This window comes from Eumetopias jubatus, unplaced genomic scaffold (assembly GCF_037043125.1).
Source record: "Eumetopias jubatus isolate StellerSeaLion01/CBP00866 unplaced genomic scaffold, mEumJub1_p1.0 scaffold_11, whole genome shotgun sequence".
Taxonomy (NCBI): Eukaryota; Metazoa; Chordata; class Mammalia; order Carnivora; family Otariidae; genus Eumetopias; species Eumetopias jubatus.
The window spans coordinates 76,719,471-76,841,366 of NW_028274817.1; the positions used below are offsets into that span (position 1 = coordinate 76,719,471).

The 121,896-nt window shown below is 39.4% G+C and overlaps 1 protein-coding gene and 1 pseudogene across 4 annotated transcripts; both read right to left on the bottom strand.

The window, feature by feature from the left end:
* Positions 1-20,347: 20,347 nt before the first annotated feature.
* FAM120C (family with sequence similarity 120 member C) lies at positions 20,348-120,863 on the bottom strand. Of its 4 annotated transcripts, XM_028092873.2 has the most exons (16): positions 120,107-120,863; positions 98,217-98,463; positions 96,692-96,774; positions 91,834-91,962; positions 77,664-77,766; positions 77,049-77,125; positions 76,325-76,605; positions 75,191-75,464; positions 74,162-74,333; positions 61,515-61,764; positions 32,623-32,737; positions 30,763-30,972; positions 29,224-29,425; positions 25,912-26,050; positions 25,473-25,530; positions 20,348-21,481 (listed from the first exon to the last, which is right to left on the bottom strand). In XM_028092873.2, the coding sequence occupies exons 1-16, from the start codon at positions 120,809-120,811 to the stop codon at positions 21,227-21,229; spliced, it is 3,300 nt and encodes a 1,099-aa protein (XP_027948674.1). In that variant the 5' UTR covers positions 120,812-120,863; the 3' UTR covers positions 20,348-21,226. The 4 variants fall into 4 exon arrangements, with proteins under 4 accessions (XP_027948674.1, XP_027948675.1, XP_027948677.1 ...); XM_028092874.2 differs by lacking the exon at positions 30,763-30,972; XM_028092876.2 differs by lacking the exons at positions 29,224-29,425; positions 30,763-30,972 and having other exon boundaries at positions 21,332-21,481.
* On the bottom strand, positions 47,335-48,501 carry LOC114200641 (beta-galactoside alpha-2,6-sialyltransferase 1 pseudogene; annotated as a pseudogene).
* Positions 120,864-121,896: the final 1,033 nt, after the last annotated feature.

The window sequence follows — 121,896 nt, forward strand, 5'->3', positions numbered from 1 at the left end:
TTAAAGAAAGAAAAACTTATATATGTACAAAAATAAGGGTAAATACGATGAAGGGATGGCATATGACTGTAAAGATGAAAATTATAAAAGATTTTATAAAAGGAATTGATAAGAAGTTGGTTGAAAAAAGGAGGAAGAGGATTTTTTTTAAAAAAAGGGAGAGGATGTGATCAGGCAGACTAGAACGAAGCCTTACACTAGAGATTTAGGGTATATTTTGGTCTGTTAGAAGAAACTATATCCCAAAATTTTAAAGAGGGAACAGCTTATATATATATACCAAAAATAAAGTTAACTACTATGAAGGGATAGAATATGACTCTAAAAATGAAAAATAAAAAAGATTTTTTAAAAAAGGGATTGATAAGGTGTTGGTTGAAAAAGGGAAAAAGAAAAATTCAAAAAAAAAAAAGAAAGAAAAAGAAAGTTTAAAAAAAATTAACTTTGAAAGACTAAAGAATCAGGGAGAAAAAAGCCATGAGTTCTATGTGCTGTATTCCTCTAGCGCTGGAGTTCTGCCGTTCTCATTGATTGGTAAACTTGGTCTTGGCTGGCTGTTCTTGATGATCTTCTGGGGGAGGGGCCTGTTGCCGTGGTTCCCACATGTCTTTGCTGGAGGCGGAATTGCCCCGCCCTTGCTGGGTCCAGGCTAAGTAATCTGCTTGGGTTTGCTCTCCGGAGCTTTTGTTCCCTGCAAGCTTTCCTTACAGCTTTGGAGGATGAGAGTGAAAATGGCGGCCTCCCAATCTCCGCCCCGGAGGAGCCGAGAACTTGGGGCCCCACTCCTCAGTGCACCCCCAGAGAAAAGCAGTCAATCACTCCCGTTTCCCTGGTCTCCGGCCGCACTCTGTTTTCACCTGGCCTGTGACCGAGCATTTCTATCTCTGGCACCCGACCCCGTGTGGAGTCTCCAAACCCAGCAGATCGCTGCAGTGCTCTCCCGTGCTGCTCCTCCCAGGGGAGGAAGGGGGGTCTCCCCGGCTCTGCCGCTTGTTGGGTCCCTGCTGGAGGAGCAGTGGCCCGACTGTGCCGCGGATCACGGTTTATGGCAACCCCAAGCTGACAGCCCACTCCTCGGCTTTGTCTCTGCAGCCAGCTTCCCTGCTCTGATCCCTGGGAGCTCTGCCGCACTCAGGCACCCCCAGTCTTTCTGTGACCCCAAGGGTCCTGAGACCACACTGTCCCGCCAGGATTTCACACCCCGCTTAGCCACTGGAGCGACGTCCCTCAGCAGAGCCGACTTCTAAAAGTTCCGATTTTGTGCTCCGCTGCTCTATCACTTGCCAGAAGCGGCCGATGGAGGCCCCCTCCCCTGCCGTCTATCCTCCTGAATATCACCTTGGATTCACTTCTCCGCACATCCAACCTTCCAGAAAGTGGTCACTTTTCTGTTTAGAGTTGTTGCTATTCTTTTCTTCGAACTCCTGTTGAGTTCGTAGGTGTTCAGAATGGTTTGATCCCTATCCAGCTGAATTCCTGGGACCAGACGAAATTTAGGTCTCCTACTCCTCTGCCATCTTGATCTGCCCCCTCTGCTTTTGTTGATTTTGATTGGAGTTCTCTGTGCCTCCTGGACCTGGATGTCTGTTTCCTTCCCCAGATTAGGGAGGCTTTCAGCTATTATTTCCTTAAATAAATTTTCTGCCCCTCTTTGTCTCTCTTCTTCAGGGACTCCTATAATACAAATGTTATTACATTTGATGGAGTCACTGAGTTCCCTAAGTCTATTCAGTCTATTCTCGTGTTGCATAATTCTTTTTTTTTCTTTTGTTCAACTTGATGACTTTCCATTATTCTGTCTTCTAGGTCGCCAATTCATTCCTCTGCTTCTTCCATCCTGCTGTTCATTCCACCCACCTTGCTTCTCATTGGTATATTGAGTCCTTTATTTCTGCTATATTATTCCTTATCTCTGTGTTAAGGGTCTCACTCATGTCTTCCACTCTTTTGTCATGTGCAGTGAGTGTCCTCATGATCATTACTTTAAATTCTCTATCAGTCATGTTACTTGTGTCTGTTTCACTTAGATCTCTGGCTGTGGCCTTGTCCTGTTCTTTCATTTGGGATAAATTTCTCTGTCTTCTCATTTTGTTCAAGTCTCTGTGCCTGTTTCTGTTTGATAGAAAAGTCATCTATGTCTCTTGTACATACGGGTAATGGCCTTATCAATAGGAGGTCTTGTAGTGCCCTGTCCTTTGCTGTACCTTGTTTCCCAGGGCCTGGCGCTTCCAGGAGTGTCTCCAGTGGGTGCTGCATGTTCTCTGCTGTTGTGTCCTGGCCACTTTTTCCTTCAGGCAGAGGTTCTGTTTGCCTGTTGTGGGCACTGTTTGGTCCCTGGCCTGAATGTTGTGCCTTTTAACTAGGTGTGCTCTGTTCTATTTGTGAAATGAGGCTTGTCACCACCCCTGCAGGAACCGAGGCTACAGTAGCCTCCCATGTTGGAAGACATGGTGTGAGCAGGGGTTGGACCTGTCTTCTCATGGAAGGGCCCCACTGTGTTGGGACTGAGGCAAGACTGCCTGAGAAGGGCAGTTCCACTGGAGCTTGGGGTGGCAGGGCTTAGTGTAAGCAAGTTAGGTAGTGATTGTTGGCACTGCACTGGTTCCCACAGGAGGCTCTGTGTTTATACTGAGTGATGGGAGAGGGAAATGGTGCTGGCCATTTCCTTTGTTCCTGGAGGGGTCTCTCCCTAAATGATGTCTGTATGGGACATGCTCTCAGATGAGCAAATAACCTCCCCACTGTGCCCCAGGTGCTCTTCAGATCACCCTTTCTATGCTGTATGTCTGCAGATTGTTTGCCTGCCTTCTGTCCAAGAGCAGGGCAATGTCATCTAGGCTCTATCCCAGCCAAGCCCTTTAAAACTCCAGTCTTTAAGTCCCATTGGTTGCCAAAAGTCACGAAATTTGGCCCCTCTCACGTTCCAAGCCAGTTGCTATGGGGATTTGTTTTCCCTGCGTGCCTGTCTGTCTCTCGCCCTTCTCTGTGAACACAGCTCCCTCCCCACTCCAGCAGCCACAATCTATTTCTTCCCAAACTGGGTCTGAACACTTCCTACCTTCTTTGATGTGGCCCCTTCTTTCCCTTTAGTTGTGAAGTTTGTTCTGTCAGTCTTTAGCTCAGTTTCTGGGGTATTTAGGATGACTTGATAGTTATTAGGAGGAGGTGAACCTAGGGTCCTCCTACTATGCTGCCATCTTCCAACCCCACCCCTATTATATTTTATAAGTGAAATATTTTAAAGGAAAAATCTTTATATTTTAGTACCCTTAACTACACTTTCCACCTCTCTCCTGGTTTTTAAACAAGGAGCCCTCCATTTTCATTTTGCATTGAGCCCCACAAATTATGTAGCAGCCTCCAACTACTGTTGGATGGTAATTATGAGGTAGGTGATTTTAGAGGATTGTAGCCACTCAAACAGTCTCACTGCCCTAACCAAACTCCTCTCCACCGGGAGTTGTGTTGGCAGTGGGTAGAGACAGAATAACAACACAGATATATGGAGGTTAGTATGGATATTTATCAATTTTCACATGAATAGGATCATACTCTCCATATTATTTGGCTAATTGCTTTCTTCACTTGGCAATATGTCTTGGAGATCTTTCTACCAAAACCAAAATCAACCTTGTTTTCTTTTTGGAATTCTTGTTCATAGAAATCCATAACTCAGGGGCGCCTGGGTGGCTCAGTTGGTTAAGCAACTGCCTTCGGCTCAGGTCATGATCCTGGAGTCCCGGGATCGAGTCCCGCATCGGGCTCCCTGCTCAGCGGGGAGTCTGCTTCTCCCTCTGACCCTCTTCCCTCTCGTGCTCTCTATCTCTCATTCACTCTCTCTCTCAAATAAATAAATAAAATTTTTTAAAAAAAAAAGAAATCCATAACTCAGACAAGTCCTGATTTATTTCCTTACTCCTCTGATGAATATATTTTTTAAATATTTTATTTAAATTCAATTTAGTTATCTTATAGTGTATTATTAGTTTCAGGGGTAGAATTTAGTGGTTCATCAGTTGCATATAACACCCAGTGCTCATTACATCAAGTGCCCTCCTTAATTCCCATCACCCAATTACCCCTCCCTCCCCCACGTTCCCTCCAGCAACCCTTAGTTTGTTTCCTATAGTTAAGAGTCTCTTATGGTTTGCCTCCCTCACTGTTTTTATCTTATTTTATTTTTCCTTCCTTTCCCCTTGTTTTATTTCTTAAATTCCACATATGAGTGAAATCATATGGTCTTTCTCTGACTGACATATTCTTTTTAAAGATTTTATTTATTTATTTGACAGAGAGAGAGAGACAGCGAGAGAGGGAACACAAGCAGGGGGAGTGGGAGAGGGAGAAGCAGGCTTCCCACAGAGCAGGGAGCCCAATGCGGGACTCGATCCCAGGACCCTGAGATCATGACCTGAGCCGAAGGCAGATGCTTAACCAACTGAGCCACCCAGGCGCCCCTCTGACTGACATATTTTGCTTAGCATAATATACTATAGTTCCATCCACATCATTGCAAATGGCAAGATTTCATTCTTTTTCATGGTTGAATAATATTCCATGGATGTATATACCACTTCTTCTTTATCCATTCATCAGTCCATGGACATTTGGACTCTTTCCATGAAAGTTTGGCTATTGTGGACATTGCTGCTATAAACATTGAGGTACATGTGCCCTTTCGAATCACTGTATGTATCCATTGGATAAATACCTAGTAACACAATTGCCAGGTCATAGGGTAGCTCTATTTTTAACTTTTTGAGGAAAATCCATACTGTTTTCCAGAGTGGCTGCACCAGTTTGCATTCCCACCAACAGTGTAAGAGTCTTCCCCTTTCTCTGCATCCTTGTCAACATCTGTTGTTTCCTGAGTTATTATTTTTAGCCATTCTGACCGGTGTGAGGTGGTATCTCATTATGGTTTTGATTTGTATTTCCCTGATGCCGAGTGAATGGTGGGCATCTTTTCATGTGTCTGTTAGCCATTTCTGTGTCTTCTTTAGAAAAGTGCCTGTTCATGTCTTCTGCCCATTACTTGACTGGACTTTTTCCTCTTTGGGGTGTTGAGTTTTGTAAGTTCTTTATAGATTCGGATAGTAGCCCTTTATCTGATATATCATTTGTGTATATCTTTCTCCCACCCCATACATTCCTTTTAGTTTTGTTGATTGTTTCCTTTCCTGTGCAAAAGCTTTTTATCTTGATGAAGTCCCAATAGTTCATTTTTGCCTTTGTTTCCCTTGCCTTTGGGGATGTATCTAGCAAGAAGTTGCTGAGGCTGAGTTCGAAGAGGTTGCTGCCTGTGTTCTCCTCCAGGATTTTGATGGATTCCTGTCTCACATTTAGGTCTTTCATCCATTTTGAGTTTATTTTTGTGTATGGTGTAAGACAGTGGTCCAGTTTCATTCTTCTGCATATGGCTGTCCAATTTTCCCAACACCATTTGTTGAAGAGACTGTCTTTTTCCATTGGATATTCTTTCCTGCTTTGTTGAAGATTAGTTGACCATAGAGTTGAGGGTCCATTTCTGGGCTCTCTATTCTGTTCTATTGATCTATGTGTCTGTTTTTGTGCCAGTACCATACTGTCTTGATGATTATAGCTTTGTAATAGAGCTTGAAGTCCGGAATTGGGATGCCTCCAGCTTTGGTTTTCTTTTTCAACATTACTTTGGCTATTTGGGGTCTTTTCTGGTTTCGTACACATTTTAGAATTGTTTGTTCCACCTCTGTGAATAATGCTGGTGGTATTTTGATAGGGATTGCATTGAATGTGTAGGTTGCTTTGGGTAGCATAGACATATTAACAATATTTGTTCTTCCAATCCATGAGCATGGAGTGTTTTTCCATTTCTTTGTGTCTTCCTCAATCTCTCATAAGTTTTCTATAGTTTTCAGAGTACAGACCTCTTTGGTTAGCTTTAGTCCCATGTATCTTATGGTTTTTGGTGTACTTGTAAACAGATCGATTCCTTGATTTCTCTTTCTGCTGCTTCATTGTTAGTGTATAGAAATGCAACAGACTTCTGTGTGTTGATTTTATATCCTGCAACTTTGCAGAATTCTTCTATCACTTCTAGCAATTTTTTGGTGGAGTCTTTCTACATAGAGTCTCATGTCATCTACAAAGAGTGAAAATTTGATGCTTCTTTGCCAGTTTGGATGTCTTTTATTTCTATTTGTTATCCGATTGCTGAGGCTAGGACTTCCAGTACTATGTTGAACAACAGTGGTGAGAGTGGACATCCCTGTCATGTTCCTGACCTCAGAAGGGAAAAGCTCTCAGTTTTTCCCCATTGAGGATGATATTTGCTATGGGTCTTTTGTGTATGGCCCCTATGATGTTGAAGTATGTTCCCTCTATCCCTACATTGTGGAGGGTTTTTTATCAAGAAGGTATGCTGTATTTTGTCAAATGCGTTTTCTGCATCTATTGAGAGGGTCATATGGTTCTTGTCCTTTCATTATATTGTGGTGTATCGTGTTGCTTTATTTGCAGATGTTGAACCACCCCTGCAGCTCAGGAATAAATTCCACTTGGTCGTGGTGAATAATCCTTTTAATGTACTGTTGGATTCTATTAGCTAGTATCTTGTTGAAAATTTTTGTATCCATGTTCATCAGGGATATTGGTCTGTAATTCTCTTTTTTAGTGGGGTCTTTGTCTGGTTTTGGGATCAAGGTAATGCTGGCATCATAGAATGAGTTTGGAAGTTTTCCTTTCATTTCTGTTTTTTGGAACAGTTTCAGAAGAATAGGTACTAATTCTTCTTTAAGTGTTGGGTAGAATTCTCCTGGGAAGCCATCCAGCCCTGGACTCTTGTTTGTGGGGAGATTTTTGATTACTGATTCAATTTCTTTGCTGGTTATGGGTCTGTTCAGGTTCTATTTCTTCCTGTTTCTGTTTTGATAATTTGTATGTTTCTAGGAATTTATCCATTTCTTCCAGATTGCCTAATATGTTGGCATGTAATTGCTCATAATATTCTCTTAAGATTGTTTGTATTTCTGCAGTGTTGGTTGTGATCTCTCCTCTATCATTCATGATTTTATTTATTTGGGTTCTTTCTCTCTCTCTCTCTCTTTTTTGTTTTTGACAGAATAGATCACATACTGAGCCACAGATCAGGACTCAACTGGTACAAAAAGGTTGAGATCATACCATGCATATTTTCAGACCACATGCTATGAAACTTGAAATCAACCACAAGAAAAATTTGGAAGGACCACAAATATGTGGAGATTAAAGAGCATCCTACCGAAGAATGAATGGGTCAACCAGGAAATTACAGAAGAATTAAAAAAAATACATGGGAGGAAATTAAAATGAAAACATGACAGTTCAAAACCTTTGGGATGCAGCCAAAGCAGTCCTAAGAGGGAAGTATATAGCAGTACAGGCCTTCCTTAAGAAATAAGAAACATCTCAAATACAGAACCTAACCTTACAGCAAATGAAGACTAAATCCAGCAGAAGAGAAATAATAAAGATTAGAGCAGAAATCAATGATACAGAAATTTAAAAAAAGTGGTAGAACAGATCAATGAAACTAGGAGCTGCTTCTTTGAAAGAATTAACAAGATTGATATACCCCTAGCCTCTGATGGATATTTAAAGTGGTTTCATTTTTCTCTAATACAAAGTGGGAGCAAACATACCAGGAGGGGCTTCCTGAGCTCAGTCAAGTTTCTCTAGGTGGACACTTCAAAAGTGGGTTGCTGAGACATGGTGTATGGACATTTGAAATTTTAATAAATACTGCCAAATTGCCTTTCAAAAGCATTATGCCAATTTTCACTCTCATCATCAGTATATCTTCATGTTTCCTCAGACTCTGACCTTTAAATTGTTTACTAATCTGATGGATGAAAAAAATGGTAACATGTTTATTTGCTTTAAATTTTCATTCTCTCATCATTGGTGAAGTTGAATATCATTTCCTATGTTTATTGGCCCATCCTTTATGAACTGTTTGTAAACTCTGTCTAGTTTTTCTTTCAGGGTTGTCTTTTCCATATTGAGTTGTAGGAGTCATTTCTAGTTCTGGATATTAACCCTTTTTCTATTATGCATGTTGCTGATATTCTTCCATAATATGTAACATGTTTATGGTTTATGTTATCATACAGAAGTTTTAAATGTTTGTATGGTGATTTACTATATTTATATCAACCTTTTTCTTCTATTGCTTTTTCTGTTTTGTTAGAAGGCCTTTCTTATCTAAGGCAACAACCATTTTCTCTTTTTCTCATTCTGTTATAGTGCTTTCCATTTAGGTCTTTAATCTACTGTAAACTCATTTCCTTCTCAAATCTTTTCCTATCTAGATACTCTCTTCCCCCAGATCTTCCTGTGGATAATACCTTCAGCACTTGGTTCAAATATTGGTTCTTCCAAAAGGCCTTCCCTGTCTACCCTAACTAAATTGACCACTCATTCTCCATTAAGATGTGCCCTAGTTTGTGGTGCCTGGGTAGCTCAGTTGGTGGAGCATCTACCTTTGGCTCTGGTCATAATTTCAGGGTCCTGGGATCAAGCCCTGCATCAGGCTCCCTGTTCAGTGGGGAGCCTGCTTCTCCCTCTCCTTCTCCCTCTGCCCCTCCCCCCGCTTGTGCTCTCTCACTCGCTCTCTGTCAAATAAATAAATAAAATCTTAAAAGAAAAGATGTGCCCCCAAAACAGACATATAGACCAAGGGAACAGAATAGAGAACCCAGATATGGACCCTCAACTCTATGGTCAAATAATCTTTGACAAAGCAGGAAAAAACATGCAATGGAAAAAAGTCTCTTCAATAAATGGTGCTGGGAAAATTGGACAGCCACATGCAGAAGAATGAAACTCGACCATTCTCTAACACCATTCACAAAGATAAACTCAAAGTGGATGAAAGACCTCAGTGTGAGACAGGAATCCATCAAAATCCTAGAGGAGAGGGCACCTGGGTGGCTCAGTTGTTAAGTGTCTGCCTTCAGCCCAGGTCATGATCCCAGGGTCCTGGGATCGAGTCCCGCATCAGGCTCCCTGCTCCGCGGGGAGCCTGCTTCTCCCCCTCCGACTCCCCCTGCTTGTGTTCCTGCTCTCGCTCTCTCTCTGTCAAATAAATAAATAAAATCTTAAAAAAAAAAATCCTAGAGGAGAACAAAGGCAGTAACCTCTTTGACATCGGCCATAGCAACTTCTTTCAAGATACATCTCCAAAAGCTAGTGAAACAAAAGCAAAAATGAACTTTTGGGACTTCATCAAGATAAAAACCTTCTGCACAGCAAAGGAAACAGTCAACAAAACAAAGAGGCAACCCACAGAATGGGAGAAGATATTTGCAAATGACACCACAGATAAAGGGCTGGTATCCAAGATCTACAAAGAACTTCTCAAACTCAACACCCAAAAAACAAATAATCAAGTCAAAAAGTGGGCAGAAGATATGAAAAGACACTTCTCTGAAGAAGACATACAAATGGCTAACAGACACATGAAAAAATGTTCATCATCATTAGCCATCAGGGAAATTCAAATCAAAACCACATTGAGATACCACCTTACACCAGTTAGAATGGCAAAAATGGACAGGGAAAGAAACAACAGATGTGGGAGAGGTTGTGGAGAAAGGGGAACCCTCTTACACTGTTGGTGGGAATGCAAGTTGGTATAGCCACTTTGGAAAACAGTGTGGAGCTTCCTCAAAAATTTAAAAATAGAGCTACCCTATGACCCAGCAATTGCACTACTGGGTATTTACCCCAAAGATTTGTAACATCAGCAGGCCAATTAGGGTGCACCTTGGGAGTCCTGCTCACTTGAACGGCTGGATCAGAAGTTTTTGTGAACTTAAAGGAAGAGACTCAGTGTCCATTGCCACTGGCAGCCATCTCATGGTTACCTTGCCTATAGCAATGGTTCTTGGACTTTAGTGTACATCAGAATCACCTAGTTTGTTAAAACACAAATTGCTGATCTCCGTCTCCAGAATTTGAAATTCTGTAGCTCTGAGGTAGGGACCAAGAATTTCCTTTTGTAAGAAGTTCCCAGGTGCTGCTAAGGCTGCTGGTCCAAGGACTGCACTTAAAAATCCACTTGGATAAAGTAGGGATTGCAGAACATAGAGACTGAAAGAAACTGGGTAGCTCTAGCTCACCCTACTGTTGGAGTTGTGTTTTACTTGTAAACAAAAGCATCTTAATCATTATACTTAATAATCTTGCCACTAAAAATTTACCCTATGGATATCCTTGCAGAAGTTCACCAAAATATATGTCCATGGATGATCATTGCAACCTTGTTTGTAATAGCTAAAACTGGAAGCAATCAAGGCACTTCTCAACAGGGAAATGATCTGATGGAATCATCCATCTAATGGAATACTATGTAGTGTTAAAAATGATGAGAGTCTTGGGGCACCTGGGTGGCTCAGTCGTTAAGCACCTGCCTTCGGCTCAGGTCATGATCCCAGTGTCCTGGGATCGAGCCCCGCATCAGGCTCCCTGTTCGGCAGGAAGCCTGCTTCTCCCTCTCCCACTCCCCCTGCTTGTGTTCCCTCTCTCACTCTGTCTCTCTCTGTCAAATAAATAAATAAAATCTTTAAAAAAAATTACAAAAGTCTGTATAAGCTCATAAAGAAATATCTCTAAGATATATTAAGTATAAAAATCATGATGACTAAGAGGGAGTAATTTATGCTTTTTAAACAAAAGAACAGATAAATATATGCAGGTATATGCTTAATTATTTCCTGGAAGGTTAATTACTTCCTGGAAGGTTAATTCTGATTAAGAATGGCTATATTTGAGGAGAGGGGTTGGGATTGGGGTGGTGCTAGAGGTTTTCTAGTCATCACTTTGTACATTTTTATTGTTTTAATTGTCTAACTTTAGGTAAATTTTCCTTTTTTTAAAAAAAGAAAATGTCATTTGGAGTTATTTGGGTAAGGCATAGGCCAATTTTAGTCTCTTTGTATTTCTGTATTGAAAAAAACAACTAATAAATGTTATATTCTTTTTTAAAAGATTAAATCATGAAAAGATAAATGGAAAATTGAAGACTTCCCAGGTACTCAACAAGGCTCGAGTGCCACAAACACAGTGCATAGGTTATAAACTGGTGAGGACCTATACCTATCCAGATCGAGACTCAATTACGGAGTTGTTTATCATAGCCTAGTATGCATATGAATCACCTAGGGATCTTGTTAAAATGCAGATTCTGACAGTATATCTGAGGTGGGGCTCAATATTCTGCAGTTCTAATAGGCCCCCAAGTGATGTTACTATTGCTGGACCATTGATCAACCTCGACAGCAAGAAAAAAGGAGGTGAAGAGGAAGAAAAAGGAAGCGTGGGAGTGGGCTGGGAAGATGGAGAGGAAGGGACAGATATAAGACACTGCAGCAGAATGATTAGAAATGGTGGATGAGGAGAATCTGGGATGATGAGGTTTCTGGCCTGGGTGATGTGAGGATAGTGCTGACATTAGCCAGAGACAGAGGAATCAAGCTGGAGATAGGAGGAGAAATAGGAAACAATGGAGGAGTGGTAGCAAGACTTCACATTTAAACATATTGAGTTATGCTTTTTCTGGGAGAGTATTACATGGACTTGCCCAGCAGACCATTTGAACTCTGCATCTCTTCAGTAGAGTTCAGTTGGAGGTAGATTTGGAAGTCATCTATATAAAGGTAAGAGTTGAGGCCAAGGGATGGGATGAATCTCACCAAGGAGAAAGAATAGTGAGAATATGGCTGACAACAGAAACTCTGAGAAACGCTAATCCTAAGAGACAGGCTAAGGAAGGAAATGAAGAAGTAGTCCAGAGGCAGCATTGAAGACTAGATATGCTGAAGGGCCCTCCTACTACCAAAACTTGATCCTGCATAAAACTTAATTTGTACTGTATTGCTGGATATGTGAGTTAGCAACTGCTGTATCATAAACCATCCTCAAACTCAGTGGCTTAAAACCAAACCATTTATTATTGCTTATGAATCTACGTGTTGGCTGCATAGCTCTGCTGTTCTGGACCAGGCTTGGCTGATCTTGGCTGGGCTCATGTACCTGCGGTCTGCTGGTGGGTTGGCTGGGGGTTGACAGGTCTAAGATGGTCTTGTCTGATATAGCTGGACAACTGGGTTTCACCCTCCAGAAGGCTAGCCCAGGCTTGTTCTCATGGTAGTTCCAGCGGTTCAAGAGAGTGAACAGAAGCATCCAGCCTAGGCTTGGAACTGGCATAATTATCACTTCTGCAACAGTCTATTGGCCAAAACAAAACACTAGTCCAGATTCGAAGGGTGGAGAAATAGATGCCATCTCTTAATGGGAGGAGCTGTAGAAGGTATAGATACAGGAAGATGTGAACAACTGTGGCCATTTTTGTAATCAATTAATCATGCTGGATTTACCAGAAGTAAAAGGAGTCGTTAGAGGATAAGCCAAAAAAAAAAAAAAAAAAAAAAAAACCCACACAAAAACAAATCTATGACAATGACGGTTAACAAACGACAGTGAGCTGGCTGGGGAGAGCGGAGCACTTGAGGAAACTTCCAAAAATAGACTAGAGGTATATCTTTGGAAAACTGAGGTGTTATTACTGGATAGAACAAGAAAGGTTGCTGGTCAGGTAGGAAAACAGACAGACAGCTGCCTCAGAATCTGAGTCTAGCCTTTTTTATCAGAAAATTCTAGAAATACTTTAAATTGACAATGAAAAGTTTTGGTCTTTCTGGTTCTAGAAACTAGCGTGCACATGGGTCAACTTTAGGAGTTTGAATTTGGACTCAAAACCAGTATGCCAGCCGTATCTTCTTAATGTACTGAATGTGTTTTCACATACATTAGCTTCTTTTATTCTCACAACTATCTGTAAGGGAGGCAAGGCAGGTGTTATTATTCCCACTTAATGCTACTCTTTAAAATAATTTTTTTTCACACACAAAAAAGATTTTTTTTCACTATCTATAAAGGTGAACATTTGCCTTAGGTCCCAGCAGGAGCCATGTGCAAAAGTATTCACAGCAACATCAATGGAAACCCATATTACCACTGGACAGAGAATGGGTAAATTGTGGTATATTCATACAATGGAATACTATATAGACGTGAAAACAAATTAACTACAATTATAGCAACAACACGTTTGAGTCAGAGAAATCAAATTGAGTGAGCAAAGGAAGTTGTAGGAGACTACATAAAAATTACACTTTTATAAAATTAAAAACCTAACAATATACTCAGAGGTAATTATGTGATAAAAATATTTAAAAATAAAACAAGGGAATGAAAAATAAAACTCAAGATACCAGTTACCTCTGGGGAAGATAGGGAGATGGAATAGGTCTTAGGTTGAGCAGTGGGCTCATGAGTGTTCATTTTATTATCTAAGCTCATAATGTATGTTACATATTGCCTTTTGGTTTATCAAACATTACGTGATTTTTTCAAAGTAGTCAAAAAGGAAAGAGAAGACAGGAGAGAAATGTGAGGGAAGCCAGTTTCAGGAAATAAGTTCTGTTTCAGTGTCAGTTACTATGGACGTCCTCGGTGAGATGAGGTCTGTATGAACACCCAGGACTTGGTGACTGGGGGCACACTGGTCATCTTTGGAAGCAGCCACATTCAAATGGAAGGACTGGCACCCAATTATAGGCTAGGAAGGAATTTATCATCAGGAAGTCAGGACTGGGAGGGTAAAGTCTTTCATCTATTACCATCTCCCCGCAAAACCACAACAATAGCTCACATTTATCAAGGCTGGATGATATGCCAGGCACTTTACATACACTTTGTCACTTAATCCTCACAACTGCCCCCACAAGGTGGGCTAGGGGAGTTAAGCTCAAATGCTTGTGTTACCTTCAGCCACATGCAGAGAATCCCTTATGACACTGGAACGGGAATGAATCCTTCACTATTTCATTCCGTATTTTAGGTATAATGACTCAAGTGATTAGATAATGGCAACCAGACAAAATGTGACAAATCAGTTCTACCCAGAAATGGGTCATTTCTCCTTGTGATGCTTTTACTGCAACTCACCAAACTTACCTCTCCCTTGTTCCAGGCACAAGGTACAGAATTGTACTTTTCCACTTCTGTGAAGTTAGGTGCAAACATGTGACTTGCTTTGGGCGATGAAAAGAGAGAAGTGATGTGTGCCATTTTTAAGCTTTAAGAATCAGGATGCATTTTGGCCACATGCCTTCCCCTGACCCAGTAATGGGGCTTGTTAGTCTGAGTTCCCAAGTGACTATAGATGAAGCGGTCCTGCCAATGCATGCTGGACATATATGAACAAGAAGTATACCTCTGTTATGTTATTGAGATTTGGGGGTTACTGCAGCAGAACCTAGCTTATCCCAACTGATACACTCCCCTTTTCAACAGTTAGAGATTATTGATGTATAAGGACTGAATCGTGAAATGAGAATGTATACAACTGTGAAAAATAAAGTGCCCAGGCCTCTCTCTGGCAAGACCTCAATAGATCACTTTCTGTAATCTGTTCCTAAACAACGACCACAGAATTTTCATATTTCTCACACACAAAGACCAGCTGTAGAAGATATAAATAGAAGGCAACATTCTAGGCTCACATTATTCCTAATGCTTGTGAGTTTAGAAGATACATTTTAATCCTTCGTTACTTTCTCCCTCAAATCCATGAAAAAGCACAATTGGCCCTGCTCGGATCGTATACCCATCCCACTGGGAAGGTGAAGCCATGTGACTGACCACCAACCTACCTCTACCCCAAGACAGGGAAGAGCACTACCCCAGAGGGAAAAACTGGATTTAACTGCTAGAAAGAAGGAATGCTGGGCAGGCAGAAACAAAGTTATCTACTTAGTCAAAACAAACGTAGATTTAGAACACTGGTTTTATTGCTCACTAGCGTGTACAAACTTGGGCACCACTGAATGCATTTACTCATATACCAAGTGGGGATAGTACTTACTTTGCAGAGTGGTTTGAGGATTAGAAGAGCCTAGTACTACGCCTGGTACCCAATAGGTGCTCAATAAATGGTAATTTTCAAAAGCCAAATGCTAAAAGATTTCCTATTATTAATTTCTGAGTCCCAACCCCCAAAGATCAAAGGCTAGGAAAAGGCATCTACAGCCATGATAAACCCAATATAAAACAAAGTATGTTACAAATAAGAATTTTAATTTAAGGGTAAGGTGTTTATAAGCTTCAGTAAGCCTCTAATGCTCACCTTTAGACTCAGCTGTTTCCTTTGGTACTCTGTACACACAAGGCACAGTGCAGTTAGGGAGGCCAAGCCCAGCTGGTGTCACTCAGCAGAAGCAGTAAGGTAAGAAAAATGCCCTAGAGTCCTGGCTTCAGACTCTGCTCCAAGCACCCCTCTATGGCTCAAAGGTGACTCAGAGCTCAGGGTTGTTTTCTTTTCATAGCCCCATAACACATTTAAATGAATATCATCCAGTGCTGAACCTTCATACTCAATCTTGTGTTTTTGCCATCAACACATCCTGCCTCAGAAGTCTACAATCTGCTTTATACCAGGGAATATTTTCAAAGGTGTTTTAGCTGTCCTTGATTTGCTAGGTGCATGCTGGGTGGTAGATGCCAAGAAGACAAGAGATGATTGAGTTTAACTGAGGGGCAGACATGCAGCAAAGTGCTATAGGGACTGGGTGTGATGAGTCTATACAGGGATCCCTAGTCAGGGATCAAGAAAAGAATCACAAAGATATGAGCTGAATCTTGGGGGGTAAAGTTGAGAATGCACCAGAGACAAAGGGATAGAGGCATTCTAGGCAATGGTACAAGCAAATGCAAAGAAATGGATATTAACAGCTGTATGGGATGCACTTTAGTGTTGCTGAAGTGGGTTAGGGTTGTAGGAAATGGGGCTAGGGAAGTGGTCAGGGGCCAGATCATGAAGGGACCATGGAAGCAGGGGTACAGCATGTTAGAAGGACAGATTACTCTGGAAGCTGATATACATGGTGGATTAAAGCAGTGGTTCTTAATGTTTCCTGAGTCATAGCCTTCTTTAAGAACCTGAAAAAAGCTACAGGCCCTTTCACTGGGAAAAGGTACATACACTTAAACACGAAATGTTGCTTAAAATTTCCTGGTTAGGCGTAAGACAGGGGAGCAACTACAATAGTTCAGGTGAGACATGAAGGGGCCTGAACTAACCACAGCAGCTGGGACAAAAAAGAGACAGATGTGAGAAACAGAAAGCTGGTTGAGTATTATCAACAGATCTTGTCAGGAGTTGGGTTTCAGAAGTGAGGGAAAGGCATGAGTCTAGGATAACTCTCCGGTTGGTTTGTGATTTTGACCATTGAGTAGAAGGTAGTGTTGCTCACAGAGACGGGGAGGCTTCAGAAGAGAGGATGTGTTCAGTCTGGGAAATGTCAAGTCAAAAGTGCCTTTAGAACATCCAAATAAAAAAGTTCAGCAGGAAGCTAAATATGCCCTTCCTTTTGATGATTCTTGTACTATTTCTCTTGCCCTGATATTCAACTACATTTGGCTCCTAAATCGCTGTGCAACATTTCTGAATTGAGAGAAGCATATCCCCCACTTGCAGAAAGGGATCCAGAAATGGGAGAAGAAATCAAACTTCACACACCCAAAATTATTTCATTTTTTTTTACTAAAAGAATAGACTTTTATTAAGCACTGTAAGTTTCTTTCCATCAGCATTAACAGAACAACAGACCAATTTCCATCACAGAACAACTCCTGAGACATTTTCATTCCTTTCTGAAACACTTCCAGAAACTCCTGCAGTTTCCCCTAAGAAGCATCCATTCAAACTTACATTAATAAACTATGGAGCTTTTGTGGTGAGGTGGGCCAAAAAGGCAGGGAATTTGGAATCTGGGAGTGGGAAAGAGAAATACATATTATCCATCCACTAAACACACTGTCAAGAGCACAGGAGAAGAGATATTAACACAGGAAAAAACAATGAAAGAATTTACTTTTGTCAACATCATTTATCAGGGAGCACTACAAATCATTGACTCCTTGCAGTTAAAGTTTCTTTAACCTAGTATGTTATTCTAAAAATAGAAGAGAATAGAATAAAAGAAAAGGAGGGGAAGTGTCTTCGGGGAAGTAACTAAAATGAAGTCATCAGATTTGGCAGGGTTATGAGAGATTAATAAAATCTGAAATATTTAATTTGCTTCATTTACATGAAAATTCACTAGTCATTAGTTACTACCAACACGGACAAAAAGAGCATCTATGAAAGTACAAGGGCAATGTCAAAAGCTGAAATCGGCACCCTAGCACAGGGGGTATTTTATTTTGCTTTTAACTTGGAAAAGATGATTTGGTAAAAAAAAAAAAAATGAAGTTATCTTCTTAGAACATCAAAACAACCTCTGACAATATTGAAGGTAATTAGCAGTAATAAGGGAATAAGTGCACTGAGCTCTACCTGCCCCAGCAGACTACTGCAATAAAGTCAAGGGAAAGAGAATGTAAAGTCAAATTAAAGATGCCAAAGTCACGAGAGGGAGAAAAATATAGAGTGACACACAATGGAACAGTGAAAACTTACCCCTGTCCCAAAACCCCAAGCAGATTTAGGAAATATGCATCAGGAAGTGAACAAGTATAATGATTAAACCTTAGTAGAATTCTACTAGCTACTTCAAACTGTGGTCTACTTGTATTGTCATTTCAAAGGGGGGGGGTCTTAGAGACTGAAAGGGTAGCACTGACATGCCCACACGAGCCTTCTAAGGTTCCAATGGACTGGATCACTATAACCAAACAGTTACTTCCACATTCTTCCTACCCTATGTAAGCATTCCTCCCCCCACCCCCTCCCCCACCTTAACCACCCACCCTAATGCCTTGTCTGGCTGTTTTTCTCAGTGATCAAAAGAAGCTAATGTGACTTGGCCAATCAATAATGCCAGAAAATCAAGATGGAGACCAAAATCAAATGTCACTGGCCAAAGCAAGTGCCATTTCTTGGGCTTTAAAGTCTACCCAAAGTCCTCCTGGCTCAGAATGAAAATGATGCAAGTGAGCAAAAGTTTGTCAGGCCTGGTTCAGACCAGACTGGTCACTGAATAAGGGTGCGAGTTATAGGCTGACCCCAAGACATACCAGCAGAAATCAAGAAGAACTGCAAGTCTTTGGGAATCAGTGGCTATATACAACCAGGGTGCTTTTGCCTGTGGCCCTACAAGGTCAAAGGGTCATTTCTGGGGGTACCTATATGACTTTGTTCAAGAGAGGCCACACATATCATAGTAAGAAACGGAACCTTGAGTAAAGGATGACAGTCTCTTCAAGTGGTACTCGCAGCAAAGATCAGACCCACCTTCCCCAATTTGTCCTCAGATAAGAAAAAGTTCATCTTTCAGTAATGAACCTGAGCCTTTCTGGCTTCTAAACTGTATATTTTGGCAGATAAATTAAAATGCAGGAATGTGGCCCTTTATGGTTCTTTCTTATAACCTTCCAAACCCAAAATGCTGAATCCAAATAAAAATCAAGGTTGGAAGTGAGCCACTTATTTCACCCGAGCCAGGCTAGGAGAAAGCAGAGGTGTGTGGAAGGGAGAAAAGCAAGCCTTTTGGCAAACTGGAATCATCCCTGTCAAAGCAGCAATTTTACTTCTCACAGTGAATGCCTATAAAATAAATTTTCTTAAGGCTGTGAGAGTTAACAATACTGTCATTTGATTGTGTCAGATAGATTCAAGATGCACAGAAACAGTTAACTGAAGAAAATACCTTTCCATAGAAAATGGTGTCTACATACTTAATTTAACTCAGCTCAGTAATTGTGGTCATTTTTAGAGCTTCGAAGGATTCCTCCCTCTGTGGCTCCAGAAAGAAATTTCCAAGCCACCTAAGTGCATTACCAAATCCCTCTCTTGCTGGACATAGAAATCCTAACCTTCAAGATTTTGGTGAAAGGCTGGGCAGCCTCTCTTCCACTAGAAGAGAGGGGACCAAATTAAGGGAGCAAATTCCAAAGAGGAGGTCTCTGTACACTTTGTTCCTGGTTATATCTTGCTAGGTGTGCACTCTCGTCATCTTGCTTTGGTTTATGTAAGAAGTGTCTGGGCAGGGAGAGAGGCATTCTAGGGCTCCCTCCCCCTACAAGTTGTGGGTTCTTTTAAACTGGGCCAGACTAGGATTAAACAGTCTGAGACTGTTTCCAATCTCTCATGATGCACTCATTGTAAGTGGGCAGTGAGCAAACAGCCTTCTGGTTGTCTGGGAAAAAAAATCACCAAGGACCTACTGTGGGTTAAGGTGCATGGGGTTTTTCAAAAAGAGAGAGAAACCCTGCTAGAAGTCTAGTCAGTTGAATTCCTGTAGAAATGGTACTTCTTGGGCAAGAATATCACAGAGCCCAAAAGGAGATGTGTAAGGCTGGAAGCCTCAGTTCCTGAATGAAGACACAATGCTAATCTGTTGTAAGCCATGTTCCCATCCCTCATACCGAAGCTGCTGAGGAGGGAAACTGGAAATGCAAGGTTGTCTCAAGAGTATCTCCGGCAAGGAAGAACAGCTTTTTTTGTCCTGGACAGATTCTGGCCTCCTCAGGGGCTGGGAGCCTTTCCAGAATGCCCCTAAAGGCCTGGGCCAGAGTCCTCTGAAGTCCTCCTTGCAAAGCAAATGAAAAGATCCAGTAGTCAAAATGTCAATGAACAAATAAAACAATCTAGGCATGTAAAATCAAATTGTCGATTTCCTCACACTTCCCTACCCCATCTTTCCAATGCTAGTCCTCTCTCCTTCAGGGATTCATGGCAATCAATTCTAGCCTGAGGCCAGTTTGACCCAGGAGTTCCAGATGAGATTTCCTCCAAATTGGCTGCAAGCCCTGGTAATCACCTCTCATCCCCTTTCTCTCTCTGAACGAGGCTGTTCCCCCAGAAGGAAATGCCCGAATCTTCCCCACGCCATTCCAACCTCCCTGTGTTCACTCTATGGGATGTGAGGGCTCTGTTCAAGATTAAACTTGTGACAACCCAACTGTTTGTTGTTCTGAACAGGCAATCTCTGGAAAGTACTTTTTGTCTGCTTTAGAGAAGCCCATCTTCACATAACTGATGGGCTGTGACTCAGTAAGGATTTTAAAGTGTGGTCTTTTGAAACCCACCACTCCATAGCAGTGGAAGCATTTCTGGGAAATTCAGTAAGTCCTCTGGGACATCACCATGTATGTATGTATGTGTGCATGCACGCACACACGCACACACACATATATTTATATATATAAAATATGTATAGATAAATAGATCTGTCTCTTTATATAAAGGGTATGTGTATGCATATAGATACACACATTCATATATACATCCACCCCCCCACACACCCACACACACACACACACACACACACACACACACACACACGCATGCACTGTCTTTTCAGTTCCCTTTCGACTCAGTTTTAATACATCGATTCCCACCCTTTCAGGGTGTGGGCAGCAGGGAGTGGGTGAACTGCGCCACATCTTCTATTTTACAAACAATGCATTAGTTCAGAGGCAGGAAAAATCTGCCCAGTACTTTTCCGACTCACTAGAATCCCCCAGTACAAAGGCCATTGGTAGTTTTTGTTTTTGTTTTTTTCTAAAGTGTATAAAATAAAATAACAAATAAAAATAAAATAACCAATACTATTTCACTTCCCTGAAAACATTTACCTATCTGATTGTCAGGCCAGAGTTAGAGGTGGTGGTACAAAATCCTGGGTGGGGTGAATGGGGAGAAAGAGTGAGAGGAAGGTACGGATTATATACCAAGGTCCCACTACTTCATAGAGGAAAAAGCAAGTTAGGAGGCCATAGACGGCAGTCCCTACCCTACCATCCATGGGTTTTGTAAATGAGCAACGTGATGAAGACTCAGAAAACCAAAGCTGGAACTTTTCTATAGGGCCTTACATGATGACACCAGATTTCTGACAGACACTGCCTTACTACGCTCCCAGGGGAGGCAAAGAGAATATTGGCACTTCGTATTCAATTTGAGAATAAGAGCTAGTCCTGCTGCCATTCATCTCTGCCAGAGCTTCCCCAGAAGCAGACCACTAAGTCTGGAGGTCCAGAGGAAGACAGGGAATGGGAAAAGATGAATACAACAGGACATCCCAATAAAATGCTGGATAAGTCTAGGGTAAGCATTTATGTCCTCCTCTAACTTGGGCCTACAATCAGAAAAGTATAGGTTTTCCTCTCTTCCTGATCTGCTGAAGCCATCTTCTGCTTGTTACCCCTCCTTCTGCTGTGCCACAGTTCCTAGCTTTTGCTCTCGTAAGCGGCTCTTCTCCCCATTCTTCGCAGGGAAGTAGCGGTTACCATTATTACACATGCTGCTGTCTCTGGGTAAGGCACACTGGGATGGAGCTGGAAGATGATGATCACTCTTCTCTTCTTTGATCAATGTGCCATTGTTTCCATTTACCTGGGAATGGGACCGACCCTGATGAGGCTCCAGGGACTTAGAAACTCCATCAGAAGTGCCCTGTCAAAGATGGAGAGAGTCAGTGGAAATGGTAATTACCCAAACATGTTCCTAAGCTAGCCTCCAGAAGCTGCTTCAGTTCTTCAAACACAGCAGAAAGCCCAAAGCTTGTTACCATCTAGTAGTACACTCTGATGACTGTCCTGAGAACTTAGGGTGACAACAGACGGATTTGACCAAAACTCAGTGACCATGACAACCACATAATAATGACATAGCTATCATTTATAAAGCTTTACAATGTATTTTTCTAATACTAGTAGGAACCCTGAATGGTAGACATGGTGCCCCATTTACAAAATGAGGAAGCTGAGGCTCAGAAAGGTTAAAGTAACTCACTCAAGAACACTCAGATAGAAAGTAGTGGGGTCAGGATTCCATGCCAGGTGGGTCAGTCTCTAAAGTCTATTCTCTTTAACCGCTGCACAATACTGTCCAATGCTGATAACTGGACATGTAAATGAAAGGAAAGGAAAATCAGAAGATCTCTGTGCACTATTCCACAGAATCTTTCATAACTAAAAACAGTCACCTGTTTTTCTGTTAATTCCAGGGACATGACTGCTATTGAAATGCTAATGACATGACCTGCATTACCTTGCAGTGCAGGGCTGTCTCTCCATGAATGTTATTAGGAAAATAGCAGCTTCCGATTGCTAAGTGGTTGGGCATGCCAGGTACTCTGTTGTCCATTTTATGAATAAGACAAATGAGGCTCAGAAAAAAGTAAAATGATTTGCCCAAGGCCACTGGCATGCCTAGACTTACATCCAAGTCTATTTGACTCCAAAGACCTCATTCTTTCCACTAAGATACAACACATAATGGAAATCTTATTTATCTATCTATTTATTTATTTATTTTAAATTCAATTCAGTGTAACAGAAATCTAATACCTGTTGAACCTGTGGTCAATTATAAATAATAATTTTTATTGAGTACTTCCCATGTTACGGGCTCTGTGATAAACACTTTATATCATTTAACATTCATAATAACTCTGTGAGGTAGATGCCAATTTCTCCATTTTACAGACAAGGATACTAGGGCACAGGGAAGTTAAGTAACTTGTGTAAGGTCACAGACCCAGGAAGTGGCAGAGCCACATTCAAAGCTAGATCATTTGGCTCCAAAACCTGTACTACATAGGCACTACTATAAAGTGTTGCTCAAGAACCTGGAAAAAAGATGCAACTAGTAAAAATCCGCACAATGGATGGAATTAGCTACCTGAGGGAGTCGACAAAGAAATCAAAACATTACCAATAAGTGACTTAAGAATCTGAAAATACACAATACTCCAGTGGCCTAGGAATAATCTCAAGAGGACAGGACTATAGGGTCACCCAGCTGGCTCAGTCGGAAGAACATGTGACTCTTGATTTCAGGGTTGTGAGTCTGAGCCCCATGTTGGGTGCAGAGATTACTAAAAAAAAAAAATAAACAGACTTTAGAAAAATAAGGAACGCAGGACTATAATGTAAGCAGATTTAATAAGCTGGAACAATGATCTCATACTCTGAAGAAAGGGTGACTGAACAGAAAAAGGAGAGTCATCAAGGCAATCAGCCGCAGCTGTGCCCAGAAACGATGCCTTAGTTAAAAACAAAGTCAACATGAGAATCTCCTTGGCCAGGCTACCTCTGGAGTAGATAACAGTATCCCCAGTAATCTTAGCAAAGAGAAACTTAAGATCATCTACCATCCCTTCTTTTCCCTTAGTTTCTTCATCTGTAAAATATAATAATACTATTTTTTTTTAAATTCCTATAAGGATTCAATGAGACACTCCATGTAAAGCACTTAGAACATGTTGTGCGTGGCACACTGTTAAGAAAATAAATGCTAGCTAATTGTTTTGATTCCAAGTCCCCAAGCAAACTTCCAATACCATGGTTTCCCTTGCAGCTTACACTTAAAGAAAGCAAGCTCTGGTAGAAATGGTTAAGAGTGTATGCACTAGGGTCAGCCAGACCTAAGTCTGAATCTTGTCTCTGCCAATTAGAGTTGTTATACTGCAGTGGAATCAGGACAGCACAGGGCTTTGGAATCAGCTCAGGATGGAATGGCAACACAGAGATTGACTTGATGGGTAATTTTGGGCAAGATGTTTCATCCTTCTGAGCCTCAGTTTCCTCCTGTTTAAAATGAGGAATAATAAACACCTCACAAGTATTTATAAGAGTGACCAGAAAAGAGTACGTGTATAATATATCACAATAATTACTGTGGAAAGTACTTGATTGAGGTAAAGTACTGTGAATTCGTACCTTTCACTAAATCTTTCACAGATCTTTCAGTATCTTTCACTCCCTCTCTCCTCCCCAAGGCCACTCTTTCAGCCATATCCACATAGCTATTTCTGTGATCTTAATGTGAGTCAACCCGAGAGATAGAGCTACTCTTATTGTACCAAAAAAAAAAAAAAAAAATCCGGTTTTTCAGACCATATACCTAATGATCAGACCCTGAATCATGGTGAGTTAATCAAGGCTGTATTACCTTATGGGAGCCTATCTGAGCGACCAGTTTTCCTTCTAGGTATAATCCCTTGTATCTTACTGAACAGCTTCTGGAAAAAGTTGAGAAGCTTTGGAAAAATCCCAAAGTCCTTGCTCTCCTTGCTCTCTGACTGGTGTGGAGGACTTACCATTCTAGTTCCATTTTTACCTCAAAATAACATTAAAGCAAATATGTATCTTTGAGAAAACATTAGACAATGGGGATTAACTGGATGCAACAGGGACTGTATACAGTCCCTGTATACACAGGAGAGCTAATTTGGGACTGAGAACATGTCAAAGTTGCTTTGCAGTATGGTCTCATCAGTGACCCTTGGGAGGATTAGAAACTGCATGTAAAATGTCTAGTAGAGGGCTTGGTAGAAAGGGGGCACTCAAGAAACAGCTGCTGGGGCGCCTGGTTGGCTCCGTCGGTTAAGTGTCCAACTCTTGATTTCAGCTCAGGTCATGATCTCAGGGTCGTGAGATCCAGCCCTGCGATGGGCTCTGTGCTGGGCATGGAGCCTGCATAAGATTCTCTCTCTCCCCTCTGAAAAGCAAACTGAGGGTTCTAGAGGGGAGAGGGGTGGGAGGATGGGTTGGCCTGGTGATGGGTATTGGAGAGGGGGCGTTCTGCATGGAGCACTGGGTGTTATGTGCAAACAATGAATCATGGAACACTACATCAAAAGCTAATGATGTAATGTATGGTGATTAACATAACAATAAAAAATCAAAGATAAAAAAAAAGATTCTCTCCCTCGCCTCTCCCTCAGCCCCTCCCCCACCCCTGCTCATGTGTACTCTCTAAATAAATAGGAAGGAAGGAAGAAAGGAAGGACGGATGGAGGAAAGGAAGAGAGAAAGAGAGGAAGAAAGAAAGAAATGGTAGCTGCTATACTATGAGGAGCCCAGCAGGCTGAGTCCAGTACAAGATTCTGATTCACTATAAGATTAGGTTCTTCATATCTGGGAAGAAGGGAATGTCTAATGAAGACCAGCACAAACTGTGTTATTAATTCAAGGTGTACATTAGAGGAAAGTTTAAGACCATTTTGAGCCATTAAGAATAAACAAAATGGCAACACTTCCTTCCCTCTCATATTCAGCAAAGGGCAAAGGCCAATTTTCTGAGCATCTCTGGTAGTCCCTCAGAAAGCCTGAGCAGCAGACAATCCCACTGTTAACTTCACTCTGGCCCTTTATGGCTGCACGTAGCACATACTATACTAGGTATGGGTGTTCAGGACACAGTGCCTGGTTTCTATCCTGTGGTCTCACTCAGGGAAAAGGATGACACTCTGCAGCATTGTGGGGACATCCTGGGCAGGCTAACCCTCACTAGTGACAGCTAGAGAGCAAGAGAATGAAATCAAATGCTGGGAGAAGCTAGGAAAACAGTTCTCCATGCCTGATCTGATCTTTTACAAGTTAGCTGAAAAGACAAGAGGTATCAAACAGAAGCTAGATAATCTCAAAACAGGGCTTACTTGTTTGTTTCCTTTTTTATGTCCTTTGGATCCTCTACCCGTCTGTTCTTTTCCATGCCTGTAGAAAGTGAGGGAAAAAGTGATCCTGAGGAACATATAGAGTCCACATCCACATTTTCACTTAGTTAACTACTCACCTCCTCTAGGAAGTTTGACCCTCTTAAGATGCCCCTCCTCTGTGTTACTACTGTAAACCTTTCTCTCTCTCATTTCTGTATCATACTAAATTGTTCTGTGTCCCATAGCCTCCTCTAGGGCAAAAACTTTTTCATTGAGGCAGGGAACTGAGTGTATGTTTGCTGAACTAAACTGAAAACTGGCTTTAAAAATGGAAAGTTAGTTAATGCCTCTTACCTTAATAGAAGTATTCAATAGTTGGGCATTTTCCCAATGGCACCTTGACTGACATTAGCTCATACCAACCTATTGGAATACATACCCTTTTCCTGGCCCACCGACAGAAACAACTTGCATGCCAAAAGAGCCTCGGCCCCTGGAGGACCTGCTGCCAGCCCACTGGCCCACAACCATCCCGGCAATCTCCAGTTTTCCTCCTTGGGGCGGGATTGGATGGAGACCTGGAAAGACAGGAAGAAGGGCAGTGAATGCTAAGTGCAAGGTAGGTAAGAGGTGGAAAAAAAGATCCTACAGCGCCCCCTACTCTGCTTATTTCCATTTCTCTATGATAAAGAGAAATAAAAACACTGGGGGTCTTTATATATATATATATATATGTTTATATATATATATCGTCTTTATATATATATATATGTTTATATATATATAAATATATATATATGTATATATATATATTTATATATAAAGACCTGTGGTGCCTGGGTGGCTCAGTCCTTAAGCATCTGCCCTCGGCTCAGGTCATGATCCCAGGGTCCTGGAGTCATGATCTCAGGGTCCTGGGATCAAGCCCTGCATCAGGCTCCTGGCTCAGTGGGGAGCCTGCTTCTCCCTCTGCCTGCTGCTCCCCCTGCTTGTGTTCCCTCTCTTGCTGTCTCTTTCTCTGTCAAATAAATAAAATCTTAAAAAACAAAAAACAAAAAACAAAACCTCTGTGGCGCCTGGGTGGCTCAGTCGTTAAGCGTCTGCCTTCGGCTCAGGTCATGATCCCAGGGTCCTGGGATTGAGCCCCCAGTCGGGCTCCCTGCTCGGTGGGAAGCCTGCTTCTCCCTCTCCCACTCCCCCTGCTTGTGTTCCCTCTCTCACTGTCTCTCTCTGTCAAATAAATAAATAAAATCTTAAAAAAAAGAATCTGATAACAACAAAGGTTCATAGTGGAAGCATATTTAGGGACGGGGGTTGAAGATCTGTAGCACATCCACTTTGGCAAGCTGGATGTGGATGACTCATTTTTCAGCTGCAGATCCTGGCACATAGTAGGCATTCAATATCTGTTGAAAGAAGGAGTGTCCTAAAATCTAGTTATTAGAAAATTATATGCCAAAGCCACTTTTATTTTCCCTTCTTTTTTCTTTTTATTAAAGTTTAGTTGGCACACAATGTTACATTAGTTTCAGGTGTACAACATAGCGATTCAAGACCTACAGAGTTACACTCTGCTCACAAGTGCAGCTACCATCTGTCAGCATGAAGCACTATTACACAATTCACTGACCGGATTCCCCATGCTGTACCTTTCATCCCTGTGACTTATCCATTCCATAAGCAGAGGCCTGTACCTCCCACTCCCCTGCACCCATTTTGCCCAGCCTCCCCACCCCCCACCTCCCCTGTGGCAACCATCAGTTTGTTCTCTATTTATGGGTCTGATTCTGCTTTCTGTTTGTTTATTCATTTGGGCCAAAACCACTTATCTTTTTTTCTTTCTTTATTTTTTATTATGTTATGTTAGTCACCATAGAGTACATCATTAGTTTTTGATGTAGTGTTCCATGATGCATTGTTACCACTTTTCTTTTCCTTTTAAGTTTTTATTTAAATTCTGGTTACTTAATATAAAGTGGGCCCAAACCACTTTTGATTCAAATATGTATCACTACACAATGGAGGCTCAGCCAAACTACCAAACTAAATGGAAAATAATGAAACTAAACAAAGTAATTTATAATTAATAAGCAAGAACAGCAACAGTTGAAAACCAGAACCAATTTAAGACAAGATAGCATATCTCCTTAAAATAGGAAATTCCAACTCCGTATATATGTATGAGCTCACCAGCACAGCAGAGCTTTGTAATCTGGCACAAAGGGAAGCCTTCATAGAATACAGAGTTCTAGTAAACCTTTAATTTTAGTTTATGGAAAAAAAAAAACGAACGTTAATAACCCTTCGCTCAGTAAGCAGGTTGCCAGTAAAGAGCCCTTCAATCATAGGACAGTGGGAGTCTAAGGAACTAGGGTACTAGCTAGTCCTAAGAAGGCTAGAAAGACTTGCATTTGGGGATCTTGTTGTGGCCTTTCAGGAGGCAAGGGGTTCTTCATGAACCACTAGTAACTGGAGACCAGGCATCACTGGGAGCTGGGACAATGGCAAGGACCTCCCGAGAACTTAGCCTTAATTAAGGCTGTCTTCTGAGACACAATAAAATCAACATGCAAAGAATGAGAGCAAGGATCTCTAAAGTCAGCTTCAAGGAATGGAATGAATGAATGGCTGGCTCCCTGGTTTATAAGGCTTGATCATTACCTGACTGAACAGAGCAGACATTCACACTGCTCATCTAAGTAGAGCCTTGATCCTAAATTTAAGACAGACTTCAACTTCCAGCTTTATTTTTTTAAAATGAGCAATAGACAACAAACAGGGGAGCCTGGGTGGCTCAGTCGTTAAGCGTCTGCCTTCGGCTCAGGTCATGATCCCAGGGTCCTGGGACCAAGCCCCGCATCGGGCTCTCTGCTTGCTGGGAAGCCTGCTTCTCCCTCTCCCACTCCCCCTGCTTGTGTTCCCTCTCTCACTGTCTGTCAAATAAATAAATAAAATCTTTTAAAAAAAATAGTCAACAAACATCTTCAACCATAGCAATGACACTCCCACCTGATCACAGAACCTTGATTTCATGTCAAAATGTCCCTATTAAAATATCCTGTTTTGCCAAGGTTGTTTGAATTATTAGGATCAGTATCTGAGCTACCTAAGCATGACTGTCTATTCGTCATTAAGCCACAGCTCAGGTGTCACCATGATTTATACTTATATATGCCTGTGTGTATGTGTGTGTATTTGTTTTCCCCACTAAACTGCAATCCCCTGGCGGGTACAAACTGTGACTTATTTCTCTCCATGCTTCTGGAAATGTGTCAGGCCTACCACCAGAGCAAAAATGGGTACATCAGGTATGGTTGTCTGTTGACACTGGTCATTTACTCTTACCTCCCATTTGGTCTTTCTGGAAGCTCCTATGTACATCTGCCTATGGGGAATGAGTGAGCTAACCAGCAACTATGATGATCCAGTTCACTTGAGATATAGTTCTCAAAAGTAATAAAGTAGCTCCTGGTTTCTAAATCAATTACTTTGTGAGTTTGGTTGGTGAGAGTCAAATCCTCAGGGACCAACCACCTCTATGGAGCATGGTCTGGGAAGTCAGTGGACTTTCTTTCCTAGGCTACACCCATCCCTGTCAATAAACTCCTCTTCAAACTACCACCACACAGCCCATAAGGTAAATTAGATAATATATATATGAAACTGTTGATTCTGTATCTGGCAATAATTACTGGATGCATTATTACAAAACAGACTGAGGATGACAAATACGTCATTCTTAGGTACTGACCAGCAAATCCCCGGCTCCGTCCTTGAGGGGGAGGTGGCATTGAGCCCATGGCTCGGGAATAAAGTGAAACAGGGTAGAGAGAGGGCACCATGGGAGGCACAAAAGTAGGTGATGGAAGTAGAGCCGAAGGTGGTGGATGGTTCATGTTGACTCCTTCAAGGATACTCTGTCTCATCTTTTCCACTTTGGTTGCCAGGTCAGCCTTCAAAGGAAGAACAGAATTAATAACAGCAACTGCCATTTTTTAAAAAGATTTATTTATTTATTTTAGAGAGAGATGGGGAGAGGGGCAGAGGGAGATGGAGAGAGAAACCCAAGCCTACTCCACAGAGTGCGGAGCCCGGCACGGGGCTCGATGTTACGATCCTGAACCAAAACGAAGAGTTGGACGCTTAACCGACTACATCACCCAGATGCCCCAACAGTTGCCATTTTTTAACTTCTATGTTTCAGGCACAGTATTGGGCACTCTAGGTATAGTTTCACAAATCTATTGCCATTAAGAGAACTGAGGTCTGGAGTTCAATGGCTCAAGGAGCCATACCCAGGAAAACCTGCCTGGCACTGTTTGCATGACACCAAACTATCATATTAGCTCTGACCGAGGGCTTGTGAGGCACACTGACTAGGTCAAGGAAGACAAATATAACCCTAAGTATTTACTGATGGTCTATCACACGACCAGAAACAGGCTAGGTTGTTTTTTAAGGGGGAAATAACAGAATTAGATGAAAGAATAAAACCTGACATACGCCAACCTTTTTAACCTTTTCCTCCATACCCAGGATCAGAGACCGTGACCTCTGTCCAGGATAAGTCCAGGCCTCTAGGCCAGAGGTCAACAAACCAGTTCTGAAAAGGGCCATATTGTCTCTGTCACAACTATACAACTCTGCTGTTGTGGGGGGAAAGCAGTTATAGACAATATATAAATGAATGAATGTGGCTGTGTTCCAATAAAACCTTATTGGAATAAAAATTCCAAGTTTTGAATTTTGAGGTAGTTTGCCAATCCTTGTTCTAGTCCCTCAGCGCATTCCCCCCAAATGGATAAAGGAGCAAGTAAGGGTGCCTTTCCTCATCTTTCCTAAGGCTTCAATGTAAAAAATCCCCTGCTTCTACTCTGTCATCTACTTTACCACCCTCTTCTAGTTCCAAACATAGTTCCTTTATGAAAGATATCATCACTTGCAAAAGTAACTTGCAGTTTTTTTTACAAATAAGGGAAATGAAATTCTAAGAACTGCAGGAAAGGCAGTATATCTGAGTATTCCATGGGAAAGAAATACTCAGAGTAAGAAAACAATATGAAAATTTGAAGTTCATAAAAAAATATTTTCCAACATATGATTTTATAGCATGTACATATCAGACTCTGGGCCTTTGGGCTGATCCTTGACCAAGTTAGGTTAATGGCAGACACATTCTCCCACTTCTCCTCCCTCCCTCTCCAATGTCTCTGCTCCTTTCCACCCTCTGCCCATTCATCCCCACAGCAGATCAGAGATGGCCCTCAGCAGCCGCCCAACTTGCTGGTACCTGGCCATCGCAGAGCTCAAGCAGGGATACTCGCTCTCGGCCTGCTTTAATTAACTTGCTCTGGAACAGCTTGCCATCGAAGTAAATCCAGGGGCAGCAGTGCTCCCACGGGACTGGTTGGCCACAGGCATCATTAGCAAACAGAGCTGTGTCAACCCCACTCATGAAGAGGGCAGCAAGCTGGATCCCTCGGGCATCCAGTTTCTCAATCTGAAACCACCACAGAAGAAAAACTACTATTAAAAACTTACTGTTATTGGTTACATTTACTCTTATCCCCGTTGTGTTGATTATTCTAGTTAAATCTGAACATGCTGCCTTTTAATTACAGACATTTGAGTGCACAAGTAGCTTCTATCCATGTCGTTCCAGGAGACAGTTTGAAAGATACTCATTACCCCCCACGCCCCCCAAAAAAGACATCAGCTTTAAAACTTTAAAAAGACACCATCTTGAGATACCATTTTTTTTTTCCCTGTCAAATTAGAAAATAATTTAAAAATTAAAGACAAAAAAGAACACCCAAAGCTGATGAGGAATGTTATGTTACACTTAAGCAGTATGTCAGTAGCCCTGAAAATGTTCACATTTGTTGACTCAGAAATTCTATTTTTAGGAATCTATTCTAAGGAAGTAGAGCTGAGAATAAAGCTCTCTGCATAAAGACCTTAATGATAACGTTACATATAGTTGGGGAAAACTGGAAACCAAATGGCCAATGTGATAATAATTAAATGATACATACATGTAATAAATTTATTACACTTTTTTAACACACAGAAAATATGTGCTATGTTGTTTAAAAATACAATATGTGATTACATCAACAATACCTCAACTATGTAGAAAATGCATGGCAAAAGATAAAGAAAACATCAAAATGTTTATATTTGTTATCGCAAGTGAGCATGTTAGATGCCTTCAATGGGAAAAGGGGAAGTACTTGTAGGTCCCCTCCTACATGTGATCTGGCCTCAGTAACTGCTTTAGTGCCAAGCAATATTACGCTTACTGTAAAAAGGAACCAACATTGTTTTCCTTAGACTGTTTTTGTCTTTCCCTTAGTTAACCTCACTCAAATTAAGATTTTTAAGTCCTACTGGACCACATCTTTTCCAAGTTCATCCTAGGGCCTCAAAAGACCATGGCTACTGAAGTCAGGAGAGGGGTGGCCTGCACTAATAGCTGGTCTAATAACTAGTATTACTGGATACTAAAAATATGCGAGACTGTTCTAATAAGTGTTTTGCATGGGTTATTTTATTTAATATCCTCATAACCCTACAAGTAAGGAAACTGAAGCTAGAGAGGTTAAGCAACCTGCCCCAAATTACACAGCTAGGAAGTAAGGAAGCCAAGATTCAAACCCAAGGAAGCCTGGCTTCAGAGCCTGCCCTCTAACCTAATATGTTCTAATGCTTTCAATTATATGGTGGATTTACTTTCTGCCTTATGTTCTTCTAGACTTCCCTCTAACACCCAATACATAGTATTATAAAGGGAGGGTGGACATTTACTCAGAAACAAACAGAAGACACCAGGAAAAATCCCCTGTAGAGTATCTTGCAAGAGTCAGAAACCCTGACCATGGTTTGTGGCCATGACTGTGGCCTATACTTGTACTGTATAATATCCATTTTTCCTGTCCATTCTAACCCATCCGTATGGGAGCAGCGGTAGAGGCACCTCTTGGTTTTATTAACAAACATACATGTTTGGCTAAAGTGAATCAAACATTTACCTGCAGAACTTATTCTTCTTCCCAGCTCCGGGGGGGGGGGGGGTGGGACAGGGGAAAAGACCAAAAGGAAAGCTATGAGCTCAGAAAAGAAAGAATTTAAGTGAGGAAGATCAAATCACCTTGAGTTCTTGAAGTTGATCTGGTTCATAAAGCTGGCTAGATACTGCCTGGGCAAGGAAAGTGTCGAGCTCATGGCGATGCAGGATTCGGCCACCGGGCCACTGAACCATGTACCTAGAAAATAAAAGCATCGTTATTGAGCCACAAAAGCTCATTTATTCATTTCACAAACATTTACGAAGCTAAGAACCTATCATGGACCGGACTCTAGACAAGGTTTTGGCAATTCCAACAGAATAAAGTAAAAGAGTCTCTGCCTTTGGTTGCTTACAATCTGGGTGGTAGAGGAGATAGGCAAGTGTATCAACAATGATGGGAGAGTGTGGTAAATACCAAGATAGAAGAATGCCCAGGGTGCTACATGAGCACAGAAGAGGGCAAGGCTGGAAAAGTGAGAGAGGTCATGCTGAAAAAAGTCAGCAGGAGCTGGGTTTCAAAGGGCCTGTAGAAATTAGCGAAACAAAAGGTGGGGAAAGGATGTTCTAGGTTGAGAGAACAGTACACATGAAGGCACAGGGTTGTGGAGTCCAGTATGATATAGCAGGTTCCATAATGCTGGAGCTAAGCAGGTTTGCAGTGACAGAAGGCAGGATTAGAAAGTAGGCCAGACTATGGAAACCAGTATGGAGGTTCCTCAAAAAATTAAGAATAGAACTACCATATGATTGAGCAATCCTATTTCTGGGAATATAGCCAGAGGATATGAAAACACTAACACAAAAAGATATCTGCAACCCCATGTTCACTGCAGCATTATTTACAATAACCAAGACATGGAAACTACCTAAGTGACCATTGATGGATGAGTGGATAAAGCAGTTGTGGTAATATATGCAAATACAACAGAATATTATTCAACCATAAAAAATGAGGAAATCCTACCATTAGCAACAATATGGAGGACGCTTGAAGGCATTATGCTAAGTGAAGTAAGTCAGACAGAGAAAGACAAATATTGTATGATTTCACTTCTATGTGGAATCTTAAAAAAACTGAACTCATAGGGGCGCCTGGGTGGTTCCATCGTTAAGTGTCTGCCTCTGGCTCAGGTCATGATCCCAGGGTCCTGGGATCGAGCCCCGCATCGGGCTCCCTGCTCCACAGGAAGCCTGCTTCTCCCTCTCCCGCTCCCCCTACTTGTGTTCCCTCTCTCGCTGTGTCTCTCTCTGTCAAATAAATAAATAAAATCTTAAAAAAAAATTGAACTCATAGAAAAAGAGATCAGAGTTGTGGTTACCAAAGGTGTGGGGGGGGGATTGGGGGAAGGGGAGGTTGGGGGAAAACTTCCACTTATAAGATAAATGAGTACTAGAGATAACGTACACGATGACTATAGCTAACACTGCTGTGTGGTTGTTAAGAGAGTAGCTCCTACTACGAACTCTCATCACGAGGAGAAATTTTTTTCTTTTTCTTTGTATCTATATGAGATGATGGATGTTAACTAATCCTATTGTGGTAATTATTTCACAATATATGTAAATGAAACCACCATGCTGTACTCCTAGAACTTATACTGTGATGTGTATCAATTTTTTTCTCAATAGAACAGGGAGAAAAAGGCCAGATCATGAAGTGTCTCAAAAAATAGGATTAAGGAATTTGAACCTTGGTTCTGAAAATATAAGAAGACACTTAAGGATTATCAGCAGGACAGTGATAGCGACTGGCTCACAGGATAAGAGACAAGAGGCATGGATAACAGTTGGGAGGCAACTGTAGCAACCTGTGGCTGAAGAGGTATGAACAAAGGCACTGGATCAGGGGATGGAGAGGACCAGGGTACAAAGACAAGAGCTATTGAGGAAAGGAGATAAATCCATAGGATTTGGTCATGCATGTTAGGAGAGGGTAAAGAAAAAAGAAGAGTCTAAGATTCCTAGAATTCTGGCTTGAGTAGATGGCCAGATGATGGGGCCATTCCCCAAGACAGGATATTCACCAACTAAAATAAGTATTCTTTTTAAAAATTATTATTATATTCAGTTAGCCAATATATAGTACATCATTAGTTTCTGATGTAGCGTTCAGCGATTCGTTAGTTGCGTATAACACCCAGTGCTCACTGATGAGTATTTGACCTGAATTTCATGAACTGAATATGTTTTTGTTTTTTTTTTAAAGATTTTATTTATTTATATGACAGAGACAGAGACAGCAAGAGCAGGAACACAGCCAGGGGGAGTGGGAGAGGGAGAAGCAGGCTTCCTGCTGAGCAGGGAACCTGATGTGGGACTCCGGGATCATGACCTGAGCCGAAGGCAGCCGCTTAACGACTGAGCCACCCAGGCGCCCTGAACTGAATATGTTTTAATATTCTAGGCACCAAGAATGCAGAAAGAGGAAGAGAAAGATGAAAATATACATCTATGTCTTTGTCTGTGGCTTCCTGAAGACCCACAAGACAATGATGATTCATATTTATTGGAGCTGTGTGAGACTTCAGAAAGCTGGCATTTAAAGCAAGGGCTGGTCTCTTCTGAGGGGCACATGGAATGAATTCCTGGGGACTCCGATCCCATCACTACTACTAGGAGGCAGTATGGTGCCCTGGAAAGAGCCTGGGCTCTGCAGCCAGGCAGCCTGGCTTTGAATTTCTAACCTGCTTTTTCCTTACCCAGAACGATCACAAAGGCACAGACAGCGCTACTGCCATTACTCTTTTTTCAAGCTCGACTGTCATTTCCCTGAACTCCAGGGTGTTTTGGGGACTGCAGGACATGCCGACAAGCCCTGTTGCTTCTTTACAAACTAAGTTCTAAATGACTGGGCTTTCCAGGAGGTATGTTCCTGGGCCACACAGAAAGAACAATTTCCACCCTCTTCCCTGTCCACACATTCTCCCTTGGAAAATTTATTCATACCTTATAATCTATTTTATACTTTTTAAAAAAGATTTTATTCATTTATGAGAGAGAGAGCACAAGGTGGAGGAGGAGCAGAGGGAGAGGGAGAAGCAGGCTCCATGCTGAGCAGGAGCCCAACGCAGGGCTCGATCCCAGGACCCTGGGATCATGACCTAAGCCGGAGGCAGATGCTTAACCAACTGAGCCACCCAGGCGCCCCTATTTTATACTTTTTGATGCTATATTATATAGTGCACAATTCAGAGCTTATATCTTCTATCAATATAAAATATTCTCCTTTGTCCTCAATGTTTTTTTGCCTTGGGGACTATTTTATTTATTTTCTTTCTTTGATTTATATTTCCTTGATTTAATTTTTCCCATTCTTTTATTTTTAATCTTTCCATCTTATTTTGTTGGCAAAATGTGAAGCAAAAATAGAAGAAAATGAACAGAAATGCAATTATAGTGGGAGACTTTTAAGCATACTACCATTAAGCTTTGACATGTAAAATATGCCTAAAACACATTTAAAATCACAGAAGATTTGAACAATACAACAAATAACATTCAAATGCTTGACTGATTTTGTACAAAGAAAACATATTCCTTTCAAGTGGCCACGTGAGTTCCCATGAGATCTAGGACCTTGTCTGTTTGGCCCTGTCTATTGTCTTGTTTCTTATTCATATTTATTATAAACTATCTAGCATAGTACATGGCATAGAGTAGGTATCAGTAAAGATTTATTAGGGGACTGACTGAATGCATCAACCAGGTCATGGAAAACAAAACAAAACAAAACAAAAGACAACCCAAACCAAAAAACCTCAACAAAAATCCTCCAAAGCCAAATTGTACTAGTCACATCCTGACTACTATGAAAGAAAAACTGACCTAAAGGAGCTCCGAAAGAAGTCAAGTGTGGGAGACAGGTAAGCTCACCAAAAGACTAATACATTGAGAAGGATGTGACTTTATAAGTTGAACAGGTTGTTTTGGGTGTTCTTAGGAAAGAGTGACTAAATTCACCTGGGAGAATCAGAGAAGGCCTCACAGAGAAAAGAGTATTTAATTTCCTAGGGATATGAGATTTTTGGTCAGTTTGGTTTATACTTGTTAATATTAATTTGCAATTTTTCACGTTTCTCTAACCCTCGTATGATGCATGGCAGAATGGATGCTCAAACAATGTTTGCTAAACAAATGAGTCTGTGGCAGGATATTCAAAAGGAAACGCTAGCTCCATCTTTTGGCCAACACTGCTAATCAGCCAGCCTTGAATGAATTATAAGAGAGGACAAGGGTGCCTGGGTGGCTCAGTCGTTAAGCGGCTGCCTTCAGCTCAGGTCATGGTCCCAGGGTCCTGGGATCAAGCCCCGCATCGGGCTCCCTGCTCCGCGGGAAGCCTGCTTCTCCCTCTCCCGCTCCCCCTGCTTGTGTTCCCTCTCTCACTGTGTCTCTCTCTGTCAAATAAATAAATAAAATCTTTAAAAAAAAGAGAGAGAACAGTGTCCAAAGAGAGTGAATGAGACAGCAGGAAATAGTAATTATTAAACCAACCAATATTTGGTGATGTTCATCATGTGTTATTTGTTAAATTATATGATTCCATTTGGGATTTATTCTAGAAAAACTACAGGATTACTAATTCCCCGCAGAAGTTCCTCAATCTCAATGACAAGACAGCTTGATTACTATTAGTAGTATTTACGTTATTATATATACTATGTACAAACATTATATATTACAATATATGCAGCAAACTGTAAGTTACTCATAGGAATAACATTTACTAAATGCCTCTTGTATTCTAGACTCCTTGCCATAAACTTTATATACATAGAACACAGTAGCAAAGAATACTACAGACTTGAAGTCTGACATACTTGGTTCCAATCTAGGTTCTACTACTTCTTTTCTGTGTGATTCTGGGCAAATGCTTCAGCTTCTATGGGCTTTAGTTCCCTCTCTCATCTCTAATATGGGGATAATACTACCTACATCTCAAAAGGTTGTAATAAGTAAGGGAGAAAATGCACATAAAAGCACTTAGCAGCATAGATAGTGCCTACCATAGCAGCACTACTGGTTACCATTTGTAACTGAGCCAATTATGGTCTAATTCTTCCTTTACTATTTGGTGAAGCCCCCATATCATATATTAAATTCTCATATATACAAGGATCTGTTTCTACCCTACTTATTCTATTTTTATTTCTCATGCCAGTACCATACTGACTTAGGTTTTAAATATGTCTTAATATATGGTAGTCTCCCGTTTTACTCTACTTCTTTTAATTTTAAATAATATTCATGATTTTATTCTGATTTCAAAAGTTCATTATCATTCAGAAAATATGAAAAAAGCAACAAAAAAGTATAAAGAAAATGAGAGATAAAAACTGAAATAATTTGTACTTTTACCATTCAGTTATTACCATTGTTAAGATTATGATTTTGGCTTCCTTCTTCCTAGCATCTCAATTTTCTCTATTTCAATATATAGAATACTGTATCTTGCTTTTTTCACTCAACATTATGAGAACTCTTCACTCATTAATTACTTTTCAAAAACATTTATCTTTCATTTTCTTTAAAAAAATTTTTTTTTCATTTGATGGGACACCTGGGTGGCTCAGTTGGTTAAGCATCTGCCTTCAGCTCAGGCCATGATCCCAGGGTCCTGGGATGGAGCCCAGCATTGGGCTCTCTGCTCAGCCAGGAGCCTGCTTCTCCATCTCCCTCTGCCCCTCCCCCTGCTTGTGCACGTGCACGCACACGCTTTCTCTCTTTCTGTCAAATAAATAAAAACTTTAAAAATCTTTTTTTCATTTGAGTATAGCTGACACATGATGTTACATTAGTTTCAGGTGTACAACTTAGTGATTTAACAAGTTTATATATATATATTAAGATTTTATTTGAGAGAGAGGGAACAAGCAGTGGGGAGGGGCTGGGGGGGGAGAGAGAGAGAGAGAGGGAGAGAGGAGCAGACTCCCGCCTGAACAGGAAGCCCGATGAGGGGCTCCATCCCAGGACCTGGAGATCATGACCTGAGCGGAAGGCAGATGCTTAACTGACTGAGCCACCCAGGCGCCCCAAGTTTATATATTATGCTCTGTTCACAAGTGTAGCTACCATCTATCACCATACAAAGCTATTAAAATATCATTGACTACATTCCCTATGCTGTGCCTTTTATTCCCATGGCTTATTCATTCCATAATTGGAAGCCTGTATCTGCCACTCCCCTTCACCCATTTTGCCCAGCCCCCACCCCCTCTCCTCTGGCAACCATCACATTGTTCTCTGTATTTATAGGTCTGATTCTGCTTTTTGTTTGCTTATTCATTTGATTTTTTAGATTCCACATATAAGTGAAATCATATGGTATTTGTCTTTCAGTCTGACTTATTTCACTTAGCATAATACCCTCTAGGTCCATTCATGTTGTCTCAATGACACAATCTCATCTTTTCGTATGGCTGTATAAAATTCCATTTCACACACACACACACACACACACACACACACACACACACACACACACACACACACACACACACCATTCTTATCCATTCCTCTATTGATGCACAGTTAGGTTCCTTCCGTATCTTTGCTATTGTAAATAATGCTGTAATAAACACAGGGGCGCACATATCTTTCTGAATTGGCATTTTTGCTTTGTTTGGGTACATACCCAGTAGCGGAATTATTGGATCATATGGCATTTCTATTTTTAACTTTTCGAGAAACCTCCATACTGTTTTCCACAGTGGCTGTACCAATTTACTTCCCATCTACAGGGCACCAGGGTTCCTTTTTCTTCACATCCTCGCCAACACCTGTTATTTCCTGTACTTTTGATTTTGGCTATTCTGACAGGTGATATCTCACTATGGTTTTGATTTGTATATATCCCTGATGAGTCATGTTGAGCATTTTTCATGTGTCTGTTAGCCATCTGGATGTCTTTGGAAAAATGTCTATTTAGGCCCTCTGTCCATTTTTTAATTGGATTGCTTTTTGGTGTTGAGTTGTAGAAGTTCTTTATATATTTTGGATATTAACCCCTTATCAGATACATCATTTGCAAATATCTTCTCCCATTCAGTAGGTTGTCTTTTTGTTTTGTTGATTTTTTTTCACTGTGCAAAATCTTTTTGTTTTGGTATAGTGCCAACAGTTTATTTTTGGTTTTGTTTCTCTTGCCTTAGGAGACAAATCTAGAAAAATGTTGCCAGGCCAATGTCAAGGAAATTAGTGTCTATGCTCTCTTCTAGGATTTTTATGGTTCCACGTCTCACATTTAGGTCTTTAATCCATTTTGAATTTGTTTTTGTGTATGGTGTTAGAAAGTGGTCCAGTTTTCCCAGCACCATTTATTGAAGAGACTATCTTTTCCCCATTGTATATTCTTGTCTCCTTTGTTACAGATGAATTGACCATGTAAGTGTGGGTTTATCTCTGGGGTCTCTATTCCATTCCTCTGATCTTTGTGTTTATTTTTGTGCCAGTACCACACTGTTTTGATTACTACAGCTTTGTAGTATATCCTGAAATCTGGAATTATCACACCTCCAGCTTTTTCACAAGATTGCTTTGGTTATTCAGGGTCTTTTACGGTTCCACACAAATTTTAGTATTATTTCTTCTAGTTTTGTGGCAAATGTTGGTATTTTGATAGGGATTGCATTGAATGTTTAGATTGCTTTGGGTAGTATGGACATTTTTAACCAAAAACATGATTTTTAATGACTGCATATTCATGATGTGAGTATACCAGTTTACTTAAACATTCCTGTAACAGTGGAAACTTATACTGTTAACAGTTTTTCTTTTATTATAAATATATATTATATATAATAGTATAAATAATACTACAAAGATCACATACATATATCTCATCTGTATCTCTGATTATTCATTCTCTTAGGATAGATTCTTAGATTTGGAATTATCGTGCCAAAGTTATGTCCATTTTAAAGGTCCTCAAAACATTTTGCAAAACTGTTTTCCATACCAGTTTGTCCTATCTTCTAGCAGTGTATAAGCATTTATTGTTATCATTAATGTTTGATGATTTGATGGGCAAAAAAAGTCTCTTGCTATTTAAATATCTCTTTGATTGCTATTGATGAGGCTGCATATTTTTAAAAGATTTTATTTATTTATTTGAGAGGGAGAGAGAGAGAGAGCACAAGCAGGGGGAGCAGCAGTGGGAGAGAGAGAAACAGGCTCTCCGCTGAGCAGGGAGCCCAACTTGGGGCTTAATCCCAGGACCCTGGGATCATGACCTGAGCCGAAGGCAGACGCTTAACTGAATGAATTACCCAGGCACCCGAAGGTTGCATATTTTTTACAAACACTTATATACTTCTATGACTGGTCTATGTCTATCATAAACATATCAATTAATTTTCTTGTCCCACTTATAGCTCCTTCTCAGATAATCTAAAGCTTTATCTTTATGATAGTGACGGCTATTTGGACACAGAATAGACAGCTAATCTAAGTCAAATCAATCCATGGCTTGCCAGAATCTCAAGAACTTGAGCTAAAAGATCCCGAGAGTGATGAAACAGAAAGAGTGACACAGGCCCACGAAAGAGTAGGCAGTCTCCATTTCTGCCTTTCTAGCACTATTCCCTGTGTGTACCTTTCTTGGATGACCATGAGCCTACTTGGTAGGCAGAGATGGGTTTTGCTCATTGTAAACAAATGAATCTGAAGAGAGTATCATTTACCCATTTTTGTTTTGGGGTGCTAGTACAGGCATATCTTGTTTTATTGTGCTTTGCAGATATTGCACTTTTTACAAATTGAAGGTTTGTGACAACCCTGCATCAAGCAAGTCTATCAGCACCATTTTCCCAACAGCATTTGCTCACTTAGTGTCTCTGTATCACATTTTGGTATTTCTTACAATATTTCCAATGTTTTCATCTTTATTATATTTGTTATGGTGTTCTGTGATGAATGATCTTTGATGTTGCTATTGTCATTGTTTTGGGGGCATGACAAACCACATCCATATATGACTATGAACTTAATTGATAAATGTGTGCATGTGTTCTGACTGCTCCATCGACTGGCTGTTCCCTAGTCTCTCTCCCTCTCCCCAGGCCTCCCTATTCCCTGAGACACAATAGTATTGAAATTAGGCCAGTTAACCCTACAATAGCCTGAAAATGTTCAAGTGAAAGGGAGAGTCACATATCTCTCACTTTAAATCAAAAGCTAAAAATGATGAAGCTTAGTGAGAAAGATATGTCAAAAGCCAAGATAGGCTGAAAACCAGGCCTCTTCTGCCAGTTAACCAAGTTATAAATGCAAAGAAAAGGTTCTTAAAGGAATTATTCACTATCCCAGTGAACATATGAATGGTAAGAAAGAGAAACAGCCTTATTACTGATGTGGAGGAAGTTTTAGTGGTCTGGTTAGAGGATCAAACCAACCACAGCATTCCCTTAAGCCAAAGCCTAAGCCAGAGCAAGGCCCTAACTCTCTTCAATTGTGTGAAGGCCCAGAGAGGTGAGGAAGCTTCAAAGAAGAGTTTGAAGCTAGCAGAGCCTGGTTCATGAGGTTTAAGGAAAGAAGTAGTCTCCATAACACAAAGGTGTAAGGTGAAGCAGCAAGTGCTGATGTAGAAGCTGGATGTAGCAAAGGAGTCACCCGCTCTTTGTGAAAGTAAGTCAATGGCAAACTTCACTGCTGTCTTATTTTAAGAAATTGCTACAGCCATCTCAGCCTTCAGCAACCACCACCCCTATCAGTCAGCAGCCATCAACACTGAGGCAAGACCCTTCACCAGCAAAAAGACCAATTTGCTGAAAGCTCAGATGATGGTAAGCATTTTGTAGCACTAAAGTATGTTTTAATTAAGGTATATATATTGTTTTTTTAGACATAATGTTATTGTATACTTAACAGGCTACAATATAGTGTAAACAACTTTTATATGCACTAGGAAACAAAAAACTTCATTTGCCTTGCTTCACTTTGATATTCACTTTATCACAGTGGTCTGGAACCGAACACACAACATCTCCGAGGTATACTTGTAATTAGAAAGCCATTATAGTTTGAGACTATTGACAAACTGTCCTGACTTGCAAATATTTCCCAAGTCTGTCATTTGTCTTTTAATTTTATGTATTTTGGGATACACAAGCTCTCACAATTATTGATCTCCTTTTTATATCTTCCCTTTTTTGGTGAGAGAGTGCCTCAAGTCTTAATCTTTTTTAACACTAATCATTTTTTAAAATAAATTTTTTATTTTGCAAAAATTTTACATATACAGAAACTTACCTTTAAAAAGTTCGGTTGAGGTATAATTTACATACCATAAAGTCCATCCACTGTAAGTGCAGAATTTAATGATGTTTCGTAAATTTACAGAGTTGTACAACTATCATGACAATTGAGTTTTAGAGTATTTTCATTGCTCCCAAAATATCCCCCATGCTCATGTGCAGTCACTCCTCATTTCCACCCCGAAGGCAGCTACTAATCTCCTTTCTATCTCCATGGATTTGCCTTGCTGAACATTTCATACAAATGGATTTTGTGGTCTTTTGTGACTGGCTTCTTTCCTTAGCATAGTTTTTTTTTTTTTTCCAAAGAGAGAGAGAGAGAGAAAGCACAAGCTGGGGAGACAGGCAGAGGGAGAGGGAGAAGCACACTCCTTGCTGAGCAGGGAACCCAACGCCGGGCTTGATCCCAGGACCTTAAGATCATGACCTGAGCCGAAGGCAGACACGTAACGGACTGAGCCACCCAGGCGCCCCTCCTTAGCATAGTTTTTAATTCAACTTTTAAGTTTGATATTGTTGTAGATTCACATGCAATTTTAAGGACTAAAACAGAAGGATACCTTGAACACTTTACCTAGTTCTCTCAAAGGTACCGTCTTGCAAAATGTAATACATCACAGCCAGGATACTGACACTGACCCAATCAAGATATAACAGTTCCATCACCACAAGGATCCCTCATATTGCCTTTTATAACCATACCCACCTTCTTCCCCCACTCCATGTTCCTAACCTCTGGAAATCACTAATCTGTTCTCCATTTCCATAATTTTGTCATTTTAACAATGTTATATAAATGGAATCACACAGTATGTAATCTTTTGGGATTGACTTTTTAAATTTAGCATAATGTCCTTAAGATTCATCCAAGTTATTGTGTGTTATCAAGAGTTTGTTGCTTTTTACTGGTCAGTAGAATTCCATGGTATGTATATACAATAGATGAACAATTCATCTATTTAAAAAATAAAAAAAAGAAATCAGGGTTGTTTCTAATTTTGGAGTATTAAGAATAAAGATGCTATAAACATTAGTGTTCAGGTTTCTGCAGGGACATAAAATTTCATTTCTCTGGGGTAAATGCCCAAGAGTGTAATTTCTGGGTTGTATAGTTACTTTTTAAGAAACTGACAAAATTATTTTCCAAAGTGGCTGTACCATTTTAAATTTCCAACACCACTGTATGAATGATCCAGTTTCTCCACATCCCCCCAGCATGTGGTATTATCACTATTTCTTTTTATTTTTTGAGAGAGTGAGCATGTGTAGGCATGCAGGGGAGGGGAGGGGCAGAGGGAGAGGGAGAGGGAATCTTAAGCAGGCTCCACCCTCAGTAGAGAGCCCATCTCGGGGCTTGATCTCACGACCCTAAGATCATGACCTGAGCTGAAATCAAGGGTCAGATGCTTAACTGACTGAGCCACCCAGGCACCCCATCACTATTTCTTATATTAGCCATTCTGATAGCTGTGTAATATCTCATTGTGGTTTTAATTTGCATTTCCCTAATGGCTAATGATATTGAACATCTTTTCATATATTTTTTTGCTATTGTATATCCTCTTTAGGGAAATGTTTATTCATGTATTTTGCCGATTTTTTAATTGGATTTTTTTTTTTTACTGTTGAGTTTTAAGAACTCTTTATATACTGTAGATACTAGTCCTTTACTGAATATGTGGTTTGCAAACATTCTCTTCCAGCCTGTACTTTGTCTTTTCATCCTATTCACATGGGCTTTCTTCCAGTTGGCAAAAGTTTTTTTTTTTTTAAACACATTTATTTTAAAATTTTACATAATCTTTGGGTAATTCAGAATTAGATTAGGCGTGTTTCAGAAGCTTCTGAGATTGAGGTCTCCAAACCAATGTGAATAGCTTATGTGATTGGTGGAAGGATTGTGAGACCTCATGATACAGGATGACTAGATGGCTACTGATGAAGACAGAACCCCTTATGGATAGGGACTTTCCTGTAGCACTCAGTCATCATTTTTACGTTATCTGTCACAAATATTAAACATGTCACCAGACCAACAATACCCCTATCTTATTTGCATTTTACTCGTTTCCATGTAGAAAAAAACACAGAATTAAAAATTCTGTAGACCAAGAATCACACTTAATCTGATCCCTTATATTAATAATAACGATTAAGAGCTAGCATCTACCCAGCGTAGTCTCAGTGTCTACACCAACACCTATCTCCTGTTGATGGAATGTCACCTTCCTCTCACTCAGTGTTTGTGATTCAAAGATTGCAATGAGTGCGTCCATCAGAACATGAACCAACCCAGATGGGTGCCTGGCTAGCTCAGTCAGTAGAGCATATGACTCTTGATCTTGGGGTTGTGAGTTCAAGCCCTACATTGGGTGTAGAGATTATCTAAAAAAAAAAAAATAAGCAAGCTGGGAATTCATGGGCCCAAAGAGGTGGAAAAGACTCCCTCCACATAGCAGTAAGTGGCCCAAGTGCTCCACCCATTCCCAAGCAGAATCAGGCCTGAGTTGCAAGGAGGGATGAGGAGGAGGAGGAGGGGCATATTCTGCACCCTCCACTGCCTTGGATGGTTTACTGGGTGTGACAGGCAGGGTAGTTATTGTCTCCCAATAGGATAGTTAATTCTCTGAGGACAGGACCCCCTCTGGCCTCCCTCAAAGCAAGGTCCTCCCCAGGTGTAAGCACAGAGCAGGTCCTTAATGAAGGAAGGAAGGAAGAAAACCATAATGTACTGAGCACCTGCTATGTGCCAAGTACAGAACCAGGACAGATATTTCATGTGACCCTCACAACAGTCCTGATGTAGGCTCATCACCCCCATTTTACAGATGAGGAAACAGTCTCAGGAGAATTCGCCCATGGTGGCATAGCTAGTAAATAGGGGATCATCGACTTAAAAACCCAGGGCTTCTCCCTTCAGGGCTCCTTCTACTGCTTATATAAGCCAAGGGTTTAGGGCAGCAAGTGAGCACTGCAGCTCCCAAATGGCTGGTCTGGAGCTCACGCTTAAGAGGCCCTTGAGCACATGGCGCCAGGAGTCTAGAATCCTGGGTCTAGGAGCCCTGGCTCTACAGCATTACTTTCTGACCCTATATGAGTCCTTTACCTTCTCCACACCGAGGGCCGGACTACTCCAACGTACTTCTCCACTGGGGGAGGGGGTAGCAAAACTACCTGTAAGCATGTTTGCAGACCATGGTGGCAAGACCTCTGTCTGGAGACTCTGACGTTGCTCCCTTGCTGGAGAGGTGGAGGGCACGGCAGTCTGATAAACGCCGTGAGAATCAGTTATGATCTCTAAGGCTCTGACTTCTAAGAGTGACTAAATTCTAGGGAACCACATCCCCACTCCCTGAGAGACATTCCACAAAAGGCCCATGAAGGTCAAAAGAAATTGTCAGGTCAGGATACTCTTAAAGTAGAAAATGCTTAAAAGCAATTTGAGAGAGGGGAAAACCACTACTTTTAAAGGGAAAAGCAAGACTGGCAGTCAGGAGGGGGTAGGGTGGGCATCAACAGGGAAGCAGTGGACACGGTGGGCACACCTGGCTGCAGGGTAGGGTCTGGCCAGGGTGAGCCTGGACAAATCCAGTTTTTGGCATCTGGCTTGCCTAGTGTGTGCCATGGGGCTGTACTTGCTACCTCAGACAGGGCTAGGGGTTTCCTCAAAAAATAATTTGAGCCTTTAAGTTCAGGCAGACCTTAGAGAGTAAATACGGGCAACAACGGCAGAAAGGAAAACACAATTCAAATGACTCAAATATCTGCTTGACATGTTTCTTCTCTTCCTCTAAAATTTCCTCCACAGCCCCAGCCCTGTGAAGCCCTCTACAGCCACAGACACAGCAAGTGTGCTGGCCTCTCCACAACACCTCCCTCCTCCAACCCCATTGAATGAACACACTGTATCCTCCCTGTCTCTCTCCCACTGAACTATGAGGAACTGGAGGATGGTACCCTTCTGTGCCTCTCATCTCCATATGGAGATGGCTATGGGTTCATCAAGACCCTTTGCTCATAAGCACCCAGGCTAAGGATCCACCAAACCAGCCAGCCAGACAGAATACCACCTCTCCCAGGGGCATGGACCTTGGGGGCAACTTTGTTCTGGAGGAATTGAGCATGTTTCCTATGTCCTGTACCACTTACTGGCCCCCCAGAGCCACCCTATACCCAGGCACAATAATTTGGGAGAATTTAACACATGAAATCAGTGTCCAGGTGCAGATTTCAAGCAATAGAGAGTGCTCATTTGTGGGAATAACATTCCAATGGGGGAAAACAGCCCAGCTTTGACAGCTCTGGTGGGAAAGGTGGAGCTTGCATTTACCTGTGGAAAGAAAGCTAGGTGTGGCTGGAGGATTTGGGCTCACATACCTCTGCAGCTACAGGGCAGGCTGGACTTGGCTGCTTGCTTTTGGGCTCCTCAAGCCTGGGACTCTTGCTGACAGAAAGCCCACAGTGCAAGCTGTGATTATTCAGGAATGTGGTCTGCCCAGGCTTGGTGGAGAAGGGCAAGGGGACCTGAGCAGGGAGCCCATGCTCAGCAGCGAATTCTCTGGAAGCCAGGCAGTGTAGTTTTGCCAAGCAGGTAAATGTCCTTGTCTGTGCCCTGGTTGAGGTGCTTCACCAGATTCTTCTCAAAGAGGAGTGGGTAGTAGGCACTCACCATGCAGGCACTGTCAAAGAACTTCTGGTAGTAGTAGCACACATTGGTCTTGCACTTGGATGGGAGGAACTGGTAAACATCCACCTGGTCACACAGCATCATGATGATGATGATGATGATGATGCCAAGCATCCCAGAGGATGGGGGATTTGGCTGAATCTCTTCTGTGGAGACTTCCTGAATGATGTCCCACAGCTCCCAAGGCATCTTAGGCTTGAGGATATAAAAGGGCTGATCAGGATGCAGCTATTCTCAAATACTTTGGGATATCTGAGTGGCAAACAGATGGGTCCCACACAATTAGGAATCCCTCACTGTATAAGCTGTCTTGAGGAAGTGCCCTGACGAGGTGACCAACTGAGAGTCCATCAGGTGAAGGGTAGTTTTTGTGCCCACATTTTGCTGGAAATTGGTTGTGGGTGCCCCATTAAACCTCGGGACTGCATCATGATCATCTATTTCTTGGCCCAACTGGGAGGACTTCAGAGATTCTGCTCATGAGATAATAGCACACCTGCCCCATAGCCCAGCCTTGGTCCTAATGTTCTCCTTGGGCAGGAAACCCTCCCATTTGGAAATGTTGAAGGGAAAATCTACGGCCTCTACTATGGATATGTTCACAGGGTCCCAGAGGTGGCAGTGCAGGGCCTCTGCACTGAACTTGACCCCCGGCGCTAGCCCCTTGTAAGACACTTTATATTTCTTCATGTTCAGATAATTCCTCCAGATTTTGGGCAGCCTGGTGATAAGGTTTTTGGAAGAGCTGCCCTTGTTCCACACCTGGAAGGAAGCCTCTGGCTTGGCCTTTGCCGGGCCCCGGGGCCTGTTGAGGGCATGGCTGCCCCTGTGGGGATTCTGGGTGCTGCGTGAAGTCATAGACCATTTCTCCAAATTTCTCAACATCTGGAATTCTTTGGTTTGCAATTTAAGGGAATCACAGTAACTCCATTTCTTCTTCTCCTACCACACACAGATGACTGCAAATAGGAGAAAGGCCAGCACACAGCAACTGAACTTTCTCTTCAGGTTGGTGTGAATCATAATGAAAGAGGCATTTAAGGCAGCCACTCTGTTCTGAGCAGGAAAACAAAACTGGTTTTTGGCTAAGCCCCCTGGGGCTGCAGGCCCCTCAAGTCCTCAGGAACCAGCACTGCTCTCCATGGGAGGAATGTTTACTTTATTGGGCCTGGAGGCCAACGTTCATTTATCTCAGGATGATCAAAAATCATCTTGATGTTTCCAGGACCAAGGTCAGTGCCTGTAGCTCAGCTCACGTGCAAATAAGCAAACGTTTTCTTCCTGCAAAGAAAGTTCTCCTTAGCCCAGGAGTAGGGGCACACATCCAGCCTGGGATCAAAGCGTTCGTGGATGAGGAAGACCTTAGGGCTGGGACAGAGGCTTGGCGCCAGGGCTTGGGCCCACTCAAGGAGACCAGTTCATTTTCAGCTGGGCTCCAGGACTTCATTGCTTCTCTCTGGGCTGCTCGCTGCAGAGCTCTGCACAATTGGCTCTACCCTGCTTGCTGCAGGCTTGACCACCTGGGCTGCAGCTGCTCCCTTTGTTAGCACCACGTGGCTTCCCAGGCCCGGCCCTGTCACCCCACTCCCCTCCCCCAGGTGCCAGCCAACTCTGTGCCCTACAGCCACAAGGGCGCCTGGTGCCAGGCACCAAGTCCCGGCAGGAGGGTCTGCTGGGGAGGAGTGGGGGACCTGGGCTGAGCGGGGGATGGACGGTGAAGGAGGGACGAAAAGAGCTCAATTGGCAAAAGTTTTTAGTTCTAAGGAGGTCCAATTTATTAATTTTTCCTTCTATGAATTGTGCTTTTGGTTACAAGTCTAAGAACATAAAATCTTTAAAAAACCAGTTATGTGAATAAGTGAGAAAAAGTATATTTATACAACTTTTTATATTTGCCTATGCAATCACCTTTACAGGTGGTTATTACTTATCCATTTGGTGTCATTGCCTTTCAGTCCAAAGGACATCATTTAATTTTTTTTCTGTTTTACATGTTTATGTAGTTTTTTTAATTCTAATTCCAGCATAGCTAATATAGTGTTAAATTAGTTGCAATTTAAGGGATAAGTGTACAATATAGTGATTTAACAATTCTATTTACTACTCACTGCTCATCAAGATAAGTGTACTATTAATCCTCTTACACCCATCCCTTCACCAACCTCCCCCTTCTGGTAACCATCTGTTCCCTATAGTTAAGAGCCTGTTTGGGGTTTGTTTCTTTTTGTTTTGTTTCTTAAATTCCGTATATGAGTGAAATCATATGGTATTGGTCTTTCTCTGACTGACTTATTTAGCATTATATTCTCTAAGCTCCATCCAGGACGTTGCAAATGGCACGATTTCTTTATTTTTTCTGATTAAATAATATTCTATTGTATATAAATACCATACCTTTATCCATTCATCTATTGATGGACACTTGGGTTACTTCCATAATCTGGCTATCATAAATAATGCTGCAATAATCATTGTGGTGCATATATCACTTTGAATTAGTGTTTTGTATTCTTCAGGTAAATACCTAGTAGTATGATTATTGGATCATATGGTAGTTCTATTTTTAATTTTTTGAGGACCGTCCATAGTGTCTTCCATAGTGGCCACACCAGTTTGCATTCCCACCAACAGTGCATGAGTATTCCTTTTTCTCCACATCCTCACCAACACCTGTTGTTTCTTGCATTTTTGATTTTAGCCATTCTGACAGGTGTGAGGTGATATCTCATTGTAGTTTATTGTAGTTTTGATTTGCATTTCCCTGATGATGAGTGATGTTGAGCATCTTTTCATGTATCTGTTGGCCATCTGGATGTCTTCTTTGGAGAATGTCTATACATTTCTTCTGCCCATTCTTAACTAGATTATTTGTTTTTTGGGTGTTGAGTTGTGTAAGTTCTTTATATACTTGGGATACTAACCCTTAATCAGATATGTCATTTGTAAATATCATCTCCTATTTGGCAGACTTCCTTTTAGTTTTGTTAATAGCTTCCTTTGCTCTACAGCAGCTTTTTATTTTTATGTAGTCCCAATAGTTTATTTTTGCTTTTGTTTCTCTTGCCTCAGGAGACATATCTAGAAAAAAGTTGTTATGTCTGATGCCTGCGCTCTCTTCTAGGATTTTTATGGTTTCAGGTCTCACATTGAAGGACATCATTTAATACTTCCTATAATGCAAGTGGTAGCAATAAATTCCTTAATCTTTGGTTATCTGGCAATCTATTTATTTTCCTTTCCTTTCTATTTTATAGGTTGAGATAAAATTAACATACTACACATTTTGTGTATTAAATGGGTACAATTCAGTTTTTTTTAGTATATTCTCAGGGTTGTATAACCATCACTACTATCTAATTCTAGGACATTTAACTCACTCCCAAAAGAAACCTTGTATCCATTCACTCTGTATTTGCCCCTCTCTTAAGACCCTGGCAAATACAAATCTTTGGATTTGCCTATTCTGAACATTTCACATAAATAGAACTGCATGATGTATGTCCTTTTATGACTGGTGCCTTTCACTTAGCCTAATGTTTTTGGGTCGTTCATCCATGCTGTAGCATGAATTAGTAGTTAATTCCTTTTTATAGTTGAATAACATTTTATTGTCTTAATATTTATTTTGTCTGGTATTATTATAGTCACTCCAGCAATCTTATGGTTGTTGTTTTTATGTATGTATTTTCCCATCTTTTTACTTTCCATCTATTTGTATCTTTGATTCTAACCCCTGTTTCCTGTGGATAGCATATTGCTGGATTTTGTTTTCTTACCTAATCTGACAATCTCTGCCTTTTGATTCGATTTTTAATTCCCTCAAGTTTAATGTTATTGATTTGCACCTACCATTTTGCTTTCTATATGTCTCATGTGTTATTTGATCCACTATTCTTTCCTTATTGTCTTCTTTCTTTTAAGTGGGTATTTTCTAGTATAACATTTTAATTCCTTTAATAATTTTTAAATTACATATTTTTAAAGATTTTATTTATTTATTTGAGAGAGAGAGAGTGTGCGAAAGAGTCAGCCTGAATGGGGGGAGGGGCAGAGAAGAGGGAGAAGCAGACTCCCTCCCTGAGCAGGGAGCCCCATGTGGGGCTCGCTCCCAGGATCCTGGGATCATGACCTGAGCCAAAGGCAGATGCTTAACTGACTAAGCCACCCAGGTGCCCTTTAAATTACATTTTTGAGTTATTTTCTCTAGGACTTATAATATACATCTTAACAGTATCTGCTTCAGATATATTCTAACTTCATTCTAGTGTCATATCAAAACTTTATTCTTATGTAGCTCTATTCCCTCCCCTCATTTTTGTGGTATTATTGCTATACATGTTACATCTGCAGAAACCCAAGAATACATTGTCACAATCATTACCTTATATAATCTTATTTCTTTTAAAAGATTAGAGAGGAGAACAAGTACATATTTATAGTTTTTGTTGTATTAACCTAATTATTTCTGGTTCTCTACTTGTGGATTTACCATCTGGTGTCATTCTCTTACTCTAATACATCTTTGTTCCCATACATTTTCTTTTTTGCTGATTTGTCAAATATATTTCTATATGATATAGGCTCAACAATACAATTATATACATATTGTTTGATGCAATTATATTTTGCATCTATGCAATTAACTATGCAATTATTCTGTTTTTTGTATTTACCTATATTAATTACCTTTACTGGTGGTGTTTTTCCATATGAATTTGAATTACTGTCTGTTATTACTTGCTTTCAGCCTGTAAAACTTCCTTTAGTATTTCCTATAAGGGAAGTCTGCTAGCAACATATTCTCTCAGTTTACCTTTGAATGTCTTTATTTGGCTTTCATGTTTGAAACATAGTATTATTGGATATAAAGTTGGCAGCTGAGAATTTTATATTGAAGCACGTTGAATTATGTTGTCCCACTGCTTTCTGGTCTCCATTGTTTCTAATAAGAAGCCAATCTTTGTGGTTCCCTTGCATGTGATTAGTCATTTTTTCCTTATAGTATTCAAGATCCTCTTTTTGTCTTTGTCTTTCACCATTTTGACTACGGTATGTCTAGTGTGGTTCTCTGAGCTCATCTTAGATGTATGAAATAATGTGTTTTCTGTCAAATTTGGGAAGTTTTCAGCCATTTTTTTTCAAATTTTTTAATTCCCCACTTCCTGCTGGTACTCCCATTACATGAATGTTGGTGCACTTAATGGTGTCACGCACCATTTTCTGAGGCTCTGTTCAGTTTTCTTTATTCTTTTATCTTTTTGCTCTTCAGGCCACATAGTCTGTATTAATCTGTCTTCAAGTTTGTTGCTTCTTTCTTCTGCCAGTTCAAGTCTACTGTTGATCTCTAGTCAACGTTTCATTTTGGTTTACTGTACTTTTCAACTCCAGCATAGTCCACTTGGGTTTTTTAAGACTTATTCTTTATTTATATTCTCTATTTGAGGAGACCCTGTCATCATGTTTTCTTTTAATTCTTTATGCATGGTTTCATTTGGCCCTTTGAACATTTTAAAAATAACTGCTTTTAAGTCTTTGCCTGCTAAGTCTACTATCTAGGCTTCATTAAAAGCCTGTTTTATTTACTTTGAGTGGGTCACACCTGCATATTTTTTAGAGTGTCTTGGAAGTTTTTGTTGAAAACTGGATATTTTAGATAATATACTGTAACAACACTGGATACCGACCCCACCCTCCAGCCTAGAGCTGGTTGATGTTTGCTTGGTTGTTCTCTTGTTTATTTAGTGACTTGGCTGCACTAATTATGTGAGATCTATTTCTAAAATATGTAGGATGCAGCCTCTGATGTCTCTACTTGTTTTTCTTTTAGCTTGGCAACCTAGATGTTCCCTCCTGGGTCTGCATAAGCCACTAATTGGTCAAAGATTATGCTTAAGCCTTCTTAGCCAGTTAGATTTTTACCTTTTACCACTGAATATAAATGTAGAGTAAGGCTGCTATCATAGTTCAGGAAGTTTACACATTTTTTGCCCTATATTCAATGAGGGAATATTAGTTTGGAGGCTCCTTCTCTGATCATTGCTAAGAAGGCTAACTTTGGGTATTCACAATCTTCTAGTCCAGCAATGATGAGTTTTATTTTTGTGCTAAACCTGGCTTGCTAGGAGTTGCCTCTGGGTCAGAGAAGCTTATTGTTCAGTTGATGCTTGATCAGAGGTGGTATTTCAATTCCTGTGTCAGTGAGGCATCTGCCCTGTATTGATGGCCTCTGGGTGGTTTGGGGAATGCTTTTAAGTCTGTCCTGTGTCCTGTTCTGTTTGCTCCGGAGTGGGTGCCATCTAGTGCTTGCATACACCCTTCCCGATCTCCAGAGTTGACTGTGATCCTAGGAGGGTTTTTCTTGGCTGTTTCTTTCCCTGGTTTTCTCTATAAAACTTCTGGATGCCCTGGTGTTCTGCATGTATCATGGAGCTACCAGCCTCCTATTAATTGCCCATCATCAAGATACCTGTTGTTCTTGACATGCTCTTAGGCATGGAATTCTCCATACTCTGCTCCAAATAAAGACAGTCCCTTCAGGCAGGTGTAGAGCTCCTTGTTCTTATGGCCTACTTTCTCCCTGAAAAGAACTGCTCATTACACCATGCTGAGGCTGCTTTTCCCAGAGTGACAAGTGACACCCCTGCTCTGTAAGTGTGCACTGAAAAAGGGTGGGGTGGTTGGCAGCCCCTAATCTTTTTGGCTTGATCCTCCCAGTGTGGAAATTCCTTCCTACATATGCACTGGGGTGGGAATGATTAGGGCCCCAAGTATTCTTGGCATGCTGTCCCTAGATTAGAGCTTCTGCCCTGAGTGGGGGGGTTGGTGGGTGATCCTCTTTACCATGCCTACCTGGACACAGGGCAGGAGTTGATGAGAAATGGCAATGTTTTCCTCCCCGGGGGGAAACCATGACCCAAGAACGAAAGCTGGGAGAAGGAAACCTCATCTTCTTGGCTATATATACCTAAGGGTTAAATGATCAAAAAAAATGATTTTCACCAGATAAGGTGCAATTTTGCTGGGGAGAGGGTTTGTCCAGATAAGGTGTAATTTTCCTGGGGAGAGGGTTTGTCCATGTCCTTACTCTGTCCTTTTGGAAGGGGAAGAGAAAAAAGGTATCCCTTATGTACTTTTTTTTCTTTTGTGGTAAAATATATATATTTACCACATTAATAATTTTTCACTGTACATTTACAGTGGTATTAAGTACATTAAGTACATTTATACCATCACCACCATCCATGTGCAGAACTTTTTGTTCTTCCCAACTTGAAACTCATGCCCACTAAATACTCCCTATTCCCCCAACCCCAGCCCCCTGGAAATCACCATTTTACTTTCTATCTCTGAATCTGACTACTCTAGGTATCTCATATAAATTAAATCACACCATATTGTTTTGTGACTGGCTAGTTCACTTAAGTATAATGTCTTCAAGGTTCAGCCGTGTTGTAGCCTGTGTCAGAATTTCCTTCCTTTTTAAGGCTGAATAGTATTCCATTTTATGTATATACCACATTTTGTTTATCAATGCATCCATCAGTGGAAACAGGGTGCTTCTACCTTTTGATTATTATTAATCTTCTTTTGATTCCTTGTATGTGATAAATTGTTTTTCTCTTGCTTCTTTCAAGACTGTCTTTGTCTTTTAACAGTAAGTGTGGATCTTTGAGTTGACACTTAGGAGTTTTTGATCTTGGATGTGTAAATTTATGTTTTTCACCAAATTTGGGAAGTTTTCAATTCTTAGTTCTTCACATAGTTTTTCTAACCATCCCTCTCTCTTGGGGCACCTATTGTGCATATGTTGGTATGTCTGATGTCCTGATAGGTCTCTTAGTCTCTTCATTTTTCTTCTTCTTTTTTACATTCTGTTCTTCAGATTGGATAATCTCTATTGATCTACCTTCAAGTTCCTTGATCTTTTTCTTCTCTCAGCTCAAATCTACTATTGAGCCTCTTCCTTCAAGTTAATTTTTCATTTCAATAATTGTATTTTTCAATTCCAGAATATCTATTTGGTTTCTTTTTGTAATTTCTATCTCTCTATTGCTAGTCTCAATTTGATGGGCCACTGTTATCATACTTCAATTTTTAAAATATGGTTTCCTTTAGCTCTCTGAATGTATCTATTGTAGGTATTAAAAATCCTTATTTACTATGACCTACATACTCCCTCAGAGACAGTTGCTATTGAGTGCTTTTTTTTCTGTGTATGAACCACACATTATTATTTTTTTTTTGGAAGTCTTATAATTTTTGTGAGCACTGGACAGTTTCAATCATATATTGCAGCAACTCTCCCCAAGCACTGTTGTTGCTGTTGTTTTGTTTGTTTAGTGACATGTCTAGACTAATTTTGCAGTGCCTGTCCCTCCTGCAGAGTGTCGCCTGATCCTGATAGCCCTGCCCAGATTTTTTATTCTTAACTCTTCTTTTCATTTTTAAGCCTAGCTTCCTAGGCATCTGCCTTGGATCAGCATAGCTTACTGATCAGCCAATGATTAGTCAAAGGTTGTGCAGAAACATCTTGAGCCAATAAAGCTTCCATTTTTGCCAAGGGGATCTAAGTGTAGGTTAGGGCATACATTAAAATTTTAGGCAGTTAGACGTCAGGCTTTTATTTTTATCTTGTGCAGGTCTATGTAATTGGGGCTCTCTCCAAATTCTCTTGAGTGTGTATGTAGCCCTATGGATGTACACAACCTTTCAGAGCCCCAGGAATATAAGGCAGCTTATCAAAGCGCTTTATGATTGTCTTATTACACAGTCTACCAGTTAAATTTTTAGCACAATGTACAGCAGCCACTGGCAACAGAGGTGTTTGCCTTCCCTGATACTGTTATTGTTTTTGATACTGCCCTGGACTTGACGCTTTTCATTTAAAAATTCCTTTCTTATCTCAAGATCAGTTAAATCACTACTTAGTTTTTATTCTATCTTTTATCTTTTTTCCTTTACCTTTATCTCTATAATAAATCCATCTGGAATTTATGCGAGGCAAGGCCCAAACTTGATGTTTTCTCCCCAAATACCAATATAGTTTTCTCAACAATTATTTAAAAAATTCCTCTATTCCTCACTGATTTGTGAAGCTTCCCTTGGCTTGTTTTAAGTTATCATGTGTCTAGGATCTTATTCAGTATTATCTGCTCTAAAACAATGACCTGTCAATTTTTATGCCAGTATCACATCATTTTAGTATAAATTTATAATACATTTGGGTATTTTTTTTGTTTGAGCCAAGACTGCTCTTTTTTGTAATCCCAAGCTATTCTTATTCATTTGTTTCTCCCAATAAATTTTAGAATTATTCTGTCAAGTGAACAAAAATTAGTTCTTATTTATCTTTACTTTTTACATATCAGGATGGCACATGGTTAACTCAAATGCCCTATTACAGCTGATAACAAATCCACTGCTTCTTTACAGAATTATTTGTCAGAAAAGATTCAACTTTACTCATGAATCTAGAGGTATGACCTTGTCCAATTTCATGTTCTGTTTCTGGAAAACTGTTGCGATTTGAATGAAACCTTGCTACAAATGACAGACAGGGCCTTGTTACATGCCTCTCCACATCCAACAGGGCTGCGCCCCACTCCTGGAAGCCTGACAGAGCTCATTATCCTTTCCTCCTCAGTAGTGTCTATTATATGTGTAAAGGTTATGCCTTCCTCAAACTGTACCGACCTTTCTTGTAGACTCTCATTTCTCTAGGCCAACTGTCCAAGAGCTGCATCAACATTAACCTTTAGTCACAACATCCCCAGCATTACTTTACTTCCATGAGAGGTATCTTATACCTATAGTTAGCAGAAGCAAATGAGGAGTTTAGACTCCTAGTACCCAATTAGGCCACAGTTCAACATTGCTACCCAGTCTTCACCTGACATTGCTGAGCAATGCAGTGTTTAGGATAAGTTAATCTTCATTTAAAGTTGAATTTTAAATTTCCAACCAGATTTTATGTTAATTATTAAGACTGTATTTTTCTACCATTTTGTCTTTTAGTTGGAGTTGGAGAGACTTGGGTTCAAACTCTTAACACTACCCATTACTAGCTATGTAACCTTTGCAAGTCACTTCTCTTTGAGCCTTTGTTCCCTCATCTATAAATGGAGATAAATAATATTTACATTTTAGCACTATTATGAGGATTAGTAGCATTGTACACAAAAGGCTGACTTAGCACATTGCCAGGTACATAACATGTAATATTACAAAACCTGTTCTTGATGATTTTATGAACACTGATTATAGCCCTGTGCTTTATTAATGAACTTATATGGGTTACTGGTTTATACAGGGCAGTTTCCCCTATACTACATGGGTTCTTAGGTCTTTTTAAAAGTAATATTTGTACCTTTTTCCCTAAAAAAGGCAGTTTTTAAGCTGCCACTTATCATTGCTGTCACTGGGGCTGGTTCTAAGGATAGGTCCTACTCCTCGTCTCACCTACCTTACAATTTGCTGCTTTTTTTTTTAAAAGATTTTATTTATTTATTTGAGAGAGAGAGAATGAGAGAGAGAGAGTACGAGAGGGAAGAGGGTCAGAGGGAGAAGCAGACTCCCTGCTGAGCAGGGAGCCCGATGCGGGACTCGATCCCGGGACTCCAGGACCATGACCTGAGCCGAAGGCAGTCGCTTAACCAACTGAGCCACCCAGGCGCCCACAATTTGCTGCTTTTGATCTGTTGTACACTGGAAAATCAGATAACCAAATTGTCAGAAATGTGTCTAAATTAAGAATAAATAGGCTGAGCAGGAGGCTATGGGGTTTTCTTCAGGGAAAGCATATGGAACCTATTAGAATATTAGAGCTTATTCTTTGTGATAGCTATCAGAGCTATTCAAAAGCCATTCTTATTTTCATGTTCCTGAAAGTGTTTCAAAAAATCTAGAGAATCAAACATATGGAAAAATGAGCTATTACTGTATTTTTAAGAATAAAGATAAATAAAACAGGTGATTCCAGAGTTAATATGTGACAGTGCAGGGCTATGGCCCAGAAACATGTTAGAAGCTTGGAGGAATGAATCCTGTCATTATTCTTATTGGGAAGACTTCTTAAGTCACCAGTTTTAATCTCAAGGCAGTTAGAAAATTAACAAATATTAAGCATCTATTATGTGATAGGGCCCCTATATGCATTACCTCAATCCTCAAACAGCCCTGAGAAATAAGAATTATTATACCCATTTATGGTAAGGGAATGGATGCTCTAAAAGGTTAAAGTGACTTATCCAAGCTGTAAAGTCCCAAAGCCAGAGTTCAAACTAAGGTCCATCCAATTTCAAAGGTCAGTGCTCTGTAACCCTTTGATGACTTGTTGAGACTGACTTCTCCGCACAAAAATTTACTTCCTCTACATCAGCAAATATACAATGAGAAAGTGTAATAGAAAACAGAATGTCATCCATAATCACTACAATATATATCAAATACCTAGGACTTTAAAACGCAGAAGACCTCTATGGAAAAGAAACTAACCCTACTAAGACATAAAGGAAGAGACCTAAATAAAGGAAGAGGTAAACTATGATCTCTGGATGGGAGCACTTAACATGATAAAGATGTCAACTCTCCCCAAATTAATCTATTAATTCAATTCATTGACTAAAAAATCCCAACAAGATTTTGTGGAAACTGGACTAATTCTAAATTATATGTGGAAGAATAAAGATCACATGGTTCAGAAATAGTACACATCTGACACAAGAAAAGTACAGAGTGGAGATTTGCCCTACCTGATATTAAGGCAAATTAAAAACCTATAATAATATGGTGATTAACATAACAATAAAAAAACTAAAAAAAAAAACCTATAATAATTGAAACAATGTGACCCTCGCCAGAGATCAAATAGGCAATGGAAAAAAAAACGAATCCAGCAATGTACTCATGAATATATAGGAACCTGGTACATAAGAAAGGTGGTAATATACATCAATGGAGAAAGAAGCGATCATTTAATAAATGCAGTCGGGAAAACTAGCTTATTATCTAAAGAAAATGAAATCACCTTTCTTACAGAATATACAGAATAAATACGCACTATATTAAAGACCTGACATGGAAGGCAACATTACAAAACTATTAAAAAATGTAGAAAAGTATCTTTATGACACAAGGGTAGGGAAGAATTTATTAAATAAGAGCTCAAAAGCACACACCACAAGGGTACAAGTTGAAGGGTGTGACAAAACCAAACTTAAATATTTCTTGGTTGGGGTGAAGTATACTGATGTCTGCAACTTATTTGGAAATGCATCCAAAAGGACGGATAAATGGCTGGCTAGAGGTGGACAGATGGACAGTTATATAGGATAAAGTAAGTATAGCAAAATATTAATTATAGAATCTAAATGGTGGTCATAGGGGTATTCACCATACTGTTCTTCCAACATTTTTGTGTGTATGAAGTTACAACAATTAAAAAAGCTGGTGAAAATGAAACACTTTTGTTCCATAAAATATTGTACATAGTTTTTAAACTGTGACTGGAAAATATATTTGATATACACACACAGATACAGAAATGATATTTGCTATATATGTATGCATGTACACACATTTGACAAGAAACTTCTGTGATCAGCAAGAAAGACAAGTAAACTAAGAGAAAACTTGCAAGGTAAAATAAATAGGCACTGCAGAGAATGAGAAAACAAATGGTTAATATGTATAAAGCAGAAGCTCACCTCATCTATAGTCAAAGAAATGTAAAGTAAAATAAAAGATACTACTTGAGGGGCGCCTGGGTGGCTCAGTGGGTTAAGCGTCTGACTCTTGGTTTTGGCTCAGGTCACGATCTCATGGTTGTGAGATCTAGCCCCCTGTCCAGCCCCCTGGTGGGCTCTGCGCTTAGTGCGGAGTCTGCTTCAGATTCTCTCTCCCTCTGTCCTTCCCCCACCCCTCTCTTAAACAAACAAACAAACAAATAAATAAAATCTTTAAAAAAAGACACTACTTGAAGTCCACTGGACTGGCAAAAATTAAGAAGTTATGTGATATCAGTACTGGCAATACTATGAAGAAAGAGAAACCCTTACATGTTGTTCACAGGACCATATATTAGTACAGAAATGACCTAGAGCAACTTGGCAATACGTGGCAAAAAAAATATATACAGATCTTTTTTTATTTTAGATTTTATTATTTATTTGAGAGAGAGAGCGAGCACATGAGCAGGGGTTGGCGGAGAGGGGCAGAGGGAGAGGTAGAAGCAGGCTCTCCACTGAACAGGGAGCCCCATGCGGGGCTCGATCCCAGGACCCCATGATCACGACCCAAGCCGAAGGCAGACACCTAACCAAACTGAGACACCCAGGCGCCCCCCTATATGCATATCTTAGGATCCAGGAATTCTACTCCTGAGCATATACTTCAGATAAACTGACACAGGAACACAAAGAAACAAAGACATCTATGAAGATATTTCCTGCAGCACTGTTTGTAACACTCAAGAACTGGAAAACAATAAATATTGTGTGACATTATTATCTGATGGAACATAATCCAGCAGTCATGAGGAATGAACCATGTATGAATATGGATAGATCTCAAAAATAACAGAGTGAAAAAAATAAGAAACAGAATGAGATGTACAGCACCTTCCATGTTAAAAAAGAGAAAAAAATCTACACATACAAACAACACTATAGACTCTGCAAGGATACACTTATGTCTAAATAAATACATGGAAAATGGCTTGGAAGGACACACACCAAATACCCAAGAGTGGATAACTACAGGAAGAGAAGGGAATTAGATCACGAATTAAAACTGAAGGGGACAAAAACCAAATATAAAACCAAATATAAAAAGTTCACGAAGATATGCGTGAACTGATGTTGACAGGATCATGAAGTGAAGAGACTCTTGTAGCAATCAATTTCAGTGTTTCTGAATTCTAAGCTAAATATAAAACAAAAACCTCCCCACCCCAAAACACCATTAAAACACATGCTTAAAGGAAATGGGAAAAAAGTAAAAGAAAAATGAACTGGCCACCTCCCTGTCACATGTCTTACCGGAGTACACAGCACATGAGCAGCAGATGGGTTGGGACATTAGCTGGATTGAGCATACTGGGTGTATCTGACTTCATACAGGCCAGGAAGGCCCGCATCCTTCTGTTCTTGTCCTCGACTGCTTTGCCTAGCCAGAGCTTCTTGAGGTTTGGGCAAGTCCATTCCCGAAATGTCAGTGCAGACACCAGCTCAGGGGTTTGAGGTGATTTCCCTTTATAGGCAGACCACTCTTTGAGGATCACTGAAGGAACTAGAAAGCAGAAATTGAGGAAAAACAGGCTCTAGAGAATGAGCATTTCTGCAACTGGCCCCAATTGACAGGATCTGTCACATTTCAACATCTTTTTTTATTTTTTGTTGTAATTTTTATTGTTAGCAGTAGTAACAGAAGGAGTAAACACTTATCAGATGTTTGATATGTGTTAAGAACTTTACATATAAATGTAAATATCATTTACTCTCAGAACTCAGAACTCTAATCCTGAGAGAGAAGTATATCTATTTTATCATAAAATATAGTGCTCATTTTTTTTCAGATGAAGAAATAAAGGCTCAAAGTCACACAGTTAATTACACAGAAACTCATTTAAGTAAATGTACCAGGCTAGTAAGGAAAGAAGTCCAAGGAAGAATTACATAAATATCTGGCTTCATAACAGACTATGGGACACTCCAAAAGATTTCTAAAAATTTCACAAAATTCTCAAAAAACCAACATCTTTTAGATTTTTGAAGGTTTAACAGATGAGGAAAACATGGCTTCTGTCTACTTCTGGTATACCTCAGGCTCTTAAGCTATGGCCTCTTTTACTTAAGACATCAAGCATCTACTCAATTACCCAAGCTAGAAACCTGGAAGTCATCCCACAGTCTGCATTCTCATTCACCTCCTACACATCTGGTTATTTCCAAGGTCCTGCTGATTCTATTACTTTATTATCCTTTATATCTGTTCCCTTTTCTTCATCGTAACAAATACTGCAGAGGTTCAGATCTCATCACCTGACAAGAGTCTCCAGACTGCTGTCCCTGACTTCATCCTGTCTGGTCTACTTCATATGCATGCTCCACAACTATGACAGTGCTCTTTTTAACAAAATTTTTAATTTGAAATAATTGATTCACAAGGAGTTGCAAAGATAGTTGAGAGAGGTCCTTTGTACCCTTTACCCAGTTTCCCCCAAAGGTTATATCTAAAACAACTGTAATATCAAAGCTGGGGGGGTGCCTGGGTGGCTCAGTCATTAAGCGTCTGCCTTCGGCTCAGGTCACGATCCCAGGGTCCTGGGATCGAGCCCCGCATCGGGCTCCCTGCTTAGCGGGAAGCCTGCTTCTCCCTCTTCCACTCCCCCTGCTTGTGTTCCCTCTCTTGCTATGTCTCTGTCAAATAAATAAATAAAATCTTTAAAAATATATCAAAGCTAGGAAGTTGGCACTGGTATAATTGTGTGTATAGGTCTATGTCGCCGGTAGATTTGTAGAACCACTACTGCAATCAAGATACAGAACTATTCAATTACCACAAAAATCTACTTTATGCTACCCCTTTTATGGTCACACCCAACGCCCCACAGCACCATCCCTAATCCCTGGCAACCACTAATCTGTTCTCCATCCCTACAATTTTGTCAATTTGAGAATGTTATATAAATGGAATCAACTATATAGTATACAACCTTCTGAGATTGGCATTTCCACTTGGCATAATGCCCTGAGGATCCTTCCATGTTGTTGCATATATCAATACTTTTTTTGCCAAGTAGTACTCTATGGTATGGATGTACCACAATTTAACCATTCATCTTTTGAAGGACATCTGGGTTGTTTCCAGTTTAGGGCCATTATGAATAAAATCTACTATGAATATTTATTAGTTCCTACATGAAAATAAGTCTTCATTTCTCTGGGATAAATGCCCTAAAGTGTAAGTGCTGGGTTGCACGGTAAGTCTATTTTGAGTTTTGAAAGGAAATGCCAAATTATTTTCTAGAGCAGTGGTACCATTTTACATTCCTACCAGCAATTTATGGGTGATCTAGTTCCTCCACATCCAATCCAACATGCGGTATTAACACCATTATTCATTTTAGCCATTCTGATAGGTATGTAGTTATATCTCATTGTGGTTTTAATTTGTAATTCTTTAATGACTAATGATGTTAAGTATCTTTACATGTCTTTATTTGCCACATGTATAATTTCTTCAGTGAAATGTCTGTATTCTTTTGCTGATCTTCTAATCGGACTGTTTTCATAATGCTTAGTTTTCAGAGTTCTTTATATATTTTAGACAGTAATCTAGATGTGTGGTACCTGTTCACCTATGGATGTCCAATTCATCTAGTACCATTTGTTAAAAGGACTACCCTTCCTCTAATGAAGTACTTCTGCAGCTTTGTCAAAAATCAGTTGGTTCTACTTGCATGGGGCTATTTATGGGTTCCCTATTCTGTTCCACTGTTCTATGTGTCTATACCACTACCTATACCATGCAGTCTTAATTTTTGTAGCTACACAGTCAATCTTGTAAATCAAGGTAGTGATTGCTCCCAACTTATTCCTTTTCAAAATTGTTTTAACTGTTCTAGTTCCTTTGTCTTTTCATATAAATATCAGAATAATCTTGTATATATCTACAAAGAATCCTGCTGGGATTTGGATAGGAATTGTGTTAAACCTGCATATCAAATTGGAGAGAATTGACATGTTACTATGTCGAATCTTCCAGTTCATGGAGATCTATGTCTCTCCATTTATGTAGTTGTTCACTGATTTCTTTCATCAGCATTTTATAATTTGTTATATTTATGCCTAAGTATTTCATTTGCTTTGGAGGAATTATAAATATTTTATTTTTTTAATTTTGGTTCCTCATATTCATAGTATACAGAAATATAATACAATTAATTTCTGTATATTTATTGTGTATCCTACAACCTAGATGAACTCACTTATTAGTTCTAGGAATTTTGTTGTAGATGGTGATTTTCTACATAGACTATGCCATCTACAACTAGGGACAGTTTTAGTTCTTTCTTTCCGATCTGTATGTCTTCTATATCATTTTCTTGCCGTTCTATGCAGGCTAGAAATTCAACACTATGCTGAAGAGCAGCAGTGAGGGCATAACTATCCTTGCTCCCGATTTTAGGAGAAAAACATTCAGTCTTTCACCATGAACTGTAATGTTAGCTGTAAGGTTTTTGTAGATGTTCTTTATCTAGTTGATAAAGAACATCTTTATATCTTTATATAGTTGAAGGAACTATATATAGCTGAAGGAATTCTCTATTACTAGTTTTCTGAGAGTTTTTTATCATGAATTGTTGAGTTTTGTTAAATATTTTTCCACATCCATCGAGATGACCATATTAATTTTCTTTTTTTATCCTGTTTATATGATAGATTACATAGACTGATTTTTCAAATATTGAACCAGTCTTGCAAGATGGAATAAACCCTACTGGGCAATGGTGTGTAATTCTTTTTATATATTGTTGAATTCTACTGATGAATATCTTGTTAAGAACTTTCACATCTATATTGATGAAGGATACTGGTCTGAAGGACTGTTTTTATATACTCTCTTTATCTGGTTTTAGTATTGGAGTAACACTGGCTTCATAGAGTGAATTGGGAAGTGTTTTTTCCTATTTTCTGAAAAAGATTTGTATAGAATTGATGGCAATTCTTTTTTTTTTAATTTAAAGATTTATTGTCCACTATAAGTGCCCATGTAAAGCATTGTTGGAAATTAAAAGATCTGAGACAGACTCTATGTACTCGTTTTTAAAAAAATTATTATTGAGGGGTGCCTGGTTGGCTCAGTCAGTAGAGCATTCAACTCTTGATTGAAGGGTCATGAGTTTGAGCCCCATGTTGGGTGTAGAGATTACATTAAAATTTTTTAAAAATTTATTATTGAAATACAATTGACATACAATGTTATATTAGTTTCAGTTGTACAACATATGGGTTTGAAAATAAATTTGTTAAAAATCTGGTAGAATTCGCCAGTGAAACCATTTCAGTCAGATTTCTTTTTTGGGAAAATTTAAATTTTATTAATATTTACAGGGCTATTCAAGTTATCTATTTCATATTAGGTGTGTTGTGGTAGTTTGGAATTTTGAGAAATTGACCCATTTTGTTTAAGTTGTCAAATTTATGTGTAGAGTTGTTTACAGTATTCCCATATAATCCTTTGGATATCTGTAGGTACTATGGTGTTATTCCCTGCCTCATTGTTGATATTAGTAATTTGTGTATTCCCTATTTTCTTCTTTGCAGACTTTCTAGAAGTTTGTCAATTTTATTGTTCTTTGCGAAGAACCAGGTTTTTGTTTCACTAATTACTCTGTTATTTTTGTTTTCAATTTCACTGATTTTTGCTCTTTATTATTAATTCTTCACTTTGGTTTGCTTGCAGATTTAGCTTTCACCTCCTCTTGTTTCTTGAGGTGAAAATTCAGACGACAGATTAGAAATGTTTCCCCTTTTCTAATATGAGCATTTAGTACTATAAATTTCCTTCTCAGCAATTTAGCTCCATTTCAGACTCTAGTATACTGTATTTTTATTTTCATCTAGTTCCATGTATTTCTTTCTTTCTCTTGAGACTTGCTCTTTGACCCATGGATTGTATAAAAGTGCAGTGCTTTGTTATTTTCCAAGTATTTATTGATTTTCCTATTATCTTCCTGTTGTTGATTTCTAGTTTGATTCCATAGTGGTCTGAGAATATACTCTGTATAATTTTAATTCTCTTAAATTTATTGAGTTTGTTTTATGGTCCAGGATATGATCTATGTATATGTTCTGTAGGCATGTGAAAAGAACATATATTTTGCTCTTGTTGCATGTTCTTTTAAGAGTCAATTAGATCCTATTCATTGATGGTATTGTTGAGTTCTATATACCTCATGATTTTCTGTCTAGTTGTTCTACTCATTATTTTTTTTTTAAAGATTTTTATTTATTCATTTGCAGGAGAGACAGAGAGAGAAGAAGCAGGGGGAAAGGCAGAGGGAGAGGGAGAAGCAGACTCCCCGCTTAACAAGGAGCCCGATGCGGGACTCGATCCCAGGACCCTGGGATCATGACCTGAGCCGAAGGCAGACGCTTAACCATCTGAGCCACCCAGGCGCCCTGTTCTACTCATTACTGAAAGGGGAGTTGAAGTCTCTGATTATAATTGTGGATTTGTCTCTTTCTAAGTTTCTCAGTTCTTTTTTGTTTGTTTGATTTTTTAATATTTTATTTATTTGATAGAGAGAGCGAGAGAGGGAACGCAAGCAGGGGGAGTGGGAGAGGGAGAAGCAGCCTCCCCGCCAAGCAGGGAGCCCAATGCGGGGCTTGATCCCAGGACCCTGGGATCATGACCTGAGCGGAAGGCAGACGCTTAACGACTGAGCCACCCAGGTGCCCAGTTTCTCAGTTCTTGCATCACGTATTTTGTGGCTCCGTGGTTTGGTGAGACACATTTAGGATTGCTAGTCTTCTTGGTATATTGACCCTTTTACCAGTATATAATATCGCTCTCTCTCCCTGGCAATTTGCTTTGCTCTGATGTCTACTTTATGTGGTATTAATACAGCCATTCCTAATTTCTTTTGATTAATGTTTTCATGGTATATAATTTTCCATCATTCTACTTTCAACATATATATCATTTATCTTTGAAGTGAATTTTTGGAGACAACATATAATTGGGTCATGATTTTTATCTAGTCTGTCAATGACTGTATTTTAATTGGTGTAATTAGACCACTACATTTAATGTAATTATTGATATGTTAGGGCTTAAGTCTATCATTTTTTTTGGTTTGTTCTCTGTTTTTCTTATCTCTGCTTTCTTCCTCTTCCCTTCCTATAGGTTACATGAACTTATTTTAGAATTTCATGTTGATTTATCTATATGTTTTTGAGTATTTCTGTGTACACCTTTTCTAGTGCTTTTTCTAGGCATTGCATTGTGTACACATAAGTTACCACGTTCTACTGGTGTTGACATTTTACCGGTTCAAGTATAGAAACCTCACCGGTTACATCCCTTTAATCTTCCCCACTTAGAATTGTCTTACATATTTTCCCTATAGACACTGAGAACCAAATTAAGCAGTGACACTTTTGCTCCAACTGTGAAACATAATTTAGAAAACTCAAGAAAAGCAAAGTCTATTGTTTTTACCTACATATTTGTTCTCTCCATTGTCTTTCCTTCCTTCCTGATGTTGCAAGATTCCTTCTTTAAGTTTTTGCTTTAATTCTAGTTAGCTAACATACAGTGTTACTAGTTTCAGGTATACAATACAGTGACTCAACACTTCCGTACACCACCCTGTGCTCATCATGACATGTGTACTCCTTAATTTCCTTCCCCATCCCCCTACTCCCTACCATCTGGTAACCATGAGTTTGTTCCCTATGATTAAAAGTCTGTTTCTTGCTTTGATTATCTCATTTTTTTTCCTTTGCTTGTTTGTTTTGTTTCTTAAATTCCACACTTGAGTGAAATCATATGGTATTTGTCTTTCTCTGACTTATTTTGCTTAGCATTATACCCTCTACCTCCACCAATATTATTGCAAATGGCAAGATTTCATTATTATTAGGGCTTAATAACATTCCATTATATATTCCAATACAATATTCCATTATATTCCATACACATACCACATCTTTATCCATCCATCAACGGATGGACACTTGGGCTGCTTCCACATCATGGCTATTATAAATAATACTTCTATAAACATAGGGGTGCATGTATCCCTTTGAATTGGTGTCTCTGTTTGGGTAAATACGCAGTAGTGCAATTACTGGATCATAAAGTAGTTCCAGTCTTAAATTTTTGAGGAACCTCCACACTATTTTGCACAGTGGCTGTACAACTTTACATTCTCACCAACACTGCAAGAGGGTTCCCCTTTCTCTACATCCTCACCAACACCTGTTGTTCTTGTGTTTTTGATTTTAGCCATTCTGACAGGTGTGAGGTATTATCTCATTGCAGTTTTGATATGCATTTCTCTGATGATGAGTGATGTTGAGCATCTTTTCATGTACCTGTTGGCTACCTAGACGTCTTCTTTGGAGAAATGTATAAGTCCTTTATATATTTTGGATACTAACCCTTTATCAGATATGTTATTTGCAAATATCTTCTCCCATTCTGGAGGCTGCCTTTTAGTTTTCTTGATTGTTTCCTTTGTGGTGCAGAAGCTTTTTATGTTGATGCAGTCCCAATAGTTTCTTTTTGCTTTTGTTTCCCTTGCCTTGGGAAACCTATCTAGAAAAAAGTTACTACAGCTAATGTCAAAGAAGTTACTGCCTGTGTTCTCTTCCAGGATTTTTATGACTTCACATCTCACATTTAGGTCTTTAATCCATTTTGAATTTATTTTGTGTATGCTATAAGTGGACCATTCTTTTGAATGTCGCTGTCCAGTTTTTCCAGCAGCACTTGTTTGAAGAGACTCTTTTTCCTACTGGATATTCTTTCCTGCTCTGTCGAAGACTAATTGACCACATAATTGTGGGTTTATTTCTGCATTTTCTATTCTGTTCCATTGATCTATGTGTCTATTTTTTGTGCCAGTACCATACTATTTTGATTTACTACAGCTTTGTAATATAACTTGAAGTCTGGAATTGTGATGCCTCCAGCTTTGCTTTTCTTTTTCAAGGTTGCTTTGGCTATTTGGGTTCTTTGGTAGTTACATACACATTTTAGGATTGTTTGTTCTAGCTCTGTGAAAAATGCTGCTGTATTTGGATAGGGATTGCATTAAATGTGTAGACTGCTTTGGGTAGTAAAGAACATTTTAACAATATTTGTTTTTTCAATCCAGGAGCATGGAATGTCCTTCTATTTCTGTATGACATCTTCAATTTAGTTCATCAGTGTTTATAGTTTTGACAGCAAAGATCTTTCACCTCTTTGGTTAGCCTTATTCCTATGTATCATTATTTTGGGTGCAATTACAAATGGAATTTTTTAAATTTCTCTTTCTGCTGCTTCATTATTTGTGTATAGAAATGCAACAGATTTCTGTACATTGATTTTGATTACTGCAACTTTACTGAATTTCTTTATCAGTTCTAGCCGTTTTTTGATGGTCTTTAGGATTTCCTACATATAGTATCATGTCATCTACAAATAGAGTTTTACTTCTTTCTTACTGATCTGGATTCCTTTTATTTCTTTTTGTTGTCTGATTGCTGTGGCTAGAACTTCCAGTACTATGTTAAATAAAAGTGGTGAGAGTGGACATCCTTGTCTTGTTATTGACCTTAGGGGAAAAGCTCTCATTTCATCCCTATTAAGGATGATGTTTCCTGTGGGTTTTTCATAGATGGCCTGTATTATATTGAGGTACATTTCCTCTAAACCTATTTTGTTGAGGGTTTTTATCATAAATGGATGTTGTACTTTGTAAAATGCTTTTTCAGCATCTATTGAAATGATCATGTGGTTCTTGTCCTTTCTCCTACTGATGTGATGTATCATGTTGATTGATTTGTGAATATTAAACCACCCTTGCAACCCAGAAATAAATCCCACTTGATCATGGTGAATGATTTTTTTAATGTTGTTGGGCTTGGTGTACTAGTATTTTGTTGAGGATTTTTATATCTATATTCATGAGAGATATTGGTCTGTAGTTCTCTTTTCTAGTGGTGTCTTTAACTAGTTTTGGTATAAGGGTAATGCTGGACTCATAGAATAAATTTGGAAATTTTTGTTCCTTTTCTATTTTCTGGAATAGTTTGAGAAGAATAGGTATTAACTCTTCTTTAAGTGTTTGGTAGAATTCGCCTATGAAGCCACCTGGTCCTGGACTTCTGTTTGTTGGGAGTTTTTCCATTACTGAATCAATTTCTTAGCTGGTTATTGGTTTGTTCAAATTTCCTATTTCTTCCTGTTTCTGTTTTGGTGGTTTATATGTTTCTAAGAATTTACCCATTTCTTCTAGGCTGTCCAATTTGTTGCATATAGTTTTTCATAATATTCTCTTATGATTGTTTGTATGTATATCTGTGGTATTGGTTGTTATTTCTCCTCTCTCATTTGTGATCTTATTTATTTGAGTCCCTCCTCTTTTTTTCTTGAAAGTCTAGCTAGAGATTTATCAATTTTACTGATTTTTGCAAGGAACCAGCTCCTGGTTTAATTGATTGCTTCTAATTTTTTTATTTTGTATATCATTTATTTCTGCTCTAATGTTTATTATTTCTTTCTTTCTGCTAGTTTTAGGTTTTGCTTTCTCTTCTTTTTCTAGCTCCTTTAGGTGTAAGGTTAGGTTATTTGAGATTTTTCTTGTATTTTGAGGTAGACCTGTATTGCTATAAACTTGCCTCTTAGTACTGCTTTTGCGGCATACCAGAGGTTTTAGACCATTGTGTTTTCATTTTTATTTGTTTCTGTGTACATTTTGCTTCTTCTTTGAGCAGCTGGGGGTGCACAGCTGGGCATGGTGGGAGACGGTGTCTGTGGGTGCTCGGCTGGGTACATGCACAAAGGTGCCTGGAAGACTGCTGCTCAGTGTGGTACATGCTGGTGACTGGGGGCATGTGTATACAAGGGTGGCTAGGGGTGCACAGCTAAGCACAGTATGACAGACATGTATGCTGTGCACCTGGTAGCTAGGTGGGGCACCTGCTTAGCTTTAACAAAACTTGCCCTGGGGTGCTTAGGTGGTGTAGTTGGTTAAATGCCCAACTCTTTTTATTTTTTAATATTTTATTGCTTTTTTACTCTTTATTTTTTTATTTTTTATGTTTAAAGATTTTATTTATTTGACAGAGAGAGAGAGGGAGAGCACAAGCAGGGGGAGGGGGAGAGGGAGAAACAGGCGCCCCACTGAGCAGGGAGCCTGATGAGGGGCTCTGTCATGATCTGAGCCAAAGGCAGACACTTAACCGACTGAGCCACCCAGGCGCCCCTAACTCTTTTTTTTTAGAAGATTGTATTTATTCATTTGACAGAGAGAGAGCAAAAGCAAGTGGAGTGGCAGGCAGAGAGAGAGGGAGAAGCAGGCTCCTCGCCGAGCAGAGAGCCTGATACGGGGCTCGATTCTAGGACCCTGGGATTATGACTTGAGCTGATAGCAGATGCTTAACCGACTGAGCCACCCAGGCACCCCGCAAATGCCCAACTCTTGGGTTCAGCTCAGGTGGTGGGATCAAGCCCTGAATCAGGCTCTGTGCTCAACACATAGTCTGCTTGGGATTCTCTTTCCCTCTCCCTCTGCCCCTCTTGCTTGTGCTTTCTCTCTCTCTGTGTCTCTCTCTAAAATAAATAAATCTTTTAAAAAACTGCCCTGAGCCCAGGGCCAAGGCCAGCAAGCTTGGAGTGGATAAGTCCTCAGGAGAACTTGTGGGCATGGAGCACTGCTAGTGAGTTAGGTGCCAAGTATCTGTGCAGGCCCACCTCCAGCAGGTGTCTCTGTACTTATGCTGACAGTGGGGATGGAAAATGGCACCTACCAGCTCCTTGTTTCAGAAGTCCCCCAACATACTTGGAAATAAGTATGAACAGATCTGTCTACTGTTTGTGGAGTTTGTTCTGCCAGTCTTCAGATCGCTCTCTAGTTTATTGACTTGGATGTGGATGATATCTAGTTGAAAACATGGGATGGGGTGAGCTCAGGGTCCTCCTACTCTGTCATATTCCCAAGCTCCTCCCAAGATTCCTCCTTTTATCATTTCCTTTTTGTGTACAGGAATACCTTTAGCCCTTCTTTTACTGTAGCTCTACTTGTGAAAAATTATCCTAGTTTTCCATCATCTGAAAATACGTTGATTTCTCCTTCATTCCTGGAAGATGTTTTTGTTTGATATAGAATTCTAACTTGTTTCTTCCCTTTCAGCCCTTGAAAATGTTGTGCAACTTCCTTCTGGACTCTGGCTTCTGATGAGGGATCAGCTGTTATTCATATTATTTTGCCACAATAGGTAAAGCATTGCTTTTCTCTGGCTGCTTTCAATAATTTTTCTGCCTTGAGCTTTCAAAAGTTTTGCCACAATTTATCTTCACATGGATTTCTTTGGGTTTATACTGTTTATAATTCACTCAGCTTCCTGAATCTGTAGGCTTGTTTTTTTCCCAAATTTGGTAATATTCGAGCCATTATTTATTTGAATACATCTGCTGTCCCACCCTCTTCCTCCTCTCCTTCTGGAACTGTGATGACACAAATATTAGATCTTTCATTCTGGTTTCACTGATCCCTGTCCATTTTTTCAGCCTATTTTCTATTATTCAGATTGGGTAATTTCTATTGTCCTGTCTCCACATTCACTGATTATTTCTTCTGTTGTCTCCAATTTGCTGTTTAACCCACCTATTGAGTATTTCATTTGTTTTTGAATTTTTTAGTTCTTAATTTCCATTTCTTCTATCTTCTGTTTCTTTGCTAAGACTTTCTATTTTTAATTTGTATCATGCATGTTCAGAATTCTTTGTCAAAGCATTTTTATGATGGCTGCTTTGAAATCCTTGTCAGGTAATTCAAACATCTGTGTCATCTCAATGATGGCACCTATTGACTTTCTTTCCTTGGTTTGAGAGCTCAGTTTGAAATCTTTTTGGTTCTTAGTATGATGAAGGATTTTCAATTGAAAAATGGACATTTGGGATGTTATTTTAAAAGACTCTTATTTCAATCTTTTAAAAGGATCTTTAATATTTTAAAAGGATCTTATTTTAATCTTGTGTTTTAGCAGGTATTTTCTGACACCACTCCTGTGAGTGAAGGGAGATGCTGTCTCATCACTGCCCAGTGGGATTGAAAGTCCTGGCTCCCCACTCAGCTCTTCTCTCTCCCTTGTTACAGTCTGGCAAGGATAGAAATCTAGGTTATTTATCTGGCCTTTGCTAGTAGGGGTGAGGGTGGGCCACAGATTTTTGTGGTATTTGGCTAGAGTAGAGTGGTTATTATCTAAAAATTTTCTGTGTTGCTAGGTTGTTTCTTTTGGGGCCTTTGACTAGCGTGAGAAGGCATTTCTTGGGGCTTTTACTGGTCTGTACCTGTTGGGTGTTTCTGGGCTGCTGGCTTATCCCACACCTAGTCTAGGATATATGCAGCAATAAGAAAACCCAGGGAACTCACCACTGCATTATTCCTTGGATCCCAAAGTCCTTAGCCAGTCTGCCTTCTTCTCTTCACCTTTTAGAATGTCTTGTGCTTGTTATATATATAATGTCCTGGGCTTTTAGTTGTATTTAGCAGGAGGAATAAGGAAAAGTATATACTCCATCTTCCCAGAAGCAGAAATCTAGAGGGTTCTTTTGAACACACTAATTTGACCATGTCACTCTGCAGCTTAAAACATCTCAATGGCTCCAACTCTCTACGGGATCAAATCCAAAACAAAACCTTACTGAGGAGGAAAAACTATGTCAGATATACCTCTACATTCTCAAAGTCCAGCATGGTTCTTATAAGTAGTAGTTACTCTGAATGCTTAATGATTAAAGAACTGAGGCTTAAGTTCATGCATTACCCATACCAATATGTATTCTGGCAAATTATGTATTTTCTCAAAGACTGCTCCACACCCAAAAGTATGAGGTGCTAGTACAGACATTTTTGTTCCATACCAAGCTTTGAGAGAGCTGCTGAAGCTAGAACTAAACTCACCTTCCACAGGTAGCCGCCGCCGTATGGCCAGGCGTTCCATTTTCCGCTGTGTTTCTGCCAGACTGAAAAGGACCCCATAAACATACTGACGTGCTGACCGGAACAGGAGAGCAGCTGGAGGCAGCTCCATGTTACACTCATCCTCAATACATACGGGGATCTTAATCTCACCCTAACAAAAAAAATGGTCCAGGATAAAGAACAAAATGAGTTACCCCAAGGTTTGGAATTGAGCTGAGAAGAATCAGTAATGAACTTTAGCCTCTGTAGCCAAGCTACCAAATTTTCTACTTGTATTTAACAGTTTCAGAATAAAAAGAAGCTGTAATAAGCCCAGATGACCATAGCCAGCTTAAAAGCTATGCTCCATCTTTAGAATCTCTGCTATGACTGACTGTAGCTGACTAAATGGGGAAAGTCACATCTTAGACATTTTGCTGGGGGATAGATTTGTATGGTAAGACGGAGGAAGGGAACAGCTCTGGAGAAGTACAGGAAGAGGTAAAGAACAAGGGCATAAAGCCTCTTCTTAGATTGTGTCCAGCCCTAGACCACAGTCTGCCAACATGGTGCATGATCTTCTTTGAAATCTCACAATTAGGGGCGCCTGGATGGCTCAGTCCTTAAGTGTCTCCCTTTGGCACAGGTTATGATACCAGGGTCCTGGGATCGAGCCCCGCATCAGGCTCCCTGCCCAGCGGGAAGCCTGCTTCTCCCTGTCCCACTTCCCCTGCTTGTGTTCCCTCTCTCGCTGTCTCTCTCTGTCAAATAAATAAATAAAATCTTAAAAAAAAAAAGAAATCTCACAATTATAGTTCTCTTCTTGGGGCCTCATTTATTATAAAGTTCTATCTCCTGCTGGTCTCACTTCACCTGAGGCCCTTAATACAATGAGGGGCCCCAGTATACTTGGTCTCCTTTTATCTCCCTTCAGATAACAATTAGAATTTTCTCTGGTAACTTATGGTTCTAGGAAGTGTGAAGTACAATGTTAAAAGCAGGGAGGCAGGTGCTGATGTCCTCTCTTACCTTAGTGAGGACATGATAGATATATGGGTACATAAGACCCCTTCGGTGTCTGTGCTCAGCAACCCGCAAGACTTCGGGAGCTACTGGAGGTAAGGGCGGAATGGTGATGTCCATGTGGTTCCTTGTAGACATAGACAGCAGGGATGGGATGTGGGGCTCTCCATCACCCAGGTTGGTATCTGCAACTCCAGCATCGATGGGCTGTACCCAGGACCCTCTGTCACCATTTGGATCCTCCCATCCGGGCTGCTGCTGAAGTGTTTCTGTGATGTGACTAAAAATTTCAAAAGACCATGTAGAAGAGATAAAGGAGGACACATGTTGTAATGAGCACTGGGTGTTATACGCAAATAACGAATCATTGAACACTACATCAAAAACTAATGATATACTGTATGGTGACTAACATAACATAATAAAATAATTCAGTTGGAAAAAACCCCAAAGATATAAACATACGAGTATACTCAAAAAAAAAAAAAAAAAGATATTCCAACTGAAGATTTCTGTTCTGATCCTAAGGATTCTTACAAACCCTCTGAAGTCAAGACACTAAGTATTGGACCTGATATATTTCCTCTACAGCTTATAAGAGGCCATGTCTAGAGTCAGCTTACATTCTAAGAAACTAATTATAACTGAAACCTCAAAGTAGCTCTGTTTCCCAGGATGAATCTGCTTGGAGAAATAATCTAAGAACAAATAAGCTAGTATAAAATACCACTGTTTTAATCCTCAGAACCCTGTCTTAAGCAATATAACTGCCTACTCAACTGTTCTAATACTTCAACTCTATAAATTCTTTTCATTTTTTTCTACATTCAATCCATCCCTCTCAAAAATTGAGAAATGACAGCCATGAAATGTAGCACACCCATACCTAGGGCTTCCCTAACCAGCTGCTATGCATCCTTTTACTTCAGGGGTCTGGGTATCTGAAAATTACCACCTGTACAGAGTCGATATGAGTATGAAGTAGTCAAGCATAGAGTTTGAGAGTACTTCATTTAAGAGTAAAGAGCTACAGAGAAAAGCCAGAAACATATACTTCCCCACACCCAACCAAGGTTACCAGCAAAAAAAATACAGATGCACCGGAAGTCTGTTCCCTTGAGTGCCTATTCAGATACTTACTCAGAGCTGGTTCCATTTGGTTCCTCACCATCAGAGGAAGAGGAGTGAGAAGAGTCTGGTCCCAAAGGAGGTGAGGCTTTGGAAGTCAGGTAATTGGGAAACTGGGATGCAGAGGAGTCATAAGAGACAGCCCAGTTGGCAAAGGGGCTGTCCTGCAGCATGGGATCCTCAGAAAAAGCATGGGGTTCCCCCAAAGCATGGGGAGAGAAGAGAAGAGAGGAGTTGGGTCCCACTGGGAATGGCGGTGGATATTTCATTTTCTGGGGCACATGGTGAGAAAACTAAAGGATAAAACAGACAGAAAAGCTATTTAACATTTGAACAGGCTCCAAAATGGTTCCCTCAGAAGTTGTGACACAGTGGATAATGCCAGTAGCAGGGATTGTTGGGATACAAAGAACCTACTGAGAATAATAAGAAATTATTCTAACAGTGATATATGGACAGAATCCTCCAGAGGCAGGACAATGAACCAATCCATGTCTCCTAGAACCACTCTCCAACATTAGCTAATCTACCTTCACAATGCCCTAGTGGTTACTGATGTGGATGTTTTCTCTACATAGTCTGCCAGTCTCGAGTTGAGAATGTGACATAGGTATATACAGCCTTGATATTCTGATAACATTGAATTACCTTAACTTCTTAACTCAGAGTATAAAAATCAGGAAGCAACCTGAGTCTAATGCTAACACATGGTCTTGAGACTCTTGAAAGATATTACCATTGGCTTTCCAGCAGAAATAGTGCCCATCTGATTTCGTGGAAGGGGAGGATTTCCAAGGCGATTATTCCGAAAACCTGAAGCCAAGAGAAAGGGCTATACTTTAGTGAATCCTAATAATTCTACCATATTACATTCCGCTAACCCCACATTGCTTGAAAAATTATTAATAGATAAGTTATAATTTATTGAACACCAGCTATGTGCCATGCCAAGAACCTTATGGAAATTATTTTTTAAAAAATCCCATAAAATAGGTATCATAAGCCACATAACATACATGCAAATGTGACTAGTTAAGATCACACAGCTATTAAGCAGCAGAGGTGGAATTCAAACTCAGGCCTGAACCCAGAGACAGAGCTATTTTACGTACACCAGGCTGCAATGGAGGTTAGTGCCAGAAGAAGCCCAAGCTAAGGAAATGGCATTGGACCCCATCTACAAATTTGAAACCACTCTTATGACATGAAAATCAAAAAGAGAGTATCCACCAAACAGGGATGACTTCTACAAGAGTGCAGTACAAGTCATTTCACTCTGGCCCAGGAGTTCCCATGAGGGACTCGGTTTCCCCTTTGGATAGAGGAGCTCTGCATCAGATGGAAGCCTTACCTAGAAAGGAGGAGGGACCCACTGGCAGCGAAGAGAGTTTGGTTGTGACTGAATAGTATTCAACTGCTTTCTTGAATCGCTCTATTTTATCTTCTGTCCTGGACTGGACATTGGAACATCAGATGTTCAGGAGAAGAAACAACATGAGTGTCTTTTGCATGCAATTTATAATTGAAGAGTCAAAACAGTAGAAGAAATAACATATTTTAAGAAACCCAAGAGAGCAATTTTTCATGTCGCAGAAAAGATTAGGTAGAGAGAAAGCATTATAAAATGTAAAAAAAAAAAAGCTTAAAAATAAGTAAATAAATAAATAAAGTTTACTTACATTTTGTGCTATTCTAAAATGGTTATATGATCATTAGGAAAAATAGATAAGGATGGGGAAAAATTACATATTACCACCACCCAAAGATATTTTGGTCTGTTTTCCTCCAGTATTTTATTTTATTTTTAAAAATTTTATTTATTTATTTGAGAGAGAGAACGGGTGAGAGAGAGAGAGAGCGCAAGCATGTGAGTAGGGTGAGGGGCAGAAGGAGAGAGAGAATCCTCAAGCAGACTCCATACTGAGCAGGGAGCCTGACACGGAGCTTAATCCCAGGACCCTGAGATCATGACCTGAGCTGAAATCAAGAGTCTGACACTTAACCGACTAAGCCACTCAGGAGCCCCTTCTTCCAGTATTTTAAAATAAACTTTTGTTGACATACGGTCTATTTTAATATATTTTCTATAGTTGATACTATATAATTTCATATCCTTCTTGTATTATAATTTTGAATGACCATATCTCTTAAGCATAAATGTAACTACTTCCCTAATACTTCATATTTAGGATATTTCTCACATTCAGCTACTGTAAGTTATGCAGCAAAGAACATGTATGTACATATAAATTTTTTCTGGATTTCAGATTATGTTCCTAGGAAAATGTTCCCAAAGTGGAATCATTGGTTCAAAAGGTATGAACACTAAAATAAAAAGCACTTAAACATATACAAAAACCACAATGTGTCATCACTATACATCCACCAGAATGGTTAAAATTAAAGATTATAAGCATCAGGCACCGGTAAGGATATGGAATAACTGGAACTGCAGTGCATTGCTGGTGGGAGTGTATATTGGTATAATTTGGGAAACAGATTGGCAGTTTCTTATAAAGTTAAACATATATTTACCATAAGGCACAGCAATCCTACTTCCAAATACTTACCCAGGAGAAATGAGTACATATGTCCACAAAAAGATAGGACTGAGAATGCTAACAACAACTTTATTCATAATAGCCCCAAACTCAAATAACTCAAATGGATACCAAGAGAAGAACGGGTAAATTGTGGTCGATTCCTACAATGGAATACTATACAGTTATAAAAAGAACAAAGCGCAACATAGATAAACCTCAAACACCTTATACTGAGTGAAAGAAGAGAGATACAAAAGAGTACATATAAAGTTCAAGAGGAAGCAAAACTAATCTATGGCAAAAGAAGTAAAAATACTGTTCATCTCTGAGGGGTTAGGGCTGACTGAGAAGGAGCTTTTCCTTATCAAACCTTTTCCAATGTAATTTTAAACTCCTATTAAATATAATTTTATGAACTTCCTAATATTTCATCAAATGGAATATAACCTATTAAAGTCATTTCTACTTTATCATTATAAAAATGATATGATATGCTTTGATAAGCATAATTTTACATAACTTTCTTGGATTATTTCATAGGGAATATTCTTAGAAGTGGAAATATTAGGTCAAAGGATATGGTCATTTTCATAAGACACATTTTTTAAATTTAAATTTTAGTTAACATACCATGCAACATTGGTTTCTAGAGAATTCAGTGATTCATCACTTACATACAACACCCAGTGCTCATCAAAAGTGCCCTCTTTATTTTTTTAAGACAGAGAGAGACACAGCGAGAGAGGGAACACAAGCAGGGGGAGGGGGAAAGGGAGAAGCAGGCTTCTTGTGGAGCAGGGAGCCCGATGCGGGGCTCGATCCCAGGACCCTGGTATCATGACCTGAGCTGAAGGCAGACACTTAACGACGGAGCCACCCAGGTGCCCCAAAAGTACCCTCTTTAATACCCATACCCATCTAGCCCATCCCCCACATGCCTCACTCCATCAACCCCCAGTTTGTTCTCTACAGTTAAGAGTCCCTTATGGTTTAGGGGCACCTGGGTGGCTCAGTCAGTTGAGCATCTGACTCTTGGCTTTGGCTAAGGTCATAATCTCGGGGTCAGGAGATCAAGCGCCACATTGGGCTCCACACTCAATGGGGAGTCTGTTTGTCCCTCTCCCTCCCTATCTGCCCTCCCCCCACTCACTGACTCTCTAAAATAAATAAATTAATTATATCTTTTTAAAAAAGTCTCATGGCTTTTTTCCCTCTCTCCGTTTTCTTTTCCCCCTTCCCCAATGATCCTGTTTTTTTCTTAAATTCCACATGAGTGAGATCATATGGTATTTGTCTTTCTCTGACATTTCACTTAGCATAATACAATCTAGTTCTATCCACGTTGTCACAAATGGCAAGATTTCATTCTTTTTGATGGCTGAGTAATATTCGTGTGTGTGTGTGTGTGTGTGTGTGTGTGTGTGTGTGTGTGTGTGTGTGTATACATACATACATACATACATCACATCTTCTTTATCCATTCATCAGCCTAAAGACATTTGGGCTCTTTCTATAGTTTGGCTACTGTTGATAATGCTGCTACAAACAGCATGTACCCCTTTGAATCTGTACTTTTGTTTTCTTTGGGTAAATACCTAGTAGTGCAGTTGCTGGATGGTAGGGTAGTTCTATTTTTAAGTTTTTGAGGAACCTCCAAACTGTTCTCCAGAGTAGTAGCTGTACCAGTTTGCATTCCCACCAATAGTGCAAGACGGTTTTCCTTTCTCCATATCCTTACCAACACCTGTTGTTTCTTGTGTTAATTTTAGCCATTTTGACAGGTGTCAGGTGGTATCTCACTGTGGTTTTGATTTGTATTTCCCTGATGATGAGTGATGTTGAGCATCTTTTCTTGTGTCTGTTGGCCATCTGGATGCCTTCTTTGGAAAAGTGTCTGTACATGTCTTCTTCCCATTTCTTAACTGGATTATTTTCTTTGGGGGGTGTTGAGTTTAATAAGTTCTCATTAGTATCTCATTGCATACTAACCCTTTATCAGATATGTCATTGGCAAATATCTTCTCCTATTCCATAGGTTGCCTTTTAGTTTTGTTGGTTGTTTCCTTCACTGTGCAGAAGTTTTTACCTTGAATAAGTACCAATAGTTCATTTTTGGTTTTGTTTCCCTTGCTTCTGGAGATGTGTCTAGGAAGAAGTTGCCTCTGCCGAGGTCAAAGAGGTTTCTGCCTGTGTTCTCTAGGATTTTGATGGATTCCTGTCTCACACTGAGGTCTTTCATCCATTTTGAATTTATTTTTGTGTATGGTGTAAGAAAGTGATCCAGTTTCATACTTGTGCATGTTGCTATCCAGTTTTCTCAACACCATTTGTTGAAGAGACTGTCTTTTCCATTGGATATTCTTTTCTGCTTTGTCAAAGATTAGCTGACCATAGAGTTGAGGGTCCATTTCTGGGTTTTCTATTCTGTTCCACTGATCTATGTGTCTGTTTTATAACTGTGGAAAGTTTCTGTGGTGTTGGTTGTGATCTCTCCTCTTTCAATCGTTATTTTATCTATTTGTATCCTTTCTCGTTTCTTTTTGATAAGTCTGGCTAAGGGTTTATCAGTTTTGTTAATTCTTCCAGAGAACTAGCTCTTAGTTTTGTTAATCCATTCTACGGGTTTTTTGTTTTGTTTTGTTTTGGTTCCTATATAGTTTATTTCTGCTCTAGTCTTTATTATTTCCCTTCTTCTCCTGGATTTAGGCTTTATTTGCTATTCTTTCTCCAGTTCCTTTAGGTGTAAGGTTAGGCTGTGTATTTGAGACTTTTCTTGCTTCTTGAGGTAGGACTGTATAGCAATGTACTTCCCTCTTAATACTGCCTTTGCTGCATCCCAAAGGTTTTGGACTGTCCTATTTCCATTTTAATTTGCTTCCATGTATTTTTAAATTTCTTCTTTAATTCCTGGTTAAGCCATTCATTCTTCAGTAGGATGTTCTTTAACCTCCTTGTATTTGCGGTCTTTCCAAATTTTTTCTTGTGGTTGACTTCAAGTTTCATAATGTTGTGGTCTAAAAATATGCATGTTATGATCTCAGTCTTTCTGTACTTGTTGAGGGCTGATTTTTGACCCAGTATGTGAATCATTCTGGAGAATGTTCCATGTGCACTCGAAAGGAATGTGTATTCTGCTGCTTTAGGATGAAATGTTCTGAATGTATCTGTTAAGTCCATCTGGTCCAGTGTGTCATTCAAAGCCATTGTTTCTTTGTTGATTTTTCTGCTTAGATAATCTGTCCATTGCTCTAAGTGGGGTGTTAAAGTCTCCTGCTATTATTGTATTATTGTCAATGGGTTTATGTTTATTATTGATTTGTGTATTTGGTGCTCCCATGTTGGGGACATAAATATTTACAATTGGTAGATCTTCTTGATGAATAGACCCCTTAATTATGATATAATGCCCTTCTTCATTTCTTGTTAGTCTTTGTTTTAAAACCTAGTTTGTCTGATAGAATATAGCTACTCCGGCTTTCTTTTGATGTCCATTAGCGTGATAAATGGTTCTCCATCCCCTTGCTTTCAATCTGCAGGTGTCTTTAAGTCTAAAATGCACAGACTTCTGAAACATGACAGTAAATCTCTTTCCAAAACCAATGTCTCAAGTTATACTCTCATCATCAATGCATGAGAGTGCCCAATTCACCATACAGCCCCAATGATGAGTACTTTATACAAAAAAATCATCTAACTGCAAGAAACATTTCTTATAGAAATATATAAAAAATTATTAAAATATGTAATCCAAAAAAGTAAAATTCTAAACATTTATTATCTTTTCTCTCACAACCTGTAATTGTTAACTGTCTGGAATCTATATAGCATTCCAGATGTCTGTATTTATATACATTCAGGCACACAGAGAAATCAAGATCACAAGGTCCTCCAGCCTCACTTAGAAATAAAATCACTCTGCTTTTTCAAAAATTTATTGAGTATATAATTGAACAAGTATTCCAAATCTCAAGAATATATGCAAATTACTGACTTATGGAATGATATCTATTTGGTTAAATATTCCACTGTATCAAGGCTCCATTAGTTATATATTCACTATTATTCCCATATTATATTTAATTACACATCTAACAATCTCCTAAAAGATATAAGGCATACACAGTCTTCCTTAATATCTATAGCTCTGTACTTACTCCCCTCCACAGAAGGGACCACTGTTATCAATTTGATCTATGTCCTGTCATACACACATTATGTATGTACATCAATATGGTTTTGCTTTTGTCATATATATGGAATCATATTATTATACTGTTTTTCAACTTGCTTTCTGCACTTAACTTGTAAACTATTTAACATCAGTGAGTAAAGATCTATGACCTAATCCCCTGAAATACTGAGTTATGTGTACTTCCCTCAATGTACCACTGTTCTGTGCCCTGACAAACATTTACTCTTCCTTGAAGGGTATGACTTCTATGAAACCTTTCCTTCTGTGACACATTTATTGTGGTTTTTCTTTGTTGTGCTTATTTGCTTCTGCCTCCCATTTAACCTAAAGTTCTCCAAAGACAGAGAAGGGTTTATTCACATTTATATTTTAGTGTCTAGCATGGGACCTTGTCTGTGGAAGTATATTCAGTATTTAATATATGATCATATTTAATAATGTCCTACCCTTTTCTTTTATAGATCCCCAGAGGCCATAGGTAGCAGAGTAGAACACTGTCCTTTGATGTTATTACCTAGCAGTTTTTGTATGTTTGTTTAGAAGAGATCTCATAATTCTACAACTGCTAAAAATGATGTTTATGAAAATTACACAACAATGAAAACTGGTTTAAGATGTAATGTTAAGTGAAAAAAGCAGGTTAAAAATTTTTTACACTGAGATCATTACCACATCAAAACATACATACAAAGGTGCCTAGGAAACACTATAAAACATTTAGGGTGGATTTCATAGCAAAGACCCTATTTTTAAAATTTTTTGTTCTTATTGTTTAGTGAAAAGGGGGATCCTTGTTATTAAGAATAGTCATTATCTAGAGCCCAAAGATCATAAAGCTATAAAGGGAAGCAAAAGCTGTAACATTAAAAATATTCACCACTCAGATGAACACTTTTAAAATTTTTCCAACATATGATGGAATATTATTTGGTTTTAAAAAGGAAAGAAATTCTGGCACATGTTACAAGGATGAACCTTGATGGCATTATGCTAAGTTAAATAAGTCAGTCACAAAAAGACAAATACTGTATAATTCCATTTAGATGAGGTACCTAAAGTGGTCAAAATCATAGGGAAAGAGGGGCGCCTGGGTGGCTCAGTCCGTTAAGCATCTGCCTTCAGCTCAGGTCATGATCTCAGGGTCCTGGGATCGAGCCCCACATTGGGCTCCCTGCTCAGCAGGGAGCCTGCTTCTCCCTCTCCCTCTCCCTCTGCTGTTCCCTCTGCTTGTGTTCTCTCTCTCTGTCAAATAAATAAATAAAAATCTTTAAAAAAAAGTCATAGGGAAAGAAAGTAGAATTGTGTTTGCCAAGGGCTGGAGGGAGGGGAAAATGGGAAGTTATCATATAATGGGCATAGAGTTTCAGTTTTACAAGATGAAAAGAGTTAGGGAGATAGATGATGGTGATGGGTACACAACATTATGAATGTATTTAATACCACTGAACTATACATTTAAAATGATTAAGATGGTAAATTTTATGTTATATATATTTTACCACAATAAAAAAGGGAAGGAAAATTTATTCTCTATCCAAACAGTATCTCCGACTTAACACTAGCATCTCTCCCTACCCACTATGTCAATTTCTTTCTTTGTGGGTGTTTTCCTAATTGTCTGATGCAAACAGCTGAAGTACAATGGAAATCAACGAAGTGAATGAGCAAAATCTATCATAAAGGTCAGGATTTCCTTAAGTCAAGGGAAATAATGGAGGACTGTGTACATCATGCTAGAAGTCATGGAAAATGAAGTGTCTGGAAGAAAGAATTATGGAAGTGGAAGAAAGAATTATGAAAGATGATGTTAGGAAAGGCACTTGGAAAAACAATGATTTGAATATCGAAAGAAACTAAGCCCTTTGAGAAAATAAAGCCCCAAGAACATTTTTTATGAAAAACAACCCTTTTTATAATTATGCTAGAAAGTTAGATGTAAAGTAATAGATGCTAGACTGTGCTATCACATAACTGGTTAGGAAAACTTACGCTCCCAAAATGAGGTGTTGATGGAGTAAACACACTACCTTATTCCCACTGGAAGGTAGTTATAAAACCGAGGAGCAGCTATTTGAAGACTCTGAAAAGTAAACAGTAGCAGGAGGACTGGGGAAGAAGACCAGAATTCAAAGTACCACAGAATCAAGGGTGAGTTTAGCATTTCTTTTTCTTCCAATATCCCTAGGTGTGGACAGAATACAGCCTAACATCTGGAAGCATACACTGATGTGGACAGAGAGCGCCACGGGAAACCTTAGTTTAGTTCTGGTTTGAAGAATGGGAAAGAGGTTCTTGAAAACTCAAGAAAGTATATGGAAACACTCCAATTTTTTTTCTTTTCCTTTTTTCTGTTATCATGTGTGTCAGCCGGAAACAAACCTATGGTGGCAGCAGTGGCAACAGGGGAATAACAGGAACCTTCCTTTCCAATCAGAGAAGCAGTGGTCTCAGTAGGGTAGGGTGAGCCTTTGATGCTTTTCCTCTCTTTCTATCCTTCTGTTGCTTGGACCCAGACACTGAGAAAGGGTGGCCCAATTAACCAGGAAGTACTGAAGAGATGGCAGAGAGGGAGCAGCAGAATGTGTGGATCTGACACTAAACAGCAGACCACAGACTCTGAGAACTGAAGAGATGTACAACCAAACAAGTCCCAGATTGGATACTGACTGGGTGGCATATACATGGGATCAAGCCAAGTAAGTTTGCAAAGACTTTGAACACTGCACTGACAATGAAACCACAGCCCACAGAAGGATGGTAAGAACTTGTCGTCTGAACCTAAATGAGTCAACTGCCTCCTAAAACAAAACTGTCAACATTCCCTATTATACTGAAACAAGATCAAGAATCCCAATGCTGAGATGGCAAACACACTGGAATTATCTGACAAAGACGTTAAAGCAGCTTTATAAAAGTGTTTGGAAGTAAGGGGAACACTTGTGAAACAAAGAGAAAGATGGAAAGTCTCTGCAAAAAAAGATACTATGTAAAGAAGAACCAAATGGAAATTTTAGAACTTAACAATACCATAACCAAAGTTTTAAAAAACCTCATTGGATGGGCTCTATAACAGAATACAGATGATCAAGGAAAGAGTCAATGAAATTGATGATAAATCAAAAGAAATTATCCAGTGTGAAAATCAGTGACAAAAAATAAAATTTTATTGGAAAAATACAGAGCCTCAAGGATCTACAGGATAATACCAAAAGGTCTAACACTGGTGTAATCCTACTCATGGAAGGAAAGGAAAAGACGGAACAGAAAAACTATCTGAAAAAACTATCTTGAAAACTTCTCAAATTTAGTGAAAGACACAGTTCGATAGTCAAGAAGCTTAGAAAACTCTAAACAGCATAAATTCAAAGTAATCTCTGCAAGAAATCACTGGCAAATTCTACCAATTAAAGAGGAAAAACCAATTCTACACAATCTCTTCCAAATAAAAACAGAACACCTGCCAACTTATTTTGAGTCCAGCATTACCCTAATACCAAACCAGACAAAGACAGCACAAAAAAAACTACAGACCAATATTTCCCAAGAAAATAAATGAAAAAATGTTCAATGAAATACTAGTAATTCAAATCCAGTAATATAAAAAAGGAAGAATATACCTTGACCACATCCTGGGAATACAAAGATGGTTCAATATTCAAAAGCCAATGGACTAAGAAGAAAAAGCACATGATCCTATCAGCAGATGCAAAAAAATACATTTGACAAAATACACCATCCTTTAATGATAAGAACTCTTTGTAAACTAGGAACATAACTTCCTCAACCTGATAATGTACATCTACAAACCTAATAGCTAATGTAATTCTTAATGCTGACTGAATGCTCTTCCCAAAGATATATCCTCTCTCATCACTCCTATTCACCATTGTTTGAAAATCCTAGATTGTGCAGTAAGGAAAAAAAAAAGGCATACAAACTAGAAAAGAAATAAAACTGTCCTTATTCACAGACAATATGATCATCTACACAGAAAATACCAACAAACCTACCAAAAAACTCCTTGTGAGTTTAGAGAGGTTGCAGGATACAAGGTCAACACAGAAAAATCAATCATATTTTTATATAGTAGCAGTGAACAATTAGAAATTGAAATGAACAAAACAATATCCTTTAAAAAGAGGCCTAAAATATAAAATACTTAAATAAATGTTAAAAAATGTATGGGACTTGTCCTAGCCTCAGCAATCAGACAACACAAAGAAATAAAAGACATCCGATTTGGCAAAGAAGTTAAACTCTCACTCTTTGCAGATGACATGATCCTCTATGTGGAAAACCCAAAGACTCCACCCCAAAATTGCTAGAACTCATACCAGAATTTAGCGAAGTGGCAGGATATAAAATCAATGCACAGAAATCAGTTGCATTTCTCTATTTATATAGAAATATATATATTTCTATATATATTCAACGAGACAGATGAAAGAGAAATTAAGAAGTCGATCCCATTTACAATTGCACCTAACACTGTAAGATACCTAGGAATAAACCTAACCAAAGAGGCAAAGGATCTGTACTCAGAAAACTATAGGATACTCATGAAAGAAACTGAGGAAGACACAAAGAAATGGAAAAAAGGTCCATGCTCACGGACTGGAAGAATAAACATCGTTAAAATGTCTATGCTACCTAGAGCAATCTACACATTCAGTGCAATCCCTATCAAAATACCAACAACTTTTTACACAAAACTGGAATAATCCTAAAATTTGTATGGAATTAGAAAATACCCCAAATAGCCAAAGGAATGTTGAAAAAGAAAACCAAAGCTGGTAGCATCACAATTCTGGACTTCAAGCTCTATTACAAAGCTGTAGTCATCAAGACAGTATGGTACTGACATAAAAACAGACACACAGATCAATGGAACAGAATAGAGAACCCAGAAATGGACCCTCAACTCTATGGTCAACTAATCTTTCACAAAGCAGGAAAGAATATCAATGGGAAAAAGTCTCTTCCACAAATGGTGTTGGGGAAACTGGACAGCAACATAAAGAAGAATGAAACTGGGCCACTTGCTTATACCATACACAAAAATAAATTCAAAATGGATGAAAGACCTCAATGTGAGAGGAATCTATCAAAATCCTATAGGAGAACACAGGCAGCAACCTCTTCGACCTCGGCCACACCAACTTCTTGCTGGACACATCTCCAAAGACAAGGGAAACAAAGGCAAAAATGAACTATTGGGACTTCCTCAAAATAAAAAGCTTTTGCACAGCAAGGAAACAGTCAACAAAACCAAAAGACAACTGACAGAATGGAAGAAGATATTTGCAAATGACATATCAGATAAAGGGCCAGTATCCAAAATCTATAAAGAACTTATCAAACTCAACACCCAAAGAACAAATAATCCAATCAAGAAATGGGCAGAAGACATGAACAGACATTTTTCCAAAGAAGACATCCAAATGGCCAACAGACACATGAAAAAGTGCTCAACATTGCTCAGCATCAGGGATATCCAAATCAAAACTTCAATGAGATACCACCTCACACCAGTCAGAATGGCTAAAATTAACAAGTCAGGAAAGGACAGATGTTGGGGAGGATTCAGAGAAAGGGGAACCCTCCTACACTGTTGGTGGGAATGCAAGCTGGTGCAGCCAATCTGGAAAACAGTATGAAGCTTCCTCAAAACATTGAAAATAGAGCTACCCTATGGCCTAGCAATTGCACTACTGGGTATTTACCCCAAAGAGACAAATATAGTGATCCGAAGGGGCACGTGCACCCCAAAGTTTATAGCAACAATGTCCACAATAGCCAAACTATGGAAAGAGCCCAGATGTCCAACAACAGATGAATGGATAAAGAAGATGTGGTGTGTATATACATATATATATACACACACACATATACATACAATGGAATATTATGCAGCCATCAAAGAATTTAAATCTTGCCATTTGCAATGACGTGGATGGAACTAGAGGGTATTATGTTGAGCGAAATAAGTCAATCAGAGAAAGACAATTATCATATGATCTCACTGATATGTGGAATTGAAGAAAGAAGGCAGAGAATTATGAAGAAAAAATGAAACAAGACGAAACCAGAGAGGGAGACAATCCATAAGACACTCTTAATCTTAGGAAACAAACTGAGGGTTGCTAGAGGGGAAGGGGGTGGGGGATAGGGTAACAGGGTAATGGACAATGGAGAGGGTATGTGTTGTAATGACCACTGGGTATTATATAAGATTGATGAATCACAGACCTGTACCCCTGAAACAAGTAATACATTATATGTTAATTAATTGAATTTAAATTTAAAAAATAATAATAAAAAATGTATGGGGTTGTATGCTGAAAACTATACAATGCTGATGAAAAAAATCAAAGATGAACTAAGTAAATGGAGAGATATATTACTGGATTTGAAAACTCAAATTCATCTATATGGTTGACCCTTGAACAACACATGTTAGGTCTGAGCTGTGTGGGTCCGCTTATATATGAATTTTTTTCATAAATACAATACAGTACTTTAAATGTATTTTCTCTTCCTTATAATTTTCTTAATAACATTTTCTTTTCTCTAGCTTACTTGATTATAAGAATACAGTATATAATACATGTAACATACAAAATATGTGTTAATCGACAATTTATGTTATCTGTAATGCATTCAGTCAATAACAGGCTATTAGTAGCTACGTTTTTTGGGGAATTAAAAATTATATGTGGATTTTTTACTGCATGGGGGGGTTGGCTTCCCTAACCCCCATGTTGTTAAAGGGTCAACCATATATTTAATATAAGGAATTCCCATTAAAATCCCAGGATTATTTTTGTAGATATAGAAAAGATTATTCTAAAATGTACATATATGGAGAGACAAAGGAACTAGAACAGACAAAATAATTTTGAAAAAGAAAAAGAAAATTGTAGGGATCACTACCTAATTTTGACTTACCATAAAGTATTCAGAGTTCTATTTGCACAGAGATAGACATATGGGTCAACTGAACAGAATAGTGTCCAGAAATAGACCCACACAAACAGCAATTCAATGGAGAGAAGACAGTCTTTTCAACAAACTGTTGAAAAACTGGACATCAATATGCAAAAAATAAACCAAAATACCTGACACACTTTATACAAAATGAACTCAAAATGGATGATTTGTTCTAAATGTAAAATGTAAAAGTATATAATTTTTATAAGAAAACAGGACAATATTAGCATGCCTGCAGTTAGGCAAAGGATTTTTATACGTGACACCCAAAGCACAATCCATAAGAAATGAAAATTTAAAACTTCTCCTTTGCAAAAGACACTGTTAAAAGAATGTAAAGATAAACTATAGGCTGGGAGAAAATATTTCCACAAACCAGACATCTGACAAAGGACTTTAAGCAAGAATATACAAAGAACTCTCAAAAATCAACAGTGAGTAAACAAACAACTCAAGTAAAAATGGACAAAAGACTGTTCATGAATAGACTATTCACCAAAGAGGGTATATGAATGGCAAATACGCACAAGAAAAAAATGTTCATCATTACTCATTTGAGAAATGCAAATTAAAATTATGAAGAGCTACCACTATACCCCTTTTAGAATGGCTATAAAGAAATACTGACAATAACAAGTGCTAGCGAGGAATGGAACAGTCACACTGGAAAGTGGTTTGACAGGGTCTTACAAAGTTAAAGTTAAACATACACTTACCATATGACCCAGAAATCCCACTCCTAGGTATTTACACCAAGGAAATGAAAACTTAGGTTCATAAGAAAAAGCCCCATACACAAATGTTTATAGCAACTCTATTCAAACCACCAAAAACTAGAAACATGTCAAATATCTTCCAGGGGTGAATGAATAAACATACTGTGGTATATCCACACAATGTATACTACTTGGCAATAAAAAGGAATGAATTATTGATAGATGCAATATGAAACAACTTAGAAGATTCTCAAAGACCTTATGTTGAATGAAAAATGCTATTCTTAAAAGATTACATACTGTATGATTCCATTCATATGTTATTCTCTAAACGATATAACTGTAGTGACAGAGAACAGACTGGTAGTTGCCAGAGATAGCGATGTTTGCGTGTGATTACAAAGGGATAGCATGGGATTTCTGGGGTGGTTCAGTTGTTCTGATCCTGATTGTGATGGTGGTTACATAATCTGTACATGTGCTAAAAATTCACAGAACTATATACACACATATACAAAAGTCAGTTACCCATAGTGCAAGTATAAATTAAATTATCAGAAATAAAACTAACTTATTTTCCTAACTTTTAATTTTATTTCACAAGACAAATTCCCAGTAGAGCCCATTTTTCACTATTAACAATGATGTATTGATTTTTGTTTTATGTGGACCAACTTTAAGTAGTCTTTTTCATTATCCATTAACCTCCACTAAGCAAGACCTTCTTTATATTAAAATATACGTTTAAGTAAATAAAAGAGTAGAAGGACATATTCTAGAGCGATAACTACAGCAAGTTGTTTGTGAGTAATGACATTTTAAGTGACTTTGTTTTCTAAATTTTCCAGAATGAGCTTATATAACATTGATAATCAGTGGGAAAAAGCTAAAGAACCCTTTCAGTCCAGGCCTAGTAATGTTTTCAAAGGAAACTGTGGGGCTCTGGTCTGTAAGCACGGAGAAAACAAGCAGCTACGAGGAGAGAAGGTAGGTAGCACAGACCAAAAAAATCAGATCTGCTGGTGGTACTAGTGAAGGTAAGAAAACTGGCGACTCTTAGGAAGGAGAAGGCTAGCTCACCTGAGACTGTTTGAAAACATCCTTTCCAACGACATCCAGGTTTGAGGGGTCTTTGATGGAACTAACATACTCAGAAACAGCCTTGATCACCACATCACAGGGAGGAAGAACCAGCTGATGAGCCCGGACCTAGAAGATTTAAGATAAGCAAGGTACATTGACATCGGCGGTGATGGATCATTAAGAGAAAGAGTGAGGTAGGTGTAAGAGAATTCAAATTCAGTAAATGTACTGAGAGATAGTTAAAATCTTTTCTTTTAAAATATCTTCCCCTGTAATTCTCAGTATAGAACACTTGGAAAAGATAAAACAGTATAAAGAAAGATAACATCATATCATTTATAAATCCTACTACAGAAGAGAGCCACTAGTTGATGACATTGTCATAATTCATCAGTTTTCTTTCATAATACCATTTGGCTGCTTCCATTTTTTTGCTATTAAAGGTAAGGTTTTAATTTGTGGACCATGTTTGGATCCTAATTTGAACTAACCACAAAAAAGCCTTATGGGACAATCAGGAAGATCCTAAAACGGACTAGATATTAAAATGATACCAAGAAATTATCATTAATTTTGTTAAAAGTAATAATGGCATTGTGCTCATGCATGGAAAATGCCTATATGCTTTAGAGATGCATATCGAAGAATGTGGGAGTAAAATGACTTGAGGTCCAGAATTTATTTTAAAATACATTAGCAACAGAAACAACAACAACAACAAAACCCAGCAAGTGTGGCTACATCTTGATAACTGTTGGAGCTAGAAGATGTTACAATAGTGACTGCCTATGCTATATTTTCTCTACTTTTACGATGCTTAAAAATTTTTTTAATGCCGTGATAAAATGTAGATATGATTTGTTGTTCACTTTCCAATTATTTAATTATAAGCTTCCTAAAATTGTAATTAGTCAATGGGTATAAACTTCTTAAAGACTTTTTATATAAAATTGTTTGGGCAAAAGGCTGTACCATTCATTCCTTCAACAAGTATTTACTGCCTACTGTGTACTAACTAGGTACTGTCACAGGCACCAAGAATACAGCAGTGAACAAGATAGAGAAAGATCGCGGCCCCCATGGAAGCTTAAATTGTGGGGTAGGTGTGTCAAGATAGGGTGAGGGGAGTCAAATAAAATAAACAAGTAAAATGCATACTGTGCTAGATGTAGATAAGTGCTATGGAGAAAATCTAAGAGGATGACCTTGGGAATTCAAGTGTGTGCATGCATCTGCACAAGCAAGTAATATTAAATAAGATGGTCAGGAAAGGCCTCACTGAGAAAATGAAATTTGAGAAAACCTCTAAGAGGGAGGTACAAAGCTATGTGGGAGGAAAAAGCATCCCAAGTAGAGGGAATAATAAGTACAAAGGTTCTACAAACAAAAGAAAAGAAAGGATGACATCATAGCTGTAAGAGACCCCAGTCAGTACAGGACTTTGTAGGCCATGGTCAAGATTGAGTGAGTGACATGAAGAGCCACTGGAGGGTTTTGAATAGAGAAGCAACATGATCTGAATCAGTTTTTGAAAGATCCACTCCTGCTATTGTACTGAGAATAGGTTTTGGGGAGGGGAGGAGAGTGCAAACAGAAGACCAACAGTTAATAAGCTGTTATAATAATCCAAGCAAGAAATAATGGTGGCTTGACCAGGGTAGTAGCAATGAAAATGGTGAGAAGTGGACATATATTGGGAGAAGAACTGATGGTATTTGCTGGCAGAAGAAATGTAGGGTGTGAGAAAGAGAGAGAGAAGTCAAGGATGACTCTATGGTTTTTAGCCTGAACAACTAGAAGGATGGGATTGCCATTAATAAAAATGGGGAAGGCTCTGGGAGGAACAGATTTAGGGGAAAGATTACAAGTTTCCATTTAGATACACTTCCTTAAGATGTTTAGTAGGCTGTTAGATATTATAATCTGGAGTTCAAGAGGGATGTCAAACCTAGAGACACAGATTTAGGAGTCATCAATGGACTGGTGATACTTAAAGTCATGAGACTGGATGATATCAATCACTAAGGCAGAATGTGTAGAGAGAACTGACAGAAGGGACCAAGGACAGAATTCAGGGACACTCCAAAGATAAGAAATAGAAAAGAAGTCAAAGAAGCAACAAAGGAAACAGTAGCTGCAGCCAGTGAAGGTAAGAAGGAAACTAGAAGAGAGTGGTGTCCTTAAAGCCAAGTGAAGAACATGTTCTAAGGAAGAGGGAGTGAGCCACTGGGTCAAATGCTGCTGTTGGTCAAGTAAGATGAAAACTGAGAACTGGCCATTAGATTTATTAACATGAAGGATTATGAACATCTGGACCTCGTCAAAAACAATTTCAAAACAGATTGCAGAGAGAATAGGGAAAAGGGATAATAAACAGCTCAAGTGTAGATGACTCTCTAGAGGGCTTTGCTATAAGGGAAGGAAGAAATGTGGGCCATGAGAGAAGAGGAAATATGGAACAATAGCTTGGGTGGAGGGAGTAAGGTCAAGAGCAGAATTTGCTTTATTTTTTAATATGGATGCATGCTTATAAATCTGATGGGAAAAATCCAATGAAGAAAGAAAATTGATGATGCAGGAGAAAGAAGTAAGAACTGCAAAAGTGATGCCTTTCAGTTAGCAAGAGGGGATGTGATCTAGCATGTAAGTAGAGGGGTTGGCCTTAGATAGGAACATGGACAGGTACTCCACAGTTAACACAAGGCAGGCAGAAAATGTGGGCACATAGGTGCACATAGGTGAGAAGATGAAAGGCTAGGAGCCAGTAAAGTTCTGTTTCAAATGCTTCCATTTTCTAAGTGAAATAGGAAGCCAGCTCATGAGCTGACAGTGAGCAAGGAGGAGGGAGTATTAGAGGCTTGAGGAGAGAAGAAAAAGTATGAACTAGCAGAGTGAAAGAATTAGAGAAAAGTTATATATTTACCAATTTACACTACCACCAGAAATGTATGAGAGCATCAGTCTCAACATAGACTCAACAGGAGTAGGCAGACTAATTTTTCAGTATTTGCCGAACTACTAGGTTAAAAAAAATCATTTAATTTGCATGTGTGGGGGCACCTGGGTGGCTCAGTCGTTAAGCATCCGCCTTCGGCTCGGGTCGGGATCGAGCCCCGCATCAGGCTCCCTGCTCAGCGGGAAGCCTGCTTCTCCTTCTCCCACTCCCCTGCTTGTGTTCCCTCTCTTGCTGTGTCTCTCTGTCAAATAAATGAATAAAATCTTAAAAAAGAAGATCTTTTAAAAAAAATTTTGCATGTGTGATCACTAGGGAGATTTAACATCTATCTAGTCATACTATTGGCCACTGTATTTCTTCTTTTGTGAGCTGTTTCAGTCTTTGGCTCATTATTTCATTTACTGGAGTATTAGTATTTCACTTCATGGGTTTGTATGAATCCTTAAGATATTAAGGGTATTGTCTTTATAACAAATGGTGCTGGGAAAATTGGACAGCTACATGAAAAAGAATGAAACTGGTTCACTTTCTTACACCATACACAAAAATAAACTCAAGATGGATTAAAGACTTAAATGTGAAACCTAAAACCATATAAATCCTTGAAGAGGGCACAGGCAGTAATCTCTTTGACAATGGCTATAACAACATTTTTCTAGACATGACTCCTGAGGCAAAGGAAACAAAGGGAAAAATAAACTATTGGGACTACAAAATAAAAAGCTTCTGTGCAGCAAAGGAAACAATCAACAGATTGAAAAGGCAATCTACTGAATGAAAGGAGGTATCTGCAAATGACATATACAATAAAGGGTTAGTATTCAAAATATACAAAGAACTGATACAACTCAACACCCAAAAAACAAATAATCCAATTAAAAAATGGGCAGAAGACATGAACAGACATTTCTCCAAAGAAGACATACAGATGGCCAACAGACACATGAAAAGATGCTCAACATCACTCATCATCAGGGAAATACAAATCAAAACCACAATGAGACACCACCTCACACCTGTCAGAATGGCTAAAATCAGAAACACAAGAAACAACAAGTGTTGGTGAGGATGTGGAGAAAAAGTAACCCTCATGCACTGTTGGTGGGAATGCAAAGTGGTGTAGGCACTGTGGAAAACAGCCTGGAGTTTCCTCAAAAAGTTAAAAATAGAACTGCCTTATAATCCAGTAATGGCACTACTGGGTTTTTACACAAAGAATACAAAAGCACTAATTCAAAGGGATACATGCACCCCTATGTTTATGGCAGCATTATTTTCAATAGCCCTGACATGGAAGCAGCCCAAGTGTCCATTGATAGATGAATGGATAAAGAAGAAGTAGTACATATATACAATGGAATATTATTCACCAATAAAAAAGAATGAAATCTTGCCATTTACAGTGACATGGATGGATCTAGAGAATATAATGCTAAGTGAAATAATTCAGTCAGAGAAAGACAAATACCATATGATTTCACGCATATGTGGAATTTAAGAAAAAAATGAACAAAGCGGAAAAAAAGAGAGAGACAAATCAAGAAACAGACTCTTAACTGTAGAGAACTAATGGTTACCAGAGACGGGGATGGGTGTGGGGATGGGTTAAATAGGTGATGGTGATTAAGGAGTGCCCTTGTCTTGATGAGCGCTTGATGCATGGAATTGTTGAATCACTATACTGTATACCTCAAAGTAATATAATACTATATGTTAACTATACTGGAATTAAAATAAAAATTTAATTAAAAGAGAGATTAAGGGTATTGATCATAATTATAATTTTGTATTTGAAATATTTCAAGCCTAATGAAAGGTAATTATTCTATCAAAAGTCCAATGAAAAGAACCTGACATCCCCTAGGCATGGATGTATAGGCAGGAAATGGGGCACTTTACCTTAAGTGATGCAAGGGGATGTTCTGGTCCCAAGAGGCTCCAGTGAAAAGCAGCCAGGTCCTCATCTGGGAGAATGTGGTTACCTATAAAGTACATTTGTCATTTATTGACTGTGCAAATGTTTTCATAGAACCTCCAGGCCATGAAAGGGCTTCTGGGGAAGAAAATAATCGTAGATTCTCAATGTAATATCTATAGTATCTATGTGTTGATTACCTACTATGTATCACATGCATTATATGTTTTATTATTGTAATAACCATGCCTAGTAGTATTATTATCCCCATTGTACAGATAGGGAAACTGAGGCTCAAACAAATTTGGTGCTTAGCCCAAAGTAGCTTGGTTAATAAGTGCCCCCACCAGGATTAGAAGCAGGCTCCAAAGCCCATGCTATTATCTATTACCTAGTCATTCTGCCTTTTATAATAGCAGCCACAATTACTGACTGCCTAGTAAGTGCTGGACATTTTATATACCTCATTTCATTTAGTTTTGTCAATAACACAATGAGGTATACTATTCCATTTCACAGATGAAACCAGGGAGGTGTAACTTCAGTGATATGTCATAGGCCTAATTCTAAAACTGTGCTGACTCCATTAGATGAGCCAAACTCAAATCATTTGGGATTATAAGCAGAGGTTACACCTGAGACAACATATTAACCTTCATGCTGTCAGTAATTGGAAAGCCAACTGAAAACATAATCAGCTCTTGGGGTGCTTGGGTGGCTCGGATGGGTAAGCGTCCAACTCTTGGTTTCAGCTCAGGTCATGATCTCAGGATCCTGGGATCGAGCCCCGAGTCAGGCTCTGTGTTTAGCAGAAGTCTGCTTTAAGATTCTCTCTCCATCTCCCACTGCCCCTCCCCCCACTCGCGTTTTCTCTCTCTCTCAAACAATAAATCTTTAAAAAACCATAACCAGCTCTCTGCAATTTACTTTTAAATTCATCTTTAAAAGATAAATTGATGAATGGCTAGAATGGAGAGATATATGATAAAGCAAGTATAGGAAAATGTTAATGGCAGAATACAGGTGGTAGATATATGATATATAGGATTTTCACTACCAAATTCTTTCAATTTTGCTGTGTTTGGATATTTTCATAATAAAATGTTCACACAACAGAAAAAAAAACCACATACAACAATTTGTGTTCTTCTAAACTGAGACAGTAGGAAAGAAATGCTAATGCTCTGAATGGGGAACCAAAGCTATCTAGGGCTAATAAAACATTTGGCCTAAGACAGTACTCTGCATAAATAGTTATGGAATGTAACAAAAAAAGTTTTACAAAAATCGAAATAATTTTCAAGGATGTCCTGTATTAAATTCCTAAGACAAATATGCTGAGTTTCTAGTAAGAAGTCCAAAAGCCTCCTGGGTTTTCACCAGCATAGTGTTTAGCATGTGGACTTTAAAAAGATAACTTATGATAGGCTATATTGCTCTGGTCTTCGTGTCTTAACATTGGAAGAGGAAATTTTACCAATCACTGGAGTCTGTTCTTTGGATACCTACCTAGCAACGCAGCAAATATGGGAAAATTCATCCGCTTCAAGCCCAGCTGCTTGGCCACCTCCTGCATCAGGAACTGATTGGTAGTGAGATTCTTCCCATTCCAGCTCAGCTTCAGAGCATGAGAACTGTAGTAAGAAGGAATATTGTAGAGAGCATACTCGGAATCATGGGCAAGAAGGCCATGGAAGCCATTTTCCCTGAAAAAAGCCACCACTTCCAAATGGTGGTCCTCAAGGCTCTGAAAGACCTAGGAGGGAAGAAGAGAGGAAAATGTCATGCAACAGAAACTGGCTATATTTGGTTAGAAATCCAGAAGGTTAGTAACTAAATTTTATAGTTGAAATTTAAGATCACACATGGCTGAACACAATACTCTACAAAAAAAAGTCTCTCCCAGCTTCAAACTTGATTATTCCTACTACAAAGACAGTATTATCTATGTATTCATTGAAATGCCCAGTCCTTTCATGAAACTGTGGTATGAGGCATTTCAAGAGAACACTGAAATTAACATGGTATATATTACTTAAGTTCCCACTTCACACAGTAACAGAAGATATCTTTGTTAGAAAGATAATAAAACTATTATTTATTGCTCAGCACCTTCTATATACATCCATCTGTACCAGCACCTTCTATACTTTACATACATTATCTCATTGTCAGAACAACCATGAGCAAGGTAGATATGGATGAAAAAACTTGTATATAGAAATAGACACAGAAAGGTTAAATAACAGAATCTAAGTTCATCTAACTCCTTTTTTTTTTTTTTTTTAATCTAACACCTTTTAAAAAAATCCTTGCCTGTGGGTGTCTGGGTGGCTCAGTTGGTTAAGCCTCTGGCTCTTGGTTTCGGCTCAGGTCATGATCTCATGGGTTGTGAGATCGAGCCCCAGGTTGGGCTCTGTGCTCAGCGGGGAGGCTGCTTAAAGAGTCTCTCCCTCCCCCAACTCACGTGCACCCACACTGTCTCTATAAAATAAATAAATAAATCTTAAAAAAAAATCCTTGCTTGCTTTCTTAGGAACATCTTAGACCACAGAGCACCCATATAGGGCACTTCCAGTGGGTAGAGGTCAGAAACTTCACCCCACTTTAGAAACGGGAAAACTAAGACTATGAGAGGTTGGCTGGCCTAAAGCTGCATAATGAATGAGTGTACACAGGATTCAAACCCAGGCTGTTCTGACTCCAGAATGCACTTATTTCCACTATACCAGGCTTCTTCCTGGAGAGCACTATTTTTCATGTAACAGAGGCAGACGCTTAAGTGACCTTCCTGTGCATGTCTCTATCCCTGCACTTAGAGCATACTGATATAATCTGCACAGTGGTTATACCACGCTAACTTCCTTGACTGCAGAGACTTAATTTATCTATTCCTGGCTCCAACATAAAACCTGGGGTATAATAATATGAGTAATAATGGTTAACAGATACTGAATACATACTCTGTGCTAAGCAGCGTTCCAAGAACTCTGCATTCATTAACTCATTTAATATTCAATCATGTAAGGCCGTACTATTATTATTATCATCCCCATTTTTACACTGCTATTCCTAAGGTCACATGGCCGGAAGGAACAAAGCCTGGATTTTGGCTCTAGAACCCATGGACCTAAATATTTTTGTGGAACTCAACTGACCTATTTTTTTTTCATTTAAATTACAAAATAATTGTAGTTTTCTGGAGTCTGACAGGAGTTTCAATGCATTAAGCTTCTGCTAGGCTATGGAAAGAGACTAGCCACAGCAGATAGTCATGTCACACATTAAATCCACAGGGGAAGGGAGACTGATAAGCACACAGCAAATATGTGTATGTTTGTTTCCAAGCAAAGGAACCAAAAATCCTTACTTTGTACTGCAACATATTTACACCTAGAGTTATGATGAACTCCAATTGGGTCAGAGTAGGAGTATAGTTTTATGCTGTCCCCTGGTGATAGTTTGTTCCAGCATACCTCTCATACAAGTCACTCATTGAGCATCCATCTGTACCAGGCATAGTGCTAGGTATGGTACTTTCCCTCTCTTCATCACTGCAGGTGTTATAAGTCCCATCTTACAGATGATGAAACTGAGGCTCAGAGAAGCAAGGTGCCATGCTTAGGGCCATAGAGCATTCCAAATATCCATCAACAGAAAAAAAGGTTAAACTGTGGTATAACCATACAAGGGAATATTATTTAGCTATAAAAAGGAATGAAGTACTGATTCATGCTTCAACATAAATGAACTTAAAAACACTATAGAGTACAAGAAGCCAGACAAAAAGGCCACATATTACATGATTCCTTTTAAATGAATATTCCAGAATAGGAAAATCCACTGAGAGGGAAAAATAGATTAGTGGTTTTCAGGGACTGGGGGAAAAGGGAAATGAAAAATGACTGCTAGAAGGTACTGAATTTCCTTTTGGGGTTTTAAAAATGTTTTGGAATTAGACAGTGATCATAGTTGCACAACTCTGTGAATACAAGTTAATTATACACTTAAAAATGGGAAATTTTGGGGTGCCTGAGTGGCTCAGTTGGTTGAGTGGCCGACTCTTGATTTCAGCTCAGGTCATGACCTCAGGGTCCTGGGATAGAGCACTCAGTGGGGAGTCTGCTTAAGGATTCTTTCTCTCCCTCTGCCCCTCCCACTACTCACGTGTATGTGCTCTCTCTAAATAAATCTTTTTTTAAAAATGGTAAATTTTACGGTATTGTGTAAATTATATATATTAAAAACCGGAACTAGAATTCAAATTCAGCTCTGTCTACAAAGCCTATGCTCTCTAAATCTCACTTGTAAAACTTATTATGGAAAATTTTAAATACATAAAGGTAAAGGAAATACCGTAACGAACCCCTATGATACCATTATCCTGTTTCAACCATTATCAATGTTAAGTCATTCTTGTTTCATCTACTATGCATCCCTTTTGTTCTGGCGTTTTTAAATGCACTTTTAAAATCATGACTAGAAAACCACATAAAATTTACCATCTTAACCATTTTTAAGTGTACAGTTCAGTAGTGTTAGGTTTAATCACCTTGTTGTGAAACACATCTCCAGAACTTTTTAATCTTAGAAATCTGAAACTCTATACCCATTAAACAACTCTCTGTTTTCACCTCTCCCCCAGCTCCTGACAACCACCATTCCACTTTCTATGAATTTGACTACTTTAGATACCTCATTTAAGTGGAATCATACAGTATTTGTCTTTTTATGACCGACTTATTTCGCTTAACATAATGTCCTTGCGGTTCACTCACATTGTAGTATGTGACAGGATTTCCTTCCTTTTTAAGGCTGAATTAATATTCCATTCTATGTACATACCACAATTTCTTCCTCTATTAATCAATGGACTTATGGGTTGCTTCCACTTCTTGACTATTATGACTAGCACTGCTATAAACACAGATGTAAAAATATCTCTTTAAAATCCTGTTTTCAGTTCTTTTGGGTAAATACTCAGAAGTGGAATTGCTCAATCACACAGTAGTTTCATTTTTAATTTTTAAAAAGAACTTCCATATTGTTTTCCAAAGAGGTTACTCCATTTTATATTCCCACCAACAATGCACAAGGTTCTAACTTCTCCACGACCTCACCAACACTTCTTTTCTGTGCTTCCTTTTTTTATAGTAGCCATCCTAATGAGTATGAGGTGATATCTCATTGTTTTCATTTGCATTTCTCTGATAATTAGTGATGTTGAACATCTTTTCATATGATTATTGGTCATTTCTGGCATACTTTCAAGCAAATTCCAGATATCAAATCACCTATAATACTTCATTCTTTATCTGTAACAGATGAAGAGTTTAAAAATAACAAACAAAACTATCATTTCACTGAAGTTAACAAGTTTCTTAGTATCTTAATATCCTGTCCCTACTCTATTTTCCAAGATTACCTTAAAAATGTCTTTTGACAGTTGGTTTGTTCAAACCAGGATCCAAATAGGGTCCACATGCTGCATTTGGTTGATATGGCTTCTAAGTATCTTAATTTATAACAGTTGCCCTTGCCTTTATTAAATGCCATTTATTTGTTGCAAAAACCATAACTCACTTTTTAAATTACAAAGGTAATATGGATTATTCTACAGATTATGTTGGGATAACTGGACATTTTATTTGAGAATAAGATAGATCCATTCCTCACATTTTAATTAGGATAACCATAAAAATAACAGAAGATTCCATGGGGATTTTTTAAATATAATTTCAGAGTGGGGAAAGTTTATGTATAAGAGAAAATCCAGTAACAGCAAAGAGGAAGATCAATCCTCTTGACTAAAAATAAAACATTTGTTTGGGAAAAGCCAATGTAAGTAAACGCAAAGGACAAAGGACAAACTGCAAAAAAAGTTGCAACTCATCGTATAGAGGGCTAATTTCTCTAACAGAAAAGAAAAAAAAACCTAACAACACAAGAAAACAGTTCACAAAAAAGGGGAAAACAAAATGATTGTAAGCATATAAGATGATCAAACTCACTTGTGATAAGAAGCGAAAATTAAAACAATACTGAAAGATGGTTATTTCAACCATAACATTACCAAATATACTGGTAAGGGAAACAGGCACACACAAATATTGAAGGTAGGTATGTAAATGGTACAATCTCCATGGAGAAAAACTTGGCAAGATCTGTCGTAATTAAAAATGCACATACCTTTTGACCCGGTAATTTTGCTTCTATGGATTTATCTTTTAGATATGTAAAGTACTTGGAACAATGCAAGTACTTAGGTATAAGCAAGAGCATTGCAACTGTATAAGTATTCATTATAGCATTATTGTAACAGCTGAAAACTGGAAAAAATCTAATTAACTGCCCATCAATAAGAGACTAGTTAAATTATAACATATACATACAATGGAATAGGGTGGAACCATAAAAAAAAAGGACAAAACTCTTATGTACTCACATGGAAAAATCAGCATGATATAGTAAAAAAGCAAAGTACAAATTATGTATAGTATGCTACCATTTTTTGAAAGGTATATTTTTGGTGTGTGTGTAGCAAGTATTTATAAGTATTTGCTCTCATAGGCATAATAACTTTGGAATAATACACAGCTAACTGATAATACTGGTCAACTCTGGAGAAAAGAATCTAGTGACTAGGGATGGGGTGGAAGGGAGATTTTATCATATATTCTTTTGTACCTTTTGAATTTTTATAACATGAACTGCAATACTTAATTCAAAAGATAAATTACAACTGAATAAAAGAACATACTCCAGGTAAAAAAGAAATCAAAGAATACAGAAAGGTGTATGGTGAGAAGTAATACAGGCATGCCTCAGAGATATTGTGGGTTCAGTTCCAGAACACTGCAATAAAGCAAGTATCTCAATAAGGCAAGTCAAATGAATTTTTGTTTCCCAGTGCATATAAAAGTTATGTTTACACTATACTGTAGTCTATTAAGTATGCAATAGCATTATGTCTAAAAGTACATACCTTAGTTTAAAAATACTTTATTGTTAAAAAATACTAACAATCATCTGAGCTACAAGTCATAATCGTTTTGGTGGTGAAGGGTTTTGCCTCGATGTTGATGGCTGCTGGCTGATCAGGGTGGTGGATGCTGAAGGCTGGGGTGGCTGTGGCAATTTCTTAAGACAATAATAAAGTTTGCCCCATCGATTAACCCCTTTCACGAATGATTTCTCTGTAGCACCTGGTGCCATTTGATAGCATTTTACCCACAGTAAAATCTTTCAAAAGTGGAGTCAGTCCCTCAAATCCTGCCACTGCTTATCAACTAAGTTTATGTCATATTCTAAACTGTTTGTTTGTCACTGCAACATTCTTCACAGCATCTTCACCAGGAGCACATTCCATCTCAAGAAACCACTTTCTTGGGCACCTGGGTGGCTCAGTCGTTAAGCCTCTGCCTTCAGCTCAGGTCATGATCCCAGGGTCCTGGGATTGAGTTCCACATCGGGCTCCCTGCGCGGCAGGAAGCCTGCTTCTCCCTCTCCCACTCCCCCTGCTTGTGTTTCTGCTCTCGCTATCTCTCTCTCTGTCAAATAAATAAAATCTTTAAAAAAAAAAAAGAAACCACTTTCTTTGCTCATCCATAAAAGGGAACTCCTCACCCTTAATTTTATCATGAGATCATGGCAATTCAGCCACACCTTCGGGTTCCACCTCCAATTCCAGTTCTCTTGCTATTTCTACCATGTCCGCAAGTGCTTCCTCTGTTGATCCTGAACACCTCAAAATCATCCATGAGGGTTGGGATCGACTTCTTCTGAACTCTCGATAATGTTGATATGTTGACTTCTTCCCATGAATCATGAATGTTCTTTTTTTTATTTATTTTTTAAAATATCTTATTTATTTGAGAAAGAGAGAATGAGAGACAGAGAGCACAAGAGGGAAGAGGGTCAGAGGGAGAAGCAGATTCCCTGCTGAGCAGGGAGCCCGATGTGGGACTTGATCCCAAGACTCTGGGATCATGACCTGAGCCGAAGGCAGTTGCTTAACCAAATGAGCCACCCAGGCACCCCAAATCATGAATGTTCTTAATGGCATCTAGAATAGTCAAGTCTTTCCAGATTTTCAGTTTACTCCGCCCAGATCCATCAGAGGAATCACTATCTATGGCTGCTATAGCCTTACAAAATTTCTTAAATAACAAGACTTGAAATTACTCCTTGATTCATGGGCTGCAGAATGGGTGCTGTGTTAGAAAGCATGAAAACAACATTAATCTTATGTATATCTCCATCAGAGCTCTTGGATAACCAGGTGCACTGTCAATGAGCAGTCATATTTTGAAAGGATTCTTTTTCTGAGCAGTAGGTCTCAAAATACTCAGTGAACCATGTTGTAAACAGATGTGGTGTCATCCAGGCTTTGTGTTTCCATTTATAGAGCACAGGCAGAGTATATTTAGCATAATTCTTAAGGGCCCTAGGATTTTCAGAATGGTAAATGAGCACTGGCTTCACCTTAAAGTTACCAGCTGCATTGGTCCCTAACAAGTTAGCATGTCCTTTGTATATTTGAAGCCAGGCATTGACTTCTCCTCTCTAGCTATGAAAGTCCTAGATGGCATCTTTTTCCAATAGAAGGCTATTTAACCTACATTGAAAACCTGTCTAATGTAGCCTCCTTCATGAATTACCTTACCTAGATCTTCTGGATGACTTGCCACAGCTTCTACACCAGCACTTGCTGCTTTACCATGCCCTTTTATGTCCTGGGGATGGATTCTTTCCTTAAATGTTATGAATCAACCTCTGCTAGCTTCAAACTTTTCTTCTGTAGCTTCCTAGAATTAAGGAGAGTTAGGGCCTTGCTCTGAATTAGGCTTTGGCTTAAGGGAATGTTGGAGCTGGCTTGATCCAGATCACTCAGACTTTCTCCATATCAGCAATAAGGCTGTTTTACTTATTTCATGTGTTCAGTAGAGTAGCATTTTTAATTTCCTTCAAGAACTTTTCCTTTGCATTCACAAAGTGGCTACCTTGTGGGCACAAGAGGCCTAGCTTTCGGCCTATCTCAGCTTCCAATCTGTCTTCCTCACTAAGCTCAATCATTTATCGCCTCTGATTCAAAGTGAGACGCAGTGCCTCTTCCTTTCACTTGAATACCTGAGGCCATTGTAGGGTTATTAATTGGCTTAATTTTACTATTCTTATGTCTCAGGGAATAGGGAAGCTGAATGGGTGGTCAGTGGAATAGTCAGGACACACACAACATTTATTAAGCTTGCCATCTTATATTGGTGAGGTTTGTGATGCCCCAAAACAATGACTATAGTAACATCAAAGATCTCTCTGATTATAGATCACTATAGCAAATATATTAATGATAAAGCCTGAAATATTGTGAGAATTACCAAAATGTGACACAGAAACAGGAAGTGAGCAAATGCTGTTGGAAAAATGGCGCCAACAGACTTGATGCAGGATTGTCAGAAATCCCCAGTTTGTAAAAAATGCAGTATCTGTGAAATGCAATAAAGCAAAGGGCAATAAAATGAGGTATGCCTGTAGTCCTTTTACCCCCATTCGCCGAAGGTAATACTTATTCCAAGCCTCTCCTCTGAGGAGTATGATTAAGTAGATCTAGGGCTAGGCTGGGAATATATTTTTTAAACCATTTTATTGAGGTATGATTGACATACAAAAAGCTGTACATAATTAATGTATACAATTTGAGTTTAGAGATAAGAATCATCACCACAGTCTATGCCATAAACATATCCATAACCTCCAAAAGTTTCCTCCTGCCCTCTTATTTTTTGTGATAAAAGCACTTAAAATAAGATCTACTGTCTTAGCAAAGTTCTAAGTACCCAATACAGTATTGTTAATCATGGGCACTATGCTGTGCAGACATCTAGGACTCATTTGTCTTGTATAACCAAAATTTGTACCCTTTGACTAATACTTCCCCAATACTCCCTCCCGACAGTTCCTGGCCACCACCATTCTACTCTCTGCTTCTATGAGAGACAATTTTAGATTCCTCATACAAGCGGTATCCTGGAGTATTTGTCCTTCTGTGTCTGGCTTATTTTACTTAGTATAACGTCCTCCAGGTTCATCCCTCTTGTCCCAAATGGCAGGATTTCCTTTTTTAAGGCTGAAGAGTATTCTACTGTATGTATATACCACATTTTCTTTATTCATTCATCCAACAATGAACACTTGGGTCACTTTCAAGAACCCCAGGTGACTGTCATAATGAGGCAAGTTTAAGAAAGAGTGATGTCTACTCAGATCACCCAGCATGGCAATTTATTTTTTAGCAAAATATCATCTAGAGTTAACTGAAGGCAATTAAATCCTGACCAGGGCAAGGAAGAAGTCTTCCAGCCACAATACCCCTCAGAACAGCTGAGTACCCTGGCTCCGTTTCCATGTGTGATGACTGCTGCCACCTGTAAGCAGAATGACTTCCAGTCCCTGGCTCAAACTGATTCAGTTATATGTTAACCTTGCAATTTTTCAGAAGACTAAAATGATTTAGGTGAGCTTAAACAACATACCCAAACAACTACTTAGAAAAGAAGCACATTTGAACTTTAAAAAAAAGTAAGAGTTGAGATTCTGAACAACTGCCTATAGCTTTTAATTGCTGTTCAGTACAACAAATATGAATTGAGGGCCTTCTAAATGCCAGGATGCAGACAGCAGAGTAAGACGCTCAATATACATGTTAAGAAGTTATAACCATAGGGCGCCTGGGTGGCTCAGTTGGTTAAGCGACTGCCTTCGGCTCAGGTCATGATCCCGGAGTCCAGGGATCGAGTCCCGCATCGGGCTCCCTGCTCAGTGGGGAGTCTGCTTCTCCCTCTGACCCTCTCTCCTCTCATGCTCTCTCTCTATCTCATTCTCTCTCTCAAATAAATAAAATCTTTAAAAAAAAAGAAGAAGAAGTTATAACCATAGGGTGCCATGGAAACCTAGAGGAAAGGCACCTAACCAGTCAATGGGGCAATGCTTTCTAGAGGAAGCAACACTTATTTATAAAACTCAAGGGAAAACAACTCTCTGAGAAAAGTTTAATGTCTCATTTCACTTTATAAGAAAAGTCAAGGGGAGGGGTGGATTATGTTTAAGTCTGCTTTAGCAATAGAAATATAGACAGTTTATATTTTAGCTGCAAGGCCTTTGTGCATTGGAGTCTAACAACCGAAAAAAATGCAGACCAAAACTATTACTGAAACAAATTTTCATCACTACACACTGTGTAGCCCAACAACTATTAAGAGATCAAACTGATAGTCATGAAGCTGAAGAATATAGAACTCAAAAGTAAGAATAGCAGCAAAAAAAAAAAAAAAACCCAAAGCCAATTCAAGGCAACATCAACAAAGTGGCCTTCTCTCCTGACTGTAGGAATCTCATCTACGTACACATGCATTGTAGAGTCTTTGCTATTAAATATCTCCATCAAGTTGGAGACAGAATACTGATCCAGTGTTTAGTAAAGGCTATTAAGGTGCTAATTTTAATTTGCAAATACCCAATTTTAGTAACCTTAATTACTATTAGGCTATTAATTACTATTAGATTTTTAAAAATCTGGTGTGGTTCATTTGGGGGCTGGAGACTCTACTTTGGGAATAACTTCTATCATCAGAAGATACAGCAGGAATTTCAGTATCTAGTGGACCTATGCTTAAATTCCAGTGATGGGTAAGTCATGGGCAAGTCACTTAGCTTCTTCATCTATAAAGTTGAGATTTTGCAAATTCCTGATTTTAAGACTTAGAAATTACTACTGATAAATTACTGAACACTACATCTGAAACTAATGATGTACTATAAGTTGGCTAATTGAATTTAAATTAAAAAAGACTTAGAAATTACTTATATAAAATACCTTGCATACAGGATCTGAAAAAGTGGTTATGAAATACATTAAGGTCTGTTTATTTTGCAGAGATGAAGCCTATGGTGTGTACTATTCTCTGTAGGTCCTTAGAAATCATTGAGACAAGTAGATACCAGGATAGGCACCTGTTTGGCCCAAAGCAAATTTTCAGGATTGAAAAATCAGAAAGACTGATACAAAAATAGAAAAAGTTCATCATTACATTTGTGTGTGTGATTTATTCTCCTTTAACTTGGAACAGGAGGTCTGATGCCTTTCTTATGTGCCAAGAGGTCAATGTTAGGTCTTATATTTTTGTGTTAGGATGTGCAGTAAAGAATTTAGCCTTTGGTCCTTTCATTGGAAATGATTAATTTTGTCCTATTTCATAATGGAAAACAGCTGTTTAGAAATGTAGGCATTTCTTAACAGACATTTTGCACAGTGCTTTTTTTATATTTAGGGTAACAACTCCCAAGATATTTGTAGAATTCTGGTATTCCAATGATATCATGCTTCATTTTCAGTACCATCACACAGTAATTCAGTATCTCCATTGTAGCTCTTCTTTCACGCCATAAACATTAATCAAGAAAGGCTAACTCAACAATATTAGTCCCTTTTCATAAAATATAATACCAGAGAGCCTTTCCTGGAATGCAACAGAAAATTCCGCAATTTGGGGGATGTAGTTCAGGCCATCACTTTCATTTCTTGGAAACCAATTTCAGCACAGTAAAGTCAGCCAGTTTATCATCTGCCAAATGAGTTTCCCAAAGGCATAATTTTGCTAGGAATGAGCAAATACAACCATGCATTTGTGAAGCTATTTTTGAATAAAACCGCTTTTATTCAGAGTGCCTAGATGAGTTGCAATGTCAACTAAACAGGTCAAATATTTTATTTCAATCTTTGCTAATGCACTGAATGCCCTTTGGATGCCAAATAAGTCTTTTTCTTTTTTCAGTATCTTCGGTACCATGCCTCAACTAAGCCAATCAATCTATATGTAATAGGTCAGATTTCTATAACGTGCCTCTAATAAATCAAAGTATTCAACTGTGTTTGGTGTAAACCACAATGTTAACCACTAGATCCTGACATGATTCATTTGGAACATTTCTGCACAAAAACTGAATCCCTAAGCAGTGACACAATGAAAAGCTTTAAGTCCTAATAAAGTATTTCTGCTTCAAATTGAAGCATTCTGAGCCCAAGAGTAACACTACTCCAGAAGCACTATCTGTAGTCATAATTTTGAGCAAGCTATACTAAAAATTTCAAGAGTTTCCTCAACACACAAAATCCAGGTATTTCTGAATGTACCTGTCACAGGCTCCAAGTCCAAAAGAGTTAGATTCCACCAAAATTCTTATCACATGAATTATATCTACGTGCAGTTGTTCTCAAACTTTAGGGTGTATCAGAATCAAAGGGTTTGTTAAAACAGATTGACAAGCCCCATATCCAGTTTTTGATCCAGTAGGTCTGGACTAGGGCCTAAGAATCTGCATTTCTAACAAGTTTCCACGTGACCTGAAACTGTACTGTTGGTCAGGGACCATACTTTGAAAACTACTGGCTAGGCACATAGTTAAGTGTATAGCTATTTGGGTAGTGTTTAGATCTCTTATAACTAGCTGCAATCTAAAACTTCCCAAATAGCTTCTTGACCCAATTTGTCCCAAAAGTGTTCAGCTACCAATCTTTAACATCCTGAGCAACAGTATTTCCTATCTTTACAAATGCTTATGATGTAATTTCTGCTGTACTCAACAGACACTCTTTTCTTAAACCACCACCTACAAGACTTTCAAGCCCTGGCAAAATTCTTCATTTACTATATAAATGCATTTCATAGCAGTATCACTTGTTCTGTCTGTATTCCAAAACACAGCCTATTGAAATTCCAAGCCCTCTTAAAAATTCTTTTTGTTTCAGCACTCCTCATTTTTATACTGGTCATATTTCTTACAATGGTTTATTTTAAAATGGTGTCTTAAACTGCAGTATTTCAACATATAATTTATTTAGATATAGAGGAATATGTGACCTTCTTCAGTTAATACTGCCAGCTTTTTGATTTGAGAGAGAGAAGACAATGCCTCAAGCCCCATGATAGCTTCTTCCCTTATGGCAAAAATGTATGTAGACTTGAGTGTATTCTTTGTGATTTAAGAGTGCCCAGAAGATGGACTAGTCTACTCTTATAGTTCTGGTTCAGATGCTTTGGCTGTGTTAAGAATTTTTCAATAGACCAAATTTAAGCCTTACACAGTGGCCTTATATGAAGATTTATCTGTAGAAATTGTCCTCTTTATAGACATGCCTGCCTATGTGCAAATTGGCAAAAGGAAGTTTCCCAAAGTTGAAAGATACCTTGGTTAAGAATTTGAAGCATATTTTAGTGTTTTAAAAATCTCATTAGTTATCTAACAAAACAACCGTTCATTCTGTCAACCAATGTTTTTTGCACACTTGGTATGTGTCCAAATACTGTATAAGGAGATGCAAAGATGAATAAAATATGGTCCCTTCCATCAAGTCACCTGCATATAACAGTCACAATATATTATGGTACAAGCCAATGGAAATATGTAAAGAGTACTATGGAAACACAGGAGGGACTGAAATTAATACGAAGTAACATATATGTCAAGTATGTTTCACATAAGTTATATCCAGTAGTTCTTTTGATCGTCCTGGGAAACATGGTATTACTTCCTTATCCATTTTATAAATGAAGGTCTTCAAAATTAAATAATAAATTACCCAAGATCCAACTAGTGACCTGAATCCAAGTCTTTGGATTTCAACTCATTTGCTCTTTTCACTAGAGCACAACAATCCCTTGTCACTGAATTAAAAAAAAATATGATTTTTAAATATGTGACCTTCTTGTATAATTTTTTGTCACTTTTCACAGATGTGGTTATAAGAAATATTTCATGCTTATCAAAACTACTATAAAAAAGTACAATGAATGGTGTTTTCATTATCTATTTCTATGTAACAAATTACCCCAAAAACTTAGTAGCTTAAAAAAACATTTATTATCTCATAGTATCTATGGGCATAGCTTAACTGGGTCCTCTGGCTCAGGCTGCAATCTGGGTATTAGCCGGGGCTGCAGTCATCTCAAGGCTCAACTGGGGAAGGATCCGCTTCCAAGCTCACTCACTTGGCTGTTGGCAGGATTCAGTTCCTTGCAGGTTGTTGGACTGAGGGCCTCAGTTCCTCACTGGCTGTTAGTTGGAGGCTGCCCTCAGTTTCTTGTCATGTGGGCCTCTCCATAGGGCAGCTCACAACATGGCAGCTTGCTTCATCAGAGTGATCAAGCAAGAAGAGCCAGAGAGAGAAAAAGAGAGTGCAAACAAGATGGAAGTCACAGTTTTTTATAACCTAATCTTGAAAGTGACATCTGATCACTTTGTTGTAGTCTGTTCATGAGAAACAAGTCACTAGGGGGGCGTGTGGGTGGCTTAGTTGGTGAACCGTCTGCCTTCGACTCAGATCATGATCCCAGGGTCCTGGGATTGAGCCCCACATCAGGCTCCCTGCTCAGCCGGGAGTCGGTTTCCCCTTCTCCCTCTGCCCCTCCCCCCACCCCACTCATGCCCTGTCTCTGTCTCAAATAAATAAAATCATTAAAAAAATAAAAAGAAACAAGTCACTAGGTCCAGCATACACACAAGGGTGGGGGGAGATAACACAAGAGTGTGAATACCAGGAGGTGGGGATCATTGGGAGCCATTGTTAGAAGATCACAATCACAAATGGCAAGAGGCACTTGGTCACTGTGTCAGGGAGACACCATGGAACGGCAGAGATTCCAATAAATGAAGACCGTGTGGCTAAGCAAAAGGATGCAATCAATGTTGCCAAAGGATCTGATATTTCACAAGTGGTTGGAAAGTCAGACTTTTTTGTAACATTTCACAATTTTTTAAAATACTGGCAACAAATTCATTATTTTTTAAAAAAGAAGTGTATTCATATAATGCAAGTTAAATAATAGAGGTTAGTGAAAAATCATTCAACTAGATGATGCCTTAATATTCAGTCCAAACCTGCTATTTGATTTCAGATTCTGACAAACACTACTGGTCAATAAAAATCAATGAAGTTCCTTTAAAAAAATGAGTGCGCCTATGGGCCACCAGTCTTCCATCCTTGCCATGACCTTTGTAATTTCCTTCATGGTATAGGTAAAAGGGCAAGGGTTTTGGTGTCTGGTATGCATATCTTGGTTCTGCCACTTCCACTGACCATGTCCCTGGGCCTATGACAAGGGTCAGAGAAATGATCCTCAGGGCTCATGCTGTATTTTCGTACTTGTCTCCCCTACCAGACAACAAGGTCCTGGAGAGAGGGGGAGAGAGTATCCCCCTGACATCCACACTCCCTTATCTCATTTCCCTGCTTCATTTTCCTCCATAGCACTTACTATACCACCTAAAACACTATGCATTCTTTTTATCTTGTTTATTGTCTGTCCTTTCCAATAGAAGGTAAAGTTCGTAAGATCACAAATCCATTTTGTTCACTATTTTATCTTCACAATCTTGAACTGTGCCTGGCATACAGTAGGAGCCCAATAAATATTTGCTAAATGAATTCCATTGTTCATAGTACTTAGCATATAGGGTCTGGCACAAAGTAGATGCTCTAAAAATGTTACTTGAACTGAAAACCATTCACTGTCCTGATAAGACAAATGGGGTCAAATTAGGCCAGAGAATGGCAGGCAGATCATGAAGGACCCTGCATGTCATGTCATGTTAATCTTAAAGCATGAGGGTAAAATGATCCATGTTCAACCAACTTGGCATATACAAGATACTTTGTTCAAAGTAATAGTTGCTGGCATTTATATAGCATTTACTATGTGCCATGTAATGTTATAAGCACTTATGTTAAATCATTAAGACTCACAACAAAGTGTGTGATGCAGATATTATTACCACCCTCCTCTTCCAGATGAAGAAACTGAGGCACAGAGAGGCTAACCTTCCTAAGTTTACATAAGAACAAGAATTTAAACCCAGGCAATCTGGTTCCAAGTTCTGTGCTCTTAGCCATTATGCTACTCCAAACTAAATGTAAGAAACATGTTCTGGAAAAAGTTTAACTTAAAATGCAAAAAAATAAAAATAAATAAAATGCAACTATACTGTTTTACAATATGTTAAAAGATGGGAAGGATTCTGGTGTCAAATATATTTAGGTTTGTATCTTGGCTCAACCATGTTCTAGCAGTGCAACCTCAGGCCAGTAGCTATGCTGAGTCTGTTTTTATTTTAGCCATAAAAAATGGAGATTAATACATATCCTGAGGGGTGGTTATGAGGATTAAATGGCATAATGAATCTATGTAAGGTACCCAGCCCATGTGGTAGCTATTATTACTACCACCAAGAGGGAATTTATTCTATAAATATATTGCTAAGCAGCTATCAAACTTACTTAACAGAGTTTTGCAATTCCATTTGGAATTTAAGTTGATTTACATGGAATTAATATATAACATTATAAAACACTGATTTTAAATTCTTCCTCATCTGACCTTTAAAGCTCTCTATGGTCAGTCAATCAATCAACCAATCTCTCTCACCCAACAACCATTATTGTATACAATGTGTCAAGCCCTGGGAGCAAATCCCTGCCCTCTTGGAATTCAATTAAAAGAGAATTATATACAAACTTCAGGTTATAATGTAAGTAAGTTCTGGGGATGTAATGTACTGCATGGAAAAAAAGAGAACTAAATGTGATATGAAAATACTGTGAAAGAGAAAAAAATGAGCGGTAATTAAAGAGCATTTGGGCAGCACATTATTCATGTTGACTGGGAAAGATTCATAGTGATAACTTTCGAGCAATATGCAGGAATTTGCTATGCAAGGGTGAGAGTAAAATAGGCAAAGCACTAGGTGAGCACACTGTAAGCCTAGGAAAACTAAAAAGTTCAGGATGGTTGAGACATTCCAACGGTTGGAACAGGTGTGGGCAGAGCTAAGTACCAAGTAAGGCTGGAGAGAATTTGGAATCAGACTGTAAAAGGTCCTGTCTGCCATGCTGAGAAGTCTGGACTCAGGAGGGTAGGCAAAAAGCAGCCAGTGGGTATCTTTGGGCACACAACGAAGTCAGCTTTGGTCTTCAGGATGGTATCCCTGACAGCAATGTTTAAGAGGGACTACAGTCCAGAAAATGGTAAAGGAAAAAGTTAAGCTATTTTCATGGTTCAGATAAGAAATGATGGCAGCTTGGAATAAGGCAATGGGGTGGAACTGGCTGGACTCAGGAGACATTTCTGAGGTAGAAGTGACAGGACCAGGTAACCAAGTAGATATGGGAAGTGACAGGAGAGTAAAGAATGAAAGACTCCATCATCTCTGGCTGGAAATAGAAAAAAGACAATGTTCAAACAAAAAGAGAATACTGGGAATAGAACAAGTTCTAGAGGAAAATAATAAGCTCCATCTTGAATATTTTTAAGGTTAAGTGACATATAACACATTGAGCAGTAAAGCTGAAAAGGTATATCAAAAGCTCATGAGACAGCTTGGGGGTAGAGAAAGAGCTATAGGAATCATCAGAATATAGTTAGTATTTAAAGCCATAATAATGGATAAGATTGCTCAGGAAATGAACATAGAATAGGACTAGGACAGAAGCCTTAAAAGCACCAAGGCTTAAGGAAGCAGGCAAAGGAGCAGGAGTAACTTAGGAAAGGAGAAAGAACTAGACACTTATAAAGAGAACCAGAAGTGAGCAGCATTATGAAATTGAAGGAAGGCAATTCAAGGAAAGGATGGCTCAATAGTGTCAATTATCTAAAAGAGGACCAAAAACGGATAAGGGTGGAAATGGATGTGGCAGCCTGAGAATGGTGCCATCAGCTATTAAGTGGCAATAGGCTAGGGAATGGGAATTAATACAGTCTTCTTTGTCCATGAATAATGGTTAAAAGGGAAGAATGGGCTAAGGATAATGGCTTAAGGGAATAGCAAAGTAAAGGCAAAGTTTTTGTTGTTTAAAGGTTAGTTGTTTATGCTGTAAGTGCAAGAAACCAGAGAGGGAGAGACTGAAAATTCAAAAAAGAAAGACTGCTATGACTCATTCACTTGGCACTTAGCGTACACATGTGCTTTATATTGGTAATATTGCACATTTAGCAATGCTGGCACAAACTAAGTGCTCAACAAGTTGACTTCTTGTTTTTCTTCATGTATTTATGCATATTATCTGGCCAATAAAAGTGCACAATCTTACACAAGAATATACAAAAAGAAGGAAATAGTGTGGTGGAATTGTGGAAAGGGGCTTTAAGCAACACAGACCCAGAACAAGAATTTTTATCCAGCACTTAACAGTGTACAGACCAAAGAAAAATCACTTCACCTCTTTGTACCTCAGTTATTCAACCATTAAATGGGAAGAATACTGTGCATTCTTGCAAGTTTGTGAGGAATAAATGAGATATTAAAAAGCACTTTATGTACAACTTGGTGCTCAAGAAGTACTAGTAATTATTATAATCACTTTTCCTACCATTAGAGCGCCTAGAAGTGTCACTGACTGGGACGCCTGGGTGGCTCAGATGGTTAAGTGTCTGCCTTCGGCTCAGGTCATGATCCCTGGGTCCTGGGATTGAGCCCCACATCAGGCTCCTGGCTCAGCGGGGAGCCTGCTTCTCCCTCTCCCTCTGCCTCTCTCCCTGCTCATGCTCTCTCTCTCCCTCTCTGTATCTGTGTCTCAAGTGAATAAATAAAATCTTTTAAAAAAAAAGTGTCACTGACTTTTCAGGATGTGTCTATGACTGAGGGTAAATAAATAACACAGAAGCATAGCAGCCATTGTGGAAGCATAAAATGACATCAGCTCTTGGTCAGACTTTTCAAACTTTGATCGTTCATGTACCACCAACATGATTTCTGCCACATCCAAGTATTGCAACTTAACACTTTTCTTTAAATCAACTCATTTTTCTTTAATTGGTCCCATTCTAAATAATTATAACTGTGAAGTGGTGGGTTTGATGTGTTCTTTTTTTTTTCTAATATACAGTAACCATTAAAACAAAGCATTCATCCCCACAACCACCCCATGTCATCTCCCAAACTACAATCTAAAACTGCTTTTGGCTGCTCTACTTTTGAGACCCTTAGGAAGAGATCAGGCTAGCAACTGGTCAGTTTACTTAATTTTCCTGCCATTAATGACTACCACTTACAAAGGTTTGCAGAACATACCAGTGAAACCAAAAGACAAAGTTCATGCCAATAATATACACTGAATCTTTTCATGGGAAGTCTTATGTTGTCTAAAGCTAAACGGACAACCCAACAATTTATCTTTTATTTAATCCCTCCACCTTTATTTTCTCAATTACAAATGAAAATGATATTAGGAATAAAGACCAATTTTGTGGCCTAGGCTGAAGAACAAAACCAAGGGGAGGAGAAATAAAGTAGTGGGTTTTGTTCTGAAGCACTTAGCAGTTCAGTTGAAAGAAATGGTAACCATGCAGATCATCCAAGTGAAAAACTGCTATCTTCAAGACAGTGGAAGATTCCTCTATAAAGGCAAACCACGATCAGTTATTAACCAATACCTTTTAAGTCTGTACTATAAACCAGGAAGCTCTCCATCACTCCAACAACAAAAATCACCAACCAGAACCAGGAAAGAGAACTTCATTCACTGATAACAACTACAGATACTTTACATATGTGATTTTGGAGCCGGTCCTAAATCCACTATATTAAGAGCCACACTACACACTTTTTAACCCTACAATCCACTCTCTTAGAATTACTGACCTATTCATTCAGGGGAAAAAAAAAAACATATCCTAAACCCAAAATATACAAGACATTATGGAGAATATGAAAAGGTCAAAGAATTTGTTTACAATCTAGCATAGGGAATAAGATTTATATATTCCCCAAATGGTAGTTCTCAGGACTGAAGAGGACTGTTGGGAATTTTTCCCCCAATATCATATTACAAAAAACTTCAAACATATGGCAAAGTTGAAATTTTGCAGTGAGCACGCTAATACCTACTACTGAGATTCTACCATTTTCACTCTACTGGGATTTTAAAAATGAGACTATGTGTGATAGAGAATCTTGGTAGGCCATAGTAAGGCTGCTTCTCAAAACTTTTGATCGATGGGGTGCATGAACAAAAAAAGTCTGGAAACCACAAATCCACACTCAGTGTTTAATTCTCCTGCCAACCTACAGTCAAAATCCATTCAGATCTCATGGCTGGCCATTTTAGGTCTCCACACCCTTGTCCACTACCTGAACTATATCCTTCCCAGCCCTCTTTCAAGGCTCAGCACAAATCTGTGAAGCCTCCCCCAACTTTCAAACCCTCATTCAGAATTAACCATGCCCCCTGTAGGGGCCATAGTTTTCATCGACTGCGATTAGCTCACAGTATCTGCAACTTGGTTTTGTCTTTTACTAAACTGACCTCTATAAGTACAGAGAATACCCTTTTTTACCTCTGAATCCTCGACAATAGGCATAGTACCTAGACTACAGCAAGCAATAAATGAATATAAATAAATGACTCTGACCTGTCTTTACCCAGGAACCAGGGAAGATTTTAGGTGAGTATGGGAAGGATTTAATCACACTGGCACTTTGGGAAGATTCACCTTAGAGCACCATTGTTAAGATCATGAGCTCTGGAGTCAGACTGCCTGGGCATGAATCCCAGAATCTCAGCTCTGCCATTTATTGCTGGGTGACTTTGGGCAACTTTCTAAACCTCCTGTGCCTCAGTTTCCTCATTTGGAAAACAGGGATAATACTGCTTCACAGGTTATTGTGAGGATCAAATGAAATAATTTTGTTGTTAAAGCACATAGATTAGCACCTGGCACATACTAAGCATTCCATCAGTTAGTCACTGTCACCAGCAACCAGGTTAATAATGACACTGAGGTAAAAAGTCCTTAAAGCTTGGGTGCTAGCAATGAAAACAAAAGGCAAAGAATCATCATGAATGAAGAATCTACTGAAAGATGTTCAGTCAGGAAGGCAAACAAATGAAATGTCATATTAGTTTTTGCTACTTTGTATGTTTGATATAGCTCTTTACTAGATATTTTGTTATTAAAAACAGCTATAATCTATCCAGCCCAGGCACAAATTTGATGATGTGCACAAGTTCTAGCATGAATGGACTGTAGCCACAAACTCTATGACCACTGCAAGCTTCTTGATGCAGGTCTTTCAGTCTCTCAAATGATTTTTTTTTCCTCTACATTACTCCACCCAGGACCATTTCTTTATGATTCTCACAATTCCCTGTCCTGTCTTCCAATTGTGACCACATACCCAAGAGCCTTGGTTGGAAAATGGTTTTGAGGTTTTGTCCTACCCAACCCTGTACTACTTTTTCTTCTTTCTGCCCACCTCCTTTACTTCTCAAGCCTTGCTATTCCCCACACGTAAGAACTTGAAACCTAAGAGTATGGGAAAGCAACAGAGCAATAGGAGCAGTGCCAAGAACTGGGGATGCTGCCAAGCTGTTTTCCAGGCCTCATATGCTGTGACCAACTACATGCAGAGATTGGACTTAACTGCCCATGGGGCCTCACATGCTTGCTATTCCTTTTTGCTTCTACTGATTCTTTCTCCCATTTAAAAGCAGCCCTCCCAAACCCAGAACCCATTCAAATCCAACCCATCCCTGAAGAACTAGAGATCCAACTTCTTCAAGGAAGCCTGTCCTGACCCTTTTAGCCCACAGATATACCCCCAACACACAGATACTGTACTTACAGTCTGTACCATAAAGCATAATCACATACACACTTATACCATTAAATAAATCTTTCATGTTTATATATTTGATTTTCCAAGGGCAGGAAACCATGTCTCACATGTCCCTTAAGCCCCTCACTCTCAATGGTCTAATACTTGTTGAACAGTGACTGAATCAGTGTTTTTTTTTTTTATTTGTTTAGGCTAAGGCAGGAGGAGATAGAAGCATGTTGAAATGAAAAAGGCTGAATGGACAGATGGGTAAAAAAAAAAAGCGCACAGGGTCAAAATGGGGGGGGCAGGAAGTTGTAGAAGAAAGGTATTCGATTAACATGTTTAATTGATTTGCGGCCAGGTTGGAGAGAGACATACAGAAGAGAGATGCCAACTAGAAAAATTTGGAAAAAGGCATTTCAGCTTGAGGGAGAAGACAGCAGGAGAAAGACGGGGCCACAAAAGAAATTCGGCTAAAACCCAGAGATAGGCCACTGGATAAGTGAAGGTAAAAAGGGAGTTATTGGGATGACATGGGTAGAGATATGGTTGTGTTGGAGAGCGAATCGGTAGGGGGTGGTATGAAAGGGTGGGTAAATGGATAAAATGATAAAGGATAGTTAGGCAAGTGGATTAGCTGATTAGGCGGTGAGTGAGTAGATGGGGGACAGGTTAGTGGGTGGGTGGTTAGGTGTTTAGCTGGGAGGGAATAGGTGTGGGGCATATTATTTAAGATCCGGCCCCTCCCTCACCTTGACCCGGAAGCGGATGAGTGCTAGCCTCACGCAGTGGCTCAGGCAGGCCGGTGGCAGGAACCAGGCCCGTGGAGGAGGGGTGCCCTTGTTGCCCACGTGTCCCACGATCAGTTGCGCTGTCTGCCGCTCGGCCTGGCACCGACGGCCCCATTCGGCCAGCCGGTCCTTTCCCAGGCCCCCGGGGAACATGACCACCAGCTCCAGGCCGTCGCCGCCGGGATAGGCACAAGCCTGGCATAGCGCTGACAAGTAGCCCAGCATGGCGTTCCATTGGCCGCCACACACCCAATCCGTCTGGTAGCCACCATAAAGCCGCGGAAGCGCGGAGCCCGCGTCCACAAGCACCCGGGCCCCGGGCAGCGGAGGGGGGGGCGGCGGCGGCGGCGGCGGCGGCGGCGGGTGCAGCCCAGGGTGCGCCTGGCCGTGGTGGTGGAAGTGGTGAGCGGGGTGATGGTGCCGAGTCGGCCCCGCGCCCCCGGAGTAGGCACCCAAGGCAGCGGGCGGGAGCGGCGGTTGCAGAGGCGCGGAGCCCCTGGCGGCGCGTGGAGCCCCGGGCGCTAGCGCTGCCGTAGGCGGCAGCTGACGATGCTGGTGCTGTTGCTGCTGGCGCGAGACCGTGCGCGCGAGTTTGAGGAGGTCCACGGGCACCACGGCCCCGGGACAGCGCTTCTCCAGGAACTCTTGGAAGCCCTGGACGCCCATGCTTCGTCGGTGGGCAGACGAGACGGCGGCTGCGCGAGCGGTTAGGCGGCGATCTGGGCGCGAAGCTGGGGGCGGGCGCGTGCGCACTCCGCGGGGGGCGAGGGGGCGGGAAAAGGATTCCCGAGGGGAGGGGTGAGCGAGCGAGGGGATGAGGGCGGGGTGGGGAGGAGACCACAGATTGGATTTGGGTGGGGAGAAGGGGTGAGGCCGACCGGACTCAGGAGAGGCTGGGAGGATAAAAGCGATGACAGGCTCTAGTGACTTCTCTTCCCCCCCCCCTCCGGCCGCTCTTCAACGCTTCAAAAGGGGTGAAGCCTCTTCCTTCCACCTCCGGGAGCCATGTTGCCTCGTCTTCTCTATGGTACACGCTTTCTAACTGGGGGAGGGGGAGCGGGGCAGGGCGGAGGGGCATCCTGGGAGTTGTAGTCTTCTTTATAGCCTGAGGATGCAGTCGAGGAAAAAGATTACCACCCCTTTCTGCCCTTGCGGTCACAGGATCCGAGGTGGCGGGGCGTGAAACGTGTTTAGGATTTGCACGCCAATTCCCTGCATCCGCCGAGTTGCTTCAGGCTATTTACCGCCTTTCCCAGGAAAAGGAGTTGGGGGGAGAAGTGATGCATCATGGGAAAGGAAGTAGAGTGGCTTGAGTTCAGCTAAACAACGCTAAAATTCCCGAGGAGGGAGCGTTTTCCTTTCCGGGGCGGGGGGGAAGAAATAATATGTGCAGCTTTTAATGAATGAGATGGGACACATATGAAACGTAAAAGTGCTAACCAACTTTTCTGTAGTAATCCACTTAACTTTTAACACCGTAATTCTTCGAAGAGTTCTTGACCCCAATTTATGAGTGGTGAAATTGACATTATCTGCCCAACGGAATGCAGAGACAAAGTGAAATTATCACTTTTTTTCCAGAATGTCTTTGGTCAGGGAAATAAGCACCAATACAGTGTCCTATAGTTAGGACCTATGTTTCCAAACCTCTGTGAATCTGTCAGGGAGCTCTTGCAGAATAACTGCAAGGGCTACAATTTCAGACGTACAGAATCATAATCTTTTGGAAAACTCTATTTTCAGCACGCTTC

What these genes read in the sequence shown, in the direction of transcription:
- FAM120C (XM_028092873.2), bottom strand. Translation starts at nt 120,811, where the DNA reads ATGGGCGTCCAGGGCTTCCAAGAGTTCCTGGAGAAGCGCTGTCCCGGG. An exon ending in GCGGCGGCTACCTGTGGAAG is followed by an intron (nt 61,765 to 74,161) that starts GTGAGTTTAGTT and finishes TCTGCTTTCTAG; the next exon opens with TTCCTTCAGTGATCCTCAAA. An exon ending in GTCGGTGGGCCAGGAAAAGG is followed by an intron (nt 25,531 to 25,911) that starts GTATGTATTCCA and finishes CACTTTCTACAG; the next exon opens with GCATGGAAAAGAACAGACGG.